At 47.6% G+C, this 142443-nt stretch overlaps 4 protein-coding genes across 4 annotated transcripts in view; 1 reads left to right on the forward strand and 3 right to left on the reverse strand.

The window, feature by feature from the left end:
• Positions 1 to 17143: 17143 nt before the first annotated feature.
• On the reverse strand, positions 17144 to 36999 carry ZC3HC1 (zinc finger C3HC-type containing 1). The gene is made up of 10 exons (XM_063134623.1): positions 36847 to 36999; positions 33593 to 33704; positions 32172 to 32322; positions 29830 to 29913; positions 29248 to 29375; positions 25977 to 26131; positions 23460 to 23703; positions 21156 to 21374; positions 19873 to 20064; positions 17144 to 17842 (listed from the first exon to the last, which is right to left on the reverse strand). The coding sequence occupies exons 1-10, from the start codon at positions 36996 to 36998 to the stop codon at positions 17774 to 17776; spliced, it is 1506 nt and encodes a 501-aa protein (XP_062990693.1). The 5' UTR covers position 36999; the 3' UTR covers positions 17144 to 17773.
• Positions 37000 to 39570: 2571 nt separating this feature from the next.
• On the forward strand, positions 39571 to 61334 carry KLHDC10 (kelch domain containing 10). The gene is made up of 9 exons (XM_063134625.1): positions 39571 to 39717; positions 46461 to 46682; positions 49365 to 49519; positions 52349 to 52497; positions 53209 to 53293; positions 55546 to 55609; positions 56459 to 56506; positions 58400 to 58539; positions 60063 to 61334. Exons 1-9 carry the CDS (start codon positions 39579 to 39581, stop codon positions 60270 to 60272), a joined length of 1212 nt encoding a protein of 403 aa, XP_062990695.1. The 5' UTR covers positions 39571 to 39578; the 3' UTR covers positions 60273 to 61334.
• Positions 61335 to 65997: 4663 nt separating this feature from the next.
• On the reverse strand, positions 65998 to 118230 carry LOC134404052 (uncharacterized). Its single transcript, XM_063134615.1, has 20 exons — positions 118152 to 118230; positions 106289 to 106447; positions 94620 to 94747; positions 91147 to 91255; positions 90208 to 90324; positions 89392 to 89453; positions 87865 to 87999; positions 86646 to 86831; positions 83432 to 83534; positions 80586 to 80727; positions 79367 to 79550; positions 78670 to 78769; positions 77184 to 77302; positions 74303 to 74340; positions 71481 to 71593; positions 70133 to 70281; positions 68676 to 68770; positions 67179 to 67257; positions 66983 to 67091; positions 65998 to 66083 (listed from the first exon to the last, which is right to left on the reverse strand). Exons 1-20 carry the CDS (start codon positions 118204 to 118206, stop codon positions 66010 to 66012), a joined length of 2256 nt encoding a protein of 751 aa, XP_062990685.1. The 5' UTR covers positions 118207 to 118230; the 3' UTR covers positions 65998 to 66009.
• A 6388-nt stretch (positions 118231 to 124618) lies between these two features.
• The window catches only part of TMEM209 (transmembrane protein 209), a 25444-nt gene continuing 7619 nt past the window's right edge, over positions 124619 to 142443 (reverse strand). The window contains exons 6-15 of the mRNA XM_063134577.1: positions 140821 to 141025; positions 140524 to 140699; positions 138609 to 138680; positions 136155 to 136251; positions 134604 to 134729; positions 133271 to 133368; positions 131698 to 131812; positions 130566 to 130663; positions 128768 to 128841; positions 124619 to 126515 (exon numbers count right to left, since the gene is read on the reverse strand). Coding sequence (XP_062990647.1) covers positions 126461 to 126515; positions 128768 to 128841; positions 130566 to 130663; positions 131698 to 131812; positions 133271 to 133368; positions 134604 to 134729; positions 136155 to 136251; positions 138609 to 138680; positions 140524 to 140699; positions 140821 to 141025 — 1116 coding nt within the window. The 3' untranslated portion in view covers positions 124619 to 126460. The remainder of the gene's footprint in view (positions 126516 to 128767; positions 128842 to 130565; positions 130664 to 131697; positions 131813 to 133270; positions 133369 to 134603; positions 134730 to 136154; positions 136252 to 138608; positions 138681 to 140523; positions 140700 to 140820; positions 141026 to 142443) is intronic.

Below are 142443 nucleotides of genomic sequence, written 5' to 3' on the forward strand. Positions count from 1 at the left end.
ACGCCTGGTCTGCAGGCATCCTTTTGACGCCTTCCAGCTTTAGGAGTCTTTCTCTGACACTCAAGAGAAAAGTGCTCCGTGACCTGGAATCCGGTTGAGTCAGCTACACAAAGGTGTGGCAACCTATGATGACACGGAGAAGCCCTCCAGCGAAACAACAGCAGGAGTGTCAACTACAATGAGGTTGTTTTGGTGGCCTTTCCGGTCTAGCTTGCGTCTCTATTACATGCTTCACCGGGGCCTTGTTGTATTGTTTTCTCATGTGATTCACCTGGCTAGTGAGTAACATCCCTAACCCAGGAATCTTTGAAATGTGCGGGTGGCCCGTTCATAATAACATCCAGCTACCTGTTCCGGATCAATATCGAAGGATTTCCTTAAGTCTCTAGTGGCTGCAATCCTGTACACATTTTCTTCTTCTTCATTGTCTCTTTCTTCTCGTTCTTCTCCTTCTCCTCTTCCTCCTTCTCCTCCCCCTCCTTCTCCTTCTATATTGCATTTCTATACCACCTTTCTAGAACCAACAAAAAATGATGCTCAAATACAAACATAATCAAATATTAGACACAGTCTGAAAACCCTTTTTTGTTGTTGTTTATTCGTTCAGTCGCTTCCGACTCTTCGTGACTTCGTGGACCAGCCCACGCCAGAGCTTTCTGTCGGCCGTTGCCACCCCCAGCTCCCCCAAGGTCAAGTCTGTCACCTCCAGAATATCATCCCTCCATCTTGCCCTTGGTCGGCCCCTCTTCCTTTTGCCTTCCACTTTCCCCAGCATCAGCATCTTCTCCAGGGTATCTTGTCTTCTCATTATGTGGCCAAAGTACTTAAGTTTTGCCTTTAATACCATTCCCTCAAGTGAGCAGTCTGGCTTTATTTCCTGGAGTATGGACTGGTTTGATCTTCTTGCGGTCCAAGGCACTCTCAGAATTTTCCTCCAACACCACAGTTCAAAAGCATCCATCTTCCTTCGCTCAGCCTTCCTTATGGTCCAGCTCTCGTAGCAGCCAAATTAAAAAGATGCGTCTTGATCCCCTTCCTTGAAGGCAGAGAGAAGTGTGGTCCAGTCATAAATCCGGAGGAAGTGTGTTCTGGAGTTTGGGAGCAACACTGGAGAAAGCCCTTTCCTGCAGTCCTGATAAGGGGCCTCTGCAAGCAAGGGTGTAAGTATCCAGGCCACAACTTAGTAACTTGGGAGGAAGTCATACTAAACTCCATTGGGCTTATTTCCTGGTAGAGATGCATGAGAGAGCCGTGAGTTGCAGAAAACATATTTACGAATTTACTTAAATCAGGAGTGCAGAGGGCTGAATTCCATTTGGGAGAAGCTGTCACCGCCCCCCCCCGTCCCCCGCATTCCAGTAGTGGGTGCAGCCAAAAGCAAAATGGGCATAGCCAAAATACCTGCCCACTTTCCCCTATAGCGCTTCCTGCCAGGAACTGAGCATTAAGAGAGACATTTCAACCTTTTAGGATCGGGAGGGGTGGGGTGGGAATGGCACAAAAGCCACGAAAACACCAAATAATTAGTGGTAGGGAGAAAGGAAGTTGGCTGGCTGGGCCAGGAGAAGTAGGCACGCATGGCCACCTGGAGAACTCAGCCCCTACTTGTCAGCCTACTAAGAAAAGATTGCTCCATAGTTTCTCTAATGGGCCCAATCCACTCCAGTTAATAGACTTGTTTTATATTGGGTAGATCAGAAGTTGGGTAGATCTTTCTGCCCATGGGCTAGCAAAGCTGTTCTTATGCTTTTGGGGACAGATGATTGAAACTGTTTTGCCTACTGGTTTCCCCCGCTGCCCTATTAGGGGAAGCTGCTGAGCTGGAGGCCTGATCACGAATGGGAGGTAGACTGTGTCTGAATATCTAGCTCTTATATCAGAGGTGGACAACCTGAGGCCTTCCAGATGTTTGGGCCTACATCAGTCCTAGCCTAGGGTGACCATATGAAAAGGAGGACAGGGCTCCTGTATCTTTAACAGTTGCATAGAAAAGGGAATTCCAGCAGGTGTCCTTTGTATATATGGAGAACCTGGTGAAATTCCCTCTTCATCACCACAGTTAAAGCTGCAGGAGCTATACTAGAGTGACCAGATTTAAAAGAGGGCAGGGCACCTGCAGCTTTAACTGTTGTGATGAAGAGGAAATTCACAAGTTCCCCCTATATACAAATGACACCTGCTGAAATTTCCTTTTCAATACAACTGTTAAAGATACAGGAGGAGCCCTGTCCTCCTTTTCATATGGTCACCCTACCCTAGCCAGCATAGGTGACGGTGAGGCAGGATAGGCCTAGGCCAAGACAAGTGGCCCAACCCTTTTTTATAACAAGGGCCTGTGAGTCCAACAATCTGTTTCCCACAGTGGCCAACCAGAAGACAACTGTGGGACATGAAGGCAGTAGCACAAGGACTAAGTGTCACTTATCATAGAATCATAGAATAGCAGAGTTGGAAGGGGCCCACAAGGCCATCGAGTCCAACCCCTGCTCAGTGCAGGAACCCACCCTAAAGCATCCCTGACAGATGGTTGTCCAGCTGCCTCTTGAAGGCCTGTAGTGTGGGAGAGCCCAACACCTCCCTAGGTAACTGGTTCCATTGTCGTACTGCTCTAACAGTCAGGAAGTTTTTCCTGATGTCCAGCTGGAATCTGGCTTCCTGTAACTTGAGCCCGTTATGCCGTGTCCTGCGCTCTGGGAGGATCGAGAAGAGATCCTGGCCCTCCTCTGTGTGACAACCTTTCAAGTATTTGAAGAGTGCTATCGTGTCTCCCCTCAATCTTCTCTACTCCAGGGATCAGAGCTGAGAGAAGGGTCTGGCTGACCTGCGCCTTCTTCCAATGAGTGGGTTTGTGCCAGCCCAGGGAGCCTGAGGCATTAACCAAGCCCTGCTTCGGCCTTCCACGGGAGGCTTGAGACTGTACTGGGTGTCAAGCCCAGCACGTGGATAATTCAGGGGAGTGCTTTGACCACTTAAAGGGCCTTATATAAATTGCGGTGCAGAGCCTCAGGCCAAATCCAGTCCTGGGGTCCCCAATTCTGCCACGTCCCCTTTCCCCTGACCACCAGTCATTGGGTGGTTTCTCAGCTTTTGTTCCATTCCCCCCCCCCCATTCTAAAAGGTTGAAATACCATCCCTAATGCTTCAGTACAGCTTTAAGCTAAAATATGCCGGGTTTCGCCTCCTCTTCTTCTGCCTTTGACTCCCCCGCTCAGTCATCCCACCCACCCACCACTGGAATGTGGCCCCCGGAATGCGGCCCTCAGGCTGAAAGAGATTCAACATCTCTGCTATAAATGCTAAGAATTACTATGGTTGACTATGGTGTCTTCTGCAGAGTTAGTTTCACAAGAAAGGGCTTGGCTTGGTGGGCGTTCACCAGGTTACTTATAAACCAAGTCATTCTGTTGTTTCTTCCTAATTTGTTTTGAAAACAATGGGATTCACGCATCTGTCTTTAAACCAGGCTAGGCTAATATTTCTTCCCCCTTGTTTTCATTCATCGTGGCCAGCTTACCACCAAAACGATTTAGTCAATCTGTAAACACCTTGAAATCAATGCAGTGATTACTAGAAGCCGACATGGATTTGTCAGGAACAAATCCTGTCAGACTAATTTGATCTCATTTTTTGATAGGATAACCTCCCTTGTGGACTGTGGGAATGCTGTGGACGTCATATATCTTGACTTCAGCAAAGCTTTTGACAAAGTGCCCCATGACATTCTGATTAACAAACTAGCTAAAAGTGGGCTAGATGGAACAACTATTAGGTGGATCCACAGTTGGCTACAGAATCGGACTCAAAGAGTACTTATCAATGGAACCTTCTCAAACTGGGGAGAGGCAACGAGTGGGGTGCCGCAGGGCTCAGTCCTGGGCCCAGTGCTCTCCAACATTTTTATTAATGATTTGGACGAGGAGGTGCTGGGAACGCTTATCAGATTTGCACATGACACAAAATTGGGTGGGATAGCGAATACCCTGGAAGACAGAAACAAACTTCAAAGTGATCTTGATAGGCTGGAGTGCTGGGCTGAAAACAACAGAATGAAATTTAATAGGGATAAATGCCAAGTTCTACATTTAGGAAATAGAAACCAAATGTACAGTTACAAGATGGGGGATACTTGGCTCAGCAATACTACAAACGAGAAGGATCTTAGAATTGTTGTAGCTCACAAGCAGAATAGGAGCCAACAGTGCGATATGGCTGCAAGAAAGGCCAATGCTATGTTGGGCTGCATTAATAGAAGTATAGCTTACAAATCACGTGAGGTACTGGTCCCTCTCTATTCGGCCCTGGTTAGGCCTCATCTAGAGTATTGCATCCAGTTCTGGGCTCCACAATTCAAGAAGGATGCAGACAAGCTGGAGCGGGTTCAGAGGAGGGCAACCAGGATGATCAGGGGTCTGGAAACAAAGCCCTATGAAGACGGACTAAAAGAACTGGGCGTGTTTAGCTTGGAGAAGAGAAGATTGAGGGGAGACATGATAGCACTCTTCATATCCTTGAAAGGTTGTCACACAGAGGAGGGCCAGGATCTCTTCTCGATCCTCCCAGAGTGCAGGACACGGAATAACGGGCTCAAGTTAAAGGAAGCCAGATTCCAGCTGGACATCAGGAAAAACTTCCTGACTGTTAGAGCAGTACGACAATGGAATCAGTTACCTAGGGAGGTTGTGGGCTCTCCCACCCTAGAGGCCTTCAAGAGGCAGCTGGACAACCATCTGTCAGGGATGCTTTAGGGTGGATTCCTGCATTGAGCAGGGGGTTGGACTTGATGGCCTTGTATGCACCTTCCAACTCTGCTATTCTATGATTCTATGCTTCTATTCCATTTCTTTCCTGCCCTTTTTCTTAAGAAACTGATTCAACATTCTGATTTTTCTTATTCTTGCATAATATTTTTTTCTAGTCCGTCCTTGCATCAGGGTGGAGGAGACCCCTTAAACTGTATGTCAGTGTGTATCCCCTCGGCTCTGAAATCAGACAAATCGCATTGAAAAGGAGAAAAAGAAATGCCTCTTTTAAATGAATCACCTGACTTTAAAGTCCCGGCAGGGTGACAAGAGGGCTGCACGGGATGGAAGATGAGAGCCGTACTAATGAGTATGCGAACATTTGGTGTTTCCTCTCGGTCGTCCCACTTGGCTCGGAGACTCAGCTGGCACATGGGGACTTGTCGCCGTTCACAATACGTTAATTGTCACACTTCCCAATTACACACATAGACATATGCAAATCTGAAAACAGCTCCCTGGCTTGTGTGAAGGTCCCGGCGTTGCCCTACGTCCGGGGCATAGAATCATAGAATAGCAGAGTTGGAAGGGGCCTACAAGGCCATCGAGTCCAACCCCCTGCTCAATGTAGGAATCCACCCTAAAGCATCCCTGACAGATGGTTGTCCAGCTGCCTCTTGAAGCCCTCTAGTGTGGGAGAGCCCACATCCTCCCTAGGGAACTGGTTCCATTGTCGTACTGCTCTTTGAGTACCCAGCTAGCTGGGGGAAAGGTAACCGCGACTGGGGAAGGCAATGGCAAACCACCCCACTAGGAAGTCTGCCAAGAAAACGTCAGCAAAAGCAGTCGTCCCTCTAGGAGTCAGCAATGACTCAAGTGCTTTGCACGAGAGGTTCCTTTCCTTCCCTTTCCTGGGATTTTTTGCCCCCATGTGACCACTTTATATTTTGCTTATGTTGGACCGCATTTACTATTGTGATGTCCATTCTCCCAATTTGGAGAGATCTTTTTGGAGGCCTTCCATGATGCTCTAGATGGTCACACCCCCTTCTCCCAACTGCCAACCATTTCGTGATTTCTCAGTTTATGTGTCGTTCTCCCCACAACCCACGGCTCCATTCCGAAAGGTTGTGTCGCTTCACCTATTTATTAATTTAATTTAATTATTTTAAAACATTTCTTGCCCGCCTTTCAGGGCAGAAGCCTTTGCAAGGCGGCTTACAACAATAAAATACATTAAGAAACCAATTTAAAACATTAAAAACAATTTAAAAAAACCACACACAGTAAAATAGCAGTTAAAACAATAAAAGCTAACATTAAAATCATTGCAATGGCAATAGCAGCAAAACTGTACTCATCATGAGAAGGCCATGGTAAAATAAAACATTTTAAAGGCCTTCTTAAAAGCCTGCAAGGAGGGTGCATGGCAGACCTCCGATGAGAGTTTCACAGGTGTGGGGCCACTGCTGAGAAGGCCCTGTCTCATGTGGACACCCACCTAATTTCTTTCACAGGTCGGCAAATGAGAAGGGCCTCTCTTTCTGATCTTAAACTGTGGGCAGGCTGATAGGGGTGACTGCGGTCACCCAAAGCTTAGGTACTAGCAGTAAGAGCTTGAAACTCAATTATCCTGGTATTTTTGGCTCTGCTTCTTTTGCCTTCAGTCCTACTAGCTGTTGGAATGTGGCTCCAGGGAACTTCTTCTCCAAAATCGAATTCATCCCTGGGGCTGAAAGAGGTTCGCCCCACCCACCCCAACTGATAAAGCTACCTATTCATATATCGTCATTTCCTTCTCATGACAAGCCAAAGGGGGGGAGCAGTGTTGAAATACTTTACCCCAGAAGATAAGGAAGGCATAAAAAGGTATCCTCAAAGGCAGCCCATGTGCACCTACCAGTCTCTATCAATAAAAGGGAAAACGTCAACAGGCTCAGAGTTTGCATAGAGAAATAATTAGACACAGCAGTTCATGAAACTGTATCAGTACGTCGCTGCCTCTTTTACTGAGCCTCTTTTACTGGGGGTGGGGGGATTCACGGGTCATGTCCCAGTTCCTTACTCCCTATGCCACTGGGACTACTGGGCCAAAATGGGAACTGTAGGCCATTGAAGCTGGAAACACAGGACAAAAAACTCCTGGGTCAGAGACTCCAGTGATTCCCAAGAGCCAGTCCAACACCACTGCATGCTACGAAGGTCCAAGAAAAGTTGCATCCCCTCGTTCTGAACTTGTGGTTGAGGCCACTAGGTTATTATTGGCGTGGTCGGCCAATTATCCCGCAAGCCCTGCTCCTCGCTGTGCTTTGCCACCCTTGAGATCTGAGTGTCTTGACGCTTCCAAGAAAATAAACAAAAAGCAAAGCAAAGAAGAAGAAAAAAAGAAGCCCGTCAGACGGGGCCATTCCTCGACAGATGTTGGGAAGTCCAGATAAGCCTCCTTGCAACGTCAGCCACGGCTGATGAAACTGCAAGCGTTTCGTGAGCAAGGCAGCGGTTTTGCTTGGCAGCTGAGAGCCCACAGATACCTTTGCACAAGCTCCCCACGATCTATCAAGCGAAGTACAGGAAACTCCGCGACGGCATGTACGGCCGAGATAGCAGACTTCGGCGAGAACACCCGCCCACCTTCTGCTGAATCCACTCTGCAGGAGAACCCACAGGAAGGCTCCGTCCCTTCCTCCGGCGCCACGTTCTGCTCCAGGAAAAGCTGGGCCCAGAAAACTTGGCCAATCTGAGAGGCGTTGCCACCGTTCATTGTTACCTGGGTTCAAAACCCTAATTCCTCCGGCTCGTAATGATCAGATGAGTTACGAATTGAGTGTCATTTCCCCTGCGAGTTCTTCTCCAGCTCAGAATCGTAGAATCATAGAATAGCAGAATTGGAAGGGGGCTACAAGGCCATCGAGTCCAACCCCCTGCTCGATGCAGGAATCCACCCTAAAGCATCCCTGACAGATGGTTGTCCAGCTGAAGTTCTTTAACATTAACCTCTTACTTTTAACACAAGCCGTATTGATTTAGACAGGCTACAGGGAGGGTTTTTTTACGTTGTGTCAGACCATTGGGCCCTCTCGTTTAGTATTGTCTACACCAATGGCCTTCAACTGATGGTTCGCAAGATCAGTCCAGATGGGTCGTGGCAAAGCTGTGGCCACCAGGTTGGGCATGGAGAAAGTGGTGAAAGTGGGTGTGGCGTTACACCCCACAAGTCAGTTCCCAAACGTATGTCCGCAGTTTGTAAGTCTGTGGTGTGTTTAGAATGTTGGCCTGAGTGGGCGGAGTTAGAATGTCCTGGGAGGGGGAGGAGTGATATATAAGGGAATGAGTAAGGGGATTGAGGGGGACTTTTGAGGTCCTCTTAGAGTCTTTAGTGCTCTCTGTGTTTAGAGTACTTAAGTTCTGGGAAATTTGAGGTTCAGTGTAGAGAGTGGTGTCTTTGGAGTGTGGTGTGCACGTAGTTGATGTGTATTAATCAATACAGATAATAAAGAAAGCTCAAGAGTGATTGTGTGAGGGAAAGGAAAGCGTGTATGTGAATGAGTGAAAGGATTGGATGAAAGGTTTCAAAAAGGTTTTTAAATGTTGTTATTTGAAACAAAGCTTATGAACTTTTAAAAATAAATTTTAATTATTTTGTTTTTAACTACCACAAAAATCTCACGTGTCTGTTTGGCATTTATCATCTGAGGTTTACACATTTAGCACCCCCTCTGACAATAATTCACCTCAGCACATATAACTCACAGTGTTTTATTTTATATATTGAAGTCCTTCTCCGTTTAACCCCTTTCTCCACATAGTTTGGAGGAAGGTGGTTTTTATCCCTTGCCTCAGGCGTATCAAGCGGTGGTGCTTGGCTTGAGCAGGGAGAAGCTGCGGCCGGGTCTGTTGTTCAGAGCCTGTGTCGTGGCAGTGGGCCTCATGTTTCAGGTTGGGAGTTCGAGGGTCTGGACAAGTTGAAGTCCACTGGTCTACAGCACCCTTCCCCAACCTGTTGTCAACAACCAAGCTGGCTGTGATGTCGTGAACTGCAGTACAACACATCTGGAGGGCAACTGGTTGGTCCACACAAGGGGTGGGGAAATAAATTGCCTCCTGAGACCAATCTCCCCCTCAACCCTTCCCCATGCTGCTAAGATCACAAGAAGACCATGCTGGATCAGACTGAGGGTCAGTCCAGCACTCTGTTCACACAGTGGCCAACTAGCTGTCGACTAGGGACCAGCAAAGCAGGACCTGGTGCAACAGCACCCTCCCACCCATGTCCCCCAGCTATATGCCCCTGTTCCCTGTGCAGAGACTGACGTGGAGCAGAGACAAAGACTGCCTGTTCTTCCGTGCAGAGAAAGGCACTAAGCTCTGTGCTTCTCTGCATGGAGAAAGGAAAACCGCGGTTGGAAAAGTCAGTGAAGCTGCTCAGAAAAGGTTACGGAGGGGCTTCGAAGAGTGTTTCTTCAAGACTCAACATGGTCGCTTCTTTTCCTAAGGGGCAGGCTGGAAGGGGTGACCTGGCGGGCCAGGGGATCCCCATCCCTGGTCTTAAGAACTTAAGAAGAGCCCTGATGCTGGATCAGACCAAGGGTCCATCTAGTCCAGCACTCTGTTCACACAGTGGCCACCCAGCCATTGGCCAGGGACCAACAAGGCAGGACATGGTGCAACAGCACTCTCCCACCCATGTTCCTCAGCAACTGGTGCACACAGGCTTACTGCCTGGAATACTGGAGATAGCACACAACCATCAGGGCTAGTAGCCCTTGATAGCCTTTGCCTCCAGGAATTGATCCAACCCCCTTTTAAAGCCATCCAAATTGGTGGCCATCATGACATCTTGTGGTAGTGAGTTCCATAATTTAACTATGCACTATGTGAAGAAGTTCTTCCCCCTATTTGTCCTGGATCTCCCACCCGTCAGCTTCATGGCATGACCCCATTGGGTTCTAATATTATGGGAGAGGGAGAAAAATGTCTCCCTGTTCACCATCTCCACACCATGCATGATTTTGTCAACATCTGTCATGTCTCCCCTTAGCCTCCCTTTTTCTGAGCTAAACAATCCCAGTTGATGTAACCTTCCCTCATAGAACTGTCAGTGGCTCTTCAAGGTTTCAGATAGGAGCGTGGCCTGGAGGTGCCAGGACTGAAGTGGTGCCCTATATCTGCACTATGTCCCTCTGCCCAAAGGGCTTCCTCCTGCTGCAAAGCGTGCAAACCGAATACCTGACCAAGCAGTCCTAGCGCGCATCTTTTCTACTGGAGTTCTCCGGATCATTTCTTGCAAATGTTTTACAGGGCTGCTGTCCCTCATCCAGATTTTTTAAAAAAGAAAACGCCTCTTGTGTCTTAGGGGCTATTGGGTTTCCAAGCAGCTCTTGTTTATTGTTGATCAGAATGGAGAGGCAGGTAAGAAATATTATTATTATTATTATTATTATTATTATTATTATTATTATTATTATTATTATTATTACTGTTGTAGAAAACTCCCAGTCCAAGGCGCCGAGGCACTCAGGCACATGCCTAATGCATTATCAGCACATACCTGCACACACCAACATTACAAGCTGCAAACAAACTCTTGGGAAAAACCAGGGAGTTTGTGAGAAAGCTCATAAATAGAAGATGAATTGGGTAGGAGGGAGTTCGCACATCATAGGGTGACCCTATGAAAAGGAGGACAGGGCTCCTGTATCTTTAACAGTTGTATTGAAAAGGGAATTTCAGCAGGTGTCATTTGTATATATGGGGAACCTGGGGAAATTCCCTCTTCATCACAAGAGTTAAAGCTGCAGGTGCCCTGCCCTCTTTTAAATCTGCTCACTCTAGTATAGCTCCTGCAGCTTTAACTGTGGTGATGAAAAGGAAATTTCACCAGGTTCTCCATATATACAAATGGCACCTGCTGAAATTCCCTTTTCGATGCAACTGTTAAAGATGCAGGAACCCTGTCCTCCTTTTCATATGGTCACCCTAGCACATCACTAATTTTAATTATGCCTAAATTTGTGCAATCTTGTTTTGCTTTCGCATAGCGCGTTTGGCATTTTCAGGTTGCTTTGGTTTGTCTACTCTGGTTCTGCTGGTCATATGGAACGACCATGCAGAATTCTGAGGCCCCATTTCCTTGGCCACAGGAAATGGTTGGGAATCGCCCAGGGAGCTATTCAGCCACCCGCCAACCCCGGCTTCTGCGATTTCACCAGCCGTTGCCCACATGCTTCCAAGCATATCTTTTGCAGCCTGAAGGACTAGCACCTTTTGCTTTAAAGTTTAAACAAGATGAGAGTAGAGCTTCTCAGGAAGAGGATTTCTTTGCCCACACCCAGGTGTTTTTCCTGTTACTGTAGAATTGCATCATACTACACACACAGCCCTGGCTAATGAATGGCTTCAAACTTTCATTTTCAACATTTTTTCGCTCTCTATCTTTTAAATCCCCAGACCTATTTCCCAATCTTTACAGAGACGCAAGGGTGGGCAGAAACAGAGGAAAAATACAGAGACTTCTTTTTAAGGAATTGACGCTCTCCCCCTCCCCCCCCCACAAACAAATGGTGCACATCCTTGCAAATGCAGAACTATAGACAGCCAAACGCTTGTTTCTCTGCAAATTTGGTGCAATTTACAGAGGTGGGAAAGCACATTAGGAGGTTAATCTACTGATCTTCCATGAAGTTGTCATAAAAACAAACTAACCACCGCTGCAATTTAAAAGTTATCTCAGCCACGGAGGGGCATATTTGAGGCCTGGGGGGTCTAGTTTGCTATTCACTAGAACTCTGACCACTAGCCAGAGCCAGATGCAAAACAGTGGCTCAGTTCGGACAACACACGTTTCTCTACTGTGGTTTTAGAACTCCACGGTGGAGTTTTTACACCACTGTTGAGAAACGTGTTGCCTGGAGGGAAAACTCTACGCAACGTGGAGGTTTTTTTTTTAAAAAAGAAAACTCTCCATGCTGAATATCCTGCACAACTGTTGTGTTTATTTATTTTATTTATTACATTTATATACTGCCCCACAGCTGAAGCTCTCTGCATGTTTATTTATTTATAGAAGTTGCTCAAGTTAAAGGAAGCCAGATTCCAGCTGGACATCAGGAAAAACTTCCTGACTGTTAGAGCAGTACGACAATGGAACCAGTTCCCTAGGGAGGTGGTGGGCTCTCCCACACTAGAGGCCTTCAAGAGGCAGCTGGACAACCACCTGCCAGGGATGCTTTAGGGTGGATTCCTGCATTGAGCAGGGGGTTGGACTCAATGGCCTTGTAGGCCCCTTCCAAGTCTGCTGTTCTATTATTCTATGATTCATGTTGTGTGGAGGGCTTCGTGGAGTTTTCCATGGAGTTTTCCGTTGAGTTGAGTGCAGGGCCGGGCAAAGCTGGTCATAGGCCTGGACCAGATGGGAAATATAGGCCCTATTTCAAACTGCTCATTAAGTATTTTTTAATCAGTTCTAAATACATATGAACTAGAACGATTTAGAGAAAAGGTAATGGCAAGCACTTTTATTCAAGAGGTGTATAAGACATCACTTCTCCACATTCAGAAATGCTTTATGTGCTTTTCTTTGGCAAATTCATCATCAACAGAAAAATCAAGCAACTTTGCCCAGGGGGACTTGGAGTAGCCCCCCTCAAAAGCATAGGCCCATGCCAACTGGCCCCCTCTCTGCCCAGCCCTGGTTGAGTGGACTTTTCTCACTGGCTATAGAGTTCTCTGGCAAGAGTGGCAACAAAAGCAAGGGCCACTCTAGGAGAGCTGCAGGGATTGGTTTTTTTGGCAGCAATGGCTGATAGGATACCATCAGGAGGACCGGGAGAGGAGAGAGGGTGGAGGAACTGTCAATCAAACATCACATAGTTTTTTACTCAACTCCACGGTAGCCCACAGTCACACAATGGTGGCATTAGAACTTGTTGTGTGAGGAGCACCCCCTAAAATTCAACAGTTGAGTAGAGTTTACACACTGCGTAGAGGAAGATGCTGTCTGGACTGAGCCAGGGGCTTTAGGAAGGCAGACACAGAATTGCAGAACGAAATGCCTAGACTCAGGCCAGGATTTTGTTGTTGCTGATCTACCAGCACCTCCCCGTCTACCTTCTTCTGCCCACCCCGGATCGAAATCACCACCCATCACATCCTTGTGTGGCAGGCAACACATTTCATAAACGAATCATGGTTTTATTGAAAGGGTCCTGCTGACGGGGTTAAAAAGCCAGTGTGGTGTAGTGGCCAAAGTGTTGGACTGGGAGCCAGGAGATCCAGGTTCTAGTTAGAGATGTGAAGGCCCGGGAAAAAAAACTGAAAAAAATCAGAAAAAAAAACTTTCCCCCCTGTTTTTTTCCGAAGCCTTTTTGGGGGGTTTTCCTGAAAAATTGAAAAAAATGAAGAAAAAATGGATTACGGGGTGTTTTATTTTAACATGATGAATAAAATGTTCAAGACAAGGTGTTCAGATATTTACTTCTCCAAATGATTTCTAAAAACTGTACAGTATCAGATTATTACAATGTCTGTGCAATGAGGACAAGCTAGTCCTAGGTTGCAAACTGAGACTCCAACTCTCAAATGCAAGAGCAAGATGCATTTCTGCCTCTAGGGGGCAGCACTGCCATGGAAGCAGAGACTGAAACTAATACTGATAGCTGTAGGTCAGGAAATGAGTCTGATTAAATTTCCTGCATATTCATTGAATCTTGGTGTCCCCCCCTTTTTTCTCCATATTTATGGGAATGGGGGCTTTATGTCTTGACAATGGAGGACTAGCAGAGACATAAATAATTTTCTTTGTTACTAATCTTGGTGGTTTCTTCAGTTGTTTTTTAAAATTGTTTTTTGCCTGCTCCTCATAAACTGGCAGAACCAAAGAGGTTCCTTACAGTTCAGGTGTTCCTCACAGTTCAGGAGCTTGTAGCTCCATTTCTTACCCCCAAAAAGTAAAAAAAAAGTAAATTAAATTTGTAATAATTGTTTGAATACACTTTAATATACCAAATGTAATAATTTTATGCCAAACCAACTTGGACATAATTACATTTTATGTTGCTAAAGTTACAAAGTGACTTTCAATCTGTAAAAAGCGCTAATATTGCATTATTTCATTTTTTCCAAAAAATTCCATTTCCCCCTGAAAAAAACCGGTTTTTTTCCATGGCTTCAAAATTTCCGGAAATTTTACATCTCTAGTTCTAGTCTCCACTCGGCCAAGGAAACCCCCACTGGGTGACTTTGGGCTGGTCACAGACTCTCAGCCCAACCTACCTTACAAGGTTGTTGTTGTTGAAGATAAAAGGGAGAGGAGGATTATGAATGCCACCTTGAGTTCCTTGAAGGAAAAAAGGCGGGATATAAATGCAATAATAAATAAAAATTTAAAAGTAGTACTTGCATGTCTTATTGTATGACAGGAAGATTTCTAAACACCTGAGAACTACCAACTCAATCACAGCTTTTAAAACACAGCTAAAAACTTTTCTTTTCCCTATAGCTTTTAAACTTTGAGTTTGTTCTGACTCTATACTGTTAGCTTCACCCTTCCCGGTGCCTGTTTACACTTCCCTGTGCCTGTTTGCATTCTCTTTCCCTCCTTATTGTTTACTACAACTTTATTAGATTGTAAGCCTATGCGGCAGGGTCTTGCTATTTACTGTGTTATCTGTACAGCACCATGTACATCGATGGTGCTATATAAATAAATAATAATAATAATAATAATAATAATAATAATAATAATAAACGCTTTCTGCACACCACATCATGACAGTCCTTTTCCAGCTTCATTGGCTGCCAGTCCAGGTCTGGGCCCGATTCAAAGTGCTGGTATGAACATTTGAAACCCTAAACGGCTTGGGGCCGAGCTATCTGAAGGAGCGCCTCCTCCCGTATGTACCTGCCCAGACCCTAAGGTCTCCACGAGCCCCTGCCAAAGGAAGTGAGGCAGGTGGCTACCAGGAGCAGGGCCTTCTCTGCTGTGGCACCCCGGCTGTGGAATGAGCTCCCTAAGGAGGTTCGCTTGGCACCTACATTATATGCCTTTAGACGCCAGGTGAAGACCTTTTTATTCTCCCAGCATTTTAACAGTCCATAAATAAATTTTAACTTGGTGTTTTAAATTTGAAATTTTGCATTGCTGCTGTTTTGATCTGGTTGAGCTTTTATATTGTATTTTATAGTATGGTTTTATACTGTTGTTTTATACTTTGAATATTTTTAATTTTTGTGAACCGCCCAGAGAGCTCCGGCTATTGGGCGGTATAGAAATGTAATAAATAAATAAATAGGGGATATTCAACCTCTTTCAGTCCGACAGCTTGAATTCCCAGTGGTGGGCCATGTCCCAGTGGTGAGCGGGGCCAAAGGAGGCAGGGCTAAAAGGGGTTGGCCCAAAATACCAGGTTAAACTTTTTAGGAGAGGTATTTCAATCTTTGAAAATGCCCGGGGGGCAGGGGGGTGTTTTACAAAAGTGACAAAGCCAGCAGATGATCAGTGTTTTGGGGGAAATGAGGCAGGACCACAGTGGAGGTTTGGTGGCTCTGATGCGAGTGGGGCGGTGAATCCTCTCCGGGTGTCTGTCAGAACTCTAAAGGAGCTCTCCAAGGTCATATCAACCATACATAAGAACTCTGCTCCTTTTGCCCTTTTTTCTGAACTGAAAAGCCCCAAACGCTTTAGCCTATGTTCATAGGGGAACACAGGGGAGACATGATAGCACTCTTCAAATACTTAAGAGGTTGTCACACAGAGGAGGGCCAGGATCTCTTCTTGCAAAGATCAAGGCCTGTAGAACATGGGAGTGGGGCGAGAACGCAAGCCAGCCAGGCCAGACGTTGAATCTCAGCCAGCAAAATTTCATAGAAGTTTGTAGGTTGTGGAGAGAAGATTGAGGGGAGACATGAGAGCACTCTTCAAATACTTAAAAGGTTGTCACACAGAGGAGGGCCAGGATCTCTTCTCCATCCTCCCAGAGTGCAGGACACAGAATAACGGGCTCAAGTTAAAGGAAGCCACATTCTGGCTGGACATCAGGAAAAACTTCCTGACTGTTAGAGCAGTACGACAATGGAATCAGTTACCTAGGGAGGTTGTGGGCTCTCCCACACTAGAGGCCTTCAAGAGGCAGCTGGACAACCCTCTGTCAGGGATGCTTTAGGGTGGATTCCTGCATTGAGCAGGGGGTTGGACTCGATGGCCTTGTAGGCCCCTTCCAACTCTGCTATTCTATGATTCTATAGGGTCAGTACTTCTGCCCCCTTGAACATTCCAGTTGCATTTTGGGGCGCTTTGGCAGCTCCATCAGACGCATTTTAAAATGGAGCAGCCAGAACTTTAACGCACCCTCCCTCCCCCTCGCAGGCTGCCAAACGAAACTGACATAAAGACATCATGATGCTGTTGGTTTTCATTTCCACTCCATTTCCTGATCACGTCTAGCCTGGAATCCGATTCAGCTCTCATTTAATAAAAATAAAGAAAGAAGCCTGAATTGTGTGACTTTGTATAACTTCGTTGTTTGCAGATACTCCATTTTGCAGAGCTTGATAATACTTGCAAACAGTATACAAAGTAACGGAGTTCAGACCCTTTGGGCATAAAAATTTAGGTAGCGTCAAGTATACACAGTCCTGAGTTTAGGCCAAAAACCCCCAAACCCAGTCTTCAGAAATGTATCCAGGTGAAAGTCAGTTCTTTGTGACTTCAAATTGCAAAACGGGTGGATTTGATAAAGGATGCGTGACATTAGAAGGAGTTGAGACCGTATTTCTTCAATTCTAAGATGCACTCCCCCCCCCATAAACATCTCTAAAAATGGGGTGCGTCTTAGAATCGCAGGTGTGTCTTAGGATTTTTTCCCCTGAAATTCGTGTGCGTCTTACAATCGAAGAAATACGGTACCTCCTATCACACAGGCTCTGCCCGGCTGATCCCTGGAGACCCTGACGATTAGTCTCCTCTAGGGCCAAAATAAAACAATTACCATACAGGTCGCCAATTTTTTGAACCTGGCCATCCTTACTAGACCATGTATGATTGTATAATTGTTTGAATATATTCAGCTCAAGACTAATGTTAATTTATGTTCCCTATGCACTATTTCCATATATGTTTTAATGGTATGTTTTCTGTAATTAATTCAATGTATCGATTCCCTGTTGAAACGATTTGTATTTTTCTCCTTCTGGTCAATTGACTGCAAATAAAGATGATACTGATATTGATAAGGGATGTGAAGTTTCTCAGCAGAGACCACCAGGGCCTTGACACTCCCCACAATATTGCTGGCAGTTCTTTTTGCACGTAAGATTAAGAAGACAGCAAAAGCATTTTATTAACAACTAACAACGCCGTCTCCCAAAGCTCTTGGTCTGGCTACAAAAACACACAGGCCACATCCGTATTACAAACTTAAAATTGGTTTTATTCGTTTAGATGTCACAGCTCCCCAAGGGTACCTCCCCACCCCAGAATGATGGGAGCTGCATGTACAGGTGCCGAGAATGGCCTGCCAGGTACCCATAGGCCCCTGACAGATTTACGGTGCCCAACATGCCTTGCAGCAGGGGAGGAGGAAGAGAGCTGCAACCGCAGAACCAATTTAATTTTAGTAGCAAAGACGTACTCAAATATGCAACATGAGGCGTTTGCTGGCGTCTCCCGTCTTTTCTTGCAGGTAGATGCAACGCTGTTAAAGCAAGGACATAGTACGGCCCGCGGCCACTCAGCTGAGTCATCCAGGCCATTCCAAAGGAAAGCCGTCGTGAAAAGCTCAGGTACATCACCCAAAAGGAATGGAAAGAGCCGTCACTGGCTGCTGTTTACACACCGCCTTGCTTGTGATAGTGGCACTGTCCTCAAATATTGCTCCTGTTCCCACTTTTGGAGCAAAGGCAGTTTTTTCCCCAGGGCAGACGTGGCCCCAACGCAAATAAAAAGTCTCTTTCTCTCTCTCTCTTATTCATCAATAGAAAGAGGTAAGACCCATCGATCGCTCTTCGCATTTCCCCGATGCCGTCAAAGGCCACAGCCCTCAGGAGGAACAGGTAGTTTCCCACTGCCGGAAAATCCGGAACACCTTACGGGATTTCACCGAGAGATTCTGCAGCGCGAAGGGAAAAGGGACATACTTAAAGCCAATCGAAACTGCGGTTAGTTAAAGAAGAAGGCGAGGACGCCGAGCTACCTCTGGGCATGGCAGTGTGCTGTGGCTGCAAAAATAAAAGTTGACGCAGCTTTAGGCTGCATTAATACAAGTGTTGCTTACAAGTCACGGGAAGTCATTGTTTCACTTGAATCTGTGTCAGTCAGGCCTCATCTGGTGTATTGCGCCCAGCTCTGACACCACACATGAGGAGGAAGTAGATCAGTCATCCCAACATGGCCTCCCTGTCCAGGTGTTCCAGACTACAACTCCCAGCATGCCTCAGACAGTTCTTCACCATGAAGAACCTCAATGGCACCCACTCTCTGGAAAAAAAACCACCATCCATGCCATCTGGGAGGCAGGAAACATGGCATCTTTCAAACACCTCTTAAAAACGCACCTTTGCACCCAGGCTTTCATAGAATCATAGAATAGCAGAGTTGGAAGGGGCCTCCAAGGGCATCGAGTCCAACCCCCTGCTCAATGCAGGAATCCACCCTAAAGCATCCCTGACAGGTGGTTGTCCAGCTGCCTCTTGAAGGCCTGTAGTGTGGGAGAGCCCACAACCTCCCTAGGTCACTCGTTCCATTGTTGTACTGCTCTAACAGTCAGGAAGTTTTTCCTGATGTCCAGCCGGAATCTGGCTTCCTGTCACTTGAGCCCATTATTCCGTGTCCTGCACTCTGGGAGGATCGAGAAGAGATCCTGGCCCTCCTCTGAGTGGCAAACTTTCAAGTATTTGAGGAGTGCTATCCCTTGACAGTAAGTAAACTCATCCTGCTGCTTCATTTTGCTGCTCCTTAAATAAGATTTTACTGTAGTCGTTTTAACTTTGAATCTAAATGTATTTTAATATTGTGAACCGCTATATTTAGTGATATACAAATGCCAGAAAGTAAAAATAAACTAGGTTCATTTAGCCTGCAGAGGAGAACATCAGGAAAAACTTCCTGACTGTTAGAGCAGTACGACAATGGAATCAGTTACCTAGGGAGGTTGTGGGCTCTCCCACACTAGAGGCCTTCAAGAGGCAGCTGGACAACCCTCTGTCAGGGATGCTTTAGGGTGGGTTCCTGCACTGAGTAGGGGGTTGGACTTGATGGCCTTATAGGCCCCTTCCAACTCTACTGTTCTATGATTCTAAGAACCGAGGGGACACCTGAGCTCACTCTTCAAAACCCAAGGGACCGTTGCATAGAAGAGGACAAAGACTTGTTCTCTGCTGTCCCAGAGGACAGGACTAGATTAAGTGGGATTAAGCTCCAGGAGAGTAGATTGCAGTTCAACTCATGAGGAGAGTGTGGTGTAGTGGTTAGAGCGTTGGACCGGGGAGGCCCAGGTTCTAGCCCCGACTCAACCATAAAGCTCACTGGGAGACTCTGGGCCAGTCCTGGACTCTCAGCCTAACCTACCTCGCAGGGTTGTTGCAAAGATAAAATGGAGAGGAGGTGGATCCCGTACCCCTTGGAGGAAAGGCAGGATATAAATCTAACAATTAACAAAAAAAATCAGCTGAAGAACCCATGAGGCAGCAGTTCAGGCTGCTGTGGCCACTCAGCTGTGAAGTTCCCTGGGAGGCGTTGGTCAGTTCACTAACCCAGCCTAACCTACCTCACAGGGTTGTTGTGAGGATAAAATGGAGAGGTGGAGGCTCCTAGGAGGAAAGACGAGATATAAAAGTGATAAATAAATAACAGCGTGACACTGACACCAAGGACTTTGGGGCAGGTGGGTTTCTCCCTCACGGGAGGCCTTCAAGCAGCAGCTGGAGAGCCAACTTTTTTGGGAGACGCTCTCACTCTGGGTTTCCCGCATCAAGGAGGGATTTGGCCCGGATTGGCCTGCGACGCCTCCCTCCAACTCCAAGGGCTACTGAGGTGCAGGTGGCTCACTGTGGCCCTGGACGCACTGCTGAACACCGTACGCCTCCCAAGGAAGGGACTGTGGCCTGCTCTGTCCTGTACAGTGACCAGCACACCGCTCACCTCGGACTCCGCCTCCGCCGGCCGATCCGAAGACCTGGAAGCCTGGAGAGTCTTCAGGACCACCTGCCAGCCGAGATCCGCCGTCCCCTCCACGTGGCCTTCTCCGGCCACCGTCTCCTTGGCCGCGTTGACCCAGGGACACCAGTCGCGGTGCTGGGAGAGGGGGTCGAAAAGACTCCGGGCGGACGAGTCCTGGTCGCAGGGGAAGGGAGAAGGGTGTTCAAAACGGGAGGCGGAGGGCAGGTTGTGGGGATGGCAGAAACGGCACAGGGAGAAAACACCCTTCCTGGCCACGCCAGCTGTCCCCGTGGTGGCAGCAAGGATCAAACTTCGCCAGTATCCGGAGGCCGCTGGGTCGCCTACCCTCGGCGGACCTTGTAGGCCATCCTTCTCCAAGGCGGCGCCGTCCAGATGTGCTGCACTGCAACTCCCATCACCCCCAGCCAGCGCGGCCATGCCAACACATCTGGATGGCGGCGCCTTGGAGAAGGATGCCGTAGTCCGTACAGAACGACTCGGGTCTCTAGGTTCGACTTTTGTACGGCTTCATGTGATTATCAGCTGGGGAAGGCCAGCAGAACTTTGGGACTACAACTCCCATAATCCCCAACCCTTGGCCATGCAGGCTAGGGCTGATGGGAGTTGCAGTCCAAAACATCCTCGTTATATAAGTGCTGGAGAAAGTTATTTAGAAGTCTACAGCAGAGGGGCCAAATAAACCCCCAAGGGCCCAGAGCAAGGGTTATCTTTCACCCCGAGGGCCGAATTCCATGCGGCAGAAGCTCTCGGGGGGGGGGGGGGGGCTGTGTTCCGCTGGTGGGCGGGGCCAAAGGAAAAAAGGGGCGGCCCGAAAACACCAGCCTATTTTATAGCTCAAAGCTCTTTACTGCCGGCAACGAAGCCCTTAGGGGAGGCATTTCAGCCTTTCAGAACGGGGGTAAAAGCACGCCAGAGGCGGACGCCCCTCAAGCGACTGGTGGAAAGGGGAAAGCGGGAACCGCCTGGCGATGTGGGGAAGGGGCCATGGGCATCGTGGGGACCCCAAAGGGCCAGGCTGGGACCCCAGGTCAGGCAGATTTGGGCCCCCGGCACAGACGTTGGAGCAGGGGGGAAAAACAGGATACCAGCAAGGAGCTGGAAGAAGCACAGACCGCGAACTTTATGCCAGATCCTGAGCCCCAGCACCAAGCTGAAGTCGGCCCCCGCCCTGTACGCGTTTCTGCCTTTGTGCCGGTGGTGGTGGCTCTCTCCCTGCTCGGTTCCTCCGCCGGCTGGGCACTCACCGAGCTGCTGGAAGAGCAGAGCCGGGCGCGCTTGGCCCTCCGGTGAGGGCTGGAGGGCACCTCCGCCCCCAGGCCGCCGACGTCGCCTTGCCCCATGCTGCGGGTCACGGGACGGCTCCGGGTGAGGGGGCTGGCGGCCTCAGCGTCGGGGCGCTCCCCAGAACTGGAGCTGTCAAAGCTCCGCACGCGGCCAATCACGGGGGACGGGCTCTTCTCGGGCTATGTGGGGAGGAAGGCGAGAGTTAGCCGGGCCCCACCGGATCCCTGCGGCGGCAAGGAAAGGGATGAGGAAGGGATCCCAGAAAGAACCGAGGCACAGAGTGTCATGTCTAACCCTACTGTCCCTGTTTTGGGACATGTTTCAGGTAATCAATCAGAATCCGTGGATGGGCATCGGAGGCACTGTTTTACAGTGGTTCCGGTCCTACCTACGGGGTCGTTTTCAGAGAGTAGCATTGGGTGACCAGTCCTCGGCCTCCTGGCAATTGAGCTATGGAGTGCCGCAGGGCACCATCTTGTCCCCAATGTTATTTAACATCTATATGAAGCCGTTGGGAGCCGTCATTAGGGGATTTGGAGCTAAATGCCATCAATACGCTGATGACACTGAGCTCTATCTCCCTGTGACGACTGAATCAAGTGAGGCTGTGCAGGTCCTGGACCAGTGCCTAGACTCAGTAATGGGCTGGATGAGGGCCAATAAACTGAGACTGAATCCTGGCAAGACGGAAGCCCTGTGGGTGAGTGGTTCCCGAGTCCGGGAGGCAGGCTCATTGCCTGTTCTGGATGGGGTTGCTCTGCCTCTGAAAGAACAGGTTCGTAGTTTGGGGGTACTCTTAGACCCATTTCTGTCGTTGGAGGCTCAAGTAGCCGCCCCGGCTCGGAGTGCCTTTTACCATCTTCGGTTGGTTCGCCACCTACGGCCTCTCATGGACAGGGATAGCTTGACCACAGTGGTACAGGCATTGGTAACCTCAAGATTGGATTACTGCAAGGCGCTCTATGTGGGGCTGCCCTTGAAGCTGCTCCGGAAGCTGGAGCTAGTGCAGAACGCTGCAGCTCGGCTGTTGTCTGGAGCTGCCCCTTCTCAGCATGGAACTCCTCTGCTGAGGGAGCTGCACTGGCTGCCTATTTGCTACCGGGCCAGGTTGAAGGTTCTTGTACTTGTGTACAAAGCCCTAAACAACTTGGGACCAGGATACCTGAGAGAGCTCTGTCTTCTCCCCTACCAACCTGCCCAGTCACTGAGGTCATCCGAGGGCCTACTCCTGGTGGTTCCACCTAGATCCATCCTCCGATTGGAATCCACCAGGGGAAGAGCCTTCAGCGTGGTGGCCCCCCTCCTGTGGAACTCCCTGCCTCTGGAGGTCAGGCAGGCGCCAACCTTGTACTCCTTTCGGTGCCTCCTGAAAACATCTTTATTCCAAGAAGCCTTTCTTTAACATGCAGCCTTGGATTTCTGTGTTGTTGTTTTTTGCTTCTTTTTAAATTTTGTTTTAACTGTTTTATTCTGTTTTTATTTTCATTTTTACCTTGTACACCGCTCCGAAATTTTTCAATGGGGAGCGGTATATAAATATTCTAAATAAATAAATAAATAAATAAATAAATAAATAAATCCGATTCGGAAATAGAGGAGGCGGCAGCAGACACCAGCCAGCCTGTACCAGTGGGGGAGGAAGCTCTCACGGGCGATTCCCCAGCTGGAAATCAGCCCTCTCCAGAGTTTATCTCCTCAAGGCCAAATCCTACACACTCAGTGGGAAGTGAGGTTTCTTCCAGAGGTGAGCGTCCCAACAAGCTAGCTGATGCTAGGGTCCGCCAGAAGCTCAAACGCACGGTGTGGAAGGAAGGTGTGAGAAAGTCGGTTCGATTACACCAGAACCTGCCTCCGCACCAGGCGCTCTGAAGTTATGGGCGTTTGGGAAGTGGCTTCCTATTCTTCTTGAACGGACAATTGTCTTGCTTAGTTTGCATAGTTTTGCGTAGAAGGACGTTCCTATCCCTCATGGCTGAGAAGATGGACTTGCCTCTCCCACACTAGAGGCCTTCAAGAGGCAGCTGGACAACCACCTGTCAGGGATGCTTTAGGGTGGATTCCTGCATTGAGCAGGGGGTTGGACTCGATGGCCTTGGAGGCCCCTTCCAACTCTGCTATTCTATGATTCTATGAATCAAGTTTTTTGGAGGGGGCTGGAAAGACAAAAGCAGCAGAGATTCCGAGGAGGAAAGAGAACAGAGAGAAGCCTGAGAACGGACGCTCCTCCCTTCCAGGGGGGAGTTCTGGACCCTGAGGGCCGTTACCTGCTCAGCCCCCAGGGGGAAGCTGGTGTCTTGGCTTCGGGTGATCATCCGGCGTGGAGACGTGGGCACCGCGGGGACTTTGTCGGGGCGCCCGTCTACAGGTGTGATGGAAGTGCCGGTCAGGGCCAGGGGGGACTCTGTTTCCGGCATGGCAGACTCCATCTGCTGAAAGGCCCACAGCCCCACCTTCCTCATGCAGCGGCAACAGGCGATCAGGGGGAGATGGACGGATCCGGCAGAAGGGCTACGGGGCGAGAGCCCCGGAAGGTGCAAAAGGGAGATGAAAGAAAGAAAAAGAGCAAAGCAAACACATTCCGTATCAATATGGGATTTTTTAACATTATGCAGCTTTCCCTGACCTGCTGCCCTCCGGATATTTGGGGTGGCATCCCAGCATCTCCGGCAGCATGGCCAAGGACGCTGGGAGTTGTAGCCCCAAACACCTGGAGGGCGACAGGTTGGGGTAGGCTGCTATACATTTGCCACAAAGCCCTGTGCTCCAGAGTCCCTGTACCTGGTTGAAGGACACCTTTCCAATTCCAAGCTGCCCGCTTCCTAAGATCAGACGGAGGTGCCGTGTCTCCGTGTCTCACCTAGGGGGGAGGCAGGGCTGATGGTGATTAGAGAAGGGCCTTCTCAGTGACGGCACCGACACCGAGGAACATCTCGCCCTGTGATGCGTAGGCGGCCCTTTTTCTGGCTGTCTTCCGCCAGTTGGCGAAGACACTGTTATTCTGGTAGGCTTTTGCTTCACTAAGTACTGGATGCTTTGTTTAAAGGTTGTCTAGTCTGTGGTTTTTGCCTCTGTTGTATTTTTTATTGCCTTTTTAATTGAATGTATTGTTTTATTCGATATTGGCATTGTAGATTATTGTAGGGTGCGGTCAATAAGACCCACTCTGGCCTGCTTACATTAGCTGCCTATACATTTCCTAGCCCGATTCAAGGTGCTGGTTTTAACCTATAAAGCTTTACACGGCTTGGGACCACAATACCTGATGGTACGCCTCTCCCGACATGAACTTACCCATACACTGCGCTCAACATCCAAGGTCCTCCTCTGGGTGCCTACGCTGAGGGAAGCTCAGAGGACGGCAACAAGAGAGAGGGCCTTTTCGGTGGTGGCCCCCCAATTGTGGAACAATCTCCCTGATGAGGCTCGCCTGGCGCCGACATTGTTATCTCTTCGGTGCCAGGTTAAGACTCTTCTCTTCTCCCAGGCATTTAGCAATACGTAATTAGCCTGGGTTTGTTTTTGTATGTTTTTGTGGTTCTAAATTGTATGTTTTTGTGATTTCAAAGTTTTGTATATTGTTTTTAAGTGTTTTTGTCCTATATAAACTGCCCAGAGAGCTTCGGCTATGGGGTGGTATACAAATGTAATTATTATTACTACTACTACTACTAATAATAATATAATAATAAAATAAAAGGCCTAAATGCCTTCCTTCCTCTCGCTACACACACACACACACACACACACACATATAAAAATCAATGAAATCAAGCCATTTCTTCTCCTTTTTAACCCTGTGTCCATTTCTGTTTGCGTCAAATTTCAACTGTAAGCCCCCTGGGGCAGAGACCCATCATCTTGGACTTAGTAGAATGCCATATGCACGCAGGTTGCAGAGTAGAGGAAGAGAAGAGAAGCTGGGTTATTCCAGCATCTCTGCTGGGAGACCAGCTGCCTTCGGCTCTGCCTCCACTCTATACCTATCTGGCAGCTTTGCCACTGAGCTATCTGAGTCCTTTTCCCTCCCAGGTGGTCCTGATAAGAACGGTCACTTTATGAAGTGGTGCCAGACCTGTTTCCCCCCTCCCCTTCTCCCTCCCCATCTTGTCTTCCTTGAGGGCAAGGACCGTCTTACTACCGGCTGTTGTAAGTTGCTCTGGGAGTCTTTGGGGCCAAAGAGCGGAGTTAAAATTTATTTATTTATTTATTACACTTATATACCGCTCCCATACCCAGGGCTCTCTAGGCGGTTTACAGAAATTCTAAAATTGAGATAAAAACAAATATACAAAATTTAAAACTCTAAAACACAGAACATACACACATAAAGCATTAAAAACCGTTAAAAAACTAAACATGTGGGTCATTAAGATGTGCCGCCATATGCCTGGGCAAAGAGGAAAGTCTTAACCTGGCGCCGGAAAGATAGCAGCGTTGGCGCCAGGCGAGCCTCGTCAGGGAGATCGTTCCATAGTCTGGGGGCCACCACCGAAAAGGCCCTGTCCCTCGTTGCCACACTCCGAGCCTCTCTCGGAGTAGGCACCCGGAGGAGGCCCTTAGATGTTGAACGTAGTGACCGGGTATATTCACGTCGGGAGAGGCGTTCCGTCAGGTATTGTGGTCCCCAACACAGCATAAACAAAGCATGATAACATAGACATGATGACAAAGGCTACTGCCCCTTGCATTCCAGAGTAGAAGGATGAGCAGGGACCCATCGCTGCAATACGGAAAGCTTTATGGACGAGGCTGGCCTCTTCTGATCCCGGCCGCCGACATACCTGGCAGTCCAGCCGCAGAGGGCCAGGATGCAAGCAGTGATGTGGACCTGAAGAAGGTCCGAAGGCCGCTTGATGGGCGTTCCCTCGCCCTCGGTTTTGCAGTCGCCCTCTTCAATCAGCTGCAGGAGGAGGCTGATCTTCTCTTCCGTCAAGGACTGGGAAAACAAGCAAGCAGCCAGCCAGCCCACACACACACACACACACACACACACACACACACAGACAGAGTGAGTTTACGCAGCACCTACCAGGGTTTTTTTGCCTTTGCAATCCTCTGCAATTTCATGGAAGGGGGCCAAAAAGGAAGCCCAACCGAACAGATATTGACAGAGGAGAGACTACAGCCTCCTTCGGTTCCCGGCCTGGCCTGTTTAAAAAGGGGCAGAAAACTCCAGATGTTTTGGCCCTAGAACGCCCATCAGTCCTAGCCAATGGGGAGGGAGGAGGGAGTTATAGGCCCAAACATCTGGAGGGCCTCAAGACATGGGCAGCCTCTTCCTCCCCTAGGGGTTCATCAATTCATCTTTTCAAGCTATCCAAACATTTGGCCACTGTCACATGTTGGGGCGGAGAAACCCATAAGTGAATTATGTGCTGTGCAAAGAAATGATCCCTGTGGCCTGCTCTGCGTCTATCACCTGCTGGATGACTTCGAGATCATAGACTCATAGAATAGCAGAGTTGGAAGGGGCCTACAAGGCCATCGAGTCCAACCCCCTGCTCAATGCAGGAATCCACCCTAAAGCATCCCTGACAGATGGTTGTCCAGCTGCCTCTTGAAGGCCTCTAGTGTGGGAGAGCCCACCACCTCCCTAGGGAACTGGTTCCATTGTCGTACTGCTCTAACAGTCAGGACGTTTTTCCTGATGACCAGCCAGAATCTGGTTTCCTTTAACTTGAGCCTGTTATTCCGTGTCCTGCACTCTGGAAGGATCAAGAAGAGATCCTGGCCCTCCTCTGTGTGACAATCTTTTAAGTATTTGAAGAGTGCTCTTATGTCTCCCCTCAATATTCTCTCCACAACCTACAAACTTCTATGAAATTTTGCTGGCTGAGATTCAACGTTTGGCCTGGCTGGCTTGCGTTCTCACCCCACTCCCATGTTCTACAGGCCTTGATCTTTGCAAGAAGCATCTGATCATGCCAGCCCTCCCTCCCTCATCTAGACAACAACTATCAATGAACATGTGCTATGCTGACCACACAATCAAGGCACATGGCGCTTCCCCAGAACAAGGCAGCTTTCCTTTCAGATGGAAGCTGCTGAGACTCATACGAACATAAGAAGAGTCATGCTGGATCAGACCAAGGGTCCAGCACCCTCCCACCCATGTTCCCCTGCAACTAGTGTACATAGGATTACTACCTCTGATACTGGAGGTAGCACACAGCCATCAAGACTAGTAGCCATGGATAGCCTTCGCCTCCAGGAATTGATCCAACCCCTTTTTAAAGCCATCCAAATGGGTGGCCATCACTACATCTTGGGGTAGTGAGTCCCATAGTTTAACTATATGCTGCGTGAAGAAGTCCTTCCTTTTATTTGTCCTGGATCTCCCACCCATCAGCTTCATGGGATGACCCCGTTGGGTTCTAGTATTTTGAGAGAGGGAGAAAAAATGCCTCCCTGTCCACGTTCTCCAGACCATGCATCATTTTGTCCACCTCTATCATGTCTCCCCTCAGCCTCCTTTTTTCCAAGCTAAACAATCCCAGTTGATGTAACCTTCCCTCCTAGGGGAGATGCTCCATCCCCTTAATCATTCTAGTTGCCCTTTTCTGCACTTTTTCCAGCTCTATTATATTATTTTTTAGGTGCAGTGACCGGAATTGTACACAGTATTCCAGATTTGCATAAGGGCAGTACGATACTGGCAGTTTTATTCTCAATTCCTTTCCTAATTGTGCCTACCGTAGAGTTTGCCTTTTTCATAGCAGCCCCACACTGGCTTGACATTTTCATTCGAGCTGTCCACCACGACCCCAAGATCTCTTTCTCGTTTGGTCACTGCCAGCTCAGAACCCACCAGCTTATCCTTGAAGTTGAAGAGTGTCCTTTCAAACTTCTTGTACTCCTTCTTGGGAGCCACCTGCTGGGCTAAGGCGGGAGGCCGGCCTTCCGTCTACAGACCGCCGTTCTTGGTCCTGCGCCTTTCAATATTGGCTCAAGGTTTTATATATTGACCCTTAGATGTTTTTTTTACCAGTTCATGATTTAAAGGCTTTACTAATTAAACTGCAATTTTTAGGCCTTTCTATGGATTTCATCTGCCCACGGGATCACTCTGTGGTTAAATCTATTTTAAAACAACGGATCAAGGATATTGATGTTCAATATTTTACATCAAGTGTCCACAGATCTTGCTTTCCAGTTCACTTAAACCCTTAGACGGGCCAGATGTCTGGATAATCTGACTGTCCCCAAATATTGCCGTGTCTTCTCTAGGGCTAGATTTCATAGAATCAAAGAATAGTAGAGTTGGAAGGGGCCTATAAGGCCATTGAGTCCAACCCGCTGCTCAATGCAGGAATCCACCCTAAAGCATCCCTGACAGATGCTTGTCCAGCTGCCTCTTGAAGGCCTCTCGTGTGGGAGAGCCCACAACTTCCCTAGGGAACTGATTCCATTGTCGTACTGCTCTAACATCAGGAAGTTTTTCCTGATGTCCAGCTGGAATCCGGCTTCCTGTAACTTGAGCCCGTTATTCCGTGTCCTGCACTCTGGGAGGATCGAGAAGAGATCCTGGCCCTCCTCTGTGTGACAACCTTTCAAGTATTTGAAGAGTGCTCTCATGTCTCCCCTCAATCTCCTCTTCTCCAGGCTAAATATGCCCAGTTCTTTCAGTCTCTCTTCGTAGGGCTTTGTTTCCAGACCCCTGATCATCCTGGTTGCCCTCCTCTGAACCCGCTCCAGCTTGTCTGTGTCCTTCTTGAATTGTGGAGCCCAGAACTGTCAGCCTCCCTGTTGTAGGACAGCCCTCTAAACTTTGCCAATGGCATCTATTTCCTCACTCACTCAGCCCGGCGTTTTCTTATTTTTTTTTTATCTTGCTTCCTCCCTCCAAATGCTCTTCTGGTTTACCTGCACATTAACACCATTATCAAACCATTTAAAACCCACTGCTGGCATGATGTTCACTTCTTATGTTCTTAATTATCTCCACATATTTTAAATATGTGTATATTTTAAAGTTTGTTGTGTAAGGGTTGGACTTGATGGCCTTATAGACCCCTTCCAACTCTAAACTGGGCATCCTGGTTGCCCTCCTACCATGCTTTTGAGGTCTTCTGGTTTCAGCGAAGGCAGCTGAAGCTCCAGCAGGCACAGGCTTTGGAAGCGCTCCAGGAAGTCGCTGAAAAGGGCCAGGGGCTCATCGACCAGCAAGACGGAAAAGCGATCTGGCCAAAAGCAAAAGCGGCAGAAGTCTCAGACCAGGGGAGCATCGGAGCACTGGGCTTCTTGAACAGCCGTCGTCAACCAGGTGGCCCTTCAGACGCGCTGGGCTGCAAAGCCCATTCCCAGCCAACACGGGCCATGTCTAGACGTTTGCAGGTGATGCATGAACGACACTAACCGAGCCCCCTCGGAAACTTCTCCTCCCCGCAAAGGGAGCGAGCGTCCACAGCAGGAAAACCTAACTTCAGCCACAAGGATTTGCTCCTTCCTTGCCCCACCCGCTCCCCCAAATCAGGGTGGGCCATCGCTCAGGGACAGAGGAAGCTGCCTTCTATTCAGTCAGATCACAGGTCTCTCTAGCTCCGTATTAGTGACACTGACTGGCAGCAAGGGCAGCCCAGGGTTCCAGGCAGGATTCTTCCCTCCCCCTACCTGGGGAAGCCGGGGATCGCTTACCTGGGCACGGACTGTCTGGCCAGAAGCAAAACTTCTCGTGAGCAGCCGACAGCGCTGTCCTCAGCTCCAAGCACCTCTCCTTGTCTGCAAGGCAAGCGCATAACCTTGAACGCTGGGGATCTCCCAAAGGCGGGGAACGACCTCAAGACGTTTCCGACTAGCTGAGCGACACGAGTTCCCGCGCCCGAAATAGATAACCCCAGACCGAAGCAGGTGTAGATGAAATCACTGCACGCTCTACCCTGGTTTAGGACATTGGAAGTCAACTTGTACAGATCCATCTGCTAACATGGTTCCAACCTGGTTAGCAGACGGATAACAGATGGATAGCAGAACCCAAACCTGGTTCCTTTCCAGTTGTGTTGGACTCCAACTCCCATCAGCCCCAGCCAGCAGGGCCACTGACACTGGACTCCCAGGCAAGTTCCGTGCCCACTCAGTGTACACGTTGCCGCAGCACCAGGGGTCCCAAACCATTCGCTAGGGCCAAAGGGGAGCTCCTTGTAATATAGAATCATAGAACAGTAGAGTTGGAAGGGGCCTATAAGGCCATCGAGTCCAACCCCCTGCTCAATGCAGGAATCCACCCTAAAGCATCCCTGGCAGATGGCTGTCCAGCTGCCTCTTGAAGGCCTCTAGTGTGGGAGAGCCCACCACCTCCCTAGGTAACTGGTTCCATTGTCTAACAGTCAGGAAGTTTTTCCTAATGTCCAGCCGGAATCTGGCTTCCCGTAACTTGAGCCCGTTATTCCGTGTGAAGTTACAGGAAGCCAGATATAGCGGCTAAGGGTGCAATCCTACGCATGTTTAGAGAGAAAAAAGGCCTACAACTCCCAGCATTCCCCAGCTAGCACAGCTAAAAGGTTGAAATGCCTCTTCTAAGACTTCGTTACTGGCAATAAAAGCTTTAAGCTAAAATGTTTTGGGTATTTCACAGAATCTTAGTATAGTAGAGTTGGAAGGGGCCTATTGCTGGACCTCAGGAAAAACTTCCTGACTGTTAGAGCAGTATGACAATGGAACCAGTTCCCTAGGGAGGTTGTGGGCTCTCCCACACTAGAGGCCTTCATCATCATCATCATAAATTATATATTTTTTTAACATGGATCATGGTTTAATTTGTTTTTAACTGTGTATATTTATTGTTTTAAACTGTATGTTTTTATCTGTACGCCGCCCTGAGATCTTCGTGATATAGGGCGGGATATAAATATTTTAAATAAATAATACATAAATAAAAATAATAATAAATTTATTTGTTACCCGCCACTCCCTCTGGATTGAGGCGGGGTACAACACAAATAAAAACGCCATAAAATACATACAAGAAGAAGCAGCTGGACAACCATCTGTCAGGGATGCTTTAGGGTGGATTCCTGCATTGAGCAGGGGGTTGGACTCCATGGCCTTGTAGGCCCCTTCCATCTCTGCTATTCTATGATTCTATAAAGCCACCGAGTCCAGCCCCCTGCTCAGTGCAGGAATCCACCTTAAAGCATCCCTGATAGATGGCTGTCCAAGTTGCCTCTTGAATGCCTCTAGTGTGGAAGAGCCCACAACCTCCCTAGGTCACTGATTCCATTGTCGTACTGCTCTAACAGCCAGGAAGTTTTTCCTGATGTCCAGCTGGAATCTGGCTTCCTTTAACTTGAGCCCGTTATTCCGTGTCCTGCACTCTGGGAGGATCGAGAAGAGATCCTGGCCCTCCTCTGTGTGACAACCTTTTAAGTATTTGAAGAGTGCTCTCATGTCTCCCCTCCACCTTCTCTTCTTTTCCTTTAGGCCCACCCACCCAGCAACTGCACAGACTCGAAAATGTTGTGTAATTAGTACTACTACCACTGTTGCCGCTCCGTCTGCCACCCTGAGCCAGCTGGAGAACGGGATAAGACGCCAATGCGGCAAACAGATAAACAGAAAAGTTGTGTGTAGTCTGCAAACTGGTTTTTCTCACTTTGCGAAGAAAAGTGCAGAGCTACATGAATTGTGCCGACTGAGTCAATCTGCCCGATTTGTGCTAGTCATAACAAGAACGCTGAAACACAATCTCCTGACCAATAGGAATCTAGGTCAACTGCAGCCCCTCCTACCACAGCATTCTGATTTCACTGGGCATTGATCACACACAGGCAAGTCCATCTTCTCAGCCATGAGGGATAGGAACTTGCTTTGAGGTTTGTTTGTTTTTTAAAAAAATAAATAAAGCTGCAGTTATTAGGATGTTCCATTCTCTGCCTGAACTCCACACTCGGGCAGCGCAAACATGGGGTTAGGCAACGCACAGAGACCTCCCGCTTTTCGATTTTACCACCCCGGGGGGCACAGGGCCCTACAGCTCTTACATTTGCTGAAGTCGAAAGCCAGGTGCAGGCTGGCGCAGAGGTAGGCCTGGCAGCTGGCGCACTTCAACATGTCGCACTCGACGTTGCTCCAGCCGTACTTGGCGCAGATCAGGGGGGACAACTCGTGGGGTTTGCCTGCCCACTTGAGGGAGTGCTCTTGCATTAAGGAGGGATACTCGTCTGGGTTCAGATTCACAGAATCATAGAACAGCAGAGTTGGAAGGGGCCTACAAGGCCATCAAGTCCAACCCCCTGCTCAATGCAGGAATCCACCCTAAAGCACCCCTGACAGATGGTTGTCCAGCTGCCTCTTGAAGGCCTCTAGGGTGGGAGAGCCCACAACCTCCCTACGTAACTGGTTCCATTGTCGTACTGCTCTAACAGTTAGTAAGTTTTTCCTGATGTCCAGCTGGAATCTGGCTGGATTTTTCCTGATGTCCAGCTGGATTCAAGGCTTGATCCCCCGAGATGCTCCCATGCATCTAGCATCAAACCTCTGGGTTCCCAAACTTCCCTTCCCTGACTGCCAACTTTTTGATGGTTTCTGGCTTTTGCAGTTTCTCCCCATTCTGAAAGACTGAAATGCCTTTCCTACAGCTTAGCTACTGACAGTAAAGAGCCTTTGAGCTAAAATATGAAGGTATTTGAGGGTTGGGGTATATTTGCTCCCCCCCCTCCCCCCAGCTTTTTGCCTTTGGTCCTTCCCTGTTTCACCTTCGGCTCTGCTTGCCACTGGAATGCAGCCCCTGATACAGAGCTGAGCCCCTCAGGCTGAAACAGTTCTGCACCCATTACACTGAATCAGAACTTTGGTCCGCTTAACTCAGTATTGTCGATACTGACCGGCAGCAGCTCTGCAGGGTTTCAGGCTGGAATTTTTTCCAGCCCTAACTGGAGATGCTGCCAAGGACTGAACCAGGGACCCTCTGCTTGCAAAAGAAGGGCTCTTCCGCTGAGCCATGCCCCCTCCCCAAACTCAGAAGTTTGCTCAACTCCTCTCTGTCGTTTACAGGCCCTCCTGGCTCCTGATTGACAGGGGACCTACATATGACTTTCTAGATGGGTCAACTCCTGTTCCAGGTTCGTGTATCAACAGCCAGGACTTGTGCCCTTGCTGTGTCTTCTCCAGCCCCAGCTCACATTCCCCCTACCCCACTCCTTGCCCTATTGCTAAACTGTCTTTTCACTCAAGACTTCCATCTAAGCAGCGACTCGCTCACCCAACCAACACAACGTGGTCAATCTTATGAAGTCTTGGTACGAATGCCAGCTCTCAAAGCCCAAAACAGGACAATTCCCACTGGTCAACCTGGCTTCTGACTATCAGGAAGTTCCTTCCCCCCCCCCCCCCCCAACACCATCCCACCCAACCACACCCTTCACTGATACAATAAGCTCAGAAAGAGGGCAAAAAAGGATATGGTAAATGTTTCCACTCGACTGAAGTAGGCTTCTTTGCTGGTGGCTTCGAAAGGCAGCTCATCAGTCTGGGGAGACCCATTTGCTACTTCGTATAAGGCAGAGGAATCCTTCCTGAAAGTCAAATAAGAGGGCATAAAATTCAATGATTTGTTGTTCATAGTGGCAATGAGATCTGATTTTCCTCTTACCTCCCCCCTGCAAGATACCGCCACAAATTTATGCACGCTGACAATAATTCAAGGCCAGCATCTTAACTTTACAATAACAAGCACTGGATGAAGCATTAAAACTTAGAGCTCGCCCCATCTTTGTTTTTAAAAATACACACTAGCTTCTGAATATTGTTCCTGTGGCATGTAACTGGCAATTGTACTCAAATTGCCCAGTCCTAGGAACAGATGCAGACTTTACTATATGAGTTTTTATTATTCATTAAACACCAATATTGGGCGCGGTCTCTGTAGCTACTTATTTATTAGTCAGACCACTGGTAGGTCCATGGCTGCTTTGGGAACATAAAACAGGGAACAGAATTGGAAAGTGCTAGATAAGGGGGTTGGACTGGATGGCCTTGTAGGCCCCTTCCAACTCTGCTATTCTATGATCATCTAATCCAGCCTTTCTCAACCTGGGGCGCTCCAGATGTGTTGGACTACAACTCCCAGAATGCCCCAGCCAGCTCTGCTGGCTGGGGCATTCTGGGAGATGCAGTCCAACACATCTGGAGTGCCCCAGGTTGAGAACCACTGATCTAATCCAACACCCTGCCCAATGCAGGGTCTGACAAGTGGCCGTCCAGCCTCTGTTTAAATAGTGAAGGAGAACCCACCACCTCCCAAGACAAACTGTTCCACTGCTGAACAGCTCTCACTATACTTTTAATGTAGACCCAAAATCTGCTTCTCCGCCATTTCTACCTTCTGGAACAACAGAAAAGGCCTCTGCTTTATCTTCTGCATGACGGCCTTTCAGATATGTGAAGACAGTTATCATGTCTCCCCTTAACGTTCTCTTCTCCAGGCTAATAGACTTTTCAGCTGATTTTCACAGGACTTGGCTTCCAGACCCATCCCGACTGCCTACTTCTGGATGCATTCCAGTTTGTCAATGTCCTTCTTAAAATGTGGCACCTAGAACTGGACAAAGTACTCAAAATGCTACCTGTCTAATGCAGAATAGAGCAGAACTATTATTTCCCTGGACACTGGAACTGTTAATGCAGTTCAGGGGCACCTTAATTTTCTTAGCTGCCACATCACAAGGCTGGCTCATATTCAGCTTGCGATTCACTAAGACACCTTGGTCCTTTTTCACATATACTGCTGCCAAGCCAGGTCTTCCCCAAGGTACGCTTCTGTCTTTGATTTCATTCTGCCCAAATACAAGACTTTACATTTATCTCTGTTGAATCTCGTCTTGTTAGGTTCTGCCCAATGTTCCAGCTATTTGTATCCTTTCCAATCTTGATCCTGCCTTCTATAGTGCTGGCTATCTCTCCTAGCTTCGTGCCATCTGCAAATTTGATAAGCAACCCCTCTACAACCACATTCCAAGTCATTTATAAAAATGTTGAGCAGCACAGGGCCTAGGACAGAGCACTGCAGCACTCTACTCAAGACATACCTCCAGGAGGATTCTGAGCGATTAATTTGCACTTGGTGAATATCACCTTGTCAACAAGAATATCATGGAAAACCTTGGCTAATGATTTGCTGAAATCAAGATATACTATGTCCTCAGCCTTCCCATCACCTATCACACTGGGAACTCCATCCACAAAAGAGAGGTCTGGCATGACTTATTCCTGATAAACCCACGTTGACTATTAGTAACCAGTACATTATTTTCTAGATGCAGACAGGCTGACTGCTTAATCATTTGTTCAAGAACTTTGCCTGACTGGTCTGTAGTTTCCTGGATCTACCTTTCCCCCCTTCTTGAAAATGGGGACAATATTTCCGGCACCTCACCTGTTCTTCAGGGGCTCTCAAAGATTATAGACGGTGGCTGAGTTCGGACAACACACTAATCAACGGTTGTTTCCCATTCTGTTCCTATTACTCCCCCCACCCCTGGTTGATTAGCATGTCATCCGAACTCAGCCAGTGGCTCTGAAATAATGTCCACAAATTCCTTCAGCACCCAAGGATATAATTCACGTGGCCCTGGAGATCAGAACTCACTTAAAGCACGTGCTGTACCACTGAGGTCTGCCCCTCCCATAACTCTGGCTTCTTCCCAGGGCCGGTGCCAGACTATTTTGCGCCCTAGGCAAGGTGAGCTACTTTCACCACCCCCCACCACCCCCAAAAAATGCCAACTTTGATTTTTAAGTTTCCTGGAAAAAATAAGAAGCACAAAACTTGAAACTGCTGAATTTATTTTAAAGTGCAAGAAATACGTCATGCCAATTATAGCAAACAAATTGGAAAGGAACGTCTATGGGTCTAAAATGCATTATTTAATAGGAATATCACCTCCAAATCATCCCCCCCAACTCACACACACACACGCGTGCACACACACACACACACACACACTCAGCATCACTCACTCCAAACACACGCATGAACACATGCATTCACTCAAAGACCCCCTGCACCCATGTATGCACCCATACATTCTCTCTCTCTCTCTCTCTTCCGGGCGCGTTCTGGAAGTCTGAAGGTGGAGCCGCCCCATCCCCACCACAGCATCCCTACCTTTGCTTCGGTGGGGCGGGGGCGGGGCGCCATCTCACCCACCCAGGCCCAGCTGAATCCTAGGGCTGGGCTGGCTCACAGCCAACGCGCGTGAGTGCTACGCTGCGCCCGGCGCACCTCTTAGCTTGGTGCTCTAGGCAGCCGCCTGAGTGGCCTCCATGGTAGCACCGGCCCTGCTCCTTCCATGAGGACCTTGAATCCAAGCCCCCCATCCCAGCTTGAAATCCAGTCCCTCTTTTCTTCCTACTTTTTCTGCAGGGCACCAAGAAAAGCGCTCAGAAAACAGTGCTCCTAACCGGAGTGTCCCTCGAGGGAGCTTATTTCCCTCCCCCGAAATGCCCATATCCAAGTGCCCCCCACTCCCCCGTCTTCTCCTCAGCTCGGTCCCTGGTGGCCCTGACCCCACCATCGCCCTCCCCATTTGCTCTGTGGGGGATTCAGGGGCAATGCGCCCCTCCACCAAGAGCAGGCGACCGAGGCCATTTGCATGGGCCGTGCGCAGGGCAGGCGGATGCGAGCGGTGCCTGGCTCCCTCCCGCCTCCCCGCTCACCCTTCCACGCTGCCCTCCTCCGGGGCGATCCCCCCATCTATCAGCTCCCGGATTTTCTGTGGGGTGATGGCCGGGGACTTGGCTTTGCCCCCCGAATCGCCCTCCTCGTTCTCCGCGGCAGGAACGGCCACCGCAGGGCTGGGCGCCGCCATCTTGGTCCCACCGTCTAAAACGTCCCTCCTGCTCCTTACACCAAATAGAAAGATCCGGGGGAAATTCGTTCCCGGACCCCATCGCTGCTCTCAACGCCTTGGGTCTCTCGGAGGAACGGCGGGATGGGCCGTAAAGGAGGGTAGTAGCCACCTTCATGAGCCAGCGGCATCCCTCTGCCCAGACTGCCCAACAAAGCAGAGGATCGGGCTTAATTTCGACAATAAAAGGTACTGGGGAGCGGTTTCCAACAGTGCCAGGGAGCACTCTGAAAGCGCTTAACCTGACTGCAGCCAGGAAATCAGAAGACGTTGACTTCTTGGGAGGAGAGCAATTTATTTATTTATTTATTTATTTCATTTTTATACTGACCAATAGCCGAAGCTCTCTGGGCAGTTCACAAAAGTTAAAACCATAATAAAACAACCATGTTAAAAGCACAATCACAAAATAAAGTATAAAAAGCACAACCAGGGTAAAATCACGCAACAAAATTGGTATGAGATTAAAATACAGAGTTAGAACAGTAAAATTTAAATTTAAGTTAAAATTAAGTGTTAAAATACTGAGAGAATAAAAAGGTCTTCAGCTGGCGACAAAAGCAGTACAGTGTAGGCGCCAGGCGGACCTCTCTGGGGAGCTCATTCCACAACCGGGGTGCCACAGCGGAGAAAGCCCTCCTTCTAGTAGCCACCTGCCTCACTTCCTTTGGCAGGGGCTCATGGAGAAGGGCAATGACAAATCTCGATAAAATAGTTAAGAGCGGAGACACCACACTGACAACAAAGGTCCGCATAGTTAAAGCAATGGTATTCCCTGCAGTAACCTATGGCTGCGAGAGCTGGACCATAAGGAAGGCTGAGCGAAGGAAGATGGATGCTTTTGAACTGTGGTGTTGGAGGAAAATTCGGAGTGCCTTGGACTGCAAGAAGATCCAACCAGGCCAGACTCCAGGAAATAAAGCCAGACTGCTCACTTGAGGGAATGGTATTAAAGGCAAAACTGAAGTACTTTGGCCACATAATGAGAAGACAGGATACCCTGGAGAAGAGGCTGATGCTAGGGAAAGTGGAAGGCAAAAGGAAGAGGGGCCGATCAAGGGCAAGATGGAGGGATGATATTCTGGAGGTGACGGACTCGACCTTGGGGGAGTTAGGGGTGGCGACGGCCGACAGAAAGCTCTGGCATGGGCTGGTCCATGAAGTCACGAAGAGTGGGAAGCAACTGAACGAATAAACAACAACAAGCCCGAATAAGCGAGCGTAGGATTGGAACCACAGCCTACCCTTATTTCCTCGCAAGTTGCTCTCACAGATCTGAATAGGTTCTACCTGGCAAGTGAATGTGCATTTGGATTGCAGCCTTACTTCAGCCGGGAACCAGTTTTGGGGGAAGGGGGGGTTGCTGCCTCCCCTTAGTAGCTGGGGCGACCTCCTTGAAAAGCAGCTTTGCAGGCAGAAATGCAGCAAAGTGGAAAAGATGGAAGGAGAGGGAGCTGCATCTGTTGGATTTCTGCCTGCCCTGCAGAAGTTCAGTGCCCTTTCAGAAAGAAAGGAAGGAAAACCACGGTCATCGTTGCAGAGCTCCGGCTATTGGGCGGTATAGAAATGTAATAAATAAATAAATAAATAAAGCTATCGTCGGCTTTAGAAATTAAACAATATTATGCGGGAGACAAAAGCTCGGGGTCAGTCCCTGGCATTTCCAGTTACAGGTGCAATCCTAGGCATGTTTCGAGAAAATGAAGTCCTACAATTCCCAGCATGCTCCAGCCGGCATGACTGACTGGTGGATGCTGGGAGTGGTAGGACTCCCCCCCCCCCCCCGTCTAAACGAGCATAGGATTGCGGCCCCAGAAGTCTGAGAAAGGCCTGTCTCTGCTCAGGACTCTGAAAAGACACTGACAGCCAGGCTTCTCCAATGTGATGTCATCCAGACGTTTTGGACTACAACTCCCAGCATCCCTGGCCAAGTTTGGTGCGACTGATGGAGGTCGTAGTCCAAAACATCTGAAGGGCACCAGGCTAGGAGAGGTTGGAATAGACAATGCTGGCACTAGACAGATAGTCTGGACCGGACCGGTAAAAGGCAGCTTCACATTTCCACCGATAGTCTTTTAATTGTCCCGTCTCAAAGCCTCCTGGGAATTGTAGTTTTGATGACACAAATAACAATTGCTAGGCCTCTCCAAAGAACCACAATTCCCATAGTTCCTCGCGAAGAGAGCGCGGCGACGCAATCTTTCTCGTTTCGACTGCTCCTGCCTTTCCCCCCCGTTCGTGGAAAAATCGATAGCCTCACATAGGCGCCACGAGAAGCGCCAAAGGCAGAGCGGCGATCGATTCCTCTGGCCTGCCTATCCCCCCTCTCTATGGTGACTTTCGCCTCTCCTCGGCCTCCTCAGAGACTACCCAATAAACGCGCCTCCTATTGGCTGACGCCGATGAAGGCGGGTGCTGATTGGCTACGCGAGCGGAATCTCTCGCGCTCCGTTCAGGCGGCTGTGGTGGGCTGGACTTCTGAGGGGGGACAGAAACGGGCGGCGGAGGGGAGAGGGTCGGGCGGCGGCCACCACCACGACGATGTCGGCGGCGGACGGTGACGGCTGGGACGGAAACCGGCAGCGCGGAGGCGGCAGCGGCGACGGGCCGGCGGCTCTCGCCCCGCACGGGGGTCTCCTCAACCGTTTCGTCAGGCTCCCGCCGGGCCCGGGCCGAGGCGGTGAGTGAGGGAGGGAGGGCCGCCGCCGCCATGTTGAGTCCCCCCCCGCAGACCCTCCCCACCTCGACGTGGGGCGTGGCCTGATTTGGGGAAGGGGCGGGGCCTTAACAACAACAATAATCCAAAGAATTGTTCCAAAATCCATTTTAGCAGCCCCTTTATTAGGTCAAGCAAAAGGTGACAAAACAGGAGATGGGTGGGGTGGGGGGAAGTCTTGAACTTGAGGGCGAAGTCACAGGCAGACTAGCCTTGCCCAGTGCTTTGGACTTCGACTCCCATCAGCCCCAGCTGCCAACGCCAATGGTGGGGGGGTGCTGAGAATCGCAGCCCCAAACATCTGGAGGGCGCTAGGTTGGGGAAGGCTGGTGTTAGATGCTCTCACCCTGCCCCCTCTTTGGAAAATCTCGCCTGTTCATAGAGTCATAGAATAGCAGAGTTGGAAGGGACCCACAAGGCCATCGAGTCCAACCCCCTGCTCAATGCAGGAATCCACCCTAAAGCATCCCTGACAGAGGGTTGTCCAGCTGCCTCTTGAAGGCCTCTAGGGTGGGAGAGCCCCCAACCTCCCTAGGGAACTGATTCCATTGTCGTACTGCTCTAACAGTCAGGAAGTTTTTCCTGATGTCCAGCTGGAATCTGGCTTCCTGTAACTTGAGCCCGTTATTCCGTGTCCTGCACTCTGTTGAAGAGATTTGGAGATCTCGGAAGCTGGCACAGTTTTTGGTGAACTTCGGGTTGACCTAATAACGGTGTTACCCTAATATGGGTTTTGGTGTTTTTCTTTCTTTTGTGTTTTTTTGTGTGTGACAAGAAGAACGCTTTTAATTTTCAGGTCAGGCAAGGCTTAACCATGCCTATTGTTTATTAAAACATTTATATCACGCCTTATAGCACAAGGATCTCAGGGTGGCGTACAGATAAAATGCGTTATACGTGGGGCTGCCTTTGAAAACGGTCCGGAAGCTTCAGCTGGTACAAAACAGGGCAGCCCGTTTACTAACAGGGACTGGCCGGCGAGATCATATTACGCCAGTCCTTTTACAACTTCATTGGCTGCCAGTCCAGGTCCGGGCCCAATTCAAAGTGCTGGTATTGACATTCAAAGCCCTAAACGGTTTGGGGCCAGGTTATTTGAAGGAACGCCTCCTCCCATATATACCTGCCCGGACCTTAAGATCATCTTCAGGGGCTCTTCTCCGTGAGCCCCTGCCAAAGGAAGTGAGGCAGGTGGCTACTAGGAGGAGGGCTTTCTCTGCTGTGGCACCCCGGTTGTGGAGAGGTCCGCCTGGCGCCTACACTGTACTCCTTTCGTCGCCAGCTGAAGACCTTTTTATTCTCTCAGTATTTTAACACTTAATTTTAACTTAAATTTAAATTTTACTGTTTTAACTCTACATTTTAATTTTATATCAATTTTGCTGCGTGGTTTTTATTCTGGTTGTGCTTTTTATATTGTATTGTGTATTTGTGCTTTTAACCTGTTGATTGTTTTACTATGATTTTAATTTTTGTGAACCGCCCAGAGAGCTTCGGCTATTGGGCGGTATAGAAATGTAATAAATAAATAATAAATAGAACAATAAATATACAGTTCTAAAACAAATTAAACTGTTAATATATTAAAACCAATATGAAATTTTAAAATAGTAAAATCGTGTTTAGACAGTGGATTTAGCCATCAAAGGCTTTGTTAAAAAGCCAGGTCTTAATCTGGCGCCGAAATGAAGCCAGTGCCGGCGTCAGTCGGGCCTCCAGGGGAAGGGCATTCCACAGCCAGGGTGCCACCACAGAGAAAGCCCTCTCCCACGTCCCACCATAGCATATGTCTTGCGTTGATGGGGCACGGAGAAGGGCCCCTCCGACAGTTCTCAGTTCTTGGGTAGGCAGAGATAGGGAGAGACGCTCCTTCAAGTATCGAGGTCCCAAGCCATTTAGGGCCTTAAATGTTATTACCAACACCTTGAATTCCAACTGGAAACATATTGGCAGTCAGTGCAATTCCTTTAAGACCAGTGTTATATAGTCTCTCTGAGATGTCCCAGTTAGCAGTCTAGCTGCTACATTTTGTACTAGCTGCAACTTCCGAGTTGTCTTTAAGGGCAGCCCCACGTAGAGTGCATTGCAGTAGTCTAATATAGAAGTTACCAGTGCATGTATTACTGTGGCTAGGTTATTTCTGTCCAGGAAAGGCCGTAACTGATGGATCCCAAGCTGGCCCCAAGTACTCCGGGCCACGGAATCCACCTGGGCCTCCAGTGACAAGGATGGATCTAGGAGTACTCCCAAATGATGCACTTGCTCTTTCAGAGGGAGTGCAGCCCCATCCAGAATGGGTCGCTTACCCAATTCCCGTGCTCGGGAACCATCAACCAACAGAGCTTATCAGGATTCAGCTTTAGTTTATTAGCCCTCATCCAGCCTACTACAGCCTCCAGGCACTGGTCCAGCACTTTCACCGCCCCGACTGACTCTGACAATAAGCAGAAAAAGAGCTGAGCATGATCAGCATACTGATGGCACCCAACCCCAAAACCCCTAATGACCGCTCCCAGCGGCTTCATGTAAGTGTTGAATAGCATGGGTGATAGAACAGACTCCTGTGGCACCTCACAGCTCAATAGCCATGAGGTGGAACAGGAATCCCCCAATACCACTCTCTGAAATTGGCCCTGCAAGTAGGAGCGGAACCACTGTAACACAGTGTCTCCTACTCTCATCTCGCAGAGTATTCGGTAAGACACCATGATCAATGGTATCAAAAGCTGCCGAGAGATCCAGGAAGATCAGCAGGGTAGTACTCCCCTTGCCTTTCACCTGGAGTAGGTCGTCGATCAGAGCTGTTTCAATGCAGTGCCCTGGCCTGAAACCAGACTGAAATGGGCCTAGATAATCCATTTCTTCCAAGAATGTCTGAAGCTGCCCAGCCACCACACGCTCAAGCACCTTGCCCCCAAAGGGAATATTAACGATGGGGCGGTAGCTCTCACATATCTCTGGGTCCAGGGAGATCCTCTTCATGAGAGGGTACACTACAACCTCTTTCAAGGCAGCAGGCACCACTCCTTGAGAAAGTGAGGCATTTACCATCCCCTGAACCCACTCAATTAGCTATGGAGCCTCCATGTATTGGGGCAGTTTACCTCTGAATCTCTTGCTGAAGGGAGTGTACAGCAAAAGTGAGGGGCTGCTGCTGCTGCCTTCATAACTTGCTTATGGGCTTCCTCGAGTCATCTCTAGGTGGCCACTGTTGGACATAGAATGCTAGCCTTTCTAGGTATCTTAGACTACAACTCCCATAATCCCAGAGCCAGATGAAGGACACTAGCTTGGGGATCACATTGCCTTATACAAAGTCAGATGCTTGGTCCTTCCAGCCTAGTGTTGTCAACACTGACTGGTAGCAGCGGCATTCCAGGGTTTCAGGCAGGAGTTTCTCCAGCCCTCTCTGGAGATCTCTTATGCCCTGCTTTCCCAGCTCACGTGAGCTGCTCAAAGCAGCTTACAAATATGTATTTTGTAAAAAGAATCAGATGCAACAGTTAAGGGAACAAACACAGAGAAGGAGATGAAATCCTTGATGAAATCACAGAGTTTTCAAACAGTGTCGGAAAACTGTTAAGGTAGCAGCTGAATACATCTCCCAGAATAGGGAGTCCCATAATGTGGGTAGTATCATAGAGAATGCTCTCCCACATCCACCCACTGAGCCACTATTTTGCCCTTGGCTCATGATGATTTTCTTTAAAAACCGAGTAGATTTGGCAAACCTATTTATATATTTATTTATTGCATTTTTGTACCGCCCAATTGCCGAAGCTCTGTGGGTGGTTCACAAAAGTTAAAACCATCAGACACAAATCAAAGTATAAAACAAACAACAGTATAAAACAAACAATCGTATAAAAACACAATAAAATAATATATAAAAGCACAACCAGGATATGAAGAGATTTATACAGATTTAAAATAGAGATTTAAAACAGCAAAGTTAAAAATTAAGTTGATATACTGTTAAAATACAGAGAAAATAAAAAAGTCTTCACCTGGTGTTGAAAAGAGTATAACGTAGGTGCCAGGCGAACCTCTTCTGGGAGCTGGTTCCACAACCGGGGTGCCACAGCAGAGAAGGCCCTCCTACTGGTAGCCACCTGCTTCACTTCCTTTGTCAGGGGCTCACGGAAAAGGTCCCCCTGAGTACGAACTTAGGGTCTGGGCAGACACATATAGGGGGAGGAGTCTGCCCATCGCTACTCTACAGCCTTTTGAGGAGAGACCATATTGATGAGGCTGAATCCCAAATCTTCAGATGACTTCTCCCAGCAGTTTCATGTAGATGTTAAACAGCATGGGGGCTGAAATGAGGCATGCTGGGACACCATAGACTATGGTCCCAAGCAGAAGTGTTCTAGCCTCACCTTCTGGAAGCTACCCTCTAGGGAGGACTAGAACCACATCAAAAGCTGTATCCCAGTCAGATGATTCAGGAGGATATTGTGGTTGATGGCATCAAAAATCATTGAGTAGTCTAAAAGAATTTTATTTATTTATTTGTTTGTTTATTTATTACATTTCTATACCGCCCAATAGCCGGAGCTCTCTGGGCGGTTCACAAACCAGTGGGAAGGGGCGCACTCCCCCTTCACACAGCCCCAGTTCCCAAGCTATTTCAGGTTGGAAAGCAGAAATGTGTGTGTCATTTAGTCCTCATGCAAGGGCATTACTGGAGTTGTTTGGATGGTGATTTGGTCAAGTGGAGCTTGCCCAGAAGATGATAGAAGGTCCTGAGGCTTCAACCATTCATTAAACTAAGCATGTTCATCTTCCCTTTGGCAGCCAACCTCTTCTAACCTGCCAAGTGTGGAAGATACTTTATTTTTGCTTCCAGCACTGTGTTTATCTTGATTTGAAACAGAAGTCACAGGAAGTGGCAGGCACTTCAAAAGAATCGAGCTCACTGACAAGAGAGCCGTCTCGGCAGGACTGAGGCTGGATCAGTGCAAACAATTGCAGTAGCTGCTGGATCCCCCCTCAAGCTCTATGAGCTCCATGCCTGCATAGCAGGGCTAGCAGTTGGGAAGCCTTCAGGGTGCATAGATTTTGCCTGTGACCTGATTAACATTATTGCTTTCTAAGGACCGGAAGGGATCCAAATGGATCCTTTGCTTCCAGGGCTGCCAAAAGGAGGGCAACCAGGATGATTAGGGGTCTGGAAACAAAGCCCTATGAAGAGAGACTGAAAGAACTGGGCATGTTTAGCCTGGAGAAGAGAAGATGGAGGGGAGACATGAGGGCACTCTTCAAAGACTTAAAAGGTTGTCACACAGAGGAGGGCCAGGATCTCTTCTCGATCCTCCCAGAGTGCAGGACACGGAATAACGGGCTCAAGTTAAAGGAAGCCAGATTCCAGCTGGACATCAGGAAAAACTTCCTGACTGTTAGAGCAGTACGACAGTGGAACCAGTTACCTAGGGAGGTTGTGGGCTCTCCCACACTAGAGGCCTTCAAGAGGCAGATGGACAGCCACCTGTCAGGGATGCTTTAAGATGGATCCCTGCATTGAGCAGGGGGTTGGACTCGATGGCCTTGTAGGCCTCTTCCAACTCTGCTATTCTATGATTCTATGAAAAGCCTGGAACCCTGAGGGCCCTGGATGCATGGACAGGCGGCTCTCCCTTAGATGCTAGTGGTAGAAGTTGATGACTGTCCCTCCCCATCTCTCCCATGGGGAAATCTCTCCCAGGTGTGCCACATAAAGGCAAGGCAGACTCTAACGTGGGCACAGAGGGCTAGCGTGCCCTTTGACTCTAACATCCTAGTCCTGCTGTTAAGTCAGATCCCCTGGGCAAGATGGTGCTGCTGGGAGGAGATTTTGAAAGATCAGGAACTGGTCAAGGCTGTACCCAACAAAACACACCTTATTTTGCATTCTAGAGTCAAAACATTGCATGTGAAGCCTATTTTGGGGGGTTTGATTGCGAAGCCAGTAAATGACCGTGGGGAAAGCCACTTTGAGTGAGGGAGAAGAGAAGATTGAGGGGAGACATGATAGCACTCTTCAAATACTTGAAAGGTTGTCACACAGAGGAGGGCCAGGATCTCTTCTCGATCCTCCCAGAGTGCAGGACACGGAATAACGGGCTCAAGTTAAAGGAAGCCAGATTCCAGCTGGACATCAGGAAAAATTTCTTGACTGTTAGAGCAGTACGACAATGGAACCAGTTACCTGGGGAGGTGGTCGGCTCTCTCACACTAGAGGCCTTCAAGAGGCAGCTGGACAGCCATCTGTCAGGGATGCTTTAGGGTGGATTCCTGCATTGAGCAGGGGGTTGGACTCGATGGCCTTGTAGGCCCCTTCCAACTCTGCTATTCTATGATTCTGTGAGAGGGTTTGGGCAGGGAAACATGACTGGAAGCCAGAGGTGGGCGGGAAGCCAACTGTAGCCATGCAGAATACTGCAAGCTCGTGGCGCTTTTTAGACATGGTGCTTGCATATCTCTCGAGGTCTAGGATTTTTCATTGAAAAAATAACAAATCCTATTGAAATTAATTAGAAGCTGAGATCCGCAAGAATTTGTCCTTGGTGTCATGGAACTGGAGCTGCTACTTTTCTGAGTACTGTCTCCATCATGATGCCTGCCTCGCACATTCCCTGACTGTCTTCCTTTGTTCCACCAACCAACCAACCATGCAAGACGTATTTTCTCTCACGTCCACTTACAAAGCAGTTGTGTCTCTGTTCTAGGCCACAGAGTCCCACCAGCCAGAAGCGGCCACCGCTGCGTAGCAGACAACGCCAACCTGTACGTGTTCGGAGGATATAATCCAGACTACGACGAGTCTGGAGGGCCGGAGAACGAAGACTACCCACTGTTCAGGGAGCTCTGGCGATACAACTTTGCTACTGGCACCTGGCATCAAATGGGCACCGAGGGCTACATGCCGCGAGAACTGGCATCCATGTCGCGTGAGTGCAAGGGGATGAAAGTGCTTTAGTAGCTCAATGTGTAGCACAGAGTCCTAACAGCATCTGTCCCACCTGTGTAAGGGAGCGACATCTGGAGTGGAGTAAGACTGGTATGAGACTGTATAAGTCTCATAAGTATAAGTATACTGGTATGCAGACCAGTATAAGACTGGTATGCAGACAAGCTGGAGCGTGTTCAGAGGAGGGCAACCAGGATGATCAGGGGTCTGGAAACAAAGCCCTATGAGGAGAGACTGAAGGTTGTCACACAGAGGAGGGCCAGGATCTCTTCTCGATCCTCCCAGAGTGCAAGACACGAAATAACGGGCTCAAGTTAAAGGAAGCCAGATTCCGGCTGGACATCAGGAAAAACTTCCTGACTGTTAGAGCAGTACGACAATGGAATCAGTTACCTGGTGAGGTGGTGGGCTCTCCCACACTAGAGGCCTTCAAGAGGCAGCTGGACAACCATCTGTCAGGGATGCTTTAGGGTGGATTCCTGCATTGAGCAGGGGGTTGGACTCAATGGCCTTGTAGGCCCCTTCCAACTCTGCTATTCTATGATTCTATGATTCTAATCGGTTTTATGTATTTTATAGTATTTTTGTATTTGAAGTTGTTCCCTGCCTCAATCCAGAGGGAGAGGCGGGTAAGAAATAAAGAAATAAATAAAATTATTATTATTATTATTATTATTATTATTATTATTATTATTATTTCATTATTATATACATATTTTCTTTAACTGTCACCAATCAGATCTGCTTCCCTTGGTATTCTATGAGGAGAATAGCATTCTTTTCCCTCAAGCCATTTCAAGATCTGTGTTGTTATAACCCTTATACCTAACATGGTTTGTTGAAGTCCAGTTGTGGACAACTAAGTTGCTGAAATGGATTTGATCGCAGACGTTTATTTATTTATTTATTTATTTATTACATTTCTATACCGCCCAATAGCCGAAGCCCTCTGGGCGGTTCACAAAAATTTTGCTGGATACTGGTAGTCCCCTGGGCCAAATCTGCGCTGTGGATAAATTTATGAAGGAGCACTTTTCTGTTCTGGTGCCACTGTTTTGGCTCACAGGATTCCAAAAGGCGTGCCCTCCGCCAGTGATTTTTAGGTTGGGTTTCGGGGGCTGTTCTTTCTTTTCTTTTCTTTTTTCTTTATATTTTTTATTTTTTTAATACATCCAAACAATACAACAATACAATATAAAACAATACCCCATAATACACATAATATAAAGTAAACAATTTAATAAACATATGTTCCAACTTAATTCCCTTTAACATTATCATAATTAACATAAGTGTGGTCTCTCCAACCACAGGATCTTATTCATATTTCCCAAATCTCATTACTTCTTCTGGAGGTGTTTTCCCTCTCCCCTTTAATAGTACAAATTCTAAAAACTGTTTCCATATTCCTTCATAATCATTCATTTTTATCATTCCTCTTCTAACTTTTATGTTACATGTTAATTTATCATTAATAGCAATATCCCATATTTCTTTGTACCAATCTTCTATATGATAATCCCCTTGAACCTTCCAGTTCCTAGATATCATTAGTCTTGCTGCTGTCAATAAATTCGTTATCAATTCTTTTGTCTCTTGATTGCATTTCAATTCTCCATACACTGATAACAATGCCACTATAGGTGTCTCTTCAATCTTCATTCCTAAAATTTCTTTTATCTCTTTAAACACCATTTCCCATAATTTTTGTACAAATTCACATTCCCACCACATATGTAAATACGTTCCTTTCTCTTGACAACCTCTCCAACATGTTGCTGAATTCATCTTATTTATTTGATTTAATTTCACAGGGGTTAGGTACCACCTCCAGAGAAGCTTGTAATAATTTTCTTTTATCCTCACAGACATATTTCTCAACACTTTCCATATCCCTATTTGTTCCTTCAAGTCAGTTTCCCATACCATCTTGCCTACACTTTCTGTCTCTCCCTTTTCCACTAATATTCTATATATTTCGCTCGTTAAACCTTTTATTAGTTTGTTTTCTCTTTTCTTTTTTCTCATTTTTTCCCCCCGGGGGCTTTTCTCTCATCCCCTTTGCTTAGGGACTGCTAAAGCTTGGGACAAGATATTGGACGGAGCTGCGTCCTACTGTAGCTTTTCTGGAGGGACGTTGTATTTGATGGGATGCATTGTGCTTGAATCATCTGGAGCTCTTTGCACTGCGGGAAGTTTTTCTTTTGCACAGCCAGATCTGTATTATGAAATACAGATCTGGAGGGCAGCAGTGGTAGTTTTTATTACTGTTCATTGATGTGGGTGTTTGGCAGGAAAGCAGTAAAAAAACAAAAGTTTTATATAAATAAAGAATTGGTGACCAGTGAAAATTATACATGTCAGTTGTTTTCTGTAGTACGTTTCCCTCTTGTGGCTTACCTGCATGCCCATTCACTCTGCTTGCACGTGGAATATATGCTGCTCACACCTCCGTTCACACTCGGCACTCACGTGTGCCTTTCACGCAGAGGCGCAGTTAACTATCGCTGTGAAGTGGCCGCCTCCTTCCTTCCCTTCTGCAGTGATGTCAGTTCTTAGTTATTGCGGAACAATGCAGTGGAAAACATCCTCCAGAGCTTCTCTCAGGTGGACTAGCAGGCGCCACACCTGCACTTCAATGTTCTGTGTTTTGTTTTGCCAGTTGTGCTGCACGGCAACAACCTCTTGGTCTTTGGGGGCACCGGAATCCCGTTTGGCGAGAGTAATGGCAACGACGTTCACGTCTGCAACGTGAAGTACAAGCGCTGGGCCCTGTTCAATTGCCGAGGGAAGAAACCAAACCGTATATATGGACAGGTACGGAGAGGTGCTCTAGTGCACCTGCGGCAACTGTGAGCCCAGGCTTTAGGAAGCCCCTTTAAGCACAGATCTGAAAGCGGCATGTGGTGGTATTTCTTGGACCCTGAGCCCAAAGGGTACTGGAGCACATATAGGGGTGTCAGCTTCACACATGACTTGAAGTGAAGAGACCTAGGGATTTCATTTGAGCCACAGTTCACTAGGGCTTAACCCTGAGGTAGAGGGAGCAAAATAAGATGCCTCAGAGCATATGCAGAGTGTTTGTCCATTTTGCTACTACTCCAGCCCCATACATCTAAGACTAGAGAAACTAGTTCAGAGGAGGGCAACCAGGATGATCAGGGGTCTGGAAACAAAGCCCTATGAAGAGAGACTGAAAGAACTGGGCATGTTTAGCCTGGAGAAGAGAAGATGGAGGGGAGACCTGAGAGCACTCTTCAAATACTTAAAAGGTTGTCACACAGAGGAGGGCCAGGATCTCTTCTCAATCCTCCCAGAGTGTAGGACACAGAATAACAGGCTCAAGTTACAGGAAGCCAGATTCCAGCTGGACATCAGGAAAAACTTCCTGACTGTTAGAGCAGTATGACAATGGAATCAGTTTCCTGGGGAGGTTGTGGGCTCTCCCACACTAGAGGCATTCCAGAGGCAGCTGGACAACCATCTGTCAGGGATGCTTTAGGGTGGATTCCTGCATTGAGCAGGGGGTTGGACTTGATGGCCTTATAGGTCCCTTCCAACTCTACTATTCTATGATTCTATGATTAATACATTTTATTTTGCAATATTTGTATGTCAATTTTCAACCTTAATGGTTCTCAAAGCGGTTCACAATAATAAAGACCAAACATATAGGCGGGTAATATTACCCTCACAGCGACAGATCCAGAATTCCAGGTGCTGTCAGTGGCATCAAACAATTCTGTCATGTGGCTCTTGGCTCGGCTCTCCTGAAAGGCCGCGTGGCCAGGCGGATCCTTGGGGAGAGAAGCCTTTTCCCGTCCACCAGGTGTTCCTGCTGCCACTACTGTCAATCTGAACAGACGATGTCAACAATTCCCAGTCCTTAGAGGCGTTTGCAGCAGTGGCTATGTAGTTATTATTCTTGGAGGCTGTGGTAATATTAATTCTGGAATTGGGTAAACCTCAGCTCTTTGCTTGGCGAACTTGGGCTTCTTGTGGGGTAGCAGTATTGCTTATCCCCTACAGTTTGTCTCCTAAAGAAACCTCATCCACTGAGAATTTTTGTGTGCATTCTTTAGTGTACTCACTAGTGAATAAATTCCATTGGATTTGGTAGGGTTCTTTTTTTTAACTTAAAATAACAATTCTAATTTTTTTAAAAAATAAAGCTTTAATTCTTCAACTGATATCCCAAATCAAGCATTTAACGATAAGAAATGCGTAAGTAAATGGCAACCAGAAGTTGCAAAGAAGAGTGCGAGGATAACACGAATAAACCAAATGAATGCAGAGGACATGCTGAATATCTAGGCCTTCACCCACCACCTCCATTAGATCACCCCAAGAATTTTAGACCATTCCTCTCCGTTATTGATACCTTATCAGTGATCCGTTGTTTAAAACTGTTCAATTTAGCTCAGTTGTTTGTTTCTGAGTAAACACATTAAGTACTGTTCTACATTTGTTCTGAGAAGTGCCTAGGAGAATTGGATTTAAAAACATTGGGTGAGAACAGTTAGAACAGAGATTGACTCACGAAGAGGTTATTTTGTGAGTGTGAATGTAACCAGCTGGCAGTGGATCTCCGCTAATTGGCCTTAGTGTTTTGTCTCAGGATTAGTTGTTGCTCCCCTTGACGTATGTACGCTCATCTGTATTTTTGACCTGTTTTAGCCGTAGGGCACAACGGTCAGTACGTGATGACGTTGGCAATCTGTATCAATCAGGATGTACTAGCAAAGTCAATTGAGGGCATGTGGTGTCGGCAGGAGGTCTGCTTTGCCAATTGCCAGGGTGGGAGATGGCCTGTGAGCTCATCATGCAGGTTGCCTTGAGTTTCATCATGGAAGGCAGGCAGGGTATCCGTGAGAATGGGATGAGTGAGCTTTGTCTCGAAACCCCCACCCAAACGTAGAATTGTGTGTGTGGGTGTCCCCTCACCCACCCACCCACCCACCATCTTTTAAAATGGCTTTAAGTGTCCATTTGTGTACAGAGGAGAACTGTGTCGTGTTTCCCAGAACACTCCTGCTTTCGATGGGAGGCAAATGACGAGGCTTGCTAAGTAATCCACAAAGCTTTTATTAAGCAACAAACAGTCTCTTCTACCTGAAGAGAGTGTAACCTCTTGGAAACGTCCCTCTAGGCAAAACTATGCAAACTAAGCAAGAAAATTGTGCGTTCAAGAAGAATAGGAAGCCACTTCTCAAATGCCCGTAACTTTAGAGAGCCTTGTGCGGAGGCAGGTTCTGATGTAATCAAACCGACTTTCTCACGCCTTCCTTCCGCCCCTTTCATTTGAGCTTCCGGCGGACCCTAGCATCAGCTAGCTTGTCGGGACGCTCACCTCTGGAAGAAACCTCACTTCCCACTGAGTGTGTAGGATTTGGTCTTGAGGAGATAAGCTCTGGAGAGGGCTGACTCCCAGCTGGGGAATCGCCCGTGAGAGCTTCCTACCCCGCTGGTACAGGCTGGCTGGTGTCTGGCTCTGCATCTTCTAGTTCTGAATCTGATTCTGTTTGATTACCTGAAACATCTTCTCCCAAAACAGGGGCAGTAGGGACATGAGAAACTATCCTTTGGCTGCCTTCATGTGGTGGTGCTTCAGTATTCCAGCAAGGCTTTCCTTTTCTCTCCCGTTAGGCTATGGCTATCATTAACGGATCCCTGTACGTCTTTGGAGGCACCACTGGCTACATTTACAGCACAGACCTGCATAAGCTGGACCTAAATACCAGGGAATGGACCCAGCTGAAGCCAAACAACATGCACTGTGACATGCCAGAGGAAAGGTGAGCTTGGACAGGAAATGGGTTGGCCTCCAAATGCCACCTGCTGCTTAAAACTGGTTGCAAGCGGACCAGTCTGCCCTCCCGTTGTCTCCTTCATATCATCATTATCATTGGTAGTAGCAGCAGTATTGTCAACCTATTACGTACGTGTAAGTTACAATAAGAAAACATTCATTTGACAATGATGTGGTGAGTACTGCCATTCCTTAATAATACCCCCACCCCAGATATAACCCTCAACTGTAAGAACTTTCCCACCCACCTCTCTCTCTATGTAGGAAGCCTTTTTATGTGGAGTGAGGTCTTTGATCCATCTAGCCCAGTGTTGTAGACACTGACTGGCAGCAACAGCTATCCAGGGTTTCAGGCAGGAGTTTTTCCAGTCCTACCTGGAGATGCCCGGGATTGAACCTGGGACCTCTGGCATGCAAAGCAGCTGCTCTCCCACTGAGCCACAGCCCTCTCCCCTCCGTTCCCACCAAGCAAACGTTCTGGCGATAGGTCTCTGATGTGAAGCTGAAGGATGTACGAGGTGACCAGTCATATAGAGAACCTCACCAGAGGGCTGGAGGAAACACTTGATCTATCAATTCCAGCACGACCTTTCGCTGGCAAAATCAACTGAGGGAAAACTCGTTCATTTTTTTAAAGAGACCTGCGATGAGCAGGAAGGTGAGGCTATAAATATTAAGTCCGGCTTTGTCCCTTCAGATACAGGCATGAAATCGCACACGACGGGCAAAGGATTTACATCTTAGGAGGAGGAACGTCTTGGACAGCCTATTCCTTGGACAAGGTAATGCAATCAGCTGCAGAGGCCATTGGCAATTTAAGAGAGAGAGAGAGAGAGAGAGAGAGAGAGAGAGAGAGAGAGAGAGAGAGAGAGAGAGAGAACGAGAACGTAGCAACTGCTATAGAAGGAACTGGTGCAGTTTGATAATCAGAATGCTGGGGGCAAGAACTGGGTATTTCGCACTCAGATCCCAGCTCATGCAGAGAGTGGAGTCATCCAGCGGGTAGGGTTGGGCTGGGTGTCTAGGGCAGGGGTAGGGAACTCTAATTGGGGGTGGGGTGACAGGCCAGATGGTGGGGGGAGGGGGCACATCCCCTGACGACACCGGATGCCTGCTGTCCTCTCCAGTCACTGGGAATGGCTGCTGTTATCCCTGACAAGTGACCGGAGAGAAGAGTGGGGTCCCTCTTCTCCCCTTTAGCCTTCGGGGGTGGGCCACAGCGAGAGGGGCCTTGCGTGAAGCCCCACAAGTTCGATGGGGCCAGTCTGGCAGGCCAGATTGAGGCTGGAGGTTCTTCATCCCTGGTCTCGGGACTCCAGGAGATCCCAGTTCTGGTCCTTATCATTTATTTCATTTCGTTTCTGCCCCATAGCCGAAGCTCTCTGGGCAGTTTTCAAAAATTCATTAAAAAAAACAAATACAAAACGCAACGTATTAAAAACGGTCTGAAATTTTTAACATAGAAAAGTTTAAACAATGTTAACAGCTAAAACAATTTAAATAAGCAATTTCCCCCCTAATGGAGCTGTTCTGAAACCGCGGATGTGTATGCCTCATGATATCCCACATCCACGCGATGGTGTGGCGTTCTCGCTTTTGCTTTCGGTTTCCTCTTTACGAAAATGACCTATCTACTAGGATGTGCGGAAGATGATAAAATATTGGACACCGTAAATACTGTAAAAATAATGGAACACAAACTAGCAGGCCGTTCTCCTGCGCAGGCTGCTTTGAAATGAATAGTAGCCTTCCTGATTACTCTAATTGAGCTTGTGCAAAATGCCTCCTTAGCAGATCGTGTTCTATGATCAGTGGCAGGCAGATTACACATGAGTTGGGGCAAATTCCTTGTAGTCCAAATGCCTCTGTTTCCAATCCTGGATTAATTTTCTGCTTCCTTCAGTGGTGGTGAAAATGAAATAGCGTATGTTGTTTGTATGTAGGCAGGGCTTCCAACTGAATCGTGTTCCAACTGAGGCATGTCAATGTCATGTGCCAAACTCGCGTTCTCTCTGCAATTGGCCGTTAACAGACAGTGTTGCCACATGCCTTTCCGGGACCGTCTTATGTTCCTGTCTTTGAGGGACGGGCCGTAGCTCCGTGGTAGAGCCCCGGCTTTGCAAGCAGGCGGTCCCAAGTTCAATCCCTGGCATCTCCAGTTGGGGTGAGGAAAAGAATCCCTGGAGAGCCGCTGCTGCCAGACAGTGTCGGCAATACTGGGCTGGATGGACCAAGGGTCCTTTCCTGTGTCCCCTATGCGTGTTCAGAGGAGGGCAACCAGGATGATCAGGGGTCTGGAAACAAAGCCCTATGAAGAGAGACTGAAAGAACTGGGCATGTTTAGCCTGGAGAAGAGAAGATGGAGGGGAGACATGAGAGCACTCTTCAAATACTTAAAAGGTTGTCACACAGAGGAGGGCCAGGATCTCTTCTCGATCCTCCCAGAGTGCAGGACACGGAATAACGGGCTCAAGTTAAAGGAAGCCAGATTCCGGCTGGACATCAGGAAAAACTTCCTGACTGTTAGAGCAGTACGACAATGGAATCAGTTGCCTGGTGAGGTGGTGGGCTCTCCCACCCTAGAGGCTTTCAAGAGGCAGCTGGACAACCATCTGTCAGGGATGCTTTAGGGTGGATTCCTGCATTGAGCAGGGGGTTGGACTCGATGGCCTTGTAGGCCCCTTCCAACTCTGCAATTCTATGATTCTAATCTGGATATCTATGTATTAATTATTCATTTAATGCTATTTGTGAACCGCTTATATTAAATAAATTTATCAGCGATGTACAAAAACAGGTCTTCACACAGAGAACAAAATTCACTTCTTGGAAATGCCTGTGGGAAAGGTATATTTTCAGTTTGCGCTGCAAACCCAGCCTAATTTGCAGTGGTCTGCAGCGCCAGATACCTTTTGTAGACGGCGTAGTGGAGAAGCGCCTGGATGAACCTGCTGTCAGAGGCCTAATAGCGTTGATTTCCTTCTGTCACCTTTTAAAACCCTTGGTTGCAATTCTGTTCTTTCTGTTCCTCAAGATTCATGCCTACAACCTTGAAACAAACACCTGGGAGGAAATTGCAACAAAGCCTCATAAAAAAGGTAAGGCTTTTTAAAGATAGGCAGGGTTTGAAAAGGGGAGCATCTTTGTAGTCAGAAAGTGTGTGTGTGTGTGTGTGTGTGTGTGTGTGTGTGTGTGTGTGTTTGTGTGTGACAACTTCAAAAGGCATCTACAAGCAAGGACGCCTTTATTTTTTTCATGCTAAATATTCCTCTGTTCATGTTACCGATCTTTAGATTCCGATTCTTCATGGAAGTTTGATTTGTCGTTTTTTAAAAAGTATGGTGATCAGCTAAGATTTCAGAACTTGTAAATTCATTTAATTTGTGTTCTAATAGGATCTTAATTTTGGAATGTTACCTCCCAACCTAGGATGTCTTCTCTTATTATCTTAATTCGGATTTATTTTTCCTTTATACATATCAAGTCAGGATAGCGAAGGTGCTGCAAAACCCAATTTTTATTGGCATACTCACAATCCTAAAAATTAGTTTTGCAGAGTGTTCCACAGTGAGCCCAAATGCTTACATAAAACTGCTTTGTGATTTCTTTTTTTTTAAAAAAAAATTAAAAGCAGAATAAAAATTCTCAGAAATAAATTAAATAGACACACACACACGTCTTCCTTTTTAAATATGCTTCAAAGAAGTAGAAATTGTCCTTGCACTTCTCTCTTCTTCATTTGTAGGGATGGAAAGGGCAATTGATGTTTAACCATTTTACAAGTTCTTCAGAGTCAGGAACAAGGAGATTTCTCTGGATATCCAGAGAAGTCCTTTTTCCTTCTGATTGCCCCCCCCCCCAAACACACACACCACTTGAGGACCCCCCAAAAACTGAGCACTGTTGTCTTCATTTCCGTTTGCTTACAATCAGATTTTTTGTTCCAGTTTTCCCTGCGGCCAGGAGATGTCACAGTTGCGTCCAGATAAAAAATGGTAAGAACAACTGACTTTGAACATGTCAATAGCAAAGTTTCCTGTTTATGGGGATTGAAACCCTAACTGGGTTAAATTGCCTGCAAGCCTTCCTCTCCTCTACATGTACTCATACCCTTGAGCTACTGTGTGGTGTCTTGGAATGTTCACGAACATTCTAACTTCTGAGGGGAAATATCAGTCATAGTGTTGGAAAAATCAGGGCAGCTGGTATGAGAGAAACAGAAGGCTGGTTTGACTGGGAAGAAATCTTCATGTAGACCAGGAGTGGGGAACCATAGATCTGCGGGCCAAATCTGAGGGTTACCCAGAAGGGCCTGCCCACTTACCCACCCCCCACCCCCAACACACATCTTTTGGTGGTTTTCCCAGTTTTCTCCCCATTCTAAAAGATTGAAATGCCTCACTCAGGATATTTTTCAGGAGCCACTCTTTGAGGCCAAGTTTTGTCTTTCGTTTTTTTACTTCAAAATATCAAACAAGATTTATGTGACAAGATCTGGTATTGAGAGCACAGACTATATCCAAAAATACAAAGTAATAGCTGTACTAAGCAAAACACTTGTCAAACAGCGTCCTTAGAATTGTTTCAGGATCAATGTCTTTCCTTAAAAAGAGTAAAATGTCTTACCCATATTACATTTCTGAGCAGGTGTTCTCCTCCTAAAACCCCTCAGCTCAGGTCCTAATATTTATATGATTTCTGATGAGAAGTTTATGTGCTTAACTAAGAAAGGGACTTAAGCTCAGCACTCTTTAACAATGAATTATTTTTACCAAAATTCCCTTCTGTGACCTGGGAATAATATATTTATTTCATTTGTTTGGTCAGCACTTCTGAGCAATGGATTTCTTTTAAGTTTCCAAAATGGGATACTTGACTTTAGGTGATACCTAAAATTCCCTTCCTTGACCTCTAAACCTGGTTCACATGTAACGACAAATCATGGGTTAATTAACCCTTAATTTGCTGTGCACAAGAGTGGGCGGGCTGTGCGGGTGCATCCACCACATTTTAATCAACCTACGATCATTCGAGTTGTAGGTTGTTGAGTGTGATGTGTGAACCTGGAGCGCTGGGTTCTTTAGGGGTTAAACAACCCAGCAGAACTCTTGCTTATGCATGGCAAATCACGGGTTAAAGCCTGGGTGAACGGGCTGCTATTATCTCTGGGCTTGCTTAGTTACGAACTGCTTTCGATTCTGTTCGCTCCTGAAAATATTTAATTTCATTTATGTCATAAGCCGGAAATATTAACAATACGATCTTTGCTACCTAACTAGCCAGCCTTTTTTCAAACTCCTTATCTGAACCAGATGGGTTTAGGTGGAAAGGATTCATCTTAACTTGTCACTTAGGTTAACAATTGCAGGCTAAGAGGCGAAAAGTTATAGCATGAGTCTTAACGCGGGTGGGGAAACTCCATCTTGGCCCTCTTGCGGTCCCCAGATGCCCCCTCCTCCCAAGATCCTGAACAGAATGAGTCTGTCTGCTGGAACCAAAGAGATTCAGCCTTAATATGAGAGTGTATCTAGTATTTCTTAATGTAGGCAATGTAATATTTAGTAATTATGAGATCTAAGTTTGTTAGTCAGCCTGTTATACAGCTTGTTGTAAGTGCGTTTACAAAATTCAGAAAGGGACAAGATGCCAAAATAAAAATGCTTAAATAAGAGTAAAAACAAACAAACACGGGCAAAAATAAACATAATAAGAGCAAGAAAAGGGACGTTGGATCCTTATTTTCCTCTTCTATCCATGACATCATACCAGTTAAAGAAAATTCTCGAGATCTGTTCTAGGCAAGAACAGTTCTGTTCTGGGAGCATCTGTGGTAGTTTGTTTCCACAGAAAAGAATCTGCCTAAGGTCTCTTGTGGTCTGTCAATTCAGATGTTTTTGTCTGCGGAGGCTATAACGGAGAAGTGATATTAGGAGACATCTGGAAACTGAACCTGCAAACTTTCCAGTGGGTGAAACTCCTGGCTATTATGCCTGAACCTGTTTATTTCCACTGTGCTACCGTGACGCCGGTAAGTGGCTGTAAATTTCATTCCCCTCTACAAGCCCTCTGTAACTAAAATGGCTCCTAAGATGGGAGTGGGCAGACTAACCTGCCGAAGTGGAGAAATACATTTCTGTATCCTGGAATCCTATACAGTATATCCCCCCTGGTCCTCTAAGGAAACGTTGCCACTGGCAAAGCCACCATGAGGGGCTGCCAGCTAGCTCCCCACCCTCACCCCAACCTGACTGCAGCTTTTCAGGAGCTGGACTCTCCTCCCTTTTCCTCCCCACCTGATCTGCTCTCCAAAGCCCCCTTCCCAGCTCTGCCCAGACACTCTGGGAAGCAGCAGCACTTGGTGCCTGGAAGAGTTCTGTGTGATTCTTTGATAGCCTTGAACGTGTAGCTGTCATCGCCTGCCCACACCTTAAGAACTCAGGGCAAGGCGGAAGCAGAACGCCCTGATTTATAAGCTGGCACTATCTCAAGGTAGCTGTGTATGGCCCCCAAATGTTTTTTTAATCATTTATCCCTCTTGCAGGTGTTTAATTTACCTGAGTTTAAAAGGCACTTGGGGGCGGGGGCGGCTTGATTTGGAATTTAGAGTTGTAAGTGTCCAGGAGCAGGGAACTGTCTTCTTGCTTATGTTACGCTTGTGCTATGTTGTGGTTGTGGTGGTGGTGGTAGCAGTAGTTGCCAGTAGAGAAGTAATTTATGGGACTGGATCTCAAAGTAAAAAGCAGGTTCTCTTATGGTGGGAACAACAAAATGTACTGTCAGGAATTGTTCTTATGGAGGTGCAATGAAATAATTCCACTGCACTGTCCTGCGTGCCTCTGAATCATGTCCTTGAGGAGTGACTTGTATTTTCTACCTATTCCTAACAGCCTGCCTCCATCCCTGCAAAGACCTCCGGGTTTTGTTTTGTTTTCTCCCAGCGTGGTGCCTCCAGATGAATTGGATTACAACTGCTGGTTGAGAATGATGGGAGCTGTAGTCCAGCACACTGGAAGGCTGAGCTAAAGGGCCCCTTCCTCTTCCCCCACACTAACGTTCTTTTGTACATCAGCTGCTTCCTCCCAAACAAGGGAGACTCAGGCAAAGGTGTGTGGCTTTTTGAACCCTCTCCCTCTTTGGGTGAACCATGAATGAACCTCTGCCAGAGTTTTCCCCTTATTCCCCAATGGAGCAACTCCTTTTCATGAGCCTAGTTGACGAGGCTCATGAAAAATGGGAGTAGCTGAGGCAGGTATGGGTGGAACTCTGTCAACACCCAGGGGGCTGCACGTACCGGGGGGGAGAGAGCCATTTTCTCGGTTTGGCTGTCCTGGGAGCAGGTCAGTCCCTTCAGCCCTGTTCAAAATCAGTTGCTCACAACCTGCTCGAGATCCCCAAGTGGTACAGGCAACCACCGAGATGCTTGAACGCTTCCTTTTGTTACAGTCAGAACGCCTGCTCGGTGTAAAATGTGAGTGCAGGCAGTGAGAGGGCCTGGAGGCAGCAAGCAGCCAGGCACCAGCCGTGACCTCTTCTCGTTCTGCTTCCCCGCAGGCCGGCTGCATGTACGTCCACGGCGGTGTGGTGGACATCGTTCGGAACAAACGGACTGGCTCTCTCTTTAAGATGTGGCTGGTTGTGCCCAGCCTCTTGGAACTGTCTTGGGAGAAGCTACTGGGTTTTTTCCCTCACCTAGCAAACCTCACCAGATCGCAGCTTTTGCACCTTGGACTCACACAGGGACTCATTGAGCGCTTGAAATGAGAACCTCCCGCTCTTAAAACACTAAAAAGTGACTCCTCTTCCTTCCCCCTGTTCTCTCTCTGTCTCTCTGTCTCTATTTATGAGTCCTGCAGAAGATGGCCGCGAAGGAGGTGGCCAAAGCCCTGCTCCAAAGCCTTACTTGGCAAAATACATCAGATGCCTTTCCTGTGAATTTTTATTTTAAAGTTTATTAAAGTCAGCCTTTTTTTAATTTATGGATACCTATAAATACATCATGAACTAAAAGATGCTGTTGCTGAACTAATTTGTACTGCTTTTGCTGCATGCTTGTAAGTCTTCAGTGGGGAAGGAGGGTGGACGTTGTGACTCGCCTTCCCACGCCGGTCTCCTAGATCTCGTTTTGTAAGATGTGCTGAAGTGCATTGAACACTCTGCAGCCGTTCCAGCGGCCGGCTTTAAAGAAGCATGCTGGGCTCAGTCCGGATTCCATCGTGGCTCCTCTCGCCCTGGCTGGCTCCACTGGTATGAAGTGTCAAAAGACCAGACCAAACCAACCGCGCGTCTTCGGCGGGCAGACGTTGCAGCTGGAAAAGACGTCGTGACCTTCTGAAATGTGTTGTCATTTCTTGCCTTTTCATATTGAAATTTCCAATCGAAGGCTTACTTACTCTGGCTTCAGCGCAACTGTCTGTCCTGAACGGCGGCAGGGAGGGGAGAAGGACGTTTACCCACCTGCCGTTTCTACTCACATCCCACTTCGGAGGAGTCAATGGAGCAAGAAAACTATGACGAAATCCGTGCTATTTTTCTCCCCGTTGCAAGTGTGTGTGCGTGAATCTGGAAATCCATGATCAGTGCTGTAGCTGTTATCAGCCGCTAGTTTTTTCTTCAGTAGATACTGGACGTCACTCTGCGTTCTTGCTTTCACTCCGATTGTTTTAAGAACCCATTTCAGTGGGCCCGCGTTCCCCAACACAGGGCAACGTAATAACTGATCATTCATTCCCAGGAAATGCCATGTTGTCACTCCTGTGTCTTTTTCCTTTCCTGCACATGGGCGAGACGCCTGACATTTTGCTGTGAACAGTATTTGCCTTCTTTTTTTAAAAAAAAAAAGTGCTGGAAGTAGAAACCATGTCTGTGTCTTAACTGTTGTGTTCCGAACGGCTGTGAAAATCAGTTCTGTAGAATGTATACCAAAACGCCATCAAACCAAGCATCACACCTAGCTGGAGAAGCTGGGCGTATGGTTTTATTTTTTGTTTCCCCCCCAAAAATTGTACATGAAAACCTGTTCGTGGTTCTTGTCATGTGTCCTTTTTTTTTTTTAAACTCGGATCGGAGTATGCAATGCATTCACGTGTAATATCAAGCTATGGTGTGGGCCTGACAGCACGCACCCGCTCCTCAAGGGCTATACGTAGGGATGTCCATCTCTGATTATGGTGGCAACCCTGTAGTTTGCCACCACAATTGGGGCTTTGATCCCATAACACAAATGTGACCTGGCTTTGAAACCACAGTGCCATCGGAATTGGGTGAACACAGGCACTGTGTGTGTGGGGGGGGGGGGCGTTCTCTGCCTCCGGTCTTGTGTGTCTCTGTATTCAACACCACCCAGATCCTCATCTAGCAGTTATTGCCTCTAACTTAATTTGTGGCAGAATGAAGTGGTGGGGTTGACAAGTTTGAATAGTGCCCTATGAGCAAAAATAACTCTGTGCACACACACACACACACACATATATCACATTGGGGTTAAAGACTCTCTTCTCTTTGCCATCCTCTCATGCAAGCACTGAGTCATTACTGACTCTTGGAGGGACACCAGCTTCCGCTGACGTTTTCTTGGCAGGCCTTATAGCGGGGGTGGTTCGCCGTTGCCTTCCCCAGCCGTTATTCCTTTTCCCCCAGCTAACTGGGTACTCATTTTACTGACTTCGGGAGGATGGAAGGCTGAGTCGACCCGAGCCGGCTGCCTGAAACCAGCTTCCGCTGGGCTCGAACTCAGGCCGTGGGGAGAGTTTCGGCTGCAGAAACTGCTGCTTTACCACTCTGCGCCACACGAGGCTCTTCTCTTTGCCATGCTATTGTTTAAAGTGTGTGAAACTTTGTGGGTATTTTTGGGTGGGGGAGTAGATATGTACTCTTCCCCGCCTCCACTTGCTTGAAAGGGGGTGCAGTCTAAGAAGAGCTCCTCACCCTTTTACTCTGCTGACTGTATAAACTGGCCTTTTGGGCTCGCCTGTGAGAGGAGGGACCAGCCTGCTGGAAACCGGCTGGAAACCACCACTTTTGGGAGCAGGAGAGCAGAAAGAGAAGCTCCTGTCTACCACCTGGGGCTACCAGGCTCCATGACGTGGCAAAGGCACCGTTTGCCAGAGAACTAGTAGAGAGGAAAGGCAGTAGATGGTCAACATTTAAAAGGATTTAGCTGCTAAAGGAGGTAGTTCCCTTCGCCCTTCCTTTGTCCTTTGAAATCTTCCTGCTGTAGTTTTAAATAAACAGCCACAGGAGCTTTTCTAAATGGCTCTTTTTCCACAGCTTGGCCTCTTTTTCCTTTCGTAAAAGAAGCAATGCGATTCAGCGACTGCAAAATACAGTGGTTCCTTTCTACCAGTCAGCAACCGCTGGAAATAGTCAAAGCGCCATGTACAGGTAGCCCATGCCCACTAACTTTCAACTCCCCTTCAAGATGGGAAGAACTATTGTTCAATTAAAATCCTCACTTTTGCACAATGGACGTCATTGTATAATGACTCCAGTTGATGATTGCTGGAGGTAGGAACCTCATCAGCTTTGGGCCACCCTAAATGATACACCCAGGAGGGCGGCCCACTCTTGGGTGGCATTGCACTACATCTGACCCAAAACTTTCTTTACCTGCAGGGTGCTGTCAAGCATGCCACGCCATTGCCAATAAGAGCGGAGGACAGAATCATTGTCGCTATGACCTTTCTTATTGCCATGTTAACAAGCTGGCTCTACATTTGGGGTGCAACAGCCTTTTGAATGTTCAGCCCCGAATCGGGGTGAAAGGGGGTTGCGACATGATGTCCAAACCCAGACATTATAGGTTAATCGTGGGTTAAACTCACACCTAACTACTAATGTTAGGTTAACTGTAGGCTGTTCAACCCACAATTAGCCTAGAGTGTTACATAGTAACCCTCAATTGGGGGGTGAATATCCAAAAAGGCCATAGAATTTGCCCAGCAAGCGCTGCGACAAATCATGGGTTGATCAACCCACGATTTACTGCCATTACATGTGAACCAGTTCAAAATGTACTTGAAGGACCACCAGTCTCCATAGATACCTTCCCATGCATTACGATCTTGCTATTTACTGTGTAATCTGTACAGCACCATGTACATTGATGGTGCTATATAAATTAATAATAATAATAATAATAATAATAATAATAATAATAATAATAATTAATTAAGGACCTCTTGCAAGTATGTCTGGCATCTGAAGTAAGGCATGAGGATACCAGAGGGCCATTCTCAGTTGTGGAAAGTTAGAAAGGTTTGCCTGATACCTATTTTATTGTCCTTTCAAAGCCTTTTTTTAATATACGTATTTCTTTGATTGTAAGACGCCATCGATTGTAAGACGCACACTAATTTCAGTACCACCAACAGAAAAAAAAGCCCTAAGACACACCCGTGATTCTAAGACGCACCCCATTTTTAGAGATGTTTATATGGGGAAAAAGTACGTCTTAGAATCGAAGAAATAGGGTAATTTGCCTGAGCCTTGAAGGTGCAAGATAGAACTCTGCTTTTACACTTTTATGGCTAGGAGCTTATTTCTTATTTTTACAATTTAATTAAAAAAATATTCTTCCCAAAACCCACCCTTGGAATAGGACTGAATGCAGTATAAAATATCTGTAATAAAATTTATAAAAACACTCAACTGATGTGTTAAATTTACAAAGAGAGCAATTGTAAATCGATCTGCATTAAGAGGTCCAGTATAAACTCTTTTGTTTAAGCACACAAACAAAAGAGTAAAACTAACTGTATAAAAGTCAGAACAAAATCAAGTTTTAAAAGCTTTAGGAAAAAGAAAAGTTTTTAGCTGAGCTTTAAAAGCTGCGATTGAACTTGTAGTTCTCAAATGTTCTGGAAGAGCGTTCCAGGCGTAAGGGGCAGCAGAAGAAAATGGACGACGCCGAGCAAGGGAAGTAGAGACCCTTGGGCAGGTGAGAAACAAGGCATCAGAGGAGCGGAGAGCATGAGCGGGGGAATAGTGTGAGATGAGAGAGGAGAGATAGGAAGGAGCTAGACCGTGAAAAGCTTTGTAGGTCAACAGGAGAAGTTTATATTGGATTCTGAAGTGAATTGGAAGCCAATGAAGAGATTTCAGAAGTGGAGTAACATGGTCAGAGCGGTGAGCCAAGAAGATGATCTTAGCAGCAGAGTGGTGAACAAGGAGGCTGACAGGAACATGAGAAAAGCCCTGCTGGATCAGACCAAGGGTCCATCTAGTCCAGCATTCTGTTCACACAGTGGCCAAGCAGCTGTCAGCCAGGGACCCACAAAGCAGGACAGCACCCTTCCACCCATGTTCCCCAGCAACTGGTGCACACAGGCTTACTGCCTCGGATACTGGAGACAGCACACAACCATCAGGGCTAGTAGCCATTGATGGCCTTCTCTTCAGGAATATCCTTACCCTTCTACACACACACACACACACACACACACACACACACACACACACACACACGTTTATCCTTCATACATGTACATCAGCCTGCACCAACCTGGTGCCCACCAGCTGTGTTGGACTATAACTCCCAGCATCCCCCAGTCCAGATGTGTCAGACTACATCTGAAGGGCATCAGGTTGAGGAAGGCTGATGTACAGTGGAGCCTAGTGGCTCCGGCATCAGTGGGGCGGTGATTCCACTCCGGGTTTCAGCCAGATCTCTACAGGTCACCTTGGAGAGCTCCTTTAGAGTTCTGACCAAAACCCAGAGCGGATTCACCGCCCCACTGACATTATTGGAGACACCAGCCTCCACTGGTACAGTCAAAGCTAAAACAAACGGCCGCTGAGCATCTCTGGTGAAGCTCCTATAGCCCCCACCCCCCCGCTTTTCACTCCCATCGAGGCCGGGTGATCAAGCCAAGGAAAAAGGGACTCACCACCAGAAATCCTCCTCTCAAGGCAAAGGGCGGCTGTTCCTCTGCGCAAACAAATTCTTAACGGCAAGCCGAGGCAAAGGCATTCAAAACAAACTTCCTTTATTGTGCTCCATCGAAAGACCCGTGGCAGCTTAGCTTGGAGGGGTTTGCGTCGGTGGCACCGACCTGAGGTAGCCATCGTGACAGGACAGGGCAGGGCAGGACAGGAGTCTTTAAAAAAACATCCAAGGAGTTCTCTGGTCCCCAGAAACCGTCTGGTGCAGTGGAGAAACGGCAGCGTTTTCAGCCACTAAGTTCCTCCTTGGGTCCTGCAGGAGTTCGCCAGCACCGCCTGCGACTCCTGCTCCAACCTCTTTGTTTAAAACATTGAAATGCCGCGTGTGGACAGGTGTTGTGTGTGGACATGTGGGTGGGGTGGGGGACAAGGTTGAGGTTGGGAGGAGTCCGCGGGAGTCTCCTTAGCTCGACAGATTCAATGGCTTTCCTGGATTTTGAAGAAAGCTAGGCCCAAACAAGTCCCCGAGAGAGAGCGATGCTCCTCGGTAGGAAGCGCTTGTAGGAGACGGATGCCTCCCAAACAGGCAGGAACAGGGCGCCCCCAGCGGAGGGAAGCTTCAGCAGCCGGCAGGAGAAGGGGAAAAGTAGTAGACTGCAAGGAGGATGAAGTAAACCATCACCAGCACGGTTCCTGTGGCAGAAGCAAACGGAAAGCACGTCATCATTACAGGTGGAGGGGACCTTCGACGGGGGACCACAATGACAAACCACTGAACTTACAATAGATCAAGAAGTTCAATTCTGTCAGCTGTGGCTTGAATCAAGATAAAGGTGTTTTGTTTTGTTTTTAAAAAAACACCTACGATCAAGAAGTTCAATTCTGTCAGCTGTGGCTTGAATCAAGATAGAGGTGTTTTTTAAAAAAAAAAACTTGCAATGGCTCAAGAAGTTCAATTCTGTCAGCTGTGGCTTGAATCAAGATAAAGGTGTTTTGTTTTGTTTTGTTTTTTAAAAAAACACCTACGATCAAGAAGTTCAATTCTGTCAGCTGTGGCTTGAATCAAGAAAAAACTTACGATCAAGAAGTTAAATTCTGTCAGCTGTGGCTTGAATCAAGATAGAGGTGTTTTTTTAAAAAAAAACTTGCAATGGCTCAAGAAGTTCAATTCTGTCAGCTGTGGCTTGAATCAAGATAAAGGTGGTTTTTTTAAAAAAAACTTGCAGTAGCTCAAGAAGTTCAATTCTGTCAGCTGTGGCTTGAATCAGGATAAAGGTGTTGTTTTTAAATGCACTACGTGTATTGATTAGCTTACCAATGCCAAGATGTCTGCTTTATCTCCAGCAACTGTTCTGTGAACGGCAACTGTTAATAATGCAATTGCCGCTGCCTATACTTCCTGCATTTCATTTTCTTCTGACCTCATAGTTACTATCCCCACCCACCCCGCTTGTGAATATGTATATAGGTTGGCTGGGCAGGAGGTGAGTAGGAGTCCGAAACATCTGAAAGGCAGCAGTTTGGGGAAGACTGACAGAACCTCAGCAACCGGTGTTGGAACCCAGCTCCAGAAATCCAAGAGCGTTCGTTACCTTGGAAGTAGTCGCATTTGCCGTCCATGAAGATGTAATTAATGAGGACCACGCTGAACATGCTGGCGTAGACGTGGAGGTCACTGAAGACCAGGATGAAGTCCGTAGGCTGCAGAGAGGAAGAAGGACCAACCGAGTCAAGAGGGCAGGGGATTCCTCTGGTCCATCCCCCCACCCCAGTCCTCCCACGACTTACGTAGAAGATCGTGAAAAGCACCACAATGGGGATCTGTAACATGCAGACCTGGACGGCAATGCAGTTCCCAATCTCAATGCTAGAACACAAAACATGTGGAAAGGGAGGAGAGGAGAGGAAGGCGGTTCACGAATCCCAGCCCTTCCTCAGAGGCTACAGGGCAGCTGGCCGGCCGACGCTTTCCACATTTCGGAAAACAGCAGGAGAGGATTGTATAGAAAGCAGAAGCAGGGCCGGCCGGACACACCCAGCCACCGCGCCCTCTTTTACGCTAGCGTGTGCTGAGCTTAGGGTCGCCAACAGCCGCCGCTGCGCAAAACACTCTCTTGGAGGCCGGACTGAACAGCCGCCTGCAGTCCTCCGTGGGATAAGAGCCCCCCCGCTCTGCATGCAGGAGGTCCCCGGATCTGATTAACATTCTGATTAACAAACTAGTTAAAAGTGGGCTAGATGGAACAACTATTAGGTGGATTCACAGTTGGCTACAGAATCGGACTCAAAGAGTGCTTATCAATGGAACCTTCTCAAACTGGGGAGAGGCAACGAGTGGGGTACCGCAGGGCTCAGTCCTGGGCCCAGTGCTCTTCAACATTTTTATTAATTATTTGGACGAGGAGGTGCAGGGAACGCTGATCAAATTTGCAGATGACACCAAATTAGGTGGGATAGCTAATACCCTGGAAGACAGAAACAAACTTCAAAGTGATCTTGATAGACAAACTGGAGTGGGTTCAGAGGAGGGCAACCAGGATGGTCAGGGGACTGGATACAAAGCCCTGTGAAGAGAGACTGAAAGAACTGGGCATGTGTAGCCTGGAGAAGAGAAGAGAAGATTGAGGGGAGACATGATAGCACTCTTCAAATACTTAAAAGGTTGTCACAAAGAGGAGGGCCAGGATCTCTTCTTGATCCTCCCAGAGTGCAGGACACGGAATAACGGGCTCAAGTTAAAGGAAGCCAGATTCCGGCTGGACATCAGGAAAAACTTCCTGACTGTTAGAGCAGTATGACAATGGAACCAGTGACCTAGGGAGGTTGTGGGCTCTCCCACACTAGAGGCCTTCAAGAGGCAGCTGGACAACCATCTGTCAGGAATGCTTTAGCGTGGATCCCTGCATTGAGCAGGGGGTTGGACTCGATGGCCTTGTAGGCCCCTTCCAACTCTGCTATTCTATGATTCTATGATCGATCCCAGGGAGGGCGAGGAAGGAATCCTGCCTGAATCCCTGCGGATTCAGTCAGTATCAACAATACTGGGCGAGATGGTTTAAGACAGTTCCCTAAAGGCAGGGAGCCAGGGCCCACTGCTGCCTAAGGGCTGCCGCTTCACGCCTTCTCTTCCCCATTCCTCCCCTCCCCAATCAACCGTTAAAGCTGGACATCCGCGATTTAGGGCACGTGACAGTGGAGCCGGCTGGGGTGCCAGACGGCATTTCGAGAGCACGAAGAAGAGCTCTTGGGGGAAGGGCCCGGAAAGATGACCTCAGGGGGACCCACCTCAAGCTGAGGTTGTTCTGCAGGGCAAACTGGATGCCGTTGACGATCTCCGGGATCTCGGGAACCATGGCAAGCACCGTCACGCCGATGAAATACTGAGAGAGAGAGAGAGAGAGAGAAAGAGAGAAGGCCTGGGCTGGAGCAGGCAGTGAAGGCTCAAAGTGGGCTGGCAAATCCGCTTCGGGTTTCATTCAGAACTCTGAAGGAGCTCTGCAAAGTTCTTCCCACTTCGGATAACACCTTCAGAGTTCACACTGGTTCTGACTGAAACCCGGAGCGGATTCTCCGCCTCACCGATAGCAGAGTTGCAAAACCTCAGGCCCCGTGGGCCAGATGCGGCCCGCCTGAAATCTAGCCCTCCCGACGGTCCCCTTAGCCCCCACTGCCTGGCTTTTGCAAGTTTCTTCCCGTTTCTAGAAGACGGAATTGGCTCTCCTAAGTCTTCGTTGATGGCAGCAAGAGGGTCCAGCTGAACGTTGCTGCCATTTTTGGCCCCTTTGGCCCTGCGCACCACTGGAACGTGGCTCCCAAGCGCTTCTCCGCCACTGAATTCAGCCCCGAGGCTGAAACCAGTTCGACGCCCCTGATTCACAGTCATCCCTTGGAGACAGATCATTTCTCCAACCAAACCCAGGAGCTAGAGTAGGTAGCTGTTTGCAGCCCCGTGGCCCTGATGGGCAACGCTACTCTTTAGGTGATGGCTCAGATTTGCAAGATAACCAAGCATTACTTGGAACTACTTCTGTGGTTTCCATGAAGTCATTTCAATTACTTTTCAGGAACTTAAGAGGCCTGAGGTTTTTCTGATGGGAGGTGGTATCCCTGAGAGGAGTAGTTTCGTTTCTCCAATTAAGTTTCATTTCTTCAAAATGGGAACAGTGCTTTTCTGTTTTAGGGAAAGAGGGTATAAAAGAAGAGAGATGCCAGAGACCAAGCAGAAGGGAAGATCAGAGCCCAGCCCACCCAAAAAAAGAAAGAAAAGAAAAGAAAAGCCAGAGAAAGACCAGATCATAAGAAAGGAGCAGAAAGAAGCAGCCCGAAGAGGTCTAGGTGCAGCTTAGGGTAAAAGAACTTGAGTTTTTGCAGCTTTTATTTTCTTTTAATGCCTATTATATCACTCAGGTCATTTGGTTGTTTTAATTCATGAGTAAACTGTTGTGTTAAGCCACAAGTTCCAGAGTGTCACTCACTTTACATCCACGCCTAGGAAGGGGAGGGTAAAAAGAAGGAAGGTGGGACTCTTAAGGAGGCAAGAGATCCTTAAGAAGTTGCTGAGGCAGTCCTGGTCATAAGAAGGAACCCTGACAGAGGGCTGTAAGACAGCAAGCACCACACAAGCCTTCAGACTCCTCTGAGGCTCCTAGGACAGGCCCAGAACATCCTTAGCGGTGCCACGCCACAAGCAGCCGCTTTGAATGCTTTCCGATCAGGGCCCGGCAACTTCCAGACCTCCTTACCTGAGATACCGGCGAGTTCTTTAAGATGGGGCTGATGTGCTCTGTGGCCAGGTCAGCACAGGCGGACATGCAAAGGGTGGCCACCAGCAGGATGATCATGGCCCTCCAGCGAGACCAGTGGACCACCGCGCTGTGGTGGTGCCCGGGCACTGGGGAGAAGAGCACAAACCTGTTCGCAGGCAAACGATACCAAAGGAGGCCCTGTTTGCAGCTCAGCTTGCCCCAACCCAAAGCACCACCAGGCCAGGGATGTTGTTATGGTTGGGCCCATGGGGCCTGAGCCCCGAACCTGTTTCCCAGGGCCCCTGGATCTATTGCGGACACTTAAGAGGCAGCTGGACAACCATCTGTCAGGGATGCTTTAGGGTGGGTTCCTGCATTGAGCAGGGGGTTGGACTCGATGGCCTTGGAGGCCCCTTCCAACTCTGCTATTCTATGATTCTATGAAGGCTCAACCCTCCTCAGTTTAATTGCCACGCAGGGAGCAGTTTTCAAGAGGGATTCTGGGTGGCAATTAAGATTAAAGGAAACCTTATTCCATTGGTTTGGGATGATTTGGGGCAGAGTGCAAATGAATTGAAGGATAGCACTCTTCAAATACTTAAAAGGTTGTCACACAGAGGAGGGCCAGGATCTCTTCTCGATCCTCCCAGAGTGCAGGACACGGAATAACAGGCTCAAGTTAAAGGAAGCCAGATTCCAGCTGGACATCAGGAAAAACTTCCTGACTTTTAGAGCAATAAAACCAATGACCTAGGGAGGTTGTGGGCTCTCCCACACTAGAGGCCTTCAAGAAGCAGCTGGACAACCATCTGTCAGGGATGCTTTAGGGTGGATTCCTGCATTGAGCAGGGGGTTGGACTCGATGGCCTTAGAGGCCCCTCCCAACTCTACTATTCTATGATTTATTCTATTTGAGATGATTTGGATGAGAAATTGAACTGGTTGGCTTCACCTGCTGTGCCATTTAAATAAATCCTAACCAGTCTTTCTAAATCTGCATATAGTGTATAGCTATAAATGCGCACATGCAGATGATATGCAGAGTTGTGTCTTGTGGGCCTGGGCCCCAAAACCTTTGCGCGCCTAGCAACAACCCTCTGCCACCAATCGCATTCTGCAAGCCTGGGAAGAGAGCAGAAGGAACCCCGCCCCCAAATGCATTTCCTTGCTGCGCCTGGTAAAAGGAGAACGCCCCTCGCCTGGGATGCACAATGCACCTCCTTGCCAGAAAGACGTCCGGGGCTAAAGCTGTTCCGTAGGGTGGCTGAAAGACACACACCTCCCATCACCACCACCACCGCTGCGCCAAACCTCCTGCCTAGGGCTGGCTCAGGAGCTGACTTACTGTGGCAGTCGCTGATGTGAATGTCATAGATGTGCGAGTGCGTCTTCAGGGTGAAGATCAGCCCGATGACATATGCCACGGGAAGCAGCAGCGACACCGTGTACACCAGGGGCCTGCCGGGCACAAAAGCATTGCAAGGATAAAAAGGCCCAGGAAGTAGGGCTGTGCGCCGCTTCTCTTCGGATCGGAGAAGCAGAAGCGGATCGGGGTGCTTCACCTCCCCCTAAGAGGATCGGGGGGGCAGCGGAGCATCGTGGAGCGGATCAAGATGAAGGCGGATCCTTCGCCTCAATCCGGAGCTCTGCAAAAAAGGTAAGGGGGCCTTACCTGGCACTGCTGCCGCCCATGCGGTGACGGCGGCAGAGCCAGGTAAGGGGGCAGGGGAGAGGGGGGTCTTACCTGGCCCGTCGCCGGCTTCACTAGAGCCCGCGGTTCAACCCGGCCTGGTCTTCCTGTTTGAGTCCTCGGGCTCAGTTGAAGCAGCCGCTGGACCGCAGACGGACGCAGGTAAGGAGGGAGGAGGGGGCCTTACCTGGCGCCGCTACCACCGCAGCTGCAGAGCTCTGATTCAGATCCGGAGCTCCGCAGCGAAGCGAAGTGGACCACTGGCGGAGTGGACCCAATCTGAAAGTTGCGGATTGGGATCCGAAGCGGATCGGGGAGTCCGTGCACAGCCCTATCAGGAAGGCGTTTCTGTCCCGTTCCCTGCCCGCCCGGCCATCCACCAGGATAACAGAAACACCTGACACCAAGGCCTAAAGCCTTAAGGCAGGCGTGTCGAACACCTTTCAGGCTAGGGGGCGAATGCCATTTTGGAGAAGCTCTGAGAGGCCTCATCCCAGAGGTGGGCAGGGCCAATGGGAAAAGGGGCGAGGCTAAAAATACCAGCCTCTTTTAACTTGAAGCACTTGCTGCCCATAACTAACCCTGAGCAGAGGTATTTCAACCTTTTAAGGATGGCGGGACGAAAACAGCGCTGTCGTGTTTCTCAAAACCTCCTGCCTTCTCAGGGGGACAATAACAAGGCCTGCTAAGTAATCCACAAAGCTTTATTCAAGCAATAAACATCTCTTCCTACGTGAAGAGAGTCTAATCTCTAGGAACTTTCTCCTAGGCAAAACTATGCAAACTAAGCAAGACGATGGCCCTTTCAAGAAGAATGGAAAGCCCTTTCCTAAGACACGTTAACTTCAGAGAGACTGGTTCTGAGGTGACTTCTGACGGGACGCCAGCCGGGCTGACTTTCTCTTGTCTTCCTTTATCTCCGCCCATTTTAGTCTGCGGCTTACTCTAGGATCAGCTAACTTCTCCGTGCCCTCCCCCTCGGAAGAATGTTGGCTTCTCACTGACTGTGTGTCATTTGCCCTTGAGGAGATAAGCTCTGGAGTAGGTTCACTCCCAGCTGGTGAAGCGCCTGTGAGAGCTTTCTCCCCCACTGGTACAGTCTGATTCCGATTGATCACCTGAAACACCTTCTTCCAACCCAGGGGGATCAGGGCGAGACATGACAGGCTCAAAGCTGGGAAATCTCCAAATGATTGGTGGTCCGGAGGAAGGGGGCGGGGCCAGATTTGCCCCCTCCCCAGTCCTAGAATCATAGAATAGCAGAGTTGGAAGGGGCCTACAAGGCCATCGAGTCCAACCCCCTGCTCAATGCAGGAATCCACCCTAAAGCATCCCTGACAGACAGCTGTCCAGCTGCCTCTTGAAGGCCTCTAGTGTGGGAGAGCCCACAACCTCCCTAGGTAACTGATTCCATTGTCGCACTGCTCTAATAGTCAGGAAGTTTTTCCTGATGTCCAGCTGGAATCTGGCTTCCTTTAACTTCAGCCCGTTATTCCGTGTCCTGCACTCTGGGAGGATCGAGAAGAGATCCTGGCCCTCCTCTGTGTGACAACCTTTTAAGTATTTGAAGAGTGCTCTCATGTCTCCCCTCAGTCTTCTCTTCTCCAGGCTAAACATGCCCAGTTCTAAACATCCCCAGTTCCTGAGGTTCCTCACCCCTGCAAAACCTTTGAAACTGCCTCATCCCAGATGAGACGTATCCAGTAGTGTCTACGCCAGCAGCTCTGCAAGCTGGATTCCTGCCTTGAGCAGGGGGTTGGACTCAATGGCCTTAGAGGCCCCTTCCAACTCGACTAGTCTAAGGTTTTATGATTCTAAGTTGTTGTTGTTATTATTGCATTTATATCCCGCCTTTTTTCCTCCAAGGAACCCAAGGAAGCATACATAATCCTCCTCCTCTCTATTTTATCCTCACAACAGCAACCCTGTGATGTAGGCTGGGCTGAGAGTCTGTGACTGGCCCAGAGTCACCCAATGGGTTTCCATGGCCGAGTGGGGACTAGAACCCGGATCTCCTGACTCCCAGTCTGACACTCTAGCCACCACACCACACTGGCTCTACACCACACTGGCAGAGTTTTTATATTTTTAATTTTTAGAACGAACAGGAGATTCCAGGGATCCCCTGCTTTCAAACCATGTGCTCTTAACACTGAGCCATGGCCACAGTGCAGCGCACTGTCTCAGCGGCTAGCTGACTAATGCCTGGGGTGGCGGCAGCAGCAGAAAACCTATTTCCAACCACTGCGAAGGGTGAAGCAAATTGCACATTAAGGGCGCCCGCCTGCGACAGACAGAGGGAGACTTTGTGGCTCGCTTTGGCCCTCACAGCCGAAACAGCCCATGACCAGGAGTAGTTAAAGGGAGAGGCAGAGGACCAGAAAGAAAGCTAACCCCTCCGACCAGCCTGGGAAACATGTGTGGCAAGACGGCCCGCCTCCCCAAAGCCCCAAAAGCCACGGCAAGGAGATACTTACTGAACATGGCTGTAGTAGAGGGTCCCGTTATTCTCCATCTACCGAGAGATAGTTTAAAACGTCAGATTCCGGATGTTACAAACGCGGAACCAAGGAAACAAAAATCTAACAATTCAGCAAGTCAAGATGCGTCCAAAGGTGGCAAGCTGGGGGACTCCGGATGTGTCTGACTACAACCCCCAGCATCCCCCAGCCAGCTGGGAGTTGTAGTCAGACACATCCGGAGGCCGCCCAGTTGGGTAAGGGTGAAGAAAGGTTTCACTCACGGGTCCTAAGTGCAGGGCAGTGAAAAGAGACAGAGGGTTTGTTTTCAAAATACTCTTTTTTTGAATTTCATATAAAAAATAGTATTACACATATTGTTTCATGATAATCATATAAACCAACAATATAAAAACAACACCATCGCTGGGTCCATTACATTCCTAGCATCGAAACGTTTTTCAATTTAATTTCAGGATTCCACATTGATGTAAAAAAAATGAAATAACCTCTTGCCTCCATTTGCAAGTCGTTATGCATTCCGTTCATGCAACAGAACCAACAGAACCAAGACATCGTTCTGTTGGAATTTATTATTTATTTTATATTTATTTATTACATTGATATCCCGCCCCATAGCCGAAGCTCTCTGGGCGGTTTACAAAAGTTAAAAACAGTGAACATTAAAATGTATACAAAATTTAAAACCATCAAAAGCATAAAAACCAACAATATCCATTTAAAAGAACAGTTCTGGGGTCCATTAAAAAATGATGTCTTGGTATCAATGAATCATACTTAGCATCTGACAAAATCTATGCCAATATGCAGTTTCTGTACTGTTTGAATTATTTGTAAATCCTCATGGTTTTCAGACCTTCTGCATCCTAACCTGATGTGTTCATTTCTCCATCAGGGCGATATTTCTCCATATTACAATAGGGTTTGCTATTCGCTTTCTCTATGCTACAGTCACTTGATCCGCCAACCACGTAAAAGCCAAAAGCTCTTTGCATCTTAAATTTTTATTCGCTCCGTCGCATAGAGATAATAGGCCTAATTCTGGCAAGCACTCAATTTTTCGTTTTGTGCTTTTCTGGAGCGTTTGGGTGTTTTAACGTGGCTCCGAGCGGCTGGTTAAATCACTGGACAGAGGAACCAATGATGTTCAAGCTAGCCAAAATTCTCCGAAATGGCGTTTCAAGCGTGTTCGTTTTCAATGTATTTCTCAGCTCTGACTGAGAAGATTGCGCATTTCTGTGCATATTTTCACTCCCCCTCATTTGCTACTCTGTGAAAATAAACATTTTTTAAACGTGTTCATGAATTTGGTAACGTTTCTCAAAAAAACCCACAAAACCCCCCCACTGCTGCTCATAGGTAGGGTTGCCATATATCCCAGAAAACCGGGAATGTCACGGTTTCCAAGCATTTTCAAAATGTCCCGTCTGGTCAGTCAAGAATCCCGGATTCCTGGTCCAGCCGGCCGGAGAAATTCCAACCTCCGAAATGGTGCCTTGAGCCTGCTCAGTGGAGTGGCAGCAGCAGAGAAAAAGACGCATCAATGCACCGCTGCTCCGCCACAGACTCAGCTCAGACACCCACCGTGACTCAACTTACTGCAAATGCAGCTGCGTAGAAGAGGAACATCAGCGAGGAAAGGCACACCTGCTCTCCTCAGGCTACCTGAGGGCCATGCAATGCAATACAGCAGTGGTTCCCAATTAGCTAAGTACTGCGGACCCCTTGTTTTTCAAATGCCAAGCCATGGACTACTCCTACTTTTGAAAAATTTGTTATCTCTATGGTAGTTACCTGTGCGAAGCAATTTTTTGGAGAAAATAAGGGGTAGCCCCTAATAAGCAAAGGATTTTAGGGATACTAAAAAACAGACCATAAAATTTGTGATATTACCATGCAAAAATGACCATGATTTAGTTAGGAATATAAAGACGAATTTAATTTTACTAACGTCAAGTTTACAATTGAACAAATTATGACTTGTCTAGCAGCTACTAAACCTAAATGTGATGGGAGAAATCATGCCTCTTTTTGTCCCGAACAATCCCTTCCACATCCGGCTCATTATTTCCTACTTTTAATCTCAAATCTGGATCAACATCGAGCCCATTTCTATGCTTGTTCTTCATTTAACAAAATGTAAAAAATGTTTGCTCACAAAGATATGTGAAACAAAAGGGAACTAGATGTTTCAAAGCTTTTTCACCTAACTTCTTCTAATCAGGAGAAACCTTCACCCAGAATTGGTCCAGTCTATATTCTTTGAAAAATGATTTCAATGAACCATCACAAGTCACGTCAACAAGTGCATCTCGCTCTTCCGCAGAGAGAGTTGTTAGTTGTACGTCACCACATTCAAAAAGATTCCTTCTCCATGAGTTTTCAGGATTAGGTGCAGGGAAGTAAAACTCTGAAGCTAGTCGCTAAATCACTCAGGTGCTCAGGGATGTTATATTTTACTTCTGGTAGGAATTCGTCGTCAGTGGACTCCAGAAATGAATGGCGAATATGTGAATGGTGCCACGGACCCCCTGGGGTCCACAGACCACAAATTGGGAACCACTGCAATAGAGTTTGGTGAGCTTGGCTGGTTGTGGTCACAGCTTTTGGGTAAGTGCCGGGCAGAGCTGCTGGGTTATTTGTGGGGGAAGAAAGAGAGTTTTGTGGGGGTGAGAGGGTGAAGGAGAGGAAAGGAGAGAGAGGAGAAATAAACAAAAAGAACTCCCCCCAAAAAAACCCCATTGTCCTGGTTTTGTGGATTCAGAATATGGCAACCTTACTCAAAGGATAGTGAACGTGACATTTTCAGACAACGACATTCTCGTGCTTCCATTCACTCATCCCCAGCTCCAAGCGAGGCCTGGCCAGTCTTACTCACCAAGTCGAAGTGGCAGCTCTGGCAAACGTAGTGGCCGGGCGGTTCTTGGGTGAGGTTCTGACATTCGCCGCAGATCAGCCTCCCGTAGACTTTGGAGAAGAGCGTCGGAGCAAACACGCCTGGCAGAAAAGGAGCGCGAGAGAAGAGCGCTGAAACAACGAGATCCACCTCATCCGCAGCACCGTGCCACAGCCAGGGCTAGACCAGGCCAAGGCCAATGCCTGCAGCAGGGGTGTGGAGCGCCCCTTCCAGCCCGAGGGCCGAATTCCATTCCGGAGAAGCTGGGTGGAGCTGATGTAGTCCCAAAGGCTGCACAGGAGCCGGTCTCCCCTGGAGCATTAGTCTTACCAGGAGAATCAGAGAATCATAGAATAGCAGAGTTGGAAGGGGCCTACAAGGCCATCGAGTCCAACCCCCTGCTCAATGCAGGAATCCACCCTAAAGCATCCCTGACAGATGGCTGTCCAGCTGCCTCTTGAAGGCCTCTAGTGTGGGAGAGCCCACCACCTCCCTAGGTAACTGATTCCATTGTCGTACTGCTCTAACAGTCAGGAAGTTGTTCCTGATGTCTAGCTGGAATCTGGCTTCCTTTAACTTGAGCCCGTTATTCCATGTCCTGCACTCTGGGAGGATCGAGAAGAGATCCTGGCCCTCCTCTTTGTGACAACTTAAGTATTTGAAGAGTGCTATCATGTCTCCCCTCAATCTTCTCTTCTCCAGGCTAAACATGCCCAGTTCTTTCAGTCTCAAGAACAATCTCAAGGTGAGCTGGAGAATTCTTTGGAAATGCATGCAATGGCAGATAGGACTGGACAGACACGGAGTGATCGTGAAGTGAGTTTACCAGCAAAGTTTAAAGACTACGTCATGGGATAGTGGTAAAGAGTCAAGTACTGGTGACTGGGCATTTGATAAGTTGATAAGTAATTGAGCAAAAGATACTGTCTACATGGAGAAGGGGGGATGTGATTTGTGTAGCTATCTTTAAGTGCTCTGCAGCTGTTAGTCTGCGAGTCCTCTCTGGAAGCCTGGGGAGGGCATCTGTTTTATTTGGGTGGCCCTATGGAAAAGAGAACCGAGCTCCTGTTTCTTTAACAGTTGTAGAGAAAAGGGGATTTCAGCAGGTGTCCTTTGTATGCAGGCAGCACCTGGTGAAATTCCCTCTTCATCACAACAAGAGGGAATTTCACCAGGTGCTGCCTGCATACAAAGGACACCTGCTGAAATCCCCTTTTCTCTACAACTGTTAAAGAAACAGGAGCTCGGTTCTCTTTTCCATAGGGCCACCCTACTTTACACAAAAGACAGTCAATACGCCTTAATGCATTGCAGTTAGCTGCAATGCACTGCCAAGCCAAGGGCTCAGTAGCTAGAAAGAGGCAGCAGGCTGAAAAGGACCCTTTTGGCTAGTGCAGGAAGGCCTATTGGTTAGTAGAGAAAGGGGTGGCAAGACCTCACGAACACACACACAGACACACCCGCTTACCTCCCACAGACAGGAAGAGAAGAGCAGAGCTGACCCCGGCAGACCTGCTGTTGAACTTCTGCTCTTGGTGTCGGATGCCCCCAATTACCATACACAGGCCCTGGAAGTAGAGAGACGGAGAAGCAGATTCATTCCTCCTTGCATTTGCCAGCAGGGGCTTGGAAGAGAAGCACAGAGCGAACAGGAATGGATCCTAGAATAGCAGAGTTGGAAGGGGTCTCTAAGGCCATCAGGTCCAACCCCCTTGCACAATGCAGGAATCCAACTCAAACCATCCCTGACAGATGGTTGTCCAGCTGCCTCTTGAAGGCCTCCAGTGTGGGAGAGCCCACAACCTTCCTAGGTAACTTATTCCATTGTCGTACTGCTCTAACAGTCAGGAAGTTTTTCCTGCTGTCCAGCCGGAATCTGGCTTTCTGTGACTTGAGCCCGTTATTCCATGTCCTGCATTCTGGGAGGATCGAGAAGAGATCCTGGCCCTCCTCTGTGTGACAACCTTTCAAGTATTTGAAGAGTGCTAGAACAGCCTTCTGCAATCGGGCGCCCTCTGGACGTGTTGGACTATAGCTTCCGTCATCCCCAGCCAGCATGGCCATACTGGCTGGGGATGTTGGGAATTGTAGTCCAGCATCTTCAGAGGTCCCCCAGTCAGGGAAAACCAGGGGACAAATTGTCGAGGGGACAGCAGCCGACTCACCGGGACAAAAAGGATGCAGCCCAAGAGAGTCCCCGTCAGCGCAGACTTGACGATTTCCTCGTAGCACTTGTTCTTCTCACGGGCGCCCTTGATGAGCGCGGTGATGTAGAAGGTGAGCTCCGTGATGGAGCCGAACGTGGCGTTCACCACCGCCCCCACCGCAAAGTTACTCTGTGCTGAGATACTGGAGGAGAAGAGAGAGAAAGCAGTGGACGGAGAGCGAACACGAGTCAAGGCCGCTGCCCTTGACCTGTCGGGGCTCGAGAGTGATGCCCTGAGCCTTTGGAAGGAAAGGGTTGAGGAAAAGGGGGTGAGGAAGACTGCAGGGGCCCACTGCAGAGAAGGCTCCTCCCCTGGTAGTTGCCTGTTGCACCGTCGTTGATGGCGGCACCCAGAGAAGAGCGTCTGAAGAATACCTTAGCAATTGGGAAGGAAGATAAGAACATGAGAAGAGCCCTGATGCTGGATCAGGCCCAGGGTCCATCTAGTCCAGCACTCTGTTCACACAGGGGCCAACCAGCCATCGGCCAGGGACCTACAAGCCGGACATGGTGCAACAGCACCCTCCTACCCATGTTCCCCAGCAAATGGTGCACACAGGCTGACTGCTTCAGATACTGGAGGTAGCACATAACCATCAGGGCAAGTCGCCCTTGATGGCCTTCAGGATTGCTCTAAGGAGGACGTAACGAAAGCCACCTCCTAATCCCGCCTCCCCCAAATTGGTGCCCTCTAAATGTGTGGGGTCCAACTCCCATCAGCTCCAGGACTGGGGATGATAGGAACTGTAGTCCAAAAACACATCTAGAGGGCCCTCTTTGTACCCAACAGCTGGTAATGGCAGATCTCTCTCTTTTAGCATCTCACGCCGCACAGGCAGAGCGGAACACATGAGAATATCAGAAGAGCCCTGATGCAGGACCGAGCTTTCTCATTACGCTCTTCTCTTGTGTAAAACTAATTCACATTTCTAAAGTGTTCTTCCTTCAGTGCTCTAAGGACATCAGAAGAGCCCTGCTGGATCAGACCAAGGGTCCATCTAGTCCAGAACTCTGCTCACACAGGAGCCAACCAGCCGTCGGCCAGGGACAAACCAAGCAGGACATGGTGCAACGGCACCCTCCCTAGACTACAGAATCCTAAGGGTGTCAGATTCTAAAGAGCCATGTTTCTAGATCTCATGGTTTTTGCTGCTCCTGTTGTTGTTTTGAAGCCTTACCTGGCAATTGCCATGCCTATATAGTATGAGAGAGGAATTATGGACAGCAGCGCCAAGGAGAACTTCGTTACAGAGCTGGTGTAATAGTTATGTTTATCTGCGTAGCCCAGAACTAGCGTCACAATAACCAAGGGAAGCAGATCTGATTGGTGACAGTTAAAGAAAATAGGTATATAATAATGAAATATTATAATAATAATAATAATAATAATAATAATAATAATAATAATAATAATAATAATTTCTTTATTTCTTACCCGCCTCTCCCTCTGGATTGAGGCAGGGAACAACTTCAAATACAAAAATACTATAAAATACATAAAACCGATTAGAATCATAGAATCATAGAATAGCAGAGTTGGAAGGGGCCTACAAGGCCATCGAGTCCAACCCCCTGCTCAATGCAGGAATCCACCTTAAAGCATCCCTGACGGATGGTTGTCCAGCTGCCTCTTGAAGGCCTCTAGTGTGTGAGAGCCCACAACCTCACCAGGCAACTGATTCCATTGTCGTACTGCTCTAACAGTCAGGAAGTTTTTCCTGATGTCCAGCTGGAATCTGGCTTCCTTTAACTTGAGCCTGTTATTCACGGTCTAGCTCCTGCCTATCTCTCCTCTCTCATCTCACACTATCGCCCCGCTCGGGCTCTCCGCTCCTCTGATGCCATGCTTCTCGCCTGCCCAAGGACCTCCACTTCCCTTACTCGGCTTCGTCCTTTTTCTTCTGCTGCCCCTTACGCCTGGAACGCTCTTCCAGAACACTTGAGAACTACAAACTCAATCACTGCTTTTAAAACTCAGCTAAAAACTTTTCTTTTCCCTATAGCCTTCAAATATTGAGTTTGTTCTGACTCTATACTGTTAGCTTCACCCTACCCGGTGCCTGTTTACACTTCCCTGTGCCTGTTTGCATTCTCCTTCCCTCTTTATTGTTTACTACAACTTATTAGATTGTAAGCCTATGCGGCAGGGTCTTGCTATTTACTGTGTTATCTGTACAGCACCATGTACATTGATGGTGCTATATAAATAAATAATAATAATAATAATAATAATAATATTCCATGTCCTGCACTCTGGGAGGATCGAGAAGAGATCCTGGCCCTCCTCTGTGTGACAACCTTTTAAGTATTTGAAGAGTGCTGTCATGTCTCCCCTCAATCTTCTCTTCTCCAGGCTAAACATGCCCAGTTCTTTCAGTCTCTCTTCATAGGGCTTTGTTTCCAGACCCCTGATCATCTTGGTTGCCCTCCTCTGAACACGCTTTTTTATATGATTAAAAACATATAAAATGAATACATTATTAAAATAACAGCCAGACATCTTAAAATTCGACTGGGCAGGCCTGCCGGAAGAGATCAGTCTTTATAGCTTTTTTAAATTCAGAAAGACTGTTAAGTTGACGAATCTCTCCCGGCAGTATATGTGATTCCCTGTAAGTCCAGTTTATCACGGACCAGGATTTTATGCTGGGTAACAACCTACTTCTACTTTGGACAGATCTAAGTGGATCAAGGTGGGGTTTGGAAGACAGAGATCAGTTGAGGCCACCATGGAAGATGGGCTGCAAGACTTCTGCGCTCACAGCGGACAAATGCGGAATTTGATGGTGGATCGTTCAATGTTCTCATTTTAACTACACTATACTCTTTTAGAAGCCAGGCGTAGACCTTTTCATTTTCTCAGTATTTTAACAGTTTTATCAACTTATTTTTTAACTTTGCTGTTTGATTTTATCCCGGCTGCGTTTATTTATTTATTTATTTATTTAGAATATTTATATACCACTCCCCATTGAAAAATTTCGGAGCGGTGTACAAGATAAAATGAAAAATAAAAACAGAATAAAACAGTTAAAACAAAATTTAAAAGAAGCAATAACAGTAATCCAAGGCTGCAGGTTAAGGAAAGGCTTCTTGGAATAAAGATGTTTTCAGGAGGCGCCGAAAGGAGTACAAGGTTGGCGCCTGCCTGACCTCCAGAGGCAGGGAGTTCCACAGGAGGGGGGCCACCACGCTGAAGGCTCTTCCCCTGGTGGACTCCAGTTGGAGGATGGATCTATGTGGAACCACCAGAAGCCGGCCCTCGGATGACCTCAGTGACCGGGCAGGTTGGTAAGGGAAAAGGCGCTCTCTCAGGTATCCTCTCAGGTATAATATTGTATTTTATATTACGCTTCTGTACTGTTTGTTTTATATTTTGAATGGTTTTTATGGTTTCAAGTTTTGTAAACCGCCCAGAGCGCTTCGGCTATTGGGCGTTATAAAAATGCATTAAAGAAATAATAATAATAATAATAATAATAATAATAATAATAATAATAATAATTAAATAAATAAACTAAGTAGGCTGCTAGTCCTTATGGCTAAGAAGCTGAGCTTCAAAACATATGGACCACAACTGGTAAAGTCTTAGAAGCCAGAATAGGGGTTGCACGAAGGGCTTGATCCGTGCTACGCCTCCCCTGGAAACCTGGTTTGAACACCCTTTTCTCTACTTCAAAAAGAAGAGTTCTCTTAAGCATTTGCAGAGTGCTCACTCCTCCTCCACCTCCCACCAGTACTCTCTCCAGCGCTGCTTTCAAGCAGGCATCAGGCCTGGTGGTCTCTTGTTTTGGAAATGCTCCTTGGCCCCTGGGATGCAGCCTGGTTTGGGCAGCAGCACACAAAAACAAGCCAAGAGGCCATTTTAGATCAACCCTGACTCAAGTTGCAGAACGGCAAGTTCACGGCAAGGATGTCAGTTTGGAAGTTGGGGCAACTGCATTCTCCAGCTCCCCTAAGAGGCACCCGGCCATCAAGGTGGACCCCGGCCCCGAAAGGCAAAACCCAGCACCAAAAAGGATACTGACAGCGAAGACGTTGATGCCATCCACAGCGTATTTGTAATAATAAGCGTTAACAGCGCGGTAGCAGCAAAGGATAACTTCAGCATCAAGGGGGACCTCGGTCTTGGGTGGGAAGGAAAAAAGAGACAACCGGTGGTTATCAGTTCCCCCTTTCCCAACCGAGGGCTCTCCAGACGTGTGGGACTACAACTCCCATAATCCCCCAGCCAGGTGGCTGGGGGATTATGGGAGCTGTAGTCCCACACGTCTGGAGGGCCCTTGGTTGGGGGAAAGCTGCATTAATCACTCAACTCTACAATTAACATTTTTCTTGATTTATCTACCAGGTACATCAAGCCAAGGTCAGCTTCCAGGATCACCTTCCTTCACCATCCCCAAAGGGAAAAATAAATAAATAGAAGCATATAGAAAAGGGCATAAGACTGGAACCCTGCTGGATCAGACTGAGGGTCCGTCTAGTCCAACACTCTGTTCAAACAGCTGTCAAGCAAGACACAGGTGCAAGAGCACTCTCCCGCCCATGTTCCCCAGCAGCTGGTGTACACAGGTATACTGTCTCTGCAACTGAAGGTAGCACAAAGCCATCAGGGCTAGTAGCCCTTGATAGCCTCCTCCTCCAGGAATTGATCCAGTCCCCTTTTAAAGCCATCCAAATTGGTGGCCATCGCTACATCTTGAGGCAGTGAGTTCCAGAGTTTAACTCTGCGCTGTGTGAAGACGTCCTTCCTTTGATCTGTCCTGAATCTCCCACCCATCAGCTTCATGGGATGATCCTGGGTTCTAGTATTTTGTGAGAGGGAGAAAAATGTCTCCCTGTCTACATTCTCCGCACCATGCATGATTTTGTACACCTCTGTCATGTCTCCCTTTTTCCAAGCTAAACAATCCCAGCTATCGTAACCTTCCCTCACAGGGGAGGTGCTCCACCCCCTGGATCATTTTAGTAGCAGGCCCACCCATGAAAGCATAACCATCACATTTTGGACCCAGGTACAAACTTCTTCCCCAGACTGAATTTAAATTTGGCTTTCAGGCCAAACCAGATTTGCTTAGCACTCATTGGGTTGGATGCAAAAGCTGGCCAGCCAAAGCCACCACCGTCCCTCCATAGTGCATGGCTGTGCAGGGCATTGATTGGGCAGCCCCCAAATCAGTCACAAAGCAAACTTCCCCGCCACCCTCGATCCCCAAATATTTTTTGTTCTGGGTTATAGGAAGCCAGCTACATCAAACTCTCAGATACTCCATTCATTACACCTACACACACACACTTTTCCTTTTCAAATTAACATTCTGAGCTTCTGTAAATGAGCAATTTATTGCACGCTCGTGATTGGCCAGTCACAGAAGTTTGTGGGTCCATTACATGATGTTGTCAACGTCCAGGATGTCTCCTGCAAAATTGCCCCCTGGTAAAGTTGGCATTGTGCTATGATTTCGCCACTAGACGGCACTGTTTTATTGAGTTGAATGGAATATGCAGAGATAGGAAGCATTCAATCCAAACCACGCGGCTGTCCATGTAATTGAGCCAACTGCAATTCCAGAATGAAAACAGAAGCAGAAAGCCCTGATAAGGCAGTGTCGTTGTTGTTGTTTTAAATGTACAGAAGCTCTCTGTGGCATGGTCTGTCTTTATAGGGGTCTCCTCCACTCCCTGCCCCCAGGATCTTTATAAATACACTTTTGGTATTTCTGCAAATCTCAGGCTTCTTCGTTTCTCAGTAGCCCCATTTTGCTTCCAGTCCCATCGACACTCACCAGCTGAGTTTGGTATTAAGGTGATGGGCTTTTGGGGGCAGGAGTGTATCTTATACTGGCAATATGTAAGATACACACCATGGAAAGTGACTCAGCAACTGGGGGCTGTCCTGGGATGAGCCCATGGTTCCTTTAAGAGAACATCTTTTGCTTCCTCCCAGGGAGAGGGAGAGGGGTTTCTTGTGTCTGAAAAGGGAGTAGCAAGCGAAACGCCAATGTCGCGCTGGGCGAGAAGCACCTGGCATCTGATAACGCCTCCCCGGGCTGGTACCGGGGGGAGAGTAACAAGTTGCAGCTGTGCAATGTCTGGGAGCATTCCCCCCTCCCTTTGGGAGAGGTGTGGGTTGCTATGGGGTTTCTATTGGTCAAGGTGGATCTGGTGACAAGGGGGTCCCAGAAAGGGATAAAAAGCCTAGGCACCCAAGGGTCTGGTCTCTTTTCCGGTGGGTGTCAGGAGTCCAGCATGTGCATGGTGAGTTAGAGCATCCAGGCCGGGCTGGCTGGATGGCGGAAGCTCCACGCGGCCGCTGAGGGAAAGTGGTGTAATTTGAGTGGTGTAAAGTCAAGTCGGAGTGAGCAACAAAGGGGTTGAGTCGCAGAGTTAAATGTTTGTTATGTTTTAGTTCAGGTTTGGGTACAAGTGGGCAAGGGGCCTTGCCGGAGTTACGGCTGGTGGGTGGTTAAAGTGGGGAATGAGTGTGAATTCTATTGGCTTGAGTGTGTGAAGGGGGAGGGGAAGGTATTAGTCCCTGCTGTCCTAAGTGTGTCATTCCTTTGTCCGTGTTTTCCCCCCAAACCTCTTACGTGTTTGCCTTAATCTGTGGACCCTTACGGAAGTGTGTAGTGTGAAGAATAAAAGTGTGTGGTCCCTATCTCTGGAGTGTGGAGTTGTTTCCTTGAGAACCTAGACCCTAAAGGGTTAACAAGCGGCAGTGAAGGGGCGTGTGTCTGGGCTGGCTGAGTCAGACCCCCCCTTCTCTGGCTAGGGAATCACTGAGCCAAACCGAGCGATTCCACCACAAGGGCGTTATGAGACGAGTGCTTTATTGCACGCCCGTTACCGGGCACTCATGGATTTTCACAGGTCCCTCTCACGACGTCATCTGCCTCCCACCCCATCTACCCTTCTTTGCATGACAAAAAACCACCCCAGGAAGTCCAACTTATTTTTAAAGATGGAAGTTGCCACTAACTCCTGCTGTGTGGGCCAAGTGCAGGTTGTTTACTTCCTCTTTTGAAAGAGGAAGTAATGAGGGACAAACACGTGGGTGGAGAAGCAACGGTAAGCAAACGCAATTTCCCCTCCCTGTGATGACGCTCAAGATCTTAATACATTGACAGTGATGGTGCCTTGTGTGCCTGAGGCAGAATAGCTCCGACAAATCCCTGCTCCAGCTGTCTTTCGCAGCCCTTGCGCCAGGCAACGCCCGGCCCCGCAGCCTGCTTTCTCACCTTCCGTAGGCGCTGTACATGGACGCGCTCTGGGGGCAGGAGCAAGACCTTGGTGATCGTGCGGGCATTCATCTTGCAGATGGGGATGATGAAGACGAGGAGCCAGCAGACAAAGCAGATCAGGCCGTGGGCGAGGAAGAGGACGGGGTAGCCCAGGAAGAGCCAGATGTAGGTGTGGACGCGCCGCTGGTGGAGGAGAGAGGAGGCATCAGCGGGCAAGGGGCAGCGCTTCCCCAGGGCAGGTGGGGATTTCGCCGATGCAGAACCTTTTTCAGGTGTGGGGCAGGTCTGGTGATGGGGGAATCTGAGACTGGAGATATCAGCAGGCGTCCTGCTCTCCCTCCCACCTGAGATCCAAGATCTGAACATCCCCCGCTGCCGTGACACCCTCTGGGCATCCCACCCCTTACCAGAAAGTGGGGATTCCCTCCAGGGGGCTCCACAGGCCAGACTGGGGAACCCAGCAATCCGGATTAGGTCTGTGGGCTGCACCAGTTTTATGGCCAGTCCTCTGATGGCCATTTAGGGACAAATGTGCCAGGTATAAACAAAAACTGAACCATAAATCAAAGGCTCCAGTTGCCCAATCTGCGCCTTTTTTTTTTAAGTCAACACACTTCCCAATGAAGTTTCTAGTCCTCAGGGTGGCGAAGGAAAACCTGAGAAGGCGCAGGCAAAAATCGCAGCCTTCCTTACCCACGCCCTCTAAAACTTTTGTTTTTAGTTTGTTCTCTGGGGGCAGTGCATCCTTGCTTAGAGGCCACGAGGAACCGTCAGCTCAGAACAGAGGAAGCTACCTTACACAGGGTTAGACCATTGGTTCCCCCTACCTCAGTACTGTCTGGCCTGATTGGTGGTGGCCCTCCAGACAAGATCCTTTCCTAACCCTACCAGGAGATGCTGGGCATTGAACCTGGGACCTTCTGCCTGCAAAGCAGGAGCTCTGCCCCACTGAGCTACAGAAGGCCCCTCTGGCTCCCATCCGTGAGCAGAGATCAAGGTGAGAAGGAAGAGCGAGGTCTAGGATGTGGCTGTGTAGCAGGTGACCCCATCGCCCTGCTCATCAAAAAGTCCCGGGGGCTCCGACCCCATGAGCCCTGCCTCCACGGCACCACTGGACCGGGAAGGATTCTTAAGAGCAAAGCTTGCCTCTTGCCCCCTTGGGATGAGAGCACGCCGAACAAACTTACAGTGGCTGCAGCCGGGCCCCAACCCTTACCCAGTGAGAGGCGCTGTCGGGACTAGCTGACTCCTGCCGGATGAGAAGTGGAGTCGTCTCCTTCGCTTCATTCACCTCGGCGATGGCGTCGTATTTGTTGAACTTTATGTTGCAATTCTGAGTGTAGGCTTTCGTCTGTAAGGCACAGGAGGTGGGAGAGAAGAGAGACCTTTCCCAGTTTGCCGGTTGGCCCAGACGGCTGGGAATGATAGGGCTTGGAGTCCATGCTGGGGTGGACTCCACTATTCGCAGGTACCAGGAAAGGGCTCTCCTCGTTCCCAGCCTAAGACTACGGGTTGCTTTGCCCCAGCTACAGATGCATTCAAAGTTGTGATGCCTGTTTAACTGGCAGTCAAAGAGCACTCCTGTAACAAGCTATGCGGTCAGCTCTGAAGAAGCGCCATCCTTCGACCCCACACCTTTCCCGCTCCACAAGTAATGCAGAGACCTCAAGCGGCACCCCGCCTGATTTCAATTCTAAACAGTGCTAAAGAGCACACAACTGTATGAAACACGTTATCGTACAAGTCAGATTGTTTTATACAAGTCAGATTACAGGCATCCGGTGTTTGTCCTGTTTCGTCATACGTTTTGACTTCATCAGAAAAACAGTTCCATTATCGCCATGAACGAGCAATACCGTGGGAGTATAGGGGTTTGCAAACTTTAAATAGTCCTTCCGCCCTGTTTTTTTTAAAAAAAGTTAAAACCCTCAAGAGGAGGTTTTTCTCAATCCACAGTAAGTAATTCCAAAATGCTTCAACAGCAGCAAGTACTGGGACGGAAGGACCATTTAAAGTTTGCAAACTCCTATACTCCCACAGTATTGCTCAGAGTTTGCATGAGACCTGCTTACCTGTGAGTAGACATGCAGAGGCTTGGTATTTGCGATTTTGGAGATATGAGACCTGCTTACTTGTGAGTAGGCTTACAATGGCAATAACTGCATTTTGCGGACATGACCTGCTTACTTGTGAGTAGACATGCAGAGGCTCAGTATTTGAGATGATGTATAGAGGCTCGGTATTTGTGTGACTTTGCAGGCATGAGACCTGCTTACTTGTGAGTAAGCTTACAACGGCAATAACATTTGACCCCAGGTAACCGGCCTTTGGCCCCACCCACAGGAGGAACAGGGGCCTCCAAGACTTTCCCCATTTTGCAGTTTGGCCCTCAGGAGGGAAAAGGGTCCCCACCCCTGGATCAGATAGATCGTGCACAACTGGCCCGCCTCACAAGGCAGCTGTGGCACTGCAAATTGTTACGACAGGTACTCGTGGCAGGGAGAATGAGTCACAAGGAAGGTCTGTACACATTTCCCCTGCTAGGCAACGGCTTGTCCCCTCCCCAAATCCCTATTCTGTCCCCTAACCTACTGCATCCCTTTCCTCCACCTCCATTGCGAGTCAGACAGATACCCCAGAGTGCCGGATGTCACAGTCAAGCAAACCAACGAGGGCAGATCTGGGTGCTTCATCCCGGCCAGTGCTGCTGCTCCCACCTCTTTTTTACGCACACAGCTCTTACCTTCTGAATCACCTTTCCAAATGGCCAAAGGAAGTATCCAGCGAGTTTCCAACACAGCTTTCCTGGGGGCAGGAGAGAGAAAGACAGGAGATATTCCAAGTCAAACAGGCCGGACAAGCCGGGACGGGACCCCCATCCGCCTTCCCGGAGAGGCTAACGGCTGATCCTCAAGGCCAAGATGCCATGTTGCATATGGGGCGAAGCCAGGAAGTGGGGGCGGTGGCGAATAACCCCAGGCTCGTCCTCACAGGAATACTAGTTCTCCACACTGCATACTGCTGTTCGAGTTTAGCCTCAATATTCCCGCCACTGAGGCTACATTCAGCCAGCGGCGTAGTGGTACATTTCGGAGTGCAGGCGCTCAGCGTGACAGTCCCCAGAGCCATGCCCCCAAGGAGAACCCCAAAACGCCGGCAGCTGTGTGGATCCATATCAACAACCGAGTTCTAGCAGGTTTCTCCTCTTCTGGGAAGCTAATGGGTCTGAACAGGGCCTGGCCCTACCATTTCTGCAGTGAGACAGCAATTTTACCAGCGGTACAGAAATTTAGTCCTGGGGGCCAAATCCGGGGGGGGGGGGAGTGCAGACTCTCTCCTTTGCCCCCAAATCTCCAGGTCCAACTCAAATGAAATCTAACTTCATGTAGCTGCCTTTTCTCACATTCATCCTGTCTACCTTTGCTTCTTGTATCCCTTCCTCACCTGTGTTTTTTCTTTATAAAGAGGAAGTGGACTTACCCATGATGCTCAGTTCTGCCTGTCCTCAGACACACAGCCCATTGCTTCCCCCCTGGAAACACAGAGTCACCCAACTCACCGTACGGCGCCCCCAGCACGGTGAGGAACATCACGACGGAAACAAGGACGTAGAGCAAGCACAGCCACCATCCGAAGAACAGCAGGTAGAAGAGGTTTCCACACGTCACCATAGAGCCTGGATGGAGACCGAACACACACACACAGACATGAAAGGCCACAAGTCTATCCGACTCTAGGGCTGGCCCTACCATGAGGCAGACTGAGGTGGCTGCCTCGGGCAGCAGATTCGGGGGGAGGGCCTGGACGATGCAGCCAGGTGATGGAGGACGGAGCTGCACATGTATCACACAACCTGCCCTAAGCCACGAAGCTATTTTGCTGAAACCTGCCCCCAGCTGAAGTAGAGGCAGATGACGATGATTCAACTGCCAGTCTGGTTGTCTTCTGTATAGGGACAGAGGGCATCTTGTCCTCAGGCAGCAAAATGTCTTGGGTTGGCCCCGACCAACCCTGGATCCCAGCTTTCCTTCCTTCAGACATGAGAGGATTTGGGGCAGCTTTGCCATAAAGGGCCCTAAGATTGCACCGGAGGAAGCTGGTGCATTGCATCTTACAGCAGGAGAACAAAGAAGAGACACAGGCACCAGGAACTGGTGCCAAGCTAACAACCACAACTCCCAACATCCCCAGCCAACATGGCTACTGGCCAAACTGCCTGGGGGATGATGGATTTTCTAGTCAAACAAATATTATTATTATTTATTCAATTTATACCCTGCATATCTACAAAAATACCTGGACGGCACCAGGTTGGGGTGGGCAACGTTCCATCATTGTAAGCGGCCTTGAGGCCATTGTTAGGGGAAAGGTGGCACAGAAATTTGATGAATAACAAATTCATTACCGGAGGATCCGGCCTTAAGACAAGTTCAGCCTGAAGGAACACCCAAACTGGTTGTTGGGCCAAAGCCGCAGCGGGACGCGAACTCATTCTCACCTTTGGGGCTTTTGATTATATTCAGGTCCGAGTAGAGCTCCTTCACGATCTCAGAACGGTCTTCCCAGGGCCTGGCGGTCACGTGGCTCTTCCATTTCTTAAAGCCAAACTGCAAGAGGGACGACAAAATGGGCCCTTGACGGTGTCGCTGTCCAACCTGTTTGAAGTAGTCATTCCTTCTTCCTCTAGATGTGTTAGACTACAACACCCATCATTCTAGCTGCCATGCTGGCTGGGGATGATGGGAGTTGTGATGCAACACATCTGGAGCGTGCCAGGTTGGGGAAGGCTGGGCCAGACGAACTCCAGCTACGATTTCTAAGATTTTTGGGTGGGGATGTAATTCAATTAAGAGTTTTTGTACTGTAGACGATGTGCCACAAGACCCAAGGAGCTTCTTCTTCAAAGGAACCTACGAACACACCAAGATAACTTGAATTTCTTCTCAAAATCAGAATGCATCCCAGTGCCCCACCCCCAAAACAAAAAAATTCTCTGGCCATGCTCTGAACGCTCCACTTTTCGCACCCATGCTTCTGATGCTAAGCAGGCTGGGATCTGGTCAGTGCCCAGATAAGAGACCATTTGGGTATGTCACCTTGCCTGCCTGCATTGGCTGCTTATACGTTTCCGAGCCCAATTGAAGGTGCTGGTTTTAACCTATAAAGCCCTACATGGCTTGGGACCACAATACCTGATGGAACGCTTCTCCCGACATGAACCTACCCGTACACTGCGCTCAACATCTAAGGTCCTCTTCCGAGTGCCTTCTCCGAGGGAAGCTCGGAGGATGGCAACAAGGGAGAGGGCCTTTTCGGTGGTGGCCCCCTAATTATGGAACAATCTCCCCGATGAGGCTCGCTTGGCGCCAACATTGTTATCTTTTCGGCGCCAGGTCAAGACTTTTCTCTTCTCCCAGGCATTTAATAGCATTTAACAACATATGCTAAGTTTGTTTGCTTTTTAATGGACCCCAGAACTGTTGTTGTTTAAATCAATACGGTTGTTTCATACTGTTGTTTTTATATTTTTGATGGTTTTAAATTTTGTATACTTTTTAAAGTCCACTTTTGTAAATCACCCAGAGAGCTTCGGTTATGGGGTAGTATATAAATTTAATAAATAAATAAATGAATAAACCTTGAACCCCAGGATGGGAGAAAGACACAACAGACATATCAAAAATAAAACTTCTTTGCCATTCATTTCGTGTGGGTGGCTTCTTTCTCTCTGCCTCCTCCCACCCCCACCCCCGAGGTTTGCCATTCAGGATTCTGCATCGCGACCTCCAAAAGATCTCGATCAGAATGCCTCTCCCCATTTCCCCAGATTTTTAGCCTATCGTGGGGAAATTAGAATTTACGAACGGTTTTATTTTAAACCACCTGTTTAATTGTATGGCTGCTTTGCATTGGCTGTGTACCAAAATTTGGCGTGGACTAGGAGAAGTGGCCCCTTGAAGTCAGATGCAGTGACTTCCACGCCCAGAGACAATGATTTAAAGTAGACCGGGGTGCTTTTATTATAAAAAAAAATATGACACGCCCACAGACTTTTCATACGTAATAGGAAAAAGAGCAGAATTAGCTTACTCTATTCATAGAATCAAAAAACAGCAGAGTTGGAAGGGGCCTACAAGGCCATCGAGTCCAACCCCCTGTTCAAGGCAGAAATCCACCCTAAAGCATCCCTGACTGACGGTTGGCCAGCTGCGTCTTGAAGGCCTCTAGTGTGGGAGAGCCCACAACCTCCCCAGGTAACTGATTCCATTGTCGTACTGCTCTAACAGTCAGGAAGTTTTTCCTGATGTCCAGCTGGAAACTGGTTTCCTTTAACTTGAGCCCGTTATTCCGTGTCCTGCACTCTGGAAGGATCGAGAAGAGATCCTGGCCCTCCTCTGTGTGTGACAACTGTAAGCCCCTGCCAAAGGAAGTGAGGCAGGTGGCTACTAGGAGGAGGGCTTTCTCCGCTGTGGCACCCAGATTGTGGAATGAGCTCCCCAGAGAGGTCCGCTTGGCGCCTGTACTGTACTCTTTTTGTCGCCAACTGAAGACCTTTTTATTCTCAGTATTTTAACACTTAATTTTAACTTAAATTTAATTTTTACTGTTCTAACTCTGTCTTTTAATCTTATATCAATTTTGCTGCGTGGTTTTATCCTGGTTGTGCTTTTTATACTGTCTTTTGTATTTGTGCTTTTAACCCGTTGGTTGTTTTATTATGGTTTTAATTTTTGTGAACCGCCCAGAGAGCTTCGGCTATTGGGCGGTATAAAAATGTAATAAATAAATAAATAAAGCTTTTAAGTGTCTGAAGAGTGCTCTCATGTCTCCCCTCCATCTTCTCTTCTCCAGGCTAAACATGCCCAGTTCTTTCAGCCTCTCTTCATAGGGCTTTGTTTCCAGACCCCTGATCATCCTGGTTGCCCTCCTCTGAACATGCTCCAGCTTGTCTCCGTCCTTCTTGAATTGTGGAGCCCAGAACTGGACGCCATACTCTAGATGAGGCCTAACCAGGGCCAAATAGAGAGGAACCAGTACCTCACGTGATTTGGAAGCTATACTTCTGTTAATGCAGCCCAAAATAGCATTTGCCTTTCTTGCAGCCATATCGCACTGTTGGCTGATATTCAGCTTGCAATCTACAACAATCACCCCTGAAGGATCTGTCTTACTTCAAAAAAAAAACTTTATATAGGGTTGAAAAATCTCTGGGGATTTTCAGTGAAGACATTTGGGATGAGGCTGTGTTTTATACCCTCTTACTATGTCAACTTCCATCCCCATTTCCATACTTGGTAAGTATTATGTTTTAAATTTGCTGATTGGCTATGATAAGGGGGGCAAATTTCTTCTCAGCCCCTTACTCAAACTCGAACTGCCTCCCATCGTTGCTGAAGTCCTTATAGGCCCCTTCCAACTTTACTATTCTATGATTCTATAATTCTATGAACTCCAGCGGAACTAGGAAAGTCCCCCAAGTAATCCTTAAGCCTGCGGTTGGATATTTATCCTAAAAAACGATGCATCAACCACAGGCTTTTCCCACTTAAAACTTCTCTCTCCAGCGATGTCAAATAAATCTGCTACCCAATAAACAGTTCCCGAAATTCACTCTGGTTCAAACTACACCCAAACCTTTGACCAGAATCACTCCTATTACCTATCTACACTTAGAGATACTTTTAAATATGTTCAGCGGCATATAAATCTATTAAATAATATTAATAAAAAACTATCTTATGCTGTCTATGCTACTCCTATACATAAGAAAAACCATATTCTTTTCTGCCTTACATAAGCTCACCTGCAATGCCTCTTAAACTTCTAACACCATCACCAAGGGGAGCCTAAGAGGGTGGGAGGGATGTTGTCAAATCACCCGGCCGGTTCCCTTCCTCTCTGCTGTGTGGGAGTCTTTGATCTGTGTCCTCCCCCCCGCCCCGCCTCGCCCGGACCAGCAAGAAGGCAGACCTTGTAATTGTTGGAGAGCTTGTGGGCTTCCACCTCGTTCTCAGCTGTGATGGTGGTTTTCGCCAGGCAGCCGTCGCAGGCTGGAACCTCCTCCGAGTGATGAGGGCAGCAGGAAGGACTGGGGACCACTAGGAGGAAAACGGAAAGGGGTGAAGGTATCGCGGGGAGAGGGGCTCCCTGGGACCCTGCGACGCCCCCACCTCACACACAAGGCTTTGACGCGCACCCCTCCCTCAGGCTAAGCCCCGCCACTTAAATACCTGAGGAAGGGGTAAAAAGAAAAAGTATAACCTTTCCCTTATAGCAGAGGGAAAAGGTAAGGAGATTTGGAAAAGGCTTCTCTGTGAATATAGCAGGCCAAAGGTTTAATGTAATGTGTTTATTTATGAGCCTATAGAGCAGGAGACACAGCCAAGCTGACACGTGGTTTTATGGTAGCAAAATAAAGAAAATGTTTATTGTAGTTTACAGTTCTTAGTTCCTTCGAATTATATTCCAATCCTGCCTATTCTTACTAATACTGGTAGTAACCAGTCTAATAATAACAATCCTTAGTCCCTGTGATCTTATTTTCACTCACTCCTCACACAACTCCTGACAAGAAGAAATCACAGAGCTAAACACATCTACCCTCCAAACCGCATCACCAACCGAACCCCTCAAACCACTCAGCTCCCCCATATATAGACTCCTCCCCCTTTCCACAGCATCACCAGCCACACCCACTCAGTCCAACATTCCGCACTCTCTAGACATACTCATGCAGACATACCTAAGGGAATAGAAATGTGGGTAACACCACAAACCCCAATGGCAGTGTCTACGTGCTGGGGAAGGAGAGCAACTGGTTTGTGTGCGGAAGATCCCAGTTGCCATTCCTGGGATCTCCTCTGGGAACGGTCCCAGGTCACGGGAAACGGAAAAGAACGTTCTCCGCCCGGGACTCTGGAATGCTCCTGCTAGTACAGCCTTCCTCAACCTGGGGCGCTCCAGATGTGTTGGACTGCATCTCCCAGAATGCCCCAGCTGGCTGGGGCATTCTGGGAGATGCAGTCCAACACATCTGGAGCGCCCCAGGTTGAGGAAGGCTGGCTAGTCAGAGCACAAAACACTGGCCTACATGGGCCAGTGGTCTGATCGTGTGTAAGGCAGCTCGCTATGGGCCTGTTCAGATGACGTGCTAAGCCATGGTTAGGCCGCTAGCCCTTTTTGCAGGAAATGGTTGGTGAGCGTGGTTAAACCGTGGTTATGGAGCCACCATGGTTAGGAAGGGTTCACACGACACGCTAAGCCATGATGTTTAACTCAAAAGGCTTAACCACCGTGGCTTAGCGTGTTGTCTATACAGGGTCTACGTTGCTAACGCTCCCCAGCCCAGGCCTGGCCATGCTGTGGTCTATGAGCCATTCAGACACGCTTCCAGGGCAGTCTATCCACACCGAGGATGCAAACTAGACCAAGGGTGTCGAGCCTGCTTCAGCCGAGGTCTGGATTCCATTTTGGAGAGGCTCTTGGGAGGCGCGTCCCATTGGTGTTGGGGTGTGTGTGAAGGCAAAAAGGTGGGGCAGCCCTCCTGCAAGGTCTCTCGTTGCCTCAGGCAGGAGAGAACACCCACCGCCCCATCACGCCCCCATGTGGAACGGCCTGCCGGATGAGATTCATCAACTTAATATCCGCTCTGAGTTAAAGACAGCCATAAAGACTAATCTCTTCCAGCGAGGCCTATCCAGGTGAATTTTAAACCTAAGAATTTTAAGATGTTAAACCTAAGAATTTTAAAACTTCCCGATTAGACTACTGCATTGCACTCTACGTGGGGCTGCCCTTGAAGACGACGCGGAAATTGTAGCTAGTGCAAAATGCAGCGGCTAAACTGCTGGCAGGTACATCTCACAGAGCCCACATAACACCGGTTTTAAAGGAACTGCACTGGCTGCCTATACGCTTCCGGTCGGAGTTCAAGGTGCTGGTAATGACGTTTAAAGCCCTAAACGGCTTGGGAGCTCGATACTTGAGGGAGCGCCTCTCCTTACATATGCCTGCCCGAGACCTGAGATCTGTTGGAGGAGCCCTTCTCCGCATCCCACCAACGCAACATATACGCTATGATGGGACAAGGGAGAGGGCCTTCTCTGTGGTGGCACCCCGACTGCGGAATGCCCTCCCCTTGGAGGCCCGACTGGCGCCAACATGGATTGCATTTCGATTCCAAGTAAAAACATGGCTTTTTAACAAAGCCTTTGATGGTTAAACTCACCGGCACATTGTTTTAACTGCATCTATTGCTTTTAAATGATATATTGCTTTAACTTGGATCATGGTTTAATTTGTTTTAACTGTGTATATTTATTGTTTTATACTGTATGTTTTTATCTGTACGCCGCCCTGAGATCTTAGTGATATAGGGCAGGATATAAATGTTTTAAATAAATAAATAAATAAATAAATGTTGTGATGGTTATTTTATCAGTTTTATAGGCTTTAACCAGTTTTAGGTATTGTATTGTTGTATTTAATGTTGTTCCATGCCTCGATCCAGAGGGAGAGGTGGGTAAGAAATAAATTAATAATAATAATAATAATAATAATAATAATAATAATAATAATATATTATTTTTTACCTTTGATGCCACTGCTGTGGTGGCTCTACCAAGAGCAGCTCAGCTGGAAGAGGCCGCTGTGGGGCTCTTACGAGGGCTTGGATGGGATTCATGAGACTTGGGCGAACTCCCAAAAGACATCAGGAAAAACTTCCTGACTGTTAGAGCAGTACGACAATGGAATCAGTTGCCTGGTGAGGTTGTGGGCTCTCCCACACTAGAGGCCTTCAAGAGGCAGCTGGACAACCATCTGTCAGGGATGCTTTAGCAGGGGGTTGGACTCGATAGCCTTGTAGGCCCCTTCCAACTCTGCTATTCTATGATTCTAAGAGCCCGCCATCTTTTCTGGCCACGTGTGACTAGGGAAAGAAAGGGTGGGCGGCTGCCCCTGAGAGCCCCGTGAGCCACTCTCTCGCTGCAGCCGCTGCCGTGGCAGGAGAAAGCGGTGGGACAGCAGTGCAATTTGCCGCTCTTCCCACTCTGCCACCTCATGCAGGCCCCTCACCCTGCTTTATGGGTGGGTGGGTGGGACCAAAGTACCAGAACATCAGAAGGGCCCTGCTGGATCAGACCGAGGGTCCCTCTAGTCCAGCACCCTGTTCACACAGCGGCCAACCAGCTATCAACCAGAGACCAACAAAGCAGGACATGGCGCAACAGCACCCTCTCACCCATGTTCCCCAGCAACTGGTGCACACAGGCTTACTGCCTCGAATACTGGAGATAGCACACAACCATCAGGGCTAGTAGACACTGATAGCCTTCTCCTCCATTCTGGTTCCTGACTTGGAGCTAAGCAGAAGCAGGGAAGAGCAGCTGGCCCAGCTCAAGTAGGAGCTATAAAAGTAAGCCAGATTCCCAGGGAGCGAGCGAACAGGGAGCGAGCTAACAGGAAGAGCAAACAGGAGTTTGACAGGGGGAGTGTAGGGGAAGAGGAGACCAAGGACAGGGGAAGAAGAGAAGCCTCAAGGAAACCCAGGAGGCTGCCAATTCAAAGAGGCCGTGTGCTTGCCATGTGCTCCTGAGTGCTGAGTGAGAGGTCGGGGTGAATAGTTGCTGCAGGAGCTGAAGGGGGAGTGGCCTGATTGTCAGTTGGACTCAGCAATCAGTGACTAATTGCTGTTGATTGTTGTTGATTGTTGTTGGCATTTCAGTGACCTCATTCTGGTTCCTGACTTGGAGCTAAGCAGAAGCAGGGAAGAGCAGCTGGCCCAGCTCAAGTAGGAGCTATAAAAGTAAGCCAGATTCCCAGGGAGCGAGCGAACAGGAAGAGCAAACAGGAGTTTGACAGGGGGAGTTCGGCAGGGGAGGTCAAGGGGGAGGCCTCTTAAAAAATAAATAAAATAATAAAAAAATAATAAAAAATAAAAAAGAGGTGGGGGAAAGAAAAAAAAAGAAAAACATAAAGAGAAAAAAACCCCACAAAACCACCACCAAACAAAAGCAAAAAAAACCCAAAAGATTACTTTCCCTTAAGACATCCTCATATAGTTGTGTACCTTCAGAGAGGACACAACAAAGCAAAGGCAATTCTACTATAATCAAAAAGGAAAAAAACCAAAGCAGAAATCGACAATATGGATGGAAAGGAGTCCCTAGAGGTGGTGACCTGCAAAGGGTGTGCAATGTTCGTGTTTCTGCCTGAGCTCAACATGGCGTATACCTGCAACAAGTGCAAGCTGGTGGCACTTTTGGAAGAAAAAGTGAGGGGACTTGAGCAGCGAGTGTCCACCCTCCAAGGAATAAGAGAAGTCGAGGAGTTCTTAGACCGAACGGTGGAACTGCAACAGCAACAAGAAGCACATGAGATTGAAGAACAACAGCCAGCTGAAGCCGAAGTGGAGTATGCTGAGGGGAGGAAAGCCAATGAAGAGGAAACTCCTTGGAAAAGAGTGACAGTTAGGAGAGGAGGAATTAGAGGGCGTTCTGCACTGGTGGGGCCATTGGAGTTAAGCAACCACTTTCAGCTTCTGGAGAATGAGACTGAAGGACAGTTTGCAGAGGAGGAAGTACAGGAGACACCATGCAACAGTGACCAAGGGACAGAAGGTAGGTCAACCAAGAAGAAGAGAAGAGTAGTCGTTGTGGGAGACTCCCTGCTGTGTGGGATTGAAACCCAAGTATGTCGTGAAGACCCATGGACTCGCCAGGTGTGCTGTCTCCCTGGAGCACAGATTAGAGATGTGACTGAAAGGTTACCGAAGCTCATAAAGACAACGGACACATACCCCTTTCTACTCATCCATGTGGGAACAAATGATGTCGCCAAGCAGAGCTATGAAGAAATCATTTCAGACTTTGAAGTTCTGGGAAGGAAACTGAAGAACTTTGGGGCCCAGGTAGTTTTCTCATCCATCCTCCCGGTTCTTGGAAGAGGATTAGAAAGGGAAAGAAAAATACTCCGGATGAACGCCTGGCTTCGAAGGTGGTGCCGTCGTGAGAGTTTTGGATTCTGGGACCACGGGCTACGCTACTTGGAACATGGACTGCTGGCAAGGGATGGGTTGCACCTCACAAGGGCTGGAAAGAATGAGTTCGGCCACAGCATGAAGAACTTGATCAGGAGGGCTTTAAACTGAATCTTACAGGGGTGGGAGACGTAAATTTTGAGGCAACAATGGATGAAGGCCAATGCACCACAGTACAGAGAACAGCTCCAACAGAGTCCCAAAATAGTGTCTGCAACAAGGTAGGAACAAAGCCAGACTATAAAACACATGGTCTTCGATGTCTATATACTAATGCCCAGAGTATGGGAAACAAACAGAATGAACTTGAACTCTTATTACATGAAGGCAAATACAACTTGATAGGTATAACTGAAACTTGGTGGGATGACTCCCATGACTGGAATATAGCAATTGAAGGATATAACTTGTTCAAAAAGAACAGAAGAAATAGAAAGGGAGGTGGAGTTGCACTATATGTTAAAAATACCTATCCCTGCACAGAAATACAGGCGGATGAGATTGGGAGCCCCGTCGAGAGCGTCTGGATTAAAATAAATGGGGCTAGGAATAAAAAGAATATGATAATCGGAGTCTACTACCGACCACCCAATCAAGGAGAAGACGAGGACGAAACTTTTGAGAAACAAATTACCAGTGTTTCAAGGAAGTGTGATGTAGTAGTGATGGGGGACTTCAATTACCCTGATATCTGTTGGGAGACCATTACTGCCAAAAGCGGCCCTTCCAAGAAATTCCTGACATGTATGGGTGATAACTTTCTCCTACAGAAAGTGGTGGAAGGAACTAGAGGTTCGGCAATCCTTGACTTGTTATTGACCAATAGGGATGACTTAGTGGATAAAGTGGCAGTTACGGGAACTCTGGGGGAAAGTGACCACGTCATACTTGAATTCTTGATTATGAAGGAGACAAAAGTCGAGCGTAGCCATACACGTACTCTGGATTTTAGGAAAGCTGATTTTAATAAACTCAGAACTATAATAAGTAAGGTCCCGTGGCAAGGGAGCCTAAAGAGAAAAGGAGTGCAGGATGGGTGGGAGTATCTAAAAAATGAAATTTTAAAGGCACAGTTACAAACAATTCCAATAAGGAGAAAAGATAGAAGACAACAGAGGAAACCAATGTGGCTCCACAAAAAGCTTATTGATGAACTGAAAACAAAAAGGGATACATATAGGAAGTGGAAGGAAGGCCAGGCTACAAAAGAAGAGTACAGACAAGTGGCGCAGAAGTGCCGAAATGGCGTCAGGAAGGCTAAAGCTGTGAATGAGCTGAGATTAGCGAGGGATGCTAAAAGCAATAAAAAGGCTTTCTTCAGATACGTGAGTAGTAAAAGACAGAGGAAAGAAATGGTGGTTCAACTGCTTAATGAGGATGGCAAATTGATAACAGACGACAAAGAAAAGGCTGAAGTGCTCAATTCCTACTTTGCCTCGGTCTTCTCCCAAAAGCGGGTCTATGACCCCCCTGGAAAAAGTGAAGCAGAAGTTGAGGGGGCAGGATTGCAGTTTGAGATTGATAAACAAATGGTCAAAGAACACCTAATTTCCTTGAATGAGTTCAAATCTCCAGGGCCCGATGAACTGCATCCAAGAGTAATGAAGGAGCTAGTGGAAGAACTCTCAGAACCTTTGTCTATTATCTTTGCAAAATCATGGAAGACGGGTGAGGTGCTGGATGACTGGAGGAGGGCTAACATTGTCCCTATCTTCAAAAAGGGCAAAAAGGAGGAACCTGGGAACTACAGACCAGTCAGTCTGACATCCATCCCTGGGAAAATTCTGGAGCAGATTATAAAGAAGTCAATCTGTAAACACCTTGAAATCAATGCAGTGATTACTAGAAGCCAACATGGATTTGTCAGGAACAAGTCCTGTCAGACTAATTTGATCTCATTTTTTGATAGGATAACCTCCCTTGTGGACTGTGGGAATGCTGTGGACGTCATATATCTTGACTTCAGCAAAGCTTTTGACAAAGTACCACATGACATTCTGATTAACAAACTAGCTAAAAGTGGGCTAGATGGAACAACTATTAGGTGGATCCACAGTTGGCTACAGAATCGGACTCAAAGAGTACTTATCAATGGAACCTTCTCAAACTGGGGAGAGGCAACGAGTGGGGTGCCGCAGGGCTCAGTCCTGGGCCCAGTGCTCTTCAACATTTTTATTAATGATTTGGACGAGGAGGTGCAGGGAACGCTGATCAAATTTGCAGATGACACAAAATTGGGTGGGATAGCTAATACCCTGGAAGACAGAAACAAACTTCAAAGTGATCTTGATAGGCTGGAGTGCTGGGCTGAAAACAACAGAATGAAATTTAATAGGGATAAATGCCAAGTTCTACATTTAGGGAATAGAAACCAAATGCACAGTTACAAGATGGGGGACACTTGGCTCAGCAATACTACAAACGAGAAAGATCTTGGAATTGTTGTAGATCACAAGCTGAATATGAGCCAACAGTGCGATATGGCTGCAAGAAAGGCAAATGCTATTTTGGGCTGCATTAATAGAAGTATAGCTTCCAAATCACGTGAGGTACTGGTTCCTCTCTATTCGGCCCTGGTTAGGCCTCATCTAGAGTATTGCGTCCAGTTCTGGGCTCCACAATTCAAGAAGGACGCAGACAAGCTGGAGCGTGTTCAGAAGAGGGCAACCAGGATGATCAGAGGTCTAGAAACAAAGCCCTATGAAGAGAGACTGAAAGAACTGGGCATGTTTAGCCTGGAGAAGAGAAGATTGAGGGGAGACATGATAGCAGTCTTCAAATACTTAAAAGGTTGTCACACAGAGGAGGACCAGGATCTCTTCTCGATCCTCCCAGAGTGCAGGACACGGAATAACGGGCTCAAGTTAAAGGAAGCCAGATTCCGGCTGGACATCAGGAAAAACTTCCTGACTGTTAGAGCAGTGCGACAATGGAATCAGCTACCTAGGGAGGTTGTGGGCTCTCCCACACTAGAGGCATTCAAGAGGCAGCTGGACAAGCATCTGTCGGGGATGCTTTAGGGTAGATTCCTGCATTGAGCAGGGGGTTGGACTCGATGGCCTTGTAGGCCCTTTCCAACTCTGCTATTCTATGATTCTATGATTCTATGATTCCTCCAGGAATTCTTCCAACTCCCTTTTAAAGCCATCCAAGTTAGTGGTCATCAGCTTATCTGGTGTGATGGCATGGGATGCTGCAACCTTGATGAAGGTCTAGGCCTGGTCAGTTTCTGGAAGGGCGACTACCAGGGAACCCCATGTACATTGATTCCTGCATTGAGTAGGGGGTTGGACTCGATGGCCTTGTAGGCCCCTTCCAACTCTACGATTCTATAAAGCAGTTACATCTTGTGGTCCATAATTTAGTGTGAAGAAGTACTTCCTTTTATTTTGTTAGAAATCTCCCACCAATCAGCTTAATGGGACGACCCCATTGGGTTCTAGTTATTATGGGAGAGGGGAGAAAAATGTCTCCCTATCCACGTTCTCCACACCAGGCATAATTTTGTCCAACTCCATCCTGTCTCCCTTTAGCCTCCTTTCCTCCGAGCTAAACCATCCCAGCTGTTGTAACCTTCCCTCAACGCAGAGATGCTCCAGCCCCTCGACCATTTTAGTTGCCCATTTCTGCCCATTGTAGTTTAAAGCTCTCAGCCCTAGGAGAGGCATTCCAAAGGTGGGGTGTGTACATGTTTTAAATAAAGACCATGCAAACACACCCAGTCTGCTTCACAGAGGAGAGGGACAGGTACGAGACTGCTTGGACAGCAGAGACAGCCTTTCGCAGGCACCCAAGCCAGAAGGGAAGCCAAGGGCCTCCCCAAAGCCAGGGACCAGGGAGCGACGAGAGAGCAAGAGTACAAGAGGAGAAGTAGCAGGACTCTGTAAGTAGTAACTCTCTAGCCTTTCCCCCCAGTTTTATTTTCCTTATCCTTGCCTGCCCTCTAGCGATTACTGAACCTCTTAGCCCCTAGAGAAGAATGGTTTGTTGTTTATTCGTTCAGTCGCTTCCGACTCTTCGTGACTTCATGGACCAGCCCACGCCAGAGCTTTCTGTCGGCCCGTTGCCACCCCTAGCTCCCCCAAGGTCAAGTCTGTCACCTCCAGAATATCATCCCTCCATCTTGCCCTTGGTCGGCCCCTCTTCCTTTTGCCTTCCACTTTCCCTAGCATCAGCCTCTTCTCCAGGGTGTCCTGTCTTCTCATTATGTGGCCAAAGTACTTAAGTTTTGCTTTTAATACCATTCCCTCAAGTGAGCAGTCTGGCTTTATTTCCTGGAGTCTGAACTGGTTTGATCTTCTTGTGGTCCAAGGCACTCTCAGAATTTCCCTCCAACACCACAGTTCAAAAGCATCTGTCTTCCTTCGCTCAGCCTTCCTTATGGTCCAGCTCTCGCAGCCATAGGTTACTACGGGGAATACCATTGCCTTAACTATGCAAACCTTTGTTGTCAGTGTGGTGTCTCTGCTCTTAACTATTTTATCAAGATTTGTCATTGCTCTCTTCCCAAGAAGTAAACGTCTTCTGATTTCCTGGCTGCAGTCAGAGTCTGCAAGAATTACATCAAGGGTAATCCAGCCCCCCAGGATTCCCCAAATGCCACACCCCTTCCCTGGCCACGCCCCTTCCCTCATTACCTGGCTTTGGAGCAGTTTTCTACCCATTCTAAAAGGTTGCAATGCCTTTCCTAAGCCTTCGTTCCTTCGAGGAAGAGCTTTCTGCGAAAATATGGTGGTATTTGGGGCCGTACCCCCTTTGCCTTCACCCCCCCTTACCAACACTGGAATGTGCCCCCCCAAAACCTCTCTGAAATGGAACTCGGACCTCAGGCTGAAAGAAGTTCAATATTTCTCCTGGATTTGTCTCATGACTGATTGTTTCAAATAGTTTTTAAGATATATGCAGTCTCTCTGTGTGCTTATCTGTTCATGTATTTTTTGATGTAAATGCTTTTACACTTTGGATAATGTATTTATAATGGTTTTAATCTTCGTAAACTGTGCAGCTTCAGCTATGGAGCAGTATATAAATGTAATAAATAATATAATATGATATACCTATTTCTTTGATTCTAAGACACACTTTCCCCCCCATATAAACATCTCTAAAAATGGGGTGCGTCTTAGAATCGCGGGTGTGTCTTAGGGTTTTTTTCTTCTGTGGTGGTACTGATATTAGTGTCCGTCTTACAATCGATGGCGTCTTACAATCGAAGAAATACGGTAACATGGTTCTTGACCATAATACTTGATGGAACACCTCTTCCAGCGTGAATGCACCTGGACACTACTAGCAACGTCTGGGGCCTTCCTCTGAGTGCCTTTTCCAAGGGAGGCTGAGAAGGTGGCAAGAAGGCAGAGGGCCTTCTCAGTGGTGACCCCCCGATTGTGGAATGAGCGCCTCCCTGAGGCTCACCTGGCACCAACATTGTCATCTTTTAAATCCCAGGCATTTAATGACATGTGATGGGGCATTTATGTCAGCTACCTTGAACAGGTCTGTTATTGAAATTGTGAACTGAAATTGGGGTTGTTTTTTTTAGCTGTTTAAGCATTTTAAAGGCTGTGCCTTAAAAAAATTTTTTACACTGCATTGGATTGTAATGTTTATAACGTTGTAGTTGTTGCGTTTCTTTTTATGAATTGCTGTGAACCACCCAGAGAGCCTATTGGGCGGTATAGAAATGAAATTTTGTTTATTTAAAATATTTCTATACCTACCCAAAAGCTGAAGCTCTCTGGTCAGTTCACAAACAAACAAACAAATAAATAACGAAAACCACCCCAGATGAGATAAAGAGAAGCTACCCTTCCTCAGCCAGGCAGCCTCCAGCTGCGTTGGACTGCAACTCCCATCCTCCCCAGCGCACATGCAGGCTGAGGATGATGGGAGTTGTAGTCCAACGCAGCTTGAGAGCCTCAGGTTAGGGAAAGCTGCATTAAAAGCAATATACTTTTACAGAGACACACGCGCAGTGCTCTGCTGGTGGGATAAGAAGAAAAGCAGGAGCCAAGAATACAGGCAAGTGTGGAGCAGAGTGGTAAGCGGCAATTACTGCAGCCGAAACTCTCCCCACGGCCTGAGTTCGATCCCAGCGGAAGCTGGTTCTCCAGCAGCCGGCTCAGGCCGACTCAGCCTTCCATCCTTCCGATGTCGGTAAAATGAGTGCCCAGCTAGCTGGGGGAACGGTAACCGCGACTGGGGAAGGCAACAGCAAACCACCCCGCTACAAAGTCTGCTAAGAAAACGTCAGCGATGACTCAAGTGCTTGCACGAGAGGTTCCTTTCCTTTTTTCCTAGTTTCTCTCTCTGTTTGTTCCCCGAGATGTCCAATTGGCAGGCTGAAGTTACAGGAAGCCAGATTCCGGCTGGACATCAGGAAAAACTTCCTGACTGTTAGAGCAGAACGACCATGGAATCAGTTACCTAAGGAGGTCATGGGCTCTCCCACCCTGGAGGCCTTCAAGAGGCAGCTGGACAACCATCTGTCAGGGATGCTTTAAGGTGGATTCCTGCATTGAGCAGGGGGTTAGACTAGATGGACTTATAGACACCTTCCAACTCTGCCATTCGAGGATTCTATGATTCCATGAACACTTACCTGGCACTATCCTGGGGGTAATGATGCCATGCGCATGGTGATGGGACCCCGAATGCATGTCCCCCAGGTCTCCATGGGCGTTGATGGCGGTGCAGTTCCTGTCGCAGAGAGACCCTCTCCGGTGTGGGTCGGCTTTGTACTCCAGTTCTCTGGGGAAGTCTGCAAGGGAAGACGGAGTTGTTGGCCGAAAGAGCTGAAGGAAACCAACTCTGTTCATCTTTCAAGGTGCCTCAGGAATTTCTTTTCCTTAAAAAAAAATCTGTTAACAGACTCTCTCGGCTCCCCCTGGAATTTGTCACAGTTCTGTTATGGACAGAGCACTCCCTGGAGTGCTTCCAAAGGGATTGGGAGAGCCCCAACGCTGTTTCTTGCACTGTTGCCTGCACACACCGGGGGCCGTGGTTAATCACGGCTTCCCAGAGTACAGCAAGAGACACAGACGAGGCTAGACATGAGCTGATCGATTGGCAGACTTTTTCTCCAGGAAGAAACTTCCTGACTATTAGAGCAGTACGACAGTGGAACCCATGACCTAGGGAGGTCGGGAGCTCTCCCACCCTGGAGGCCTTCAAGATGCGCCCCTTCCTAGAGTCGGAAGACCTAAAGACGATAGTGCACACGCTGGTAACTTCGAGGCTCGACTTCTGCAATGCACTCTACATAGGGCTACCTTTGTGCCTAGTCCGGAAACTTCAACTAGTCCAAAATAGGGCAGCCAGGCTGGTCACCGGTACACCTAGGGGTGACCACATTACACAAGTCTTAAAATCTCTTCACTGGCTGCCAATTAGTTTCCGAGCAAAATATAAAGTGTTGGTTATTACTTGTAAAGCCCTGCATGGTTTGGGTCCAAGTTACCTGTGGGATCACCTTCTCCCATACAATCCGCCCCCCCCCACACAGGTCCTCTGGGAAAAATCTACTTCAGCTAGCAAAAACTAGATTAACAACTGTCACCCAGATGACCTTCTCTTCTGCTTATGTTTTAATTCAGCTTTATGTATTTTACTGTTTACTGTTGTTCACCACCTCAATCAAAATGGAGAGCCGGGTAAGAAATAAAATAAAATAAAATAATAATAATGATGATGCAGCTGGGCAGCCGTCTGTCAGGTATGCTTTAATGTAGATTCCTGCAAGGAGCAGGGGGTTAGACTAGATGGCCTTATAGGCCCCTTCCAACTCTACTATTCTATGATTCCATGCTGGAGATCCATCACATCTGAAGCAAGATTTAGGGAGGAAAAATGTAGGGTACGCATACAAGATGGGGGATTCATGGCTTGGGAGCATGACACCAGCGAAGGACTAATTTGATCTCATTTTTTGATCGGGTAACCTCCCTTGTGGACTGTGGGAATGCTGTGGACGTCATAGAATCATAGAATAGCAGAGTTGGAAGGGGCCTACAAGGCCATCGAGTCCAACCCCCTGCTCAATGCAGAAATCCACCCTAAAGCATCCCTGACAGGTGGTTGTCCAGCTGCCTCTTGAAGGCCTCTAGTGTGGGAGAGCCCACCACCTCCCGAGGTAACTGATTTATTGTCTGCAGGTTTTAATAAAGATGGCGCCATTTTTTGATCGGGACTAACAAACATGAGTCAGCCCTGTGAGATAGCTGCTAGCAGGGCTATCACAGTTCTGGGCCACATTAGAAGAAACATTTTATCAAAGATGCGTGATGTCTTTATTCCTCTCTACTCGGCACTAGTGAGACCCCACCAGGAGTATTGTGTACGATTCTGGGCACCCCATTTGCAGAAGGACATGGACAGTTTAGAACAGGTTCAGAGGAGGGCAGTGAAGATGATACCAAGACTTGAGAACATGCCCTGTGAGGACAGGCTGAAGGAACTTGGGATGTTCAGGCTGGAGAAAAGGAGACTGAGGGGAGACACGCCAGTAGTGTTCAGGTACATAAAAGGACGCCACAGGGAAGACGGTCAAGAACTTTTTTACATGGCCACAGAAATTAGGACCTGAAATAATCGGTATAAGTTACAGCTACCTAGATTCCGATTAAATATAAGGAAACGCTTCCTGACAGTGAGATCTGTACGACAGCGGAACAGTGTACCTATGGAGGTTGTGGGTTCTCCATCTCTGGAGGTTTTTAAGAAGAGGGTGGATGGCCACTGCTACTGGATGGCTGAATTGGTTTTCCTGCACATTGCCAAGGGTTGGACTAGATCAGCCTTTCTCAACCTGGGGCGCTCCAGATGTGTTGGACTGCATCTCCCAGAATGCCCCAGCCAGCTGGCTGGGGCATTCTGGGAGTTGTAGTCCAACACATCTGGAGCGCCCCAGGTTGAGAAAGGCTGGACTAAATGATCCTTGCGGTCCCGTCCAACTCAACAAGTCTCTCATTCTAAAATTCTATGAAACCACCAAATGATCCATGGGAAAGGGGGAAGGGTCATCAGGAGAACCCCAGAGGCCTGGATTTGCCCCCAGGCCTGAGGCTGCCCACTGCTGATCATGTCTGAGTGTTGGCATCCCTGTTTGGATTATACCTCTGCAGGAAAATTGCCTGGTTCAAATCTCACCTGGAACCAAAAGCACGCTAGATATCCTCGGGCAAGCCACAGTTCGCTCTATCAGCCACTGATCCACAACTTGGGGAAAACACTGGCCTACCTTACAAGGCTGTTGTAAGGATTACAATAAGCAAAACTTCCGGAACACCCTAAAGCGTAATAGGAACACTATAATTAAAAGCATCGAAGGTATTCGTACCAGACTGATGAATGCCAACACCAAAGGGGGGTAAGAAGGAGAGATTCAGGCTCTCTCTTCTCTCCCAAGCCGGCTCAATCTCTCCAAAAAGCCAGTGACATCCAAGGGTCCAGTGGATTCAGAACATCTGTCTCCTGACTCCAAAGGGAACACCCACTGCTCATTTGAGGCTCATATGATGCACACCAAGACAATCAATTACACAATCAACGCGTTACCAATTAAGACGAAGACATTCCAAGGAAGTTAGGCTGGGCTGAAAAACGCTGGATTTGTCATCCTCCACCCGAACAAGACTAGGGTGGGGGAAATCCAAAAAGGATTCCCCATCCCTTACAGAAATTTGTGGAAGTTGGGAAGGTCTTGATGGATGAGCTCCTGCCCTTCGAGCAAAAAATCGTCAAGGATGCTGCAAGAATATGCCCACCGGGTCCATCGATGGGTATCAGCTACAATAACTACACGTATCCGTAGATTCTGAGGTAGCATTTCTCACAACAGCAGTTGTTGGGGTTGTGGGCAGTTAAGAGCAGTGGGGCAGGGGGAGGAGTCAGGCTGTTCTTATCTTCAGGCACTGCTGGTGGACTTCTCAGAAGAACCTGATCAATGTCTAATGCAGGGGGGGAGTGATCTCCATGTAGCATTGGGGGGGCAGCTGGGGGCTACACACCTGTGCACACATGGACACACAACTTCCTCCACCCCTCACTGCAGCCTGCCTGTTCTAGTTCATTTGTGGGGAGGGGCGGCTTTAACCCCAGTGTCCTCGTAGTGATCCTGTCTCAAAAGAATCATAGAATAGCAGAGTTGGAAGGGACCTACAAGGCCATCGAGTCCAACCCCCTGCTCAATGCGGGAATCCACCCTAAAGCATCCCTGACAGATGCTTGTCCAGCTGCCTCTTGAAGGCCTCTAGCGTGGGAGAGCCCACAACCTCCCTAGGGAATTGATTCCATTGTTGTACTGCTCTAACAGTCAGGACGTTTTTCCTGATGTCCAGCTGGAATCTGGCTTCCTTTAACTTGAGCCCGTTATTCTGTGTCCTGCGCTCTGGGAGGATCGAGAAGAGATCCTGGCCCTCCTCTGTGTGACAACCTTTTAAGTATTTGAAGAGTGCTATCATGTCTCCCCTCCATCTGCTCTTCTCCAGGCTGAACATGCCCAGTTCTTTCAGTCTCTCTTCATAGGGCTTTGTTTTCAGACTCCTGATCATCCTGGTTGCCCTCCTCTGGACACGCTCCAGCTTGTCTGCGTCCTTCTTGAATTGTGGAGGCCAGAACTGGATGCAATACTCTAGATGAGGCCTAACCAGGGCCGAATAGAGAGGAACCAGTACCTCTCGTGATTTGGAAGCTATACTTCTATTCATGCAGCCCAAAATAGCATTTGCCTTTCTTGCAGCCCTATCGCACTGTTGACTCATATTCAGCTTGCGATCTACAACAATTCCAAGATTGTTGTAAGGGCACTCCCTTTGCGTGTTCCGTATAGCAATGGCAGCAGCAAGGAGTGAGCGGGGTTTGGGATGCCCAGGGAATCCACAGTGGGCTACATAGGTGGCCGCTAAGGGCCGCTGGTTGCCCACCCCTGATCTATCAGGATTAAGACGTTGAATTAAATCTGGGTTGGAGATCATATGACCTTTCAGAACTTGCTGGAGCACCTAAAAAAAAAGAACATATTATAGAGCTGGAAAAAGTGCTGAAAAGGGCAACTGAAATGATTAAGGGGCTGGAGCATCTCCCCTTATGAGGGAAGGTTACAACAGCTGGGATTGTTTAGCTCGGAAAAAAGGAGGCTAAGGGGAGACAGGATAGAAGTGTACAAAATTATGCATGGTGGGGAGAATGTGGACAGGGAGTCATTTTTCTCCCTCTCTCAAAATACTAGGACCCAGTGGGGTCATCCCATGAAGCTGATGGGTGGGAGATTCAAGACAAATAAAAGGAAGGATTTCTTCACACAGCGCATCGTTAAAACTATGGGACTCACTACCACAAGATGTAGTGATGGTCATGAATTTGGATGGCTTGAAAAGGGGGTTGGATAATAATAATAATAATAATATATTTGTTACCTGCTTCTCCCTCTGAATCGAGGCGGGGTATAACACAAATAAAAACACCATAAAATACATACAACTAATTCAATCGTTTAAAACCAGTGCATAATTAAAAGCAGCGCACTATTAAAAAAGGCATCTTAAAATTCCACTGGGTAGGCCTGCCAGAAGAGATCAGTTTTTATGGCTTTCTTATATTCTGGAAGACTGTTAAGTTGACGAATCTCTCCCGGCAGGCCATTCCACAATCTGGGAGCGGCAGAAGAAAATGTCCTCTGGGTAATTGTTGTCACTCTTGCTTTTGTTGGCTGGAGTAAATTCTTCCCAGAGGACCTGAGTGTGCGGGGCGGATTGTATGGGAGAAGGCGCTCCCGCAGGTAACCTGGACCCAAACCATGTAGGGCGAAGGCTATCAATGGCTACTAATCCTGATGGTTATGTGCTATCTCCAGTATAAAGGGCTGTATGCCTATGTACAACATTTGCTGGGGAACATGGGTGGGAGGGTGCTGTTGCACCATGTCCTGCTTGTGGGTTCCTGGTCGAGAGCTGGTTGGCCACTGTGTGAACAGAGTGCTGGATTAGATGGACCCTTGGTCTGATCCAGCATGGCTATTCTTGTGTACTTATGTTCTTACAGCTCTCACCTCCCCTCACCATTAGCTGTGCTGACTAGGGGCTGATGGGAGTTGCAGTCCACCAACATCTAAACACCACTCATTCTCCATCTCTGGATTAGAACGGGGTGAAAATCTATCCCCCTCACAAGGTGAGGGCTTTCTTGGAGGGGAGGCGAAAGAGAAATGTAGAGACGTTCAGTGCAGGATCTCGCGGGTCCTCCAAACGTAAAGATGATCTCATCCACCAAGGCCCTCCAATTGATGGTGCGGAGGCCATATTGGTACGCCATCCCATTCTTTGCATTGGTGCGCCATCCCATTCTTTGCCGGGCGATGGACAATAGGGCACTTTAGATTGGGTTGTTTGAGAAGTACGGCCATTAAGATAAAGCCCAGCTTATCTGCAACTCCCTTAACTGCAGCTGTGGAAAAAAACCCCAAGCAGCTCAGAGCACCAGGAGCTTGATCTTGTCATATAGACATGGGCCTCCATTCCTCCGTTCTCTACAGTCAGGGGTCCCCGGACCACGGACTGGTACCGGTCCGTGGCCTGTTAAGAACCGGGCCGCACAAGTGAGCTGCTTTCACCCCCCCACCCCAGCGTACCTGGGTGCAGGGTGCCATCTCGCTTGCCCAGCCGAAGCGAAGCCAGGACGCTGGGGTGGGGTGGGGCAGCTTCGGAACGGCGCGCCCGGCCAGAAGTCACTCTGGGAGAGCGACTTCCGGGTGCGCCATTCTGAAGCCACCCGCCTGCCCCAGCGTCTTGGCTTTGCTTCGGCTGGGCGCCCACCCAGCCGAAGTGAAGCCAGGATGCTGGAGTGGGGGGGGGGGGGGCGCTTCCCCAAACCATCCCCTCAATGCCCCCCCCCCGGTCCGTGGAAAAATCGTCTTCCACAAAACCAGTCCCTGGTGCCAAAAAGGTTGGGGACCGCTGCCCTATAGGGCCCGGCTTCTAAAAGCAGGAGTCGTTACAGAGCCTAAGCATCAAAGATGCGGAACCCTGTTAATCCCCAAACGCTCACAGGCCGACTGGCTGAACCAAGCATTCGTCACCTCATCCTTCTGGCACAGAGAATCTGAAACCCTCACGCTAATCGCTCTCCGCTTCAGTCACGGCCTACTCCGAAAGAGGAGAGGGGGCAGGGGGCGAAAGGCGAACAAAATGCCTTCAGAGCCTCTTCTCCTGGGCTACCGTTTATCAATTCTACGGCACATTCTTTTGAAGGCCCGATAAGGATTAGTAAATTAAGGCCATAAAACACAAAATGTTTTACGATCCCGGTTTATCTAGCAGTTAGAGGCGCCTGATTAAAGTCTCGCTACGTCACTATCATGAGGAGGATAGCTAGCCCAGTGGAAGCCAGAAGTAACCTCTGAGTCCTAATGCATTGCTCAGAGTTGCCCCATCAGACCCAGTACGTGCCACCCCAGCCACCCCTGGCCACCAGAGCAAACAGTCATGTCCTAATAGTCACGCTTGGAAAATGTGGGATTTTTCTGTAGTCTGAGAACACCCTACTAGTGCAGGGTTCCTCATTCTGATGCCCTGCTGAGAGGTGTTAAGACGACATCTCCCATCATCCCCAGCCAGCATGGCCAAGATGGGGATGAAGGGACTCTAGTCCAACACACCTAAAGGGCATCAGTCTGAGGAAAGCTGCACTAGCAGGTAACAAATACAGCACAACGGGAGCCATTTTGAATTCATTTCCCTGGCGGATGGTTTCCCTGTCATTCATTAACATTCGTTTATACCAGCCTTTCTCAACCTGGGGCGCTCCAGATGTGTTGGACTACAACTCCCAGAATGCCCCAGCCAGGCTGGGGCATTCTGGGAGATGCAGTCCAACACATCTGGAGTGCCCCAGGTTGAGAACCACTGGTTTATACTGACACAGTCAGGAAAAGGCTCTGCGAAGAAAAAAGGGGGGAACTTTTCTTTCTTGTCTCCTTACCAAATAAAGCTACTGATTTCATTCATCCTTAGCAAGCAGCCTTCATATATTCCGTGGTAGCGCCTTTCTGACGGCACAAGGTTGGGGAAGTGGGGCCTTAAAGCCCCATCCGCAGACGAAGGGCGACATGGAGACCTCTTTGGGATGAGAGACAGCTGATGCCAGGTCCATGTCACAAAAGAGCATTGAACAGCCTTTGCTGGGCTGCAGTAATTCACCTGTGTGCCTGGAGTATCCGGATAAGGGCCCAGCCGCTCCAGAAGCAAGCTTCAAACCCAGGGCTACCATGAGGGATTGGGAAATACCTCAAGGTACTTCAGGAACATTGCAACAGGAAAATGATCAGATCAATAAACTGCAATCGCTGAAGCAAGCTTCCAGGCAGACGTTTTGTGCCTCAGGCGATGTTTCAGACTGGGGATATAAGAAAGTGCACGGCCCAGACCTCTTGGGAGGAACAGTTTCAGCTCTTGGATGGGTTTTTAAAAGCGTAAGAAACCTGCTAAGTCACACCAAGGGTCCAACTTGTCCAAACATCAGACTTCCCTTAGTGATGAGAATGTGGAGAGGGAGACATTTTTCTCCCTCTCTCAAAATACTAGAACCCAACGGGGTCATCCCATGAAGCTGACGGGTGGGAGATCCAGGACAAATAAAAGGAAGGGCTTCTTCACGCAGCGCAGAGTTAAATTATGGAACTCACTACCACAAGATGTAGTGGTGGCTACCAATTTGGATGGCTTTAAAAGAGGGTTGGATCAATTCCTGGAAGAGAAGGCTATCAATGGCTACTAGCTCTGATGGTTATGTGCTACCTCCAGTGTTTGAGGCAGTAAGCCTGTGTGCACCAGTTGCTGGGGAACATGGGCGGGAGGGTGCTGTTGCACTGTGTCCTGCTTGTTCATCCCTGGCCGACGGCTGTTTGGCTTCTGTGTGAACAGAGTCCTGGACTAGAGGGACCCTTGGTCTGATCCAGCAGGGCACTTATGTTCTTATGACAGTTTATTATCAGGAGTTTAATATTGATGGAACAGGAGTGGAAAACTTGATGCTGTGGCCCACAACTCCCATGAGTCCCAGCCAGTACACCCTACAGTGAAGGATGATGGGAGTTGCAGGCCAAGACATCTGGAAGGCCACAAGTTGCTCACCCTGGCCTAGAAAGGAGGACAGCAGTTCTATACCTGGGGGTAAGATGCATTGAACTCAGTGGGATTTACTACGGAGTAGACAGTATGAGTGCACTTCAAAAAAAAAATGTTGCGGTGTTAAAAAAAAGAAAAGGACACCCATTTACTTTAAAAAAAATTAAACTGGAGAGCGGGGTCATGAGTACAACAGACTTCGGAAACTAATCCTGAATGTGTTTACTTGAACAGGTGTCAATGATCCTGTTCAGATGACACGCTAAGCCATGGTGGTGAAGTATTTTGAGCTAAATGTTATGGCTTAGCATGTCGTGTAACCTTTAAACATGCCCACTAATCATTTGCTGCAAAAGGGTTAGTGGCCTAACCATGGCTTAGCCTGTTGTCTGAACAGGCCCAATGGAGTTCACTTCCAAACCAGACTGACACTGAATAGGTGTGTCTTCTGTCTTGTACATAGGAATTAAAATACTCCAAGCCACGATGGGTGCTCAACTTTAAATCCTTTTTGTGATAACTTTCAACAGGCCGTGATTTAGAATTCTGACCTCATGGTTACGCTCACAACCTACGGGGCTGGTCTAGCTGAAAAACTCGCTCAAGGGCAGCTAGAAAGAACACATTTGTACCTTACCCAAACCCCGGTACTCTGACCTCTCTATGAAAGTCTTCTTCTTCCTCTGCTTTCCCTCTCCTGTCCACACAGGCAAGTTAATTAGTGAAATTCACTCCCAAACAAATGCACTGAGATTTTATAGTCACTTTCCACAACATCTGCCTTGCCAGATCAGACCAAAGGTCCTAGTCCAGCATTCTGTTTCTGACAGTGGTCAGCCAAATACCTCTGAGAAACTCATGAAGGTAATGGTCACCCCGTCATTATCCTGCCTAGCATCCCGTACTCAAAGATTTACTGCCTCTGAAGCTGGAAGCACCGAATAAACTTTACCTAACAACCGCCATGAACGTTAATGCTTTAATAACGACCAAAATAGCTGGTGGAGGGAGGGAGAGAAAGGTAGAAAAAGTTGGGTAAGAAATAGCTCAGCTGAACAGGTTAACAGCAGCAGAACTAAAAGGGAGAAAACTACAAAGTTCAGGGCAACCAGAAGTTATTATTTTAATCATGTCTATAGCACCAGGGACCTAAATGCAAGACATCAGACACACAGCTGGGACAGTCTTTCACCGCAGCGTTGTTTGCGCAAACACAAGGTTCCTGCAAGTGCTAGAAGAGTCCTGTGTAACTCGAAAACTTGCACTCACACATATCTAAAGGAGGGCTGTTCATTAAAAGGTCCTTTTTGCATTTCTTAGAATTCTGGACAAGGAGACAATGGGAGGAAAGGTTCAAGCCAAGTAGCCTCTGTACACCAATCAAGCACTTCACATCTGTGCTGGTCTGTTGGCATTTTAAACGTCGTTTTTTATGATGTTCCCTAACTGACTTAAGATGGGAAGTTGCTTTACATCAGTCTTCCTCAACCTGGGGCGCTCCAGATGTGTTGGACTACAACTCCCAGAATACCCCAGCCAGCTGGCCTATTCTGGGAGTTGTAGTCCAACACATCTGGAGCGCCCCAGGTTGAGGAAGGTTGCTTTACATCAAGTGAGCCTATTCTCGTACACTGTACTCTTTTCGTTGCCCGCTGAAGACCTTTTTATTCTCTCAGTGTTTTAACACTTAATTTTAACTTAAATTTAAATTGTACTGTTCTAACTCTGTCTTTTAATCTTATATCAATTTCTTCTGCGTGGTTTTATCCTGGTTGCCCTTTTTATACTGTCTTTTGTATTTGCGTTTTTAACCTGTTGGTTGCTTTATTATGGTTTTAATTTCTGTGAACCGCCCAGAGTGCTTCGGCTATTGGGCGGTATAAAAATGTAATAAATAAATAAATAAATAAATAAGGCTACCTAGAGATACCAGGGGCTGAATCTGGGGTCTTGTGGATCCAAGGCACAGGCTGCCTGAATGACCTAAGGCCCCACCAGTCAGCCCCTAACAGGTATAAGGGTTACCCCCCCCCCAAATGCCACTAGCTTCCTGCTTCTTCTCCCCATCCTCACCTCCTCCAAACCAAATGGTATTAACATTTAAAGCCCTAAACGGCTTGGGGCTGGGCTATCTGAAGGAACGCCTCCTCCCGTATGTACCTGCCCAGACCCTAAGGTCATCCTCAGGGGTCCTTCTCCGCGAGCTCCTGCCAAAGGAAGTGAGGCAGGTGCTACCAGGAGCAGGGCCTTCTCTGCTGTGGCACCCCGGCTGTGGAATGAGCTCCCTAAGGAGGTTCGCTTGGCACCTACATTATATGCTTTTAGACGCCAGGTGAAGACCTTTTTATTCTCCCAACATTTTAACAGTCTATAAATAAATTTTAACTTGGTGTTTTAAATTTGTAATTTTGCATTGCTGCTGTTTTGATCTGGTTGAGCTTTTATATTGTATTTTATATTATGGTTTTATACTGTGGTTTTATACTTTGAATGTTTTTAATTGTTGTGAACCGCCCAGAGAGCTCCGGCTATTGGACGGTATAGAAATGTAATAAATAAATAAATAAATAAATAAATAAATCAACCCATCCTGCCAGAATTACTCCTGAGTAGACCATGGCCCCAACCCAGCTGATGTTAAAACACCTTTAAGCCTCACTGATTTCAATGGCGCAAATGAAAGACACCCGCTTCACAACGCAGCCCTATGCGTGTCTGCTCCAAAGCAGGTTCCCATTGAGTTCAGCGGGGCTTTACTCCCAGGTGGAAGTACAGAAGCACCCGCTTGAGAATCCCCTCCAAACCTGCCCCTTTTAAGTTTGCTCCGAAAGATACCGAAAAGGAGGCAGGGCGAGATTCCCACGCCCTCCTCTACAGGGATAAGAAGCCAGAGAGGGCTAAATCCTCCCCTACCAGCCTACACAGCTTTATTCTGATTTGGATCTAATTACGGGAAAGAAGGGGGGGGGAGGAGCAGCGCCTGTTCACACGTTACGCAGCAAGGAAAAGTAGGCAAAAAGAGAGGCAGAAAGAGCGCACAGAGGGGGAAAGCGATCCGGCGCCGCTCGGAAAAGATACCCAAGCGTGGCGGACCCGAGTGTTCGGGGGGTGGGTCGGTGGGGTCCCGGGCTGACACGCGTCCATTTGGGAGTGGGTCAGCTGTGTAGGGGGACAAGGGGTGCCATAGGAGAGATGAATGCCGGAGAAAGGGGGGCGCGAAGGGAGAAGAAACGCTTAGGAAAGGACCTCCCCGAGCAAAGGAGAGGTGCGAATGCGCGCGTCCCGCTTTTACGCACGCACCGACACCCTTCCCACGACCACCAGGCTCCCCTTCCTCGCGCTCACCGTAATTGTCCTGCGTGTATCTCCGCCGGCGGGCGGGATCCTGCTCGCCCGACATCGCTGCAGCAGCAGCAGGAGGAGGCGGAGGCGCACAGCCGCTTCCACCCGGATCCGAGGCTCCTGCCGCCCGCTTGACAACTGAGCCGAACCCCCTCCTCCGCCTCCCCCGGGCGAGGAAAGCACGTGCAAGGGGCCGGGCCACGGCCGGGGAGGGGGCGGTTAAAGGGCAGCGACCACGGAGCATGCGCCCTCTCTGCCAGGGGAGGGGGCGCGAGAGAGTGGGGGGGCAGGGAGACCCCCCCACCCCCTCGCCGGTGCCCGGGTCTGGCGTGGCCGCAGCGCCTCCTTTCTGCCCCTTGCTCGGCTCCCCATGCGGGCAGGCGTTCAGACGTGACCTTTTGGGCCTTGGGGTTTGGAGGGAGCCAGGCTGCCTGGAGGGTTTTACTCGCGAGCAAGCTCCACGGGGCTCACTCCCCTCCACCCACCCACCCCAGCAATAACCGCGCGTGGGATTTGCAGCCTTGCGGTGCTGGAAAGTGTACGTGCTAAGGAGTAGATCATAGAATAGCAGAGTTGGAAGGGGCCTACAAGGCCATCTAGTCCAACCCCCTGCTCAATGCAGGAATCTACCCTAAAGCATCCCTGACAGATAGTTGTCCAGCTGCCCCTTGAATGCCTCTAGGGTGGGAGAGCCCACCACCTCCCTAGGCCATGGGTTCCATTGTCTATAGAATAGTAGAATTGGAAGGGGCTTACAAGGCCATCGAGTCCAACCCCCTGCTCAATGCAGGAATCCACCCTAAAGCATCCCTGACAGATGGCTGTCCAGCTGCCTCTTGAAGGCCTCTAGGGTGGGAGAACCCACAACCTCCCTAGGTCACTGATTCCATTGTCCTACTGCTCTAACAGTCAGGAAGTTTTTCCTGCTGTCCAGCTGGAATCTGGCTTCCTTTAACTTGAGCCCGTTATTCCATGTCCTGCATCAATAAATGCAGGACACGAAATAGATGTGTGAGTGGGGACCATGATGCACGCTAGCCAGGGGAGGCGGGCTGGTTTGCCCTGTGCATGCAGGCATTCACAAAACCTTCAGACAAAAACAGGTTTGTACTGCTCAGCCCAAATTGAGCATAGCTGAGCAGGGCTGTGTGGCCTAATGGTGACGGGAAAGCGCCCTGCAGGTGTTCAGAGACACGATATTGTTTCTCTGCACACTTGAAAGGCTAGGGGCTGAGCTAAACGTCTTTCAGTACAGTAACCTACAACTATTTAAAAAAAAATATTTCCCTTTTTCTTCGTAACAGTCTAGCAATCCGCTATCCCAAGCCTTTTTTAAAGATGTCCTTATGCGGCCACCCATAGAATTGCAGCTTTTGTTGTACTGAATATTTATTTATGTATTGAAAATATTTATTTATTTATTGAAAATATTTATTCATTTATTTATTGAAAATATTTATTTATTTATTGAAAATATTTATTTATTGAAAATATTTAGATCCCATCCTATATCACTAAGATCTCAGGGCGGCGTACAGATAAAAACATACAGTATAAAACAATAAATATACAGTTAAAAACAAATTAAACCACAGGCAGTGGCGTGTGCAAGGAGACTCCGGGCACTTGGCACAATTCCCAGAGCCGCCGTCATCGTCCTTTGCAGGCATATTTTAATCCCACAACGATGTTCTGACCATTCTTCATTCTCCTTTTTTATTTTCCTCCCCCCATGTTACATACAAAACTGATTATTAAAAACACTTTTCTGCTGCCCTTCATTTTACAGTATCAAGGTGGCGTCCAAAATGGAATAAAAAAATATGATCTACAACCACAAACATCAACAGGTAAAAATAAAAAGGCAGAAAATAGACCTCTTACTTCACCCAGCTTAACAAACAGGTATAAAATACCTGGGCAAACAGATAGTCCTACCTGGTGCCAAAAGAAATGCAATCTCAGTGCTAGCTCCACACCCATGCGTGGGGAGTGTTGCACAATCAGGACACCACAACAGAGAACGCGCTCGGCCTTGTTGACACATAATATGCCAAGGGCGCTTGCAGAAGAAATGTACAACAGTGTCTGCTTTCGCAGCTCACTTTTGCATTTTTCCCGACACCCGAATTATGTCAGCTGTGCAGTAAGGTAATCTATTGTTTTCCCAGCGTTAATAGGTTTACGGCAATACACGTCGTAATTGTTTCTCTCAAGAAGTGGGTGTCAGGTTCTGGATTAGGTAGTATCGCACACTCAATTGGCATCAAATAGTTCATGAAATCTGGTTGGTATATTCAAGAACGGGCAAGAAAAGGCGGACACCTATTAGGTGGTTCTACCTTTTGCAATTTTTAGTTGCCTGTAGCCCTGATCTTGGTTGCTTTTGATAGTTACTGGTAGTAATAATCACAAGAATGACTGCACACTGCTGCTAATCTGGAAGTCACCATGCTTCTACAAAGAGAGCCTCGAATTTGTCCGTAAGTTTGATTTTATTCATTTAGGATTTGCCGGAGACCAGGGTTCTTTCTCCCACGATGTTAAATTAGCACAGCAAAACTAGGGAGATTGGTGATCTATCTCCATTGACTATTTACTGTTGAGAACTGTCAGTGTGCTTATCTGGTTTTACATAGAACTGTCACAGGCTGTACCTCTTGCATTTCATGCGCCGTTTGACACGACTGCTTACAGCGTTGTTCTCTATACCGAACTGTGCACTGAGGATAATTCTCCAAGCATTTGGGCTATACTGTACATTTGAGCTTTAGCTCAAACTCTTGTTTTTTATACTGTTGTTTTTATGTTTCTGATGGTTTTTAAATTTTGTATACTTTTTAATGTTTACTGTTTTAACTTTTGTGAACCACCCAGAGAGCTTCGGCTGTGGGGCGGTATAGAAATGTAATAAATAAACTCCAGTAAATTTGTTACTCTGTACAGTACTACAAAACAGTGCGAGTCTTCCTCTCTGAAACGGCATTTGATGGCCAAGGGTAAACTTTAAAAAGGGGAGGTTTTTAGTATGTTGTTACTTAGCGAGATTTTTATTAGGATATTGTGTGGGGTTGTTTTTTTGTTGTATTATTGTAATTCATCCAGCCTCGCTGCCTACCACCAGCCCCCCAGCCCCCAAGATGAAACCAGAACTTCAAACAAAAACAGTATTATCAATGCTAATGCACAGATTTAGGAAACACATTTTCTAGAATTTCAGTTGAAAAATCACACTAAGATAAACTTTTATTAGGACCAACGAAATAGCAAGGTCCGGGTGACATCAGGAGGGCTTTCTGGGGTATAAAACTCAACAAAACACTTGCTGGCATCCTATTTTTTAACCTCAAGTTGAATCCCAGTACGTGTTGGGTACCTACACAAAGAACGAGAGATGTAAATTGGTGGTTTACATATACAAGTAAAACTCTCTTACATGTAGGGTGGATTCCTGCATTGAGCAGGGGGTTGGACTTGATGGCCTTGTAGGCCCCTTCCAACTCTGCGATTCTATGATTCTATGTTGGTGCTCAATACTGCAAGAGCATGCTATATAGCTGTTCTGAACTGGAAGCATTATTTCACTTTATAGAAGTGTGGTTACTGAACTACATTTCTATCAAAGGGAATTTCAGACATGGTCAGTCAGAATGGATCCTGTTCACAGCAAGCGATAACCCACCCACTCACCCACCCCAATCCATCAGTGGACAGAACACCTGACCTCTTTACAAACTCTTAACACTGAAGCCAACAAGAAATCTACTCCTGTAGATTTCCCTACTATACAGAAACTTCATTTACATTTTTGCAGATTTTATTATTTGCCCACCTATAAACTGAGATGATTATTTTTACACACTCCCTGTTTTTTTGTCTTGTTAATACGTTCTAGGGCTTTATATGAAATATTATTAAAGTACAATGATTTTTGAAGACTGCTAGGCAGGAGCACACTGGTGACAGCAATTCCTTCTTCTGAATTTGACTGCAAGCGTCTCAGTGGCTGAGTTCTCAAGGACTTATTTTCGTGCTGACAGTCTTGTTACAGATGCATACTAGCACACAAAAACAGCACGTTAAAAGACTCAAGTCAGGATGAGAGGCAGCCGTAAACACCAATTCTAAAGGTTGCAAGAATGTTTTGTATTGACACAGGTAACACTCTTAAGAAAAGCGCAGATAATGATCTGGTTTCCACACAACGCTAATCCATGATTTATTTAACCCATGATTCGTCTGCCAGACACTCCAACAAAGCATGGTTTGTTTTCTCAATTGCTGGGTTGTTTGTTTCCCTCCTCCTTTGCCTGCTCCCTGCCTCCCTATCTACAAAATACCTTTGTAACACTGTGATACTAGCATATACATCAGATTTTTTAAACTACTTTTGCCCACTACCTCTGTAGTCTGCAGAAAGGAAAAGGAAAGGAACCTCTCGTGCAAGCACTGAGTCATTACTGACTCTTGGAGGGACGCCAGCTTTCGCTGACGTTTTCTTGGCAGGCCTTATAGCAGGGTGGTTTGCCGTTGCCTTCCCCGGCCATGATTACCTTTCCCCCAGCTAACTGGGTACTCATTTTACCGACCTCAGGAGGATGGAAGGCTGAGTCGACCCGAGCCGGCTGCCTGAAACCAGCTTCCACTGGGATCGAACTCAGGCCGTGGAGAAGAGTTTCCGCTGCAGAAACTGCTGCTTTACCGCTCTGCAGAAACAACCTGTAAAAACCCGTCAGTACTGGATTCACACATAACCCATGGTTTAACAACCCAGAGTTCACAGCCCAACAACAAATAATGAGTTTTCTTTCTGGGTTATTCGTGGTTAACAAACCATGACTTTTAGCATGGCAACCCAGAGTTCAACAAACCATGGGTTAAAAAGACCCAGCTGGTCTTCAGCTGTACATGTGAGTTTTTGTTTTTCCAAGCCAGAGAGGTGAATTTCATTTATTATTTATTTATTAAGGTCCATACCATTAAGTGGTGACAAAGCCCTGGGCGGCTTGGGGCCAGGTTATTTGAAGGAACGCTTCCTCCCATATGTACCTGCCCGGACCTTATGATCATCCACAGGGGCCCTTCTCCGTGAGCCCCTGCCGAAAGAGCTACCCAGAGAGGTCCGCCTGGCGCCCACATTGTATTCTTTTCATCGCCAGCTGAAGACCTTTTTATTTTCTCAGTATTTTAACACCTAAATTTAAACTTTGCTGTTTTAATTCTGTATTTTAATCCTAAATCAACTTCTGCTGTGTGGTTTTATCCTGATTGTGCTTTTTATATTGTATTTTGTATTTAGGTTTTTAGATTGTTTGATGTTTTATTATGTTCTTAATGGTTTTAATTTTTGTGAACCGCCCAGAGAGCTTCGGCTATTGGGCGGTATAAAAATGTAATCAATCAATCAATCAATCAATCAATCAAAATGTTTCTGATGGTTTTTTTTAAAAAATTGTATACTTTTTTAATGTTTCCTGCTTTTAACTGTTGGAAACCGCCAGAGAGCTTTGGCTGTGGGGCGGTATATAAATGTAATAAATAAATAATAAAATAAATAAAGTTCAAATTGGCCTTTGAAAAAACTTTGCATTTGGATATTAAAGTTTTTGCCTGAAGTATATTTGCCATCGTTTTTTAAAACTTACCTTCTCAACCACAAAAGCTAAATATCACCTTTGAAATAAAGAAGAATCTGATGTTGTCAGGAGTATCCCACAAGAGCCCACAGGCCTATGTGATGAGCAGAACGCCCGCCTTTCCCTAGCACCACTGCAGCTATCACCTACACCAGCCTTCCTCAACCTGGGGCCTCCAGATGTGTTGGACTACAACTCCCAGAATGCCCCAGCCGGGGCATTCTGGGAGTTGTAGTCCAACACATCTGGAGCGCCCAAGGTTGAGGAAGGCTGGCCTACGCCATGCTGATGCTGCTTCTCCTTGGCTAATGGAAATGTGGCAGCCACCAGGACCAGCGAAGAACAAGGGGCAACCCTGCCAAGGACAGCAGGAAACACAGCAGCTTAGGCTTTCCTGAAGCTGATGGACATAGGATGTGGACTACTGGTTGCCCACCCTACAAACCAGGGCAACACACAATTTAGCATTGTTGAGGAGTAGGCTTCTCTTCTTGTTTCAAAATAGAAACATGGGCGGTGGATGTCCAGTCAACTTCGTCGTCCGCCACTTGCATATGGCCCAGAAGGAATGGTTGCCGGCAAGCAGCTTACTGGACAAACTACTTGGACAAACACGGGATTGGGTGGGCAGGCAGAATTTTGGGAGACTGGCAGTTGTCTGTAGCTAGCAAAAGGCTGTGAAATAATTCACCTTTGTGGTACCTTAAAGGGAACCGGTGCATGAAAGGTGAAGCAGTAACAGAAGGAATGGGAAGTGGAGGAACCCAAATGTTTCAAATCCAAAATGGTGGACCACGTGCAAATCAATACAAACGCCAACCAAATTCAATCCGTTTAATGCTAGCACCAAGAAATCAACAAAGGTCTCAGCTCCCCGAAGAGAGCCTGGCACGGATGAGAAAATGCAAAACACAGACCGCGGTCACAGTGACAGGACTTCAAAACCTAGTAGCTACAAAATCAGAGTACAATCACACATTGTCAAGGCAACAATGGAAGTCAAGCATGTTGAGCCAGATCAGTGGGAAGCGTTTCTGGGTCGTGGGCCTCACAGGCCTGTATTCCGGCCAAGAGAGACAGGGCTGCGATTTGCTAGACTTTGGTGAGTGTAGGTAATTAAACGAATTGCATTTTCTGCTGATGGTTAAGAACTTTCCCCTCTGAAAACGGTCTGTTTAAAAGAATCGGTTATGTCTGTCAAATGCTTGTGTACTAAGGGGTATATGCTAAAGGGTGTTTTTTTCTGGGGTGGGGGCAGTGTTTACACAGGAAACCAACTTTTAAAAAACATGTTACAATCGCTTCAGTGGCCACTTCCTATCCAGGGTGTCAAGCACAAAGTTATTTACACTGCTGGAGATCGGCAAGAAAACAATATTGCCACCAAGACGCCCATAACCCACTGGGAATGTCTGTTTTGCAGGCCCCACAGACATGAATGGAGCAGCACCCTTCTCATGCCAATAAGGACCCATACAGGAGACATTCCTGGTAGATGGTGTACAGCCAGTTAATTACAAATCTGAAGCAGGTTATCCAAAGAAATGGACATCCATCCAATAACACTTCTTCTCCTGTTATACCTGGGGTGGTGGTGGTGAAGCTGTCAATGTTGTTTTGGTCGTAGGACTCACACGGCAGCTTTGCTGGAGTGATAACAAGAGACCTACAAGAATGAACTTCATGCTATCGGGTACTAAGAAGGAGGAAAGGAGACCCAACCCTCTGGTTCATGGGCTAATGGCAATCCCTTTATTTCTGTGCAGTGCAGAAGAAAGGAAGAGAAGTCTCTTTAAGTCACTAGAAAACAATCCCCATTAAAACCAGGAAGTCTGAAACTAAAAAAATAAAACATTGGCTCAAAATCTTGAGGGAGTCAGCCAGGCCCAATACGGACTAGACCTTCAAAGTGCCCTGTGGTACACCTGCTATTTTCGGCTTTAAAATTTTGATCCAAGTATTCTCAGAGCAAATTAGACCTAGAATGTTGTTGCTGGAGTAGGTACAATAGCGTCACTTTAAAAAAGAAATGAAACCAAACATAGAGGGCATCAGACCACTTAACATGCAAGAGAGGCCAGGAACATACCTTTCTGACCAGCAGAACCAGGTCTCCACAGAATTCTCATTTTTGTGTGTCTGTGTGGTTTAAGGCCTTGCACTCGGATGCACGGATGTGGCTATATTTTTTTCAATTCTAGTAATACAAAGCAGCAGCAAGCAGCACACACACAGTCGTTTGGGTACTCAGTTCCAATTGAGCAATGTTAATTCTTGGGTTCAGGGTCATATGAAACTCCTGAGATGGATGGAGTGTGACAAATCAGGCCCCTTCCAAGTTGCCTTCTGCTTTGCTGTCTAGAAGAAGTAGTAAAAATGATGATCTCTCTCAATGAGGAATTCAGTTCATCCAGAAATGATGGCAGTTTCCCGATATGATGTTCAAGTAAAGTTGTACGCAGAAACCTTTCGACTTTTCAATGCTAAAAGTATTTCGTATTAGTCCAATACAGTATTTTTTTTTAAAAAAAAATAAAGTAAATCCCTCGCTTTATATCCAAACCATGTTTTTCAAGACAGTAAATCCACCAAGTTGTTGAATCCTCTTCACCCAACAGGTGGAGGTGTTGATCTTCATGTCCAACATGAGTTCTGTCCCAGCGACTGGCAAACCAGCTAGTCTCCAAAAATCCACAGAACGTTCACACCGGATAAGCCGAGATTGACACGCCTGCAAACACAGTTTACACATTTTATATCAAGGGACACATTAGTTTTTAAAAGCATCACTGAAGTTAAAGCCTTCCAAAATTCTCTCTACCTAGATAAACCTTTGGTCTGATCCAGAATGGCCCAAGTTCTGTTCTTACGAAATGGACAATTCTAAATTGGCAAGGGAGGGGGGAAGCTTTTCAAACGCTTAGGGCCCAGTATCCATTTTTCAGGGGCGGTACAAGCTTATTCTCAGATTAATAGCACCAAAAAGCCTGAATAAATATTTCTACTTCTTAGGTAATGAGAAGTTTGGATATTTTATCCCAGGAACGAAGAGGAATGAGTAGCATTAAAAAAATCCACCCATTTAGCTTGCTAGCCTGCTGCCAACAGTGTCTACTTCCAAATAGTTCAATGGTGCGTACATATAATGGCAGGAGATGGGATAGAAGGGAATCCCACTGAAGAAGAAAAGGCTCATTTGCTCAGTTTTCCTAATTGCATTTGCTTCTTCTGGCCCTATTCAAGTAATGGGCTTAAACTTGAATAGACCGGATCACGTGCAGGCTCTGGTCTAATTAATTTGGTAAAACAATGTATGTGTCTCAGCCGTATTCAAAACAAAACAAAAGGCAAAACCTGCATGGCCTTGAAAGGCAGGGCGTTGCTAAGACGTAGCCTTGCACTGCGTTTTCTACAGGAGCATTTAATATGGCTACACGCCCATCCCTTTACATACTAAGAAAACAGGTTCCAACCACCGCTTTGGGCATGGCAGCGAGAGAAGAGAAAAGCGAGGGCTAATTTTGGTCTGCTTGCAAGGTACAGCTTGAAAGGCTACAAAACCTGCGAAAATAGTTTGAGCAGAAATCATGAAACTAGCCAAGTCAGCTGGACGTGTGACTTCTGTGCAATGACTGCTCTTGGAAAGCGACACGGCCAACGTGCTGCCGCCGAAACTTTCATTAGGCAAAGCATAATAGCATCAAACCAATCTTGTCCCCATGGATCACATCGAGAAGTCCAACCCTCAAGAGAGACTATTGAGCATGAAGACACATCTTCATGACATCTTTTAAGTTTTAGACGTCCGTTGTACTTCATTGCAGCCACAGATCCTTTCCATACACAGCATTTAAGAAACTTCTATGCTTCGTATTAGGAATGAATGTGCCAGCTCCATCTGAGGTCTAATCTACACCAAGCAGGATATTGCACTATGAAAGCGGTATATAAAAGGCAGGAGCCACACCAAGCAGGATATAGCAGTATGAAAGCGGTATGTGGTCTGTGTCAATGAGCCCCAACAGTTGCCAGTGCACTTCAATACCGCTATAAAGCAGTAGCGTGGCTCCTGCTGTTTATATACCGTTTTCATACCGCTTTCATAGTGCAGTATCCTTCTTGGTTAGATTAGGCTCAAATGTGATGGGATCAACCCTCTGGGCAGGGACCATATCATTTCTAGCATCATCAACCCCCCACCCCACTCGCAGCACAAAGATAGTTCTAATAGGCAAATAGATACTAGTTTCAGAGCCAGATAAACACAAGAACAGAATCATGGAATCATAGAATAGTAGAGTTGGAAGGGGCTTATAAGGCCATTGAGTCCAACCCCCTGCTCAATGCAAGAATCCACCTTAAAGCATCCCTGACAGATGGCTGTCCAGCTGCCTCTTGAAGGCCTCTAGTGTGGGAGAGCCCACAACCTCCCTAGGTCATTGGTTCCATTGTCGTACTGCTCCAACAGTCAGGAAGTTTTTCTTGATGTCCAGCCGGAATCTGGCTTCCTGTAACTTGAGCCCGTTATTCCATGTCCTGCACTCTGGAAGGATCGAGAAGAGATCCTGGCCCTCCTCTGTGTGACAACCTTTCAAGTACTTGAAGAGTGCTCTCATGTCTCCCCTCCATCTTCTCTTCTCCAGGCTAAACATGCCCAGTTCTTTCAGTCTCTCTTCAGAGGGCTTTGTTTCCAGACCCCTGATCATCCTGGTTGCCCTCCTCTGAACACGCTCCAGCTTGTCTGCATCCTTCTTGAAGTGTGGTGCCCAGAACTGGACGCAATACTCACGATGAGGCCTAACCAGGATGCAAGCATAGATGTCCGGAGCATTCAAACACAGGAGGAGATGCAAACACTGAGCACATTACAAAGATTTGCTGAAACAGAAGTGCTGGCAATATGGCCTACCTGCTCCTCTCCTCCCAAACAGAAGCATATCAAGTTAGGGTTGAGTACAGGGCTATAAAGGACCTCATACCTACCCAAGCATCCCAGACTCTTTAGACTTTATGATGTACAGGAACATAAGCAAGGTGTGGAACAAGTTGTTTCTGCCCTAAAGTTAGAGAGGAAATGAGTAAGAACAGATGAACGGGGCTGGTGGTCGGATGGCAAAGATTCAGACTGACAAGTTCTGTTCCGTCTTCTTACTTTTGCTTTTAGCCCTAAACTGCTATGAGCTGTTAAAGGAAGTGGCTGAACTTTGCTCGAATACATATTTGAGAAACACCATAATCTGTTGCACCATGGAACAACCTGAGGATCTCAGCTTCCCTGAGAATAAGTACTTAGCGTGCTGCATAGCGTCTTGGCTTCTTCCCATAGCTATAAATAAGCTAGAGAAGCCGCAAGATAAAGTATCAGCTCAAATTATTCAGGTCGTGAAGTTGAGCTTCTCTGGGGCAAAATGTTCATTACTTTGTCGCAAAGTGCACACGGCCTCAACCCACTGGGCTACCTATAGATGGGATATGCATACTATTTGAAAAAAATGGACACTTAATGCAAACTCTAATGCAACAAAGACTTAGGGTACAGTCCCAGGCATGTTTAAAAATGCAACCTTAATGAATCTCTTAAGTCTCCGGCATAATCCAATACACACAAGTGTTTGTGGCAAGAAAACGGACAAGGACACAGGGGGTGGATTGTAAGACTGTCAGATGCCCCTTAAACAGGTATTTTCCCCTCCTATCTCTCAGACCACCACATAATTCCCTCCTGTGGAATTCCCCGCCTCTGGAGGTCAGGCAGGCGCCAACCTTGTACTCCTTTCGGCACCTCCTGAAAACATCTTTATTCCAAGAAGCCTTTCTCTAACATGCAGCCTTGGATCTCTGTTTTTGCTTCTTTAAAATTTTGCTTAAAAATTCTTTTAAATTTTATTCTGTTTTTATTTTCATTTTATCTTGTACCATCGAGTCCAACCCCTTGCTCAAGGCAAGAATCCACCTTAAAGCATCCCTGACAGATGGTTGTCCAGCTGCTGCTTCAAGGCCTCGGGGGTGGGAGAGCCCACAACCTCCCTAGGTTCCATTGTCATACTGCTCTAACAGTCAGGAAGTTTTTCCTGATGTCCAGCCAGAATCTGACTTCCTGTAACTTGAGCCCGTTATTCCGTGTCCTGCACTCTGGGAGGATCGAGAAGAGATCCTGGCCCTCCTCTGTGTGACAACCTTTGAAGTATTTGAAGAGTGCTCTCATGTCTCCCCTCCATCTTTTCTCCTCCAGGCTAAACATGCCCAGTTCTTTCAGTCTCTCCTCATAGGGCTTTGTTTCCAGACCCCTGATCATCCTGGTTGCCCAACTCTGAACACGCTCCAGTTCAGAGGAGCATGTTCAGTTTAGGGAGGAGGGGACCCAAGACAGCCTAAGGAAGACTGAGTAGACTTACTGGCCAGGGAATGTTGGCTGACTATGGGGTGTGTGTGTGTGTGCAGCGGGAACACAGAATAGACTATCCCGGAGAAGGGCATGGCTGGCTGTCACCCTGAAGAAGAGTGTTTCGCACTGCCAAATTTGTTGCATGTCCCACTTGTCTCTTATAACGGCAGACATCTGGCAAGCCTTGTTAATGGAGACCAGCACTATGCACTGCAACTTTTGGGACAGACGACATCTCAAAAGGTCAGGGAATAGATTACATGGGAATATCTCATTACTGCACATGGTCCAAACGCCCACCCGCCGGAGGCCTCCCTAACAGCTTTCAACGACAGCCACGTCTCTGTGTTTTTTCACTGCTCTGGAGGAATCCGTGAGAAACCACAGCATCCCTACCTTGGGTAGATTGTAGACTTGTCGCTGGTAAATAAGTTCGTAGTGTGGAGGGTTGATGCCACTCTGATAGATGCAAAACAAGTTCTCGTTTGAAATGTCTGTGGATTAGAAATTCATATTTCGCCTGAAAGCTTTATGTGCCTTTTAAACAAAGTTTTGTGAGGCTCCAATGTGCATCATCATCATCATCATCATCATTATTTATTATTATTATTATTATTATTGTTGTTATTATTATTATTATTATTTATTACATTTTTATACCGCCCAACAGCTGAAGCTCCCTGGGCAGTTCACAAAAACTAAAACCATTCAAAGTATAAAACAAACAGTATAAAAACATGATATAAAATACACATTAAAAAGTGATTAAAAACATACCATAAATGATTAAAACATCTTCAAAACGTCCTAAAAACATCCTAAAATTCCAACGGATAGGCCTGCCAGAAGAGATTAGTCTTTATTGCTTTTTTAAATGCTAAAAGACTGTTCAGTTGACGAATCTCCTCCGGCAGGCCATTCCACAGTCTGGGAGCAGCAGAGGAAAAGGTCCTCTGGGTAATACCTGTCAACCTAGTTTTGGCTGGCTGAAGGAAGTTCTTCCCGGAGGACCTGAGTGTGCGGGGTGGATTGTACGGGAGAAGGCGATCCCGCAGGTGACCTGGACCCAAACCATGTAGGGCTTTAAAGGTCATGACCAACACTTTGTACTTCGCCCGGAAACTAATTGGCAGCCAGCGAAGAGATTTTAAGACTTAGCTCCACCCAAGAAGAGGCACCCCTGCTTGCATGGAGCTTCACATGCCCATCACAGCCTCTGCGTGTGTACCTGAGTCACTCAGTGAGGGGGGGGGGAAACTCATCCAGTATTATAACAATATATCATCTGAGTCTTTTAACTTCGCTGGTTTGAATCTGTATTTTAAATCCGTGTAAATCTCTGCATTGCTGCTGGGTTTTATCCTGGTTGTGCTTTTATATCGTGGTTTTTTTATATTGTGGTTCGTTTTATACCTTAAATTGTATTTGATGGTTCTAATTTTTGTGAACCGCCCCGAAAGCATCGAGGATTGGGCAGTATAGAAATACAATAACTAACTAAATAAAAAGTTTTAAAGAACTCCATTACCTGGCTTATCAGGCGTTTGAATGAAATGTTGGGAGGTAAAGGTTTTGCCATCAGGATATTTTGGATGAGGTGGCAGCCTGGCGTCAAGGTATGTGCAGAACACGTGCATGATGATCTGGAGGGAGAGGGAGAGAGAGAGAGAGAGAGAGAGAGAGAGAGAGAGAGAGAGAAAGAAAAGCAGTTTAGCACCCATCTCAGACCCTTCAGCCTAGGCATGTGCTCCGCTCCGATTAGGAGCGTAGAAGCAGTAGCGGAGCGGGGGGATTTCGCCTGCCCTTAAGGCGGAGGCGAAGAGGATTGGGGGGCCGGCGGAGCATGGTGAAGAGGATCGAGGTGAAGGTGGATCCTTCACCTCGATCCGGAGCTCCGCTGGAAAGGTAAGTGGGGTTTACTGGGCCTTGCCACTGTCGCCCATGCGGCGACAGCGGCAGGACCCGGTAAACCCCCCCTTCTCTCCCTTACCTGCCTCCGTCCGCGGGTCCGTCGCCGTCTTCAATTGAGCCTGTGGTTCCAGCAGGAAGTCTGGGCCGCACTGCGGCCCAGACTTCCTGCTGGAACCACGGGCTCAATTGAAGACGGCGACGGACCCGCAGACGGAGGCAGGTAAGGCCTCCCCTCCCCGTTGGTCCCTTACCGGGCTCTGCCGCCGTCGCCGCAGGGCCCGGTAACCCCCCCGCCCTCCTCTCCCTTACCTGCCTCCGTCCTCGGTCCGGAGCTCCGATCCGGATCCGGAGCTCCGAGCGGAGCGGAGTGGGCACAGGCGGAGTGGGGGCGGGGCGGAGCGGCCCGCTCCGGAAATGGCGGATCTTTAAATGAAGCAGAGCGGGGGGTCTGTGCACACCCCTACTTCAGCCCATGAAGGAGGTCATGGAGGCTAGCCCTACATAGCAATCTGGTTCCTTCCTCACATGTAGGAACTCTTTGCACATCCATTTGCATGCACAGAGAGCTCTTTCCAACAAACACTGAACAAACTTAGTTTGGCGCACGTGGCAGGGTTGTGCAGCCACAGCATATTAGCCAAATAGGTGCTGCCAAACCCCTTTCCTGGTTTGATCCTGGCTAAAGCACGAATTCAAAATATGAACAGCTTTTCTGATCAAATTTCAGTTTGTTGCTAGCTGCAATGCAGCAGAGTCACCACTTCAAATCTTGATATGGGTTGGGTGCCTACAATGGCCTCAAACTTTAACTCATCCTACAAGTTTGGGTTGCAGGGATCAAAAGGGGGGAAAAAACCCAGTGTGGTCTAGTGGAAAAGGTATGAGGGATCAAAAATATGATGATGATGATGATTTGCATCTGAAAATGTGATGGTCCAAAGAGTAGCTTAAAATGCGTACAAAAAAACCTACAAGATAGATCTGATATAGCCTAGTCAGCAATCGGCGTAGACTTCAACAGAAAAGACTGTATGACGGAAACACCCAAGAATGAACTAGATACATTTCGCACATAACGTCGCTTAAGCACAAAAGGACCAAATAAGTTAAGAAATACATCCGGCTTCTCAGTGCTGCAACTACGGAGCTTTAACGGAGCATATTCATAGCAGACGACACACAAGACTTACCGCAGCATCTGTGGGCAAATCAGTATCCCATTTGCGGGCTTTGAAGTCTCCGCCTCGATTCCACCTGAATGAGCTCATGCATCCTCCTTGAGAAAGCTCTGCGAGTTGGCAGAAATGTATAACAAGTTATTTTGCGGCAGGCGTGGAGGAAACAACCGATGAAGCAATCCATGCAACCCATACACACCACGGATGGAGCCACACAAGACGGGCAGACAAACAAGCAAAACATAAACCAGCTCGAAGCACTTTTAAGCTCGCTGTTGGTCTAAAGAAGTGGCGGCCCTCTAGATGTTTTGGCCTACAAAACATTTATCAGCCCTACCTAACAGAGCCAAAGGAGGAGGAGAATGTAGGCCAAACTAGGGCCACCAGTTGCCCACCCATGATGTCAATGTTCCTTCTATGTCCTGGACCCTTTGGGCAACTCTTTAAGGATCTCTTGTCTTCTTACAGTTTCCACTTCCCTTCTTTTATCGTCCCCTTCCCAGTAACACTGGGTTCAGGCTGTACATGTGGGGTGATTCGCAAACCAGACCCGTTAGGTTTAACACAACAGGTTACTAACATATTAAAATGAGCAAATTACAATTAAAGGAATTTAGTCAAAAGAGCTGAGTGATACAAAGGCATTAAACAAAAATAAAAGTTGCAAAAACACAAGTTCTTTTATGCTAAGCTGCACCTACACTTCTTCAGGCTGCTTCTTTCTGCTCCTTCCTCACATTCTGGTCTTTTCTGTCGCTCTCTTTGGCTGGCTTTCTCCTCTCTTTTTATACACTCTCCCCCCAAAACAGAAAGTACTCTTCCAGCTTTGAAGAAATGACTCTTAACTGGAGAAATGAAACTCCTCCTCCCAGGGATACCCTCTCCCAACAGAAAAACTCCAGGCCTCTAAAGCCTGTCTTTATCACCTTGCCTCTGTAGGCCTCAAACCTCCACACGTGGGCTAAAAAGATACAATACTTGAAGCTTCAGTGTCATATAATGATAAGTTACCAGGGTAGCAAAAGGGGCAGTTCTAATAATAGAAGACCACCGCCACTACCTGTTCTAAAGTTTAGACTATGATGTTTGGTTTCAACATAAAGAAAACTTCATCAATAGCAACATTAAGTGCTGTATTGCTACTCTGTATAATTATTGTCTGAAGCGCCAACCTCTTTCAAGGACAGAGATCTTGCAGATGCAATAGAAGCCTTTGCTAATAAGGTGTTAATTACAACCAATTCAAAGAAAGGCACACAAACTCCTTCACTCTGTGAGATGACGATTTATTTTATTTTATTGATTTATTGCATTTTAATACCGCCCAATAGCCGAAGTGATTTACCTTTGATCCTTTCAACCAAATATTCCTGGTTTGGTGTAAGGTCCAGGTACTGCACTATTGTGTTCAAGGTAGGAATGAGTGGAGCTTTGACCAACGCTGCCTGCTTCAAACTACTGATACTGGCCTCTGCAAAAACACAAGATTATAAGCCCTCTAGACAGGAAAACCCTCAAAGGTCCAGGAGGAAACTCTGGTAATGTCTGTTCACTTCCTTTGTCTCACATGGTTATATTTTGCTACAAAAATATGCAAATTTATCTGCCTGGTGCCCCAGAAGATCACTCCATTTTAATCCCAGCTCTACCTCTACCCCAATTATGAGCAAAAGAGGACTTTGAGAGTGAGTTCACACTTGAAAATTACACAATTAAATAATAATAGTTAGCACCACAGAGCTACTGCGTTACAGCAGGTACAGAACAATGAAAGCTGTCCTAACTGCCGAAGGAATCCTTACACTTCTCTCACACACAGCAGAAGGCATCATGGGAACTGTAGTCACCAGTGGTGGCAGTAAAAAGTACAGAGGGCTGCTATGCAGCAGGCATGTAGGTCTTTTTGCCAAGCCATGCTAGGTCCTCAAACTCTTTCCCATTTCTGGGAAATGTTTCAAAATTGCTGTTATGGCATGGTCTATTTTTCTCGCAGCATTGAGAACTCCAAGATATTACCAAGTGATTAAAGCAGAGGGCCATTTCCCCTCATTGCTACAGTGCTGCTAAATTCTCTATTTATTTATTTATTTATTTATTTATTTATTTATTTATTTATTTATTTATATACCACTCCCCATTGACAATTTCGGAGCGGTGTACAAGATAAAATAAAATAAAAACAGAATAAAACACTTTAAAGTAGATTTTAAAAGAAGCAAAAGGTACAGTGAACCGTGGCAGGTCATTAAGGAAAGGCTTCCTGGAATAATGACGTTTTCAAGAGGCGCCGAAAGCAATACAAAGTTGGCGCCTGCCTGACCTCCAGAGGCAGGGAGTTCCATAGGAGGGGGGCCACCATGCTGAAGGCTCTTCTTCTGGTGGACTCCACTCGGAGGATGGGTCTATGTGGAACCACCAGGAGCAGGCCCTCGGATGACCTCAGTGACCAGGCAGATTGGTAGGAGGGAAGGCGCTCTCTCAGGTATCCTGGTCCCAAGTTGTTTAGGGCTTTGTACACAAGTACAAGAACCTTCAACCTGGCCTGGTAGCGAATAGGCAGCCAGTGCAGCTCCCTCAGCACAGGAGTTCCATGCTGGAAAGGGGCAGCTCCAGACAACAGCCGAGCTGCAGCGTTCTGCACTAGCTCCAGCTTCCGGAGCAGCTTCAAGGGCAGCCCCACATAGAGCGCGTTGCAGTAATCCAATCTTGAGGTTACCAATGCCTGTACCACCGTGGCCAAGCTATCCCTGTCCAGGAGAGGCCGTAGCTGGCGAACCAGCTGAAGCTGGTAAAAGGCACTCTGAGCCGTGGTGGCTACTTAAGTTTTTGTTTCTTAGGTCTAGATATTTCACCGAGTACAAGAGATTACAGCGCTTAGCTTTTACGGACATCGTACCTCCAATTTGCAGCTCTGGACATCCCATTCTCCGCAGCTGAGTGCTCACAGATTCAGTCTCCTGAACAAGAGGCACTAAAATGGTCTCATTAATCCACTGAAAGACAAAAGGGAGGGACAAACCAAAAACCCATAAGGGACACAAGCAGCAAGAAATGAGAATGTTATAAATGACAATCAGGTACTGAGTGCAACAGAATGAACAGACTCTCCCCAGATCCCCAACTCCAATGTATTTGGGGGGGAAAGTGCTTCTATTTCTTCACCTAATCACTAGTTGAAATGAGAACTAATTTTTAGCAACATTTTCAGTTCCAGAAGAAGAAATACGTCTGGCTTTTTGCAGGCACTGATAAAAATAGCCACAGGACAAAGCAACCATATCCAGCTGTCCAATTCCATCTCAGAAGTCTTAATCACACCTTTACTTACTGTCAGTTGTACACAAAAGTGGACAATCACTTCTTTATTATTTGGCTTTAAACGGTCACAGTATCTCTGACTACTATGACCTTCAACAAAGGACATGAAATAAGGATTCACTGTTCTCATCTCTTAACATTTTTACCTTGAACTGTGAACAAATGCAGACTTAAAAATATTATTTATTTAATTGACTTGTACCCCCCGTTTTTTCTGTAAATCGCCCAGAGAGCTTCGGCTATGGGGCGGTATATAAATTTAATAAATAAATACCCTGCCTTTCTACCAAAAATGGCACTCAAAGCAGCTTACAATCGCTAACAAAACTTGTTAAAAACAATAACAAACAACACAATTAAACACACAAAGATAACAGTAAAAACAGCCTCCAACCCAACAGCTGGCTTCCACACCAAAAACCTGCTTAAATAAAGTGGCTTTTCCCTGCTGGCAGAAGAACAGTAGGGAGGAAACGAACCGAACTTCCCTTGGCAGGGAGTTCCACAGCCAGGGAGCAGCCACAGAGAAGGCCCTCTTTTGCACTGAAGGGGGTCTCAAAAGAAGGGCCTCTCCAGAAGATCTTAAAAACCAGGCAGGCTCACATGGCCAAGGGCAGTCTTTCAGGTTGCTACTCTTCTTTCAAGACTTTATTATAAATTTTAAAGCAAGATTGGAATTAACTTCTTCTAGAAATCCAGCGTGGCATGGTCTGGTTTTCAGGCTTGAACTCTATACTACTTGAGGAAAACAATTTTCAGCAGCAGTTGCACAAACGTTTCTACTATTTTCCTCGTCCTTTATTTAAGCTGTTAATTATAATCTTAAAAAAGAAGTCAGGAAGAAGAGAAATTAGTCAGTGTGCACTGACCCACTACTGCCACCATGCACGTGTGGTTTGTAATAAACTTTTATTATTTTAATAATTGTTAAGTCGCCTGAGACTGTTTGCGGGAAAAGATGGAATTCCAGAAATTAATGTGATCATAGAATCATAGAATAGCAGAGTTGGAAGGGGCCTACAAGGCCATCGAGTCCAACCCCCTGCTCAATGCAGGAATCCACCCTAAAGCATCCCTGACAGATGGTTGTCCAGCTGCCTCTTGAAAGCCTCTAGTGTGGGAGAGCCCACCACCTCCCTAGGTAACTGGTTCCATTGTCGTACTGCTCTAACAGTCAGGAAGTTTTTCCTGATGTCCAGCTGGAATCTGGCTTCCTTTAACTTGAGCCCGTTATTCCGTGTCCTGCACTCTGGGAGGATCGAGAAGAGATCCTGGCCCTCCTCTGGGTGACAACCTTTCAAGTATTTGAAGAGTGCTCTCATGTCTCCCCTCCATCTTCTCTTCTCCAGGCTCAACATGCCCAGTTCTTTCAGTCTCTCTTCATAGGGCTTTGTTTCCAGACCCCTGTTCATCCTGGTTGCCCTCCTCTGAACACGATCCAGCTTGTCTGCGTCCTTCTTGAATTGTGGAGCCCAGAAATGGACGCAGTACTGTAGATGAGGCCTAACCAGGGCCAAATAGAGAGGAACCAGGACCTCACGCGATTTGGAAGCTATACTTCTATTAATGCTGCCCAAAATAGCATTTGCCTTTCTTGCAGCCCTATCGCACTGTTGGCTCCTATTCAGCTTGCGATCTACAACAATTCCAAGATCCTTCTCGTTTGTAGTATTGCTGAGCCAAGTATCCCCCATCTTGTAACTGTGCCTTTGGTTTCTATTTCCTAAATGTAGAACTTGGCGTTTATCCCTATTAAATTTCATTCTGTTGTTTTCAGCCCAGCACTCCAGCCTATCAAGATCACTTTGAAGTGATCTTGATAGTAACCAGGCAACCAGGCAACTTACTGGACAAAAGCCAGATTTCCTTAGGTCTGTGTCACGGGCCTGCAGACTATTTCTTTGTGGCCCAGAGAATGAGCTGGGTCATCCCTCCATAGCTTAAGTTGGCTCCTTATCCTGAAGTCAAACTTCAACAACAACAACAAAACCCATTCAGAGAAGTGATTACAAAGGCCGATGACAGAACTCACATTTCTAAATTTAGCAGTCCAAGAGTCCATATGATCGAGCAGTTGTCTGCTCATTGACACTCGTGCCCAGACCTGTGCCAGAAAAAGAGCAGGCTTAAGAACGACAACTCCATGCAGAGGAAGCGGGTAGAAAGGGTTTCACAAAGTATCATACGGTGTTCTTGAAACGTAACAACCCCGTCATAAGACTCCAAAAACGATATTTTGGGAGAGGCAGTGGCTCAGTGGAAGAGCACCTGCTTTGCATGCAGAAGTTCCCTGGTCCCGATCCCGGCACCTCCAGGCAGGGCTGGGAAAACTCCTGCCTGAAACCGTGGAGAGTCGTTGCTGCCAGTCAGTGTTGACAGTGCTGGCCTAGATGGACCTAGGGTCTGACTCTGGGCATGTCTACACTTAAGCGTGTAGAGCAGCCTTCCTCAACCTGGGGCCCACCAGATGTGCTGGACTACAACTCCCAGAATGCCCCAGCCAGCTCTGCTGGCTGGGGCATTCTGGGAGATGCAGTCCAACACATCTGGCACGCCCCAGGTTGAGGAAGGCTGGTGTAGAGGGAGGGAGGGGGGAGGATCACGGACTGACCTGCTTCCGTGATCCTCCCCCACCGTCTTGACGGCTGCGCAACATCCCGGAAGGAAAGAGGGATGTTGCGTCCGCCATTTTTTCCCCTTCAGGAGGAGGAGGAGCGCAATTGCGGTCCTCCACAAAAGTGAGTTAAAAACAAACAAACCTGAACCCGCTCCCCACCCAGCGATGGGCATGGATTGCCCCCGCGCAGCTCCGTGTCCTTTTTAAGAGCCTCGCTACTCGTGGGGAGGAAGGGACGACCCGGGATCAGCAGCCCACGCTCCTCAGGATGGTCCCAGAACCATGGGAAAAAAGGGTTTTCCATGGCTCCAGGGATATTCCAGGGAATGTTCCTGGTCATCCTGAGTTGCTCCCAAGATCCCCTGTGAGCCATCTGGATGCACAGGGACGATCCAGGGACGACCCTGGGATATAAGCGTGGTGTACACATGCCCTCAGTATAAGGCAGCTTCTTATGTTCCTATCATATTTATTTATTTATTTATATATGTATGTATTACATTTCTATACCGCCCAATAGCCGGAGCTCTCTGGGCAGTTCACAAAAATTAAAAACATTCAAAGTATAAAACAACAGTATAAAACCATACTATAAAATACAATATAAAAGCTCAACCAGATCAAAACAGCAGCAATGCAAAATTACAAATTTAAAACACCAAGTTAAAATGTATTTATAGACTGTTAAAATGCTGGGAGAATAAAAAGGTCTTCACCTGGCGTCTAAAAGCATATCATGTAGGTGCCAAGCGAACCTCCTTAGGGAGCTCATTCCACAGCCGGGGTGCCACAGCAGAGAAGGCCCTGCTCCTGGTAGCCACCTGCCTCACTCCCTTTGGCAGGGGCTCACGGAGAAGGACCCCTGAGGATGACCTTAGGGTCCGGGCAGGTACATACGGGAGGAGGCGTTCCTTCAGATAACCTGGCATATGCAGCTCTGGGCATATTTATCCAAAGCCAGTGGGTGTTACTTTTAGGTATGTGTACATTAGATGCAACATTACAATGTAATGTATTTATTTAATGTATTTAATTATCCTTATTTATTATTGCATTTATATCCCGCCTTTTTTCCTGCGAGGAACCCAAAGTGGCATACATAATCCTCCTCCTCCTCCTCTCCATGTTATCCTCACAACAACAACCCTGTGAGGTGGGTTGGGCTGAGAGTCTGTAACTGGCTCAACATCACCCCATGGGTTTCCACGGCCGAGTGGGGACTAGAACCCGGATCTCCGGACTCCCAGTCCGACACTCTAGCCACTACACCACACTGGCTTTTCCCTTGCCAAAACCAGCTGGCTTTTCCCTTTGTCAATGTCCTGTTTACCTCTTCTGCAGCTTGCTTGGAACTCAAGTCAGCTTCGTCTTTGTGGGCCGAGGGGGCCTGGGACCGGCAGGCAGGCTGGTACTGGAATTTCCGGAGCATTTGCGCGTAGTCTGCCATGGAGCGGCTGTAATTCCAGAAAGTGGGGCTGCTGGAAGGCGAGCTAGAGTCGGAGCTGCCTGTAACCATCCAATCAGAAATACACAGATGACGGAGGCCGGCCGGCAAATAAGTCGCAGGCATCTATCTGTTCACGCTCCGTCCAAAAACGCCCCGTGAGTGAGGTGCAGCACTGCTTACCCAGCTGGACTCGGTGCTGCTTCTCTTCCTCGCTTCGAAGGAACTGGTCAAGGGACTTCAGGTCGTTCATATAGTCTTCCTTGCCAGTAGGGGAATTGTAGACGGTGGGCGAAGAGCGGTACCGTGACCTCACTCCACTGCTATCCACTGGGCCAATGCTGGTGGGATAGGCGCAAGTCCCCGAGGAAGGGCTGAAAGGCGACGCCTGTGCGGAGGAACGACATATTGTTATTATTATATTTATTTCCTGACTGTATATATTATTATATTTAAACTTCCTGGCTGTTAGAGCAGTACGACAATGGCATCAGTGACCTAGGGAGGTTGTGGGCTCTCCCACACTAGAGGCCTTCAAGAGGCAGCTGGACAACCATCGGTCAGGGATGCTTTAGGGTGGATTCCTGCATTGAGCAGGGAGTTGGACTCGATGGCCTTGTAGGCCCCTTCCAACTCTGCTATTCTATGAGTCTACAATTTATTTGTATCCCGCCTTTTGCCCAATACTGGGCCTCAAGGCGGTCTTACAAAGTTTAAAACATACATTGTAAAACCCAATTATTATTTATTTATTATTTAAAGCATTTTTATAGCGCCACCTCACCATTTCTGGCATCGAGGCGCTTTACAATAACATATAAAACAATTCCATGAAAACCTAGGAAAAGAAATGTAAAAAACACACATTTAAAATACACAACAAAATTACAAGTCCTTAACATAGATGGAGGACCAAATTACTCTCCAAAGGCCTCCTGGAACAAAGAAGTTTTCGCCTGCTTCCGAAAGCCCATCAAGAAGGGAGCCAGCCAAGCTTCCCCGGGAATTGCGTTCCAAAGCACTGGAGCAGCCACCGAGAAGGCCCTGTACTGCGTTCTCACCAAGCGTGCCTCTGAAGATGGTGGGACTGAAAGAAGGGCCTCTCCAGAAGATCTCAAAGCACGGGCAGACTCATAACACAAATGATTGGCACCGCATCCGACATTAGAGACGAGAGAATTTTGGCTATGAAGCAGTATAAATATTATTTTTATTTATTTATTTATTTAGTTAATATACCGCCCCATAGCCAAAGCTCTCTGGGCGGTTTACAAAGGTTATACAAAGACACAAAGCTTCAAATCAGCAGTGTCAAATGGGCCCCATTTTCTTGTTGGTGGGCAAACAAAAAGAATGAAAAACTTCCACTCTTATGATCCAAGTCTTTTCCAGCTCTGGATTAAAACTCAGAGTACACTTTTACCTCGAGCCAGGAAATAAATTTCTATAGCCTCATTGCCCCTCAAAGGTTTCTTTCCTTTCCTTTCTCTGTCTCCAGCAGCAGGTTATGTTCTAGAAAAGTACATCCTTTCCATTAAACTGCCCTTGAATTTTAAAGAGGCCCTTCTCTTGATTCAAGAAGCTAATCAGTAGCTTAAAAAATGATAATGATGAGGTTATCAAAATATCCAACACCCTCCCACTTGAAACCAGTCCCTTCCTGCAGCCTTGTCAAGACATTAAATAGACTCCCCCCCCCCCGAATTTGTAAAAAGGTGACTGAAGAATCTCTCCCCATTTATGCTTAATTTAGGGTGACTATATAGAAAGGAGGACAGGGCTTCTGTATCTTTAACAGTTGCATAG

Source organism: Elgaria multicarinata, chromosome 9 (assembly GCF_023053635.1).
Source record: "Elgaria multicarinata webbii isolate HBS135686 ecotype San Diego chromosome 9, rElgMul1.1.pri, whole genome shotgun sequence".
Taxonomy (NCBI): Eukaryota; Metazoa; Chordata; class Lepidosauria; order Squamata; family Anguidae; genus Elgaria; species Elgaria multicarinata.

Coding starts and splice junctions, on each gene's coding strand:
- KLHDC10 (XM_063134625.1), top strand. CDS start 39,579: ATGTCGGCGGCGGACGGTGACGGCTGGGACGGAAACCGGCAGCGCGGA. Junction 53,294..55,545: donor CAGCCTATTCCTTGGACAAG/GTAATGCAATCA, acceptor CTGTTCCTCAAG/ATTCATGCCTACAACCTTGA. Junction 55,610..56,458: donor AACAAAGCCTCATAAAAAAG/GTAAGGCTTTTT, acceptor TTTTTGTTCCAG/TTTTCCCTGCGGCCAGGAGA.
- ZC3HC1 (XM_063134623.1), bottom strand. CDS start 36,998: ATGGCGGCGCCCAGCCCTGCGGTGGCCGTTCCTGCCGCGGAGAACGAG. Junction 29,376..29,829: donor GCCAGACAGTCCGTGCCCAG/GTAAGCGATCCC, acceptor GCTTTTGGCCAG/ATCGCTTTTCCGTCTTGCTG. Junction 23,704..25,976: donor CTCTGCGGCTGGACTGCCAG/GTATGTCGGCGG, acceptor CTCGCCCCGTAG/CCCTTCTGCCGGATCCGTCC.
- LOC134404052 (XM_063134615.1), bottom strand. CDS start 118,206: ATGTCGGGCGAGCAGGATCCCGCCCGCCGGCGGAGATACACGCAGGAC. Junction 94,748..106,288: donor TACCCCCAGGATAGTGCCAG/GTAAGTGTTCAT, acceptor TTTTCCTCCTAG/TGGTCCCCAGTCCTTCCTGC. Junction 66,084..66,982: donor CAAATGCGACTACTTCCAAG/GTAACGAACGCT, acceptor CTTCTGCCACAG/GAACCGTGCTGGTGATGGTT.